This window comes from Moschus berezovskii, chromosome 9 (assembly GCF_049115385.1).
Source record: "Moschus berezovskii isolate FMDL1 chromosome 9, NW_MosBer_1.0, whole genome shotgun sequence".
Lineage (NCBI taxonomy): Eukaryota > Metazoa > Chordata > Mammalia > Artiodactyla > Moschidae > Moschus > Moschus berezovskii.
The window spans coordinates 105,551,707-105,673,946 of NC_142468.1; the positions used below are offsets into that span (position 1 = coordinate 105,551,707).

Genomic DNA, 122,240 nt, shown 5'->3' on the forward strand with positions numbered 1-122,240 from the left:
TGGACTGATTGGATCTCCTTGCAGTTTAAGGGGCTCTCAAGAGTCTTCTCCAACACTACAGTTCAAAAGCTTAAAGACCTGCTAAAATAGTAAATACTTTGGCCACTTCATGCGACGAGTTGACTCACTGGAAAAGACTCTGATGATGGGAGGGGTTGGGGGCAGGAGGAGACGGGGACAACAGAGAATGAGATGGCTGGATGGCATCACCAACTCGATGGACATGAGTTTGAGAGAACTCCAGAGTTGGTGATGGACAGGGAGGCCTGGCGTGCTGTGATTCATGGGGTCGCAAAGAGTTGGACACACCTGAGCGACTGAACTGAACTAACTGAACTGAAAATAGTAAAAGAAACATTCGAGGAAGTTTTTCTAGATAAAGAAACTAAGCTGCAGAGAATTTATTCATTTTGTTCAAATTTGCATGAGAGAAAGTGGTGAAGGTGGGATTTCAACGCACACCTGCCAGACTGTAGATATTATGCATTTAAACATTAAGGGTGACAATAGGGAGGCTTCCTTTTTAACAATCACACATACTGTTTTACAGAACTTGAAATGCATTTAAAGTGCATTCCTAAATAATGTCCAAACAACTCTTCAGCGGTGTCATCTACAAAGCGTGCTTTGAATTTGTATGTCGAGTCTTTATCTTCCAAATGGCTGCTTTTACCTCTTGATTCCTTAATGTATAAATAATAGGATTTAAGAGAGGTGTGAAAATCGTATAAAACACAGAAAGAATTTTGTCTATGGAATATCTGCTGAAGGGCCATACATAAATAAAGACACAAGGGGCAAAGAACAGAGTCACTACTGTGATGTGTGCTGAGAGAGTGGAGAAAGCCTTAGAGGAAGCACTGCCAGTGTGGTGCCTGACAGAGTAAATAATTACCGTGTAGGAGACAAGCAGGAGGAGGAAGCAGACCAGGGACAGGAGGCCGCTGTCAGCAATGACCAGGAGTTGGAGCACATAGGTGTCCTCGCAGGCGAGTTTGAGCACAAGGGGTAGGTCACAGAAAAAGCTGTCCACAACATTGGGACCACAGAAGGGCAAATTCAACATGAAAGCCATTTGACTAGACGAGTGCACAAATCCAACTGCGTAAGAGGATAGCAGTAGCCCAGTGAGCACTCGTGGGCTCATGATGGTCATGTAATGGAGGGGTTAGCAAATGGCAACAAATCTGTCTATTGCCATGGCTACAAGCAACATCATCTCACTCCCACCTAGGAGGTGCATGAAGAACATCTGAGAATAACATCCCCACCAGGAGATGGTCTTCCGGTCTCGGAGGAAATCTACAATCATCTTAGGGGTAGCAAAAGAAGCCAGGATCATATCAATACAGGAGAGATTGATAAGCAGAAAATACATTGGTGTGTGAAGGCATGAGTCAAAGATCACAGTGACTAAGATGAGGAGGTTTCCCAACACAATCCCTCCATAGACCACAGAGAATCCCAGAAAGAATAAAATCTGAAGATTCTGAGATTTGGAAAGTCCCAGCAAAATGAACTCAGATACCACTGAATGGTTTGTCTTTTCCATGTCATCCACTTGTCTGGTTGTCTACTTAATCCTGTAATAATCAAAATGAGTAAGAATAAAGAGCAGGAAAATTATGCTTACATAAGGGTGGTTCATACTGATGACCAACTTCGCTATTTAGATAGGGTATTTGAATTTATAAGCACCTTCTACTTTTGGGAATTTTTGTTGGTCAGTGATTTACTAAAAGGTCCAGAGAAGTATCCAAATAAGGGTAGAATTCAGAATATACATTTCTGAAAAACAAAAATAAAAATAGTTATGAAACCACAAAATTATGAAACCTCAATTTTATAAGGCTGTGAACTTGGAATTAGAAGGTTTCAATACAACACCTAGCAGAGCCATTCATTGAGCAACATAGAATAAGCCATTTTCCTTTTGGTGGTCAAGTTTCCGTCTCTATAAAATAAAAAAATTAGACTACAAGGCACTAAACGCCTCTTCGTGCTATAAAGATAACCATGCATTAGATAATTATGGTGGGTTTTATATCAACAGAGTAATATTGAAATTTTTAATCTGGAAATTAGAAATGTAGACAATATACCCATGATTCACAAGAACTATATTTTGGAATATATTCTGGTAAAGAACTATGAATTAAAACATAAATTAAGGTTTAAACATATGCTTTTAGTTCCTGAGAAATCTACCTTTATTTTTCCATGCTCCATTCCATGCTCCAGTGCAACAATGTCTCACAGCTTAACTAGTGGTGGTCATTACACATTTTTAAAAAATATATAAATATACAACTTATTCACTCAAAATTTAACTGTATTCACATCAGATGCCTACTTTAGAATTCTGGGCAAAAAGTACAAAAGGTGAAAAAAATCCACAGCCAAATGTAGCTGATTTTATTTCATTTCTGGTTTGTATTCATTTATTTGTATTTTGTTTGCTTATTGCTGTATAGAGGACCACTGGTTGTTTCTCGCAAGTATATCTGTAACAGGCTTCAAAATAACTGAGAAAGTTTGAGGCAACTAGCTTATACAAATTTTGCAGTAAAATCACCTAATTAAGCCCATGCTTATTGCAAAACTGATTTGACTAGCTTTGCTTTTTAAAAATTGCTTTCCAGTTCAGTCGCTCAGTCATGTCCAACTCTTTGCGAATATCATGGACTGCTGCACACCAGGTTCCATGTCCATCACCAATTCTGAGTTTACGCAAACTCATGTCAATTGAGTCAGTGATGACATCCAACCATCTCATCCTCTGTTGTCCCCTTCTACTCCCACCTTCAATCTACCCCCGCATCAGGGTCTTTTCCAGTGAGTCAGTTCTTCGCATCAAGTGACCAGCTTCAGTATCAGTCCTTCCAATGAATATTCAGGACTGATTTCCTTTAGGATGGACTGGTTGGATCTCCTTGAAGTCCAAAGGACTCTCAAGAGTCTTCAACACCACACAGTTCAAAAGCATCAATTCTTCAGTGCTCAGCCTTCTTTATGGTCCAACTGTCATATCCATACATGACCACTGGAAAAACCATAGCCTTGACTAGACGGACCTTGATTGGCAAAGTAATGTCTCTGCTTTTTTGGAGAATCTCAGGGATGGGGGAGCCTGGTGGGCTGCCGTCTGTGGGGTCGCACAGAGTCGGACATGACGGAAGCGACTTAGCAGCAGCAGGTAGGCCATAGCTTTTCTTCCAAGGAGCAAGCATCTTTTATGGCTGCAATCACCATCTGCAGTGATTTTGGAGCCCCCCAAAATAAAGTCTCTCACCGTTTCCATTGTTTCCCTATCTATTTGCCATGAAGTGATAGGACCGGATGCCATGACCTTAGGTTTTTGAGTGTTGAGTTTTAAGCCAGCTTTTTCACCCTCCTCTTTCATCCTCATAAAGAAGCTCTTTAGTTCCTCTTCACTTTCTGCCTTAAGGGTGATGTTATCTGCATATCTGAGGTTATTGATATTCTCCCAGAAATCTTGATTTCAGCTTGTTCTTCATCCAGCCCAGCGTTTCTCATGATGTACTCTATATATAAGGTACTCCTTTCCCAATTTGGAACCAGTCCATTGTTCCATGTCCAGTTCTAACTGTTGCTTCTTGATCTGCAAGCGGATTTCTCAGAAGGCAGGTAAGATGGCCTGGTATTCTCATCTCCTTAAGGATTTTCAAGTTTGTTGTGATCCACATAGTCAAACACTTTAGCATAGTCATAAACGATTTCTAAATTACCTGTTTTTATAAATCTCCTTCAGTAAATAAAATATAGTCTTTCTTTTTGCCCCATTGATACCCAGCAGACAGGGAGAAATATTTTCATGTGAAGGTGCCTTCTGTGAATGGGGATATCCATGCATCTCCAAGCCTCTATCCCATCAATTTCCTACAATTTACTCTCCCAATCATCAAAAACAGAAAGAAAAAGCATCATAATGGTGTATATTCAGTTTCTTCAAAACAACTTCATAGTATTAATACATTTTCCAAATGAGGCTGCATTTTTCACTATATGAACATATCTTTTGGCCAGTTTCCTACTCTGAGAAATATGAATTGACATAAAGTACTAAATCACATCAAGTTTGTAAAGGTATTCATTTCCATGTCTAGAAAGTTTATAGCTCCTTTCGGCTACAGTCTAGTATTTTAAGGATCCCTTACAGTGATCCTTTTTAAAATCTAATTTTTGAAACTTCATTTAAAGAGAACAGGACAGTTCTCTCAAGAAACACATAAAGTAATTTATACACATTTTAGCATCTGTGCATGACACTTAAATATCTGTTGAAAGAATGGTTGAATAAGTGAATTATGCATTATATATTCAGGATCTAGATTAAAATTAGTTATAGAGCAAAGTCAATAGAAATTGGAAATTTTAATCATATGTCAAATTGAATGTTGAATCTTTTAAAACAGAAACAATCACCATTTTAAAATATTTGTTAAAAATATAGTTTTCCTTTAGATTACTTTTTAAAAAGTAGCTTATACTAATGGGGAAAAAATACCATGTCACACATAACAGGATCACTAACTGTAAGCCATTTGTATCCTAGATAGCATTCAAAAAAAATAATAACATACTAATATAGTGTTTGTGTGTGTGTTATGTATATTAGTGTATATATTTATAAGACAACAAGTGTTCATGCTACACGCATAGTTATTTCCCTTGGGTTTTTCACTTAAAAATTAAAGATATGTTCATATGAGTGCACAAAAATTATAAACTTTTTGCAGCTATACAGAATTTGATTTTACATCAATAGATGATGCATATATAATCACCCCACAAATGCAGTTGATTTTAGGATTTTAACATTTCCCATAAAAATTCTGTTTTCATCATATCATTGTTTTCTTAAAAACTTATATAAATTTCTAACTATATTATGAGTCCCCAAATGTACTTAGGTCTTCATAGTCAGCCCTTCACCAACCAATCCAATACTATTTTCTAGTATTGAAAAAATTCAACATCTCTTTCAGCAGAAACTTCATGGCATTCTACATTCTTCACGCATTTTTTTTCCCCCATCCTTGCTTGTTTTCTCCTTCTTAGCTACACAAATTCCTTTGTCGTATAACCAAACCCTTCAGAGCGCATTAAGGCCTCTCTTATACACAATAAAAACCCTCCATAAATTTGAAACTCATGATAATTTCCACTGCATTTATTATCCATTTCATGCATCCTATAACTTAACTATTTCCCATATACATCACATATGTTACATGTATTAAATCTCAGTCTTCTAAAGGAGCACTAGAACAAGAGTTGTTTAAGTTGCTAAGTCATGTCCGACTCCTTAGTTACCTTATGGACTAGAGCCCACCAGTCTCCTCTGTCCATGGGATTTCTGAGGCAAAAACACTGTAGTGGGCTGCCATTTACTTCTCCAGGGGATCTTGCAGACACAGGGGTTCAACCTGCATTGCCCACATTGGCAGGCAAATTCTTCACCACTGAGCCACCAGGGAAGCCCAGAATAAGAATTCAGTTCAGTTCAGTTGCTCAGTCATGTCCCACTCTTTGTGACCCCATGAACTGCAGCACGCCAGGCCTCCCTGTCCATCACCAACTCCCGGAGTTTACCCAAACTCATATCCATTGAGTTGGTGATGCCATCCAACCATCTCATCCTCTGTCATCCCCTTCTCCTCCTGCCCTCAGTCTTTCCCAGCATCAGGGTCTTTTCAAATGAGTCAGTTCTTTGCATCAGGTGGCCAAAGTGTTGGAGTTTCAGCTTCAACATCAGTCCTTCCAATGAGCATCCAGGACTGATCTCCTTCAGGATGGACTGGTTGGATCTCCCTGCAGTCCAAGGACTCTCAAGAGTCTTCTCCAACACCACAGTTCAAAAGCATCAATTCTTTGGCGATCAGCTTTCTTTATAGTCCAACTCTCACATCCATACATGACTACTGGAAAAACCACAGCCTTGACTAGGCGGAACTTTGTTGGCAAAGCATTACTTTGCTTTTTAATATGCTATGTAGGTTGGTCATAACTTTCCTTCCAAGGAGTAAGCATCTTTTAATTTCATGGCTGCAATAGCCATCTGCAGTGATTTTGGAGCCCCCCAAAATAAAGTCAGCCACTGTTTGTACTGTTTCCCCATCTATTTGCCATGAAATGATGGGACCAGATGCCTTGATCTTAGTTTTCTGAATGTTGAGTTTTAAGCCAACTTTTTCACTCTCCTCTTTCACTTTCATCAAGGGGCTCTTTCGTTCTTCTTTAATTCTTCTAATAAGAATTAGGCACAATTTATTTCAACACTAGGTATCTCTGACTTCTAGGGTTAAATTGCTAGTGTGTTTTCCTTCCCAAATAAGGAATTTTTAAGGTACTTGAAAATATACAAATTATTTCTCATAATACTAATACAGCTTATGAAAGCCATCAATAAAGCTGTTGAATGAGTGAAAGCATATAGATATTTAAAAAGAAAAAATTCTAAAAATTTTTTGATATTTTTAGGGTAATATTTCTAAAAATACATAACTAATAATTTTTACAACCAAAGGATTTTTCTACTTTTATTTCTTTCTGTTTTTGTAGTGTTACACTAATCTATGATTTTCCTTTAAAGAACATTTTTATATATAGGTTTTTAATCCAAAACCTTACACATATACATACAGAAAGCACACATACACACATACACACACACTCATACACTCACCCACACATACTCCTAAGGGTATGGAGAAGGCAGAAGACAGAGAAAAGAATCTCTTTTGTTTTCAAAAGGATCATTTTGATTGTCTGCCTGTCATCTTCCCTTTCTGCAAAAGCAAAGTCCTTAACTTCCCTTTGTTAGATGAAAAACTTTCAGATTATTCTAAAATGGTTGAGGATAAAGATGGATATATGAAATCCTGAAATTAACATTTTAATTCTAATGCTCAAACAGTAAAAAATCTTCCTGTAATGCGAGAGAGTTGGGTTCATTCCCTGGGTTGGGAAGATCCCCAGGAGGAGAGCATGGCAACCCACTCTAGTGTTCTTGCCTGGAAAACCCCTGTGGACAGAGGAGCCTAGCAGGCTACAGTTCACGGGGTCACAAAGAGTCGGACGTGACTGAGTGACTAAGTACAGCACATAGACTCATGTGCAGGAAGTACGACTGAACTAAGTTTTAGAATTTGAAATTTACTCATAGAAGATTATAGTCATTAAAATCCGATAAGAAAAGGACAAACTGTGGTTGATTACCTAGTGCTTTAGGGTTTCCCAGGTGATGCTAGTGGTAAAGAATCCGCTTGCCAATGCAGAAAACATAAGGTCCCAGTTTCGATCCCTGAGTCAGGAAGATCCCCTAGTGAAGGCAATGGCTACCCACTCCAGTATTTTTGCCTGGAGAATCCCAAGGACAGAGCAACCTGGAAGGCTACAGTCCATGGAGTCACAAAGAATTGGACATGACTGAAGCAACTTAGCATGCACCTAGTGCTTTATCTAGAAAGAATAAAATGTTCAAGTATTAGAGAACAGATAAAAGATTTATTCTATTTAAAGTTTATATTTTTAATATTTGTAATCTTAATAAAAATGTTAAGTAAAAGTGAATATTCTTAGGTCAGATTTGCCAATTTAGCTGACTTATTTTTCTTTAAAAACAGAATAGGATAAACTGATGTGTTAGATGTGGTAGGTGGATAAGCACAAGAGAATAACACATTTCTTGGAAAACAAGAGGGAAGTTTCCATTCACCCAGTTACTGTTTTCAATAAACACTGTTTGGCATAGTTCGCCATAAAATTTTTGTTGGTAATAACATTGACATGATAAAGTTTGACATGGACGCTGTTTAGCAGATTGAAAATAAAATCACTTGAGTTGTATCAAAGTATACTCAATCATATAATGTTCTTCATGTTGTCACACACATATGAGACTATGCTATATTTGTATGACAACTAGAGTAATAATGCCTCCTAGAATTCAATAATTGTATCACATTGTTCAGCTTCTAAATGACTTTTCACATCTGATTCTACCTATGGACAATGTGATTATAAGCCAGTATCCAGGAATGTTTCTGTATTGTCTTAATCTACATTAAAACTGACTCCATGACTTACCAACTGTACAGAGTGCTTCAGAACATCGCTTGACTCCGGGCACACTGAAACCTGAACAGTGTCTCATTTCAAAATAATTGCATTATTCCTAAAATAGTGACACATGTGAATATTCATTTTCCTAGGGAAAAAGGGATCATAAATATTGAGAGGGTGATAATAAAAAAAGGATATATTTTGAGACCTAACAATACCCAACTCATGATCAAATACCAATGGGAATTATTAAAGATGCTATACTGTTTTCCCTTAATTACAATAGTAGTAAACATTCTTTTCTAGTATCACATAATTATAGAAATTGATATGCTTTACTTATGGACAACAGATAAGAGGGCAATATAAAACCACTTTCAAGTCTGGTGTATTCAAATTATGAAAATTTACTTGAAGAGTACTAAAAGGCATCAAATGCAAAATATATCTAAAGTTTACTGTAAACTAACTTTAGTTTTTTTTTTAATGTATAATGTATTTTAAATAGAACTGGGCCTATTAAAATACAAGACTTGAAAAGATAATGTTAGGTAATTATATTTCCCTCTATTTCCTCATTTCCACCCCCCAGTTTTAAGAAAATTTTCCTGTGGACTATTTCCTTTTACTCTCATATTCAACTGAAAAGTACATTTTCCCATTAATATTAGCAGACTTCTGTGTCTGTATCCACTCCTATTCAAAGTAAGATATGCTTTGAATTGCCTGTTTCAGTTTTCAGTAAGACCAATACTCTAAGAATGATGAGAACTGTGAATACCACGTAATTCAATGTTTCTTGGATAATTTTTGTATATTAATAAAAAAATGCCTTTCTTGACCAGAGGAATTGCATTCATATGAAGTACCCTGATAGACTCTGCAATGTTATAAATCTTTACTTGTATTCATGGTGGTTGCTTTTATAAGAGGCTAAGCAGATTTAAGAGCTGAATAGGTGTCAATTCTATTGAATATCTGTTTTTATACCACTGGGGTTTCAGGAGTGAATCCAATACAATCCATTTTCTGATTTTGTGCAGGTTTGCCATCAGAGAAATTTGCCTAAACTCATCTTCAGATTATTTTCCCCATGGGCACCGAGTTCAGTTCAGAGAAGTGGCTTCAGCAGCTGTGTATGAGAGAAATATGCACATCTATTTTTTGTTTGATGTTCCCATGTCAATGTATTTCATGACTCCAAGTAGCTGTTTCTAAGAATTCTAAGTCATCTGAAAGAACTTGCAGATGCATTCCAGTTTCCTGGATCTAGGTTTTGTTTTGTTTTTTTTCTCAAGAGATTTCTACATGACCTTTTAAATCTTCCTCAAAGTTCCCATGAAAGTATCCATGACCAAGTTCTCAAAATAAGAGTGGTTTTATTTTCCAATTATCTGAAGCCCATGTACTTGACCACATAGGAAGAACACTGGTTTAAGAGACTATCAATGTCTGAAGATATCACTGTGACTATGAACAGAATTCCTATTGCAATACTAACATGGGATACTTGGCACATTTGTCATACAGATTTCCCTTTTTCAACATTTTTATTGCTTATTGGGACTGATTCTGGCTGATTAATAATGCAAAGAGCAACATGGCCTTCATTCTGGAAAGCCCATCGCTAAAAACGAGCCCCAAACGCCTGTTTGGTTTGACCAGGAAAGAATCAAATGGCTTAGACTGGGTTTTCCAAGTTAGTAACTACTAGACAGACACGATTATTTTAGATAACCTCTGTTTCATTTTTCTTTTCTTCTTTTTTCCTTTCTTCCTTCTTTCTTTCCTTCCTCTTTCTGTCATACTCTCTTCCTCTGTTTCATTTCTGTGGTTTCTTTAGAGTATGTAATATGTAACTTTAAATTACATAACTTTTCCAGTCCTGGCCACAGGACTGGAAAACGTCAGTTTTCATTCCAACCCCAAAGAAAAGCAATGCCAAAGAATGTTCAAACTACCACACAGTTGCACTCATCTCACATGCTAGCAAAGTAATGATCAAAATTCTCCAAGTCAGGCTTCAACAGTACATGGACCGAGAACTTTCAGACGTTCAAGTTGGATTTAGAAAAGGCAGAGGAACCAGAGATCAAATTGCCAACATCCGTTGGATCATTAAAAAAGCAAGAGAGTTCCAGAAAAACATTTATTTCTGCTTTATTGAACCGTGTCGATCACAAGAAACTGTGGAAAATTCTTCAAGAGATGGAAACACTAGATGACCTCACCTGCCTCCTGAGAAATCAGTATGTCATTCAAGAAGCAACAGTTAGAACCAAACATGGAACAACAGACTGGTTCCAAATTGGAAAAAGCCTTAGTCTTTCAGCTGTGTCTGACTCTTTGTGATCGCATGGACTATAGCCTGCCAAGCTCCTCTGTCCATGGGGTTTTCCAGGCAAGAATACTGGAGTGGGTTGCCATTTCCTTTTCTAGGGAATCTTCCCAACCCAGGAAACTAATTTGGGCCTCTTGCATTGCAGGCAGAGTCTTTAATGTCTGAGCGACCAAGGAAGCCCTCCAAATTTGTAAAGGAGTACATCAAAGCTGTATATTTAACTTTATATGCAGAGTACATCACATGAAATGCCAGGCTGGGTGAAGCACAAGCTGGAATCAAGATTGCTGAGAGAAATATCAATAACCTCTGATACACAGATGACACCACCCTTATGGCAGAAATTAACTAAAGAGCCTCTTTATGAGGGTGAAAGAGGAGAGTGAAAAAGCTGGCTTAAAACTCAACATTCAAAAAACTAAGATCGTGGCATCCAGTCCCATCATTTCAGGGCAAATAGGGAAACAATGGAAACAGTGAGAGACTTTATTTTCGTGGGCTCCAAAAATCACTGCAGATGGTGACTGCAGCCTTGAAATTGAAAAACATTTGCTCCTTGGAAGAAGACCTACCTAGACCACATATTAAAAAGCAGAGACATTACTTGGCCAACCAAAGTCTGTCTAGTCAAAGCTATAGTTTTTCCAGTAGTCATGTATGGATGTGACAGTTGACCATAGAGAAGGCTGAGTGCTGAAAATTGGATGCTTTTGAACTGTGGTGTTGGAGAAGACTCTTGAGAGTCCCTTGCACTTCCAGGAGATCAAGCCAGTGAATCCTAAAGGAAATCTGTCCTGAATATTCATTGGAAAGACTGATGCTGAAGCTAAAATTTCAATACTTTGGCCACCGGATGTGAAGAACTGACTCATTGGAAAAGACCCTGACTGGGAAAGACTGAAGGCAGGAGGAGAAGGGGACGACAGAGGGTGAGATGGTTGGATGTTGGTTGGATGTCATCACCAACTCAATGGACAAGAGTTTGAGCAAGCTCTGGGAGTTGGTGATGAACAGGGAAGCCTGGTGTGCTTCAGTCCATGGGGTTGTAAAGAGTCAGGCATGACTGAGTGACTGAACTGAACTGAACTTTAAATTGTCACTTTCTGATTTCTGTCAACTTAAATACTCACAACCTAAAAGGTGAGAGCTTTTTTTTTTTTCCAGTGAGGATTTTTAGAACTTCAAACCTAGAAGACAGCATCTAAAATGACCCTGAGAGAACTGCTCCAAGGAGTTGAAGGGAAGAACCAGGTTATATAAAATTTTTTCAACAAAAGGCACATAGTCTGAACAACAAAATATTGTTGTTACTTAAAGAAAACTGGATAACTCAAGTTAAGGAATTTAGTTCTTTTCCATGTATGGGAAGATGCAAGAGTTTGGGCTCACTGAAATCATCCCATTTATTTGCACCTGAGCTGTGTAGGACCAGTATCTTGTGTCGGTCACATCCTGAGTTTCCTTGTGGCTCAATGTAGGGAGTGGCTATAATCTGATGGCTTCAATATGGCAGGTATTCTTCTCCTTCCGAGTTCCCTCAGAGCTTACCAGCTCACCATGGTGGTGGCTGCAATTGCTAATGTCTGTAACATCTTTGTTTACTGATATGGCAAGAAAAGTTCTATTTCTCATACCTCCAGATAATTATAACATTTCATTAAATAAATGTAAGAAACTTCTTTATGCACTTTCTCTTCTATGAACTATTGTCATATTCAAATTTTATTTGTACATAAATAAATGTAAAAATTTTCATTACAACTTCATTTAACATATTTATATAAGCATCAGGTTGCTAAGAATTCTTTAATCTTTTGTATGCTTTAAAAAGTCTTGATTTCAACTTTAAGTTTTAAAGGTAGCTTTATTGTAGGTTCAAAGGTCTTCTTGATCATTTTAAGATATTTAGCAGCATTCCTTCTTCTATCCATTAAATTCCAGTAGCAGCCCCCACATGTGACATCCAACCAGGTCCCCAGATAATGCCAAATGTCCCTTCATGGAGATTCCCACTGATATGTGACATCCAATCATTAGCTAATAAAAATTCAAAGAAGTAAGATATGATCTATATGATCAAGAGATACATATTCAGAAATGATTTAGATGAATAAGCTTTTAAAATTAAAAATTTTGAAATAGACATTATATAAATAAATCAAGAATTTAAAGGAAAATATGAACATGAGAGAAAAAAATGAAGATATGAAATAAATAACCAAATGGAATTGGGGGGTGGTATCACCTTACTTATTTAACTTCTATGCAGAGTACATCATGAGGAACGCTGGGCTGGAAGAAGCACAAGCTGGAATCAAGATTGCTGGGAGAAATATCAATAACCTCAGATATGCAGATGACACTACCCTTATGGCAGAAAGTGAAGAGGAACTCAAAAGCCTCTTGATGAAAGTGAAAGAGGAGAGTGAAAAGGTTGGCTTGAAGCTCAACCTTCAGAAAACAAAGATCATGGCATCTGGTCCCATCACTTCATGGGAAATAGATGGAAAAACAGTGGAAACAGTGTCAGACTTTATTTTTTGGGCTCCAAAATCACTGCAGATGCTGATTCCAGCCATGAAATTAAAAGACGCTTACTCCTTGGAAGGAAAGTTATGACCAACCTAAATAGTATATTAAAAAGCAGAGACATTACTTTGCCAACCAAGGTCTGTCTAGTCAAGGCAATGGTTTTTCCCGTGGTCATGTATGGATGTGAGAGTTGGACTGTGAAGAAAGCTGATCGCCGAAAAATCGATGCTTTTGAACTGTGGTGTTGGAGAAGACTCTTGAGAGTCCCTTATACTGCAAGGAGATCCAACCAGTCCATTCTAAAGGAGATCAATCCTGGGTGTTCATTGGAGGGACTGATGCTAAAGCTGAAACTGCAATACTTTGGCCACTTCATGCAACGAGTTGACTCACTGGAAAAGACTCTGATGCTGGGAAAGGTTGGGGCGGGAGGAGAAGGGGACGACAGAGAATGAGATGGCTGGATGGCATCACCAACTCTGTGGACATAAGTTTGAGTGAACTCCGGGAGTTGGTGATGGACAGGGAGGCCTGGCGTGCTGTGATTCATGGGGTCGCGGAGAGTCGGACACGACTGAGCGACTGAACTGAACTGAACTGAACTGAAAACAAAGGTCCGTCTAGTCAAGTCTATGGTTTTTCCCGTGGTCATGTATGGATGCGAGAGTTGGACTGTGAAGAAAGCTGATCACCGAAGAATTGACGCTTTTGAACTGTGATGTTGGAGAAGACTCTTGAGAGTCCCTTGGACTGCAAGGAGATCCAACCAGTCCATTCTAAAAGAGATCAATCCTGGGTGTTCATTGGAAGGACTGATGCTAAAGATGAAACTGCAATACTTTGGCCACCTCATGCGACGAGTTGACTCACTGGAAAAGACTCTGATGCTGGGAAAGGTTGGGGGCGGGAGGAGAAGGGAACGACAAAGAATGAGATGGCTGGATGGCATCACCGATTCTGTGGACATGAGTTTGAGTGAACTCCGGGAGTTGGTGATGGACAGGGAGGCCTGGCGTGCTGTGATTCATGGGGTCACAGAAAGTCGGACACGACTGAGCCACTGAACTGAACTGAACTGAAAATATAATACAGAAACTGAAAAATTCCATTTGGGAAACAAAGGAAAAATAAAACACTTGGATAGAAAATAGAAATCATCTAAGCTAAACCAGAAACAGAACAAAATTGGAGAAAAACTTACAAGAGCCTCTATAACCTATGAAAAATATCACATAATATACCACATGTAGTACCGGAGTCAGGGATGGAAGAAAGAAATATCTAAAGACATAATGTTTAAAAAAATCTAAATTTAATGAAAAGTATGCTGGGCTGGATGTGTTAAAAGATGGAAACAAGACTGCCAGGAGAAATATCAACAACATCAGATAGGTGGATGATACCACTCTAATGGCAGAAAGTGAAGAGGAGCTAAAGAGATTCTTGATGTGAGTGAAGGAGGAGTGTGAAAAATCCAGCTTAAAACTCAATATTAAAAATCTAAGATCATGGCATCCAGTCTCATCACTTCATGGCAAAGAGAAGGGGAAAAAGCAGTGACAGATTTCCTCTTTTTGGGCTCTGAGATCACTGTGGTTGGTGGCCACAGCCATGATATTAGAAGACGATTGCTTCTTGGCAGGAAAGCTATGACAAAACTAGACAGTGTGTTACAAAACAAAGACATCACTTTGCTGACAAAGGTCCATATAGTCAAGGCTATGGTCTTTCCAGTAGTCATGTCCAGATGTGAGAGTTGGACCATAAAGAAGGCAGAGTGCCAAAGAATTGATGCTTTCAAACTGTGGTGCTGGAGAAGACTCTTTAGAGGCCCTTGGAAAGCAAGGAGATCAAACCAGTTGATCTTTAAGGAAATCAACACTGAATACACTTTGGAAGGTTTGATGCTGAAGAAGAAGAAACTTTGGCCACCTGATGCGAACAGTTGACTCATTGGAAAAGACCCTTATGCTGGGAAAGACTGAAGGCAGAAGGAGAATAGGGTGACAGAGGATGAGATGGTTGGATGGCACCACTGATTCGGTGGACATGGTGAGGGATAGGGAAGCCTGGTGCGCTGCAGTCTATGGGGTTGCGAAGAATCAGACGTGATTTGATGACTGAATAACAACAATGAACCCACAGATCAAAGAACAAAATGAGGTTGATGAACTCTTTCAATTTTTGTCTGTCTCTCCTTCAATTCTCAGTGATAATCCTGCTGGGTAGAGTATTCTAGGTTTATTTTTTTCTCCTTCAGCAATTTATATCATGTCATTCCCTTCCAGACTGCAAAGTTTCTGCAGAAAATTCAGCCGATAGTCTGATAGGGATTCTTTGGTATATGACTCTTTGGTTTTTCTCTTGCCCCCTTTAGAATTCTCTATCTTTAATTTTTGTCATTTTAGTTATGATATGACTTGGTGTGGGTCTCTTCAGGTTCTTCTTGATTAGGATTCTCTGTGATGAATATCTGAATATTTATCTTCTGCCTGAATATCTGTCTCCTTTTTTAGTCTCAGGAATTTTTTAGGCATAAATTCATCAACACTGAACACTCTGCTTGACAAAAGCAGTGTTCACTCTACTGGGGGGTTGTGCTGGAGGTAGAGGGGCCAGACTGGGTGACTGGCATGGGCAAAGGTACATGTTGGGGTACTTTCTGGAAACCAGCCAGAGCCCAAGGCAGTTTCAACCTGCTTCCTCTTCCTTGTTCCTGGGAATAAGAAAGATGTACATGCCCTTCACCAGTGGGTCTGGGTTTCTCACAGTCCTCTATAAGTTCCACTGGTTTTCAAATCAGCTAATGGGACTCATCTTCCTAGTGTTACACTCCAGGGCTGGGGTGTCAAATATGTGATTTGAACTGCTCACTCCCCAGGGAGGATCTCCAAACCCCTTTTCTTCTATGTGCCCTCTGATGGGTTGTGAGTCCTGAACTGATCTCAGTTCTTCCCTTCCTACCCAATTCTGTGTGTATCTTTCTTACAAACAAGAGTCTTTCTGCCAGTTTCAAAGTTGTTTTCAGTGAGAATTGCTCCACATGTAGATGTTTTTGATGTGTTTCTGGGGAGAGGTGCAATAAGCATCCTCCTGTTCTACCATCATCTCTGTCTACTCCAAGTTATTTCACTTAAAACATTTGGAAATTTTTTCATTAGTGAAACAAATGTTCCTTGTGTTTCTTTTTTAAAGGGATTATTTTAAATTATGGTTTTAATCTCTTTGATACACAGCATGTACATTTTCTTTCTTCTCTTGCCAGTAGTATAATTTGTGGTTTCAAGATTTGCTTGTTTCATTTAAGTTGTCCATTCACAAGATTTGGGCAAAAAGAGTTAAATAGGTATTTCACAAAAGGGAATATTCAAATAGATAATAATCATATGAAAAGGTATTCCTTATTACTAGTAATCAGGGAAATGTACATATAACCACAATTAGTATTGCTATGTACATAAGAACATAGCTTTAAATTAAAAAAGGTTGAGAATATCAAAGTCTGTGAAGGATATGGAACCTCTAGAATTCTTGTACACTTCTGGTGGGAGGATAAATTGGTGAAACAACATCGGAAACTGGCAGTTTCTAAAAGACATGCCTACCTAGGAGCCAGTAATTTCACTGCAAGGTATACACCTAAAGAGAAAGAAATGATCATGTCCAAAAGAAATGTACAAGAATGCTTATAGCAGATTTGGGAATAACACATTAACCCTTTAACAGGTATGTTATTTTCTTAAGAGTATCTAAACTATGAATACGTGAAGTAATCAATATGTGAAACTGTCAATATAGAGGCAGAAAAGAAGTACTTTTGGATATTATTAACCAGGTTTTTCACTGAAATCACAATATAATTCAACAAAATAATTGGTTGCATAGGCCATTTATTGACATAAACATTGGCAGTCAAATGTGAGAAATAAATTAGCTGCTGTTTGACATGGAAGAAATAAAAAAACAGTAAATCTCTTTAATTTTAACCAAATTTTAACCAGTTTGAACTCTTCTGGAACAATGCAGTTATGGGGGAGCTTGCAAATCCAAGAGGAACTAATTACAGAGGAAAATAGAAAGGTATCAGAGGAATGTGACTCTTAGGAATAAGTTATTTCCAATATTTCCAATTAAATTTGTTCTCTTGACTTTTATTCAGATAATAGGATTAAAGAAAGAGATGTTTATGGCTAGGAAAGTATTTTTTTTTGAAGAAATTTTCTATAATAAAGTAAATTATAATTAATCTTGTTTCTTATATTTATAAATCCTTCTTACTTTGTATTTTTGAAAATTCAATTTTATCTACACTTTATATAGACACAGTTTTTATATCCATGTCTGCTTTTTGAAATGTGGATGTATTGTTTTGTTGGCAAAGCCTTATTTTTGTCCCTTGTTATTGGGAAAAACTACACACTAATGAGAGAATTTGAATACTCTAGCTTGCCAAATACATGTCCTTTAAATTGCTGAGGGAATTCAGTTATAAGATGCCAGATTTTCCCAAGGTCAATAATTGACACATTTTTCATGCTGTCTTGTACATTTTCAAGTAAAATTCTCCTTTATTAGAATTTGCACATACAGAAAGAAGATTAAAGAAAGTGGGAGCAAGTGAAAAAAAAATTCTAGAAGAATCTCAGTGATTTTCAGCCACAACTCTCAAAGCAGGTACAAGGTATGGAGAAAAAAACTAAAGACATTTTTATGTTTGAATACATTAAATAAAATATTTATTCAAACATCTTTAATTTTAAAAATTAAATATCTTTATTACAAAATATTTGTGATGTATCAAGATATATGGGAAAATATAACCAGAAATCTAATTCTACCATCCAACTAAATCACCAAAACTTTGCTGTGTATGATCTCAAGCTATATTTTTATGGAAATTAATTTCTTTTTTCCACAGGTTCAAACATCACATATATTTTCCTAAACATTTTATACTTCACTTTGTCCTAATTTTTTTACATGGCTCTTGATATTGTCCTGTTGACTCATAAAAAATTGATATTAAGGGCATGTAAATTGACTGTTTCTCTCCAGTTTAGTTCTTGCCTCTTACAATCTTTTTTATGTTTTTGATATAATAGAGAGTTTACTCATCCTCACTGAATAAAATCTATTCACCTTTATTTTTGCCTTTTACATGATCCTAACTCAATATTATAAAATAACAAAAGAATATATTTACTTATAGGTTTATCTTGATCTTACCCAATATTAATACAAAAGAGTATATATATTCACATATATTTATGTCAGTATTTTATTTTTGAAATTATTGTCGAAATATTTTAAATATTTGAATTTATTTTTCTTTAAGATATGTAGCTAACCAGCCATATTTATTCTCAAATAACTGTAAATTTATCCTTAAGAACATATTCTTAATCTACGACTATTTTTAAATTCTCAGGTTTCTTACAGTCACTTCATTACTCCATCTAATGTTATGAAACTAAAATATCATTGTATTACTCTGCTCTGTAATACATTTTAATATCAGATTTCATTGTCCTTCACTTCAAAAATTTTTCTCATTATTCACAGAGGAAATTTTGGAAAGGCTGAAGGGTAAGGGGACAGAGATATCGTCCTGACTTGAAGTTTCCTTGTCAAAGTTGATATACAACTTAGAATATGTTTCCAATTCTGGCTAGGTATGATTGATTGCCAAATCCATAATTACCAACTTAGAGTTGCCACTGCAACTCTAAATGCTTTAGGCAGTAGATGATAAACTGGCACAGCAAGTTAATATCACAAGTTTCAGGTTACTTATGGATAATTTTAAATATTCCATTATGCTGCTGCTGCTGCTAAGTCGCTTCAGTCGTGTCCGACTATAGCTGTGTGTAAAATAAATGACTCTCTGATTCAAAGCTTTTGGTAGACAAATGCCAACTACATTTTTGAGAGCACTTATCCAGGACTAGACTCTAATTCAATTTTATTAAATTGTACAGAATTTGAACTTATAAAATTTAGAATCTTTATTAAACTTTATATGTTAATATGCCAGAGGTAGGCAGTCTTGGCAGTTTAGTGAACTGATAGTTCTCTGAAATTTGTTTGAAATATTTCATTAAAATATTGCAGCAATTTAAAATATAACATTTACAAATTTAATATGTCATATGTTTTTCCAGATCAGCACACATACATTTCCATTTTAAAATAATCCCACAAATAGTGGAATTTTGAGGAGCTTCTTGATTTTTGGTTATTAAAGACAAAAAGCATGCAATTATGTTTCTTTGAACACTTAGCCTATAAATCCCACAAGTGGAGGTTCTCCATTAAACTGTCGTAAAACCTTTAAATCTAAGATATAGTGCCAACTCCCCCTCCCAAAAAATATATAGGGCCAAAATAAAAAAGAGAATTATTAAACTCTATCTCACATTCTGTCAAAATTAAATTTATTTTTAAATGTGATAAGTAAAATTACATATTTTGCTATAAATTGCATTTCCTTAATTATCAATAAAGTTCAGAAGGGTTTTTTAAAGATATTTGAAGTTCTACTTCTGTGAATTGCTAATCCATATGGTTTTTCCACTTTTCCACTGTTTCTTTAACCTTTTCTTACTAATCAAAGTTCTTAGTTTGAAACAGTTCTTAGTTTCATTTGTTGAAAGTATATTCTCATCTCTTTATGATCACTTTTTTATTTTTTACATTTAGTAAAGTCAAATATACTAGTCCATATCTTCCTAGAATTTAGTTTTTGCATCATATTTTTAATGAGCTATTTTGAATGGGTTAAAACATGCACCTATGTTTGCTTTTACTGTTTTCATAGCTGTATTTTTCTAATCTAAATCTTTTACATTTCTGAGATTTATTTTCAAAAGAGAAGTGAAATTAGAGGTTTAATCTTGCCATTCCTGATTGCTAAGTAGTTGCCCCATTATCATTTACTATTTCCCTTACTGATCCCAAAATCTATCTCTATTATATATCTCATTTACCTATGTGTTTGTGTCTAGGTGTGGACAATACAATTGACTCTGAACACATCCTGGAGAAGGAAATGGCAACCCACTCCAGTACTCTTGCCTGGAGAATTCCATGGACAGAGGAGCCTGGTGAGCTATTTATGGTCCATGGGATCACAGTCAGACATGACTGAGCTACTAACTTGAACACATGGGGAGATTAGGGGCACCAACCTTCCAATACAGTGGAACTAAACAATTATATAATACTGTAGTATTTATTATTGGAAAAAAATCTGCATATGCACAGTTCAAACCCTTGTTATTCAACGGTCAACTGTAGTTTTGTTTCATTTTTCTGTCTCATTCTTTCCGCTCTGGGTCCTTACTCTCTGAAATCTGTAATTTGTGGAATAAACAGTGTATGAAGACAAACACCGCTATGTCACATGGCAGAGTCATATGTGAAAAGTATGATTTAGTGGAAAAACTTATAAGTAAAAATTTAGCAAAATTCCTTCTTTTCTCATCATTTCTTGGGAAGCTGGGTTATTGCTGCATGTAGACTTAGAATGCGTCCTAGGAAAGTTATCTCATCCACTGCCTGGTCTACTTTATAATCAGGCAAACCTGAGAACAAACTGGAAGAAAAGATTAAAATATCAAATCTTTAAAGTTAAGCAATATTAATTTTGAAGCCAAATTTTTAGGAGAATATGACTAAGCCAACTAATGGTATTTATTGATACTGTGGAATTCTGACATTAGAAATGTCCTCTTTCCCAAAACAGAGCCACCAGCATCAGCTACTTATTACATACTGGCTCATCAGTAAACAGTTATATTTGTTTCTCCACAAATGTGCTTTACTATGTCATCTGTTGTTGTCATTTCTGATATTTCACTTGTTTCTTTGGTTTATTTTTACATCCTTGAACCAAAATCAAACTGTCTTATATGGCTTTATAAGTAGGTTTTGGCAGTATAAATTTAGCTTTGTTCTTCAAAACAGCCTTGGCTCATCTTGACCTTTTGTAATTCAATATACATTTTAGAATTAACATGTCAATTTTCCAAAAACTCCTACTTGAATTCAGATTGGGAGTATATGAATATATATATGAACTTAAAGATAATTGGCATATTTTACAATTTATGAATCCAATATTTATTAGATGCTTATTTTGTTGTCACTTGTAAATTATGTTACTTGCCTAACTCTTTAATTTTGTTAATTATATAAAGTGAGTTTCTAGTATTGAACCATTTTTGCATTCCTACAATAAAATCAGGTGGTGAGAATGAGAGCTAAAAAAATACCAATATTTGTGCAAAGTAGTATTTATATAAATCTTTATTGAGAAATTTGCATTATTTGATTAGTTGAAAATGACTAGTAATTGTGCTTCTGGTAATGTAATCTTGAAAAAATTTTTTACATGTAAATGGATATGTACGAGTATATTGTACAATTTTAGAATATCAGTTTGTCAGTAAAAATAAAATCATTTGCAAAATGTTGTTATGACAGGATATCACGTAATCATTTTCATGTCATACATAAACTAGATGATAAGTGAACTTTACCTCTGCCAGTATTTTTTATTTTCTTTAAAAATTTGATGCAAAATGATAAAAATGCACATACTTGTTAATTCTTAAAACAGGATGATCTTTATTATAGTATTTTTTACTTTTCCGAATTCTTAAAATATTTAAAAATATTTTCCTTTGCCCAGCTAGAAACTCTTCCGTTTTTTGTTTTTTTTTAGATCTCTTAACAATGTGTTGTGTTACTATCTCTTCTTAGATACCTGGTATATATTCCTTGTTATTTTGTTTCAAAAATTCTGGCTAGCATTATACATGGTATAAGTGGATGTCATTCTACAAAGGTCTGCTTTACACATCCAGAGCAATATGGATGTGTTCCCTGATAAACAGATTTCCTTTTGTTTATCAGGGATCTACAAGCCAGCAGCAAGCATCCATTTAGGCTATCACTGCACTGTACTTCACAATCTGCTAAATTCATAGGCCCAAAGGAAATCAGGGCCTGTGGGAGAAGACTCAAATATTTGGACACTTCTTCCGTCTCAGAAAAAAATAAGACGAGAAGCTATCTCAGTTTGCCAGCATAGATTCATTTGTCTCAAAGACTCATCATGTTTATTATCTCTGTTCATCTAACTTTCAGCCGCAAATACAGAATGACTTCTAGATTGTTGATGCTCTATATTCCAGTTACTCAGTTTCATTTCTCTTGGTCCTGTTTATAATTAGAAAACCACTTGGCCTTTCTTTCACTTACATGACCCTTACTATTATTAGAGTTCAAGATGGTAGACCTTATTTTTTGTCTATGGAGGATGAATAAACCTATTTCTCAAAATCTAAAAACGTGGCAAGGAGCTTGAATATTCTCTCACCAGCTGAGATAATCACTTTTCTTATAATTAGCCCAAATATGAGTTACATATTGATAGTTTCAATTTTCTTCAAACATCTTGGTTTATGGTAGATATTCCTCATAATTTTTATTAATAAATTGTGTCTATCTCTTTCAAAAAGCTGGATTTAGTGTTGATTCTTTTTTATCCTTTTTAAGCATTTCAGTGAATTTTAGGGAAAAAAAGTTAAGTGACTATGCACTTATCTTTCAAGTTTAACTAACAGACTTTCTATTTTGATTTTGTTTTAGGTAACATATGCCAACAGCCAAACAAATGGAAAAACAAAATCACTCTGTAGTGGCTGAATTTATTTTGCTGGGACTCACAGAGTTTCATGAGTTACAGATTTTCTTTTTTTTCTTTTTTACCATTATTTACATAGCCATTTTATTATGTAACCTCATTATTATCTTGGTAGTGAAACTGGACCCTCCATTACAGTCTCCAATGTACTTCCTACTGGTCAACCTGTCCTTTATTGATATGTCTCTGGCTTCCTTTGCTACTCCTAAAATGATTGGTGACTTAATTAGTAAAAATAAGGCCATTTCTTATGAAGGATGCATGGCCCAGATTTTTTTCCTTCACCTTTTAGGTGGAAGTGAGATGATGTTGCTTGTAGCCATGGCAATTGATAGATTAATTGCCATATGCAAAAATTACAAAAATATTATGAGCCACCATATTTGCATCAGACTTGCACTTTTCTCCTGGATTACTGGGTTTGTGCACTCTGTTAGCCAAATGGTTTTTATAGTGACTTTACTATTCTGTGGCCCCAATGTTGTAGATAGTTTTTTTTGTGACCTGCCTCAGGTGATCAAGCTTGCCTGCACTGACACCTATGTCTTAGACTTATTAGTCATCGCATTTAGTGGACTACTTTCTTTGTTCTGTTTCACATTTCTGTTCATTTCCTATAGCATCATCCTGATAACTGTCCATCATCACTCCTCCAGTGGATATTCCAAGGCCATGTCCACTCTTTCAACCCACATCACCGTGGTGGTACTATTCTTTGGACCTTGCCTCTTTATCTATATATGGCCATTCAGCCATGTTTTCATAGATAAGATCTTCTCTGTGTTTTATACAATTTTTACTCCCCTTTTAAATCCAATCATTTACTCATTTAGGAATAAAGACATGAAGAAAGCAATAATAAAAATAAAGTCCAAGAATGTGAGTTCCAGATCAGCCTTTTAACTTAAATATTACAATCATCAAAGGCATCATCGTTGTTGTTATTGTAATCATCATCCAGAGATACAGGTATAAGATTTTACACTGAACATAAGTCATATTTTGGGAAATTATTACTTTTCCTTACACAAGCATATATGCAACAAAGCATTATGAATTGTACATCTAAGTGCAAATCATTCCAATATATTATCATTCATTTATGTTGCAATTTTAAATTTTTCTATAAATTCTTAGATTTTAAAATACTGTTTGTTGAGTTCTAACCATGTCTAAGGCATTTTGCATGCATTTTCTCTTAACCTCACACAATGAAAATAGAGAATATTATTTATATTTATCACCAGAAACTGCACATTAAAAATTTAACAAACTTGTCACAAAAATTGTTAAGTACTAGACCTAGAATCAGATCCTACATGTAACTACAAAATCTATGCTGTTATAAGTAAAATATTTTTATCTAAACTTTAATTAGTATTCATACATGTTTGCTTCCTGTCCTCTCCCTTACATGTCATAGTCCCAATAATTAAATCTTCCCAACAAAAGGTTAAAATGATTTTCCCTTGATCTGAAAGTGAAAAGAAGCCAACAATTTCTGTTTCCTTATGCCTCTGATTCAATAAAAAGAGTTTATTAAAATAGCCTTGCCTGGAGAATCCCAGGGATGGGGCAGCCTGGTGGGCTTCTGTCTATGGGGTCACACAGAGTCGGACACGACTGAAGTGACTTAGCAGCAGCAGCAGCAAGAAGGTTGACCCATTGAGCAAGGTGTACTAGTACTACTGATAGACAGCAGGGTAGGAAAAATCATGTTTGAAACCCATGTGATTCTCTATGGTGCCTCACAGTATGTGCATATCAAGCAGATTCATGTCAATGTATGGCAAAACCAATACAATGCTGCCGACTCTGTGTGACCCCATAGACGGAAGCCCACCAGGCTCCCCCGTCCCTGGGATTCTCCAGGCAAGAACACTGGAGTGGGTTGCCATTTCCTTCTCCAATGTGTGAAAGTGAAAAGTGAAAGTGAAGTCGCTCAGTCGTGTCTGACCCATAGTGACCCCAAGGACTGCAGCTTACCAGGCTCCTCCATCCATGGGATTTTCCAGGCAAGAGTACTTGAGTGGCTTGCCATTGCCTTCTCCAACCAATACAATAATGTAAAGTAATTAGCCTCCAATTAAAATAAATAAATTTTAAAAAATAATAAAATTTCTTTTTTCTTAAAAAAAAAAGAAAATCACACAACCTAGTACAAATTAGAATTTGATTCACTCCACCAAGTAAAGAATCACCATCATTGGAGATCTTGGATGAAGACAAAAGAAGAATGCAATTGGTAGTAAAAGAAGATAGACATAAATAAATACTACAATAGTTTAGTAGAATGATGATTATAGAAACTAAGACTGTTTCTTCCTAAAATATTTATGGTCATTGTGTATGTATAGTATTTGCTGACAAATTTCAATTTTTTTTGGTTGTTCATTATCAAGTAGTTGTTGGAGGTTAACTTTAGAATTTTGTCTCTAGGATATGGGATATTCATGTGGGATTATGACTAAATTAGAGGAAATAATAATACCACACTGAGATGTACATAGTAACCTATAGAATTTCGTCTTTCCATTTGGAGAAAAGAGGGTGACTGTCTTAATTTGTATACATCTTTAGGCTAAGACAACTGTTGTTCCTTGGCAGTTTAAATAAAGATAGAATGAGAGTATTAAACATTTGAGAAGAGAGAAGGCATGTATTGAGAATCACAGAATTTTACCCTGACCAGTAACTTAGGGTGCATATTTAATCAAGAATAAAGGATATTATATAAATAAATTGAGTTAGAATTCATAGTTGAAACAAAAGAGAAGCCTGAATTAAGCAGTTATTTTAAAATGTCATTCAAACCCATGGTTTTAAGGAGGGTGCATGCATTTTAAACTAACTGTAATCATCTAATTAGGTACAAAAAGATGAGAACATCTATTTATGTCTTTTAATATTAAATGATAAATTTTGTTATTATTTACTACACAGATTATTTTAGGTACTCAATTAATCTGTGTGTTGCCTGGTCATGCTATATGGCATTTAAAGTTTCTGGAGAAAATGTGAGTTAATCAAAGACAGAGGGGGATCAAAAGCAGTTCTCTTCAAGGTCATTTACTTTGAACAAATTGTTATTCAATAAACAACTATCTCTCCATATAATAGCTTAGTTGTGCTAAAAGTAAAGGGGAGGGAATACTTAAAGATTATATTATCTTATTTTAGCTCAATTTATCCTCCACAGCTTCATTAGGGCTTTAAAAATGTTTCTGTGAATAAACCTTGGATTGAAGATCATTCTTGTTTTTAAAATTCATGTAAACGATTATAAAATGACAGAATTCATAATTATATCCACAATATGAACTTTTTCTTAGCTAAATCACAAAGTATTAATAAAAGAACATTGAGATACAGAACTGACGGTAAACTGGCAAAATATTTTAAGTTAAGAAAAATTATTTCACAATATGGATTTACTTCCATCTTTATTAACAATGAATGTGACAATATATATCGTACCTTGATAAATTAGCTAGTCATCAAAATTAGTAAAACACTAAAAACTAAATATATAAAACATAAAATAAACCTCTATAATTTTATTTGAAATATTAATAGTCAATGATAACCAATGGAAGGCTTTAAATTTTAACTAAATGTAGTAACAAGTGTTTCCGTTTCTTACTTGTACCAAAAGAACAAAAGCCACATTCCACAGAGAAATTACTTGTATTTTCTGCCATTCTTATAAAAATGACTAAGATAAGCAGTACAACAATAAATAAAATACATTCCTTATCAGCAAATGCTATTGAAAAGCACACAGAAACTATTTCTAACTATCTCACAATTAAGTGATAGAATAAATTATGTCTTGGGAGGAGTTTTGCCTTATACAAGAGTTGAAAGATTTTAACACTTGTACATAAAAATTGTCATCAATAATACTAACTCATAATGAAAGCTAGTCTATGACAAAAATCTACATTAAGCCCTTGGTTGAATAGTGAATTTGACTGGAATTAAATAAGAACTTGCAGATAAGATACAGATATGTCGACCAATTTGAAAGTTACTCATGACATTGCTGGCAAGTTATTGAAACAGACTTTGAAGCCTGCTATGCTAAGTATATTAGGATGATCAATATGATGAACTGTGTAAAAGCAAACTCTTATAAAGAAAGAATTTACTGTAAGATTTTATAGTAAAAAGGGCAATGACAATGAAAACATATTTTGCTATATAAATATTCTCTGAAACTCTCATAGCAAGGTAAATAAATTTTAAAAAATATTAGTATTTTAATAACCATAAAACAGTTAGTTGTAACATTAATGTATAATATGAAGTTTGAAGTAATTTAATGTGAATTATTCTCAGTATATCTTTACAATTTTCTATTTCCTAAATATATTAATGTGCATATAATATGCACTTTTAGGAGTAAGCCTGTAACATGTATAGATCAAATTTCTATTAAAGATGTAATGGTCAGAAAAATTTAGAGATTATTCATCTGAAATAATACCACAAAATTGTTAGAAGGAAGGTAAAAATGTAGCTTGGGAATAATGTGAGGAAGAGGAAGTGTCCATTAAATCAAAGCTGTCTGAACTTATTATATCACAAAAAGCCAATACTCTCATGACTATTTTAATCATTCCAAGGCTCAAGGACCAGAAATGAAGAGTAAACATCTCTCCTGGTCATGCTATCACAGCAGTCCCAAAGTTTTAACTACTCCCACTGAAATTTGGATTCCGAGGGCTCCAAAAAAAATCTGCCTCCAAAGTGGTTCACGTCTTTATAAAAGATGCAGAAAACAATATCCAGAACCACATGAAGGGCATCACAGAGAGTGAAAATTAGATTTCTAATTTCAAATAACATCTTGAACACATTGTTTCTCATAATGCACCTTTACAGCAAGTAAGTGAAAACATTATAGAGGATTAATTCATTACAAATTTAGTATACCGAAGATGGTATTTTAATTAATTCTGTGTTGACTAGAAGGAAAATACTATGGTTTTCAAGACATGGGATTACATATTTATTTTACAATGGACTATAATCAACAATTTCCATGAAAATTTAAAGGTATATGCTCTCAAACTGATATTGCAAATGAATTTGGTGGTATATGGTAAGTGATTAAGGATGATGGATAAAATTAAGAAACATAAATTCCTGAGCATCCAGATAATTCATACTATCACTGAAAATAGTGGAAAAGCTAGAAACTCATATTATTTTTTGCAGAATAGGGATCAGCTCAGTTCAGTTCAGTCACTCAGTCGTGTCCGACTCTTTGCGACCCCATGAATCACAGCACGCCAGGCCTCACTGTCCATCACCATCTCCCGGAGTTCACTCAAACTCATGTCCATCGAGTCGGTGATGCCATCCAGCCATCTCATCTTCTGTCGTCCCCTTCTCCTCCCACCCCCAATCCCTCCCAGCATCAGAGTTTTTTTTTCCAATGAGTCAACTCTTCACATAAGGTGGCCAAAGTATTGGAGTTTCAGCTTTAGCATCAGTCCTTCCCATGAACACCCAGGATTGATCTCCTTTAGGATGGATTGGTTGGATCTCCTTGCAGTCTAAGGGACTCTCAAGAGTCTTCTCCAATACCACAGTTCAAAAGCATCAATTTTTCGGCTCTCATACGATTTCTTTTAATCAATTTCAGGTAACCATTTAATACACATTTGAATGATTATTATTCTATTCACATAGCTGTGCAAGGATCACCACAATCTTGTTTTAAATAATTTTCACCACTGCAAAAAGAAAACTCACCCCCATCTCCAATCAATCCCCAGCTGAAGGGCTACTAATATGCATTCTTTTTTCATAGGTTAGCTGTTTCTAGACATTTAATGTAAGTGAACTTACAAAGCATATAGTCTATTGTGCCCAGTTTCTTTTATTAATCATATTTTTCAGTTTCATCTGTATTTTAAGATAAATATGTACAGTTTTCGAAAAAGGTGAAATTAGTCGATAGAAATTATGCTTAATTTATTTAAATGTCTATAATGAAAATGGGAGAAAATATTTATTTGAGTTAGTTATGCTTATACTGTTCATTGTTCAGCTGTTAAGTTGGGTCTGACTCTTTGTGACCCTATGGACTTCAGCACACAGGGTTCACCTGTCCTTCACTATTTCCTGAAGTTTGCTCAGATTCATGTCCATTGATTTGGTGATGCTATCTAACCATCTCATCCTCTGCTACCTGCTTCTTCTTTTGTTATATTAAGTAATTTATGTCTTATATACACATGAGCAAGAGTAGAAATATTTATTTTCAACAATTTACTAAAACAAGTCTTGACTCCTTCCTTCCCTAATACAGATTTATATGGAAAAGTCTCAGGATTATATAAGATTATATGAGAGACTCAGATTCAACACATGCCCTCTCTGTGCCCATTCTGTGTCCATCCATGAGCTTATACATACACCATCTCACCTAATAATCACTACATTTCCTCGGGGTGGTCCTACCTCTAAGACTTGGGAAAATATAATTAATTATGGGGGTCTTGATTTTTCATTTACTAAAGAGAACGAATGATTACAAAGTTCCATCCTAACTCTAATATACTGTGATTTTGTCTTCAAATTCTTGCAAAGAGAATCATAAATTGAGTAAAGTTAACTAAAATAAAATGTGCAATTATTTAAGAGGAAGACAATTTTCTTCATTGATAGGATTTTTGTCTAAACTATATGATAACTTATTTAATTTGTATAGTCTTTTTACCTTCATAATATAGAAGCAGGTATACTAAGTGCAGAACCAAATAAATATTTTGAGATGTCAATGTATGGCAAAACCAATACAATAATGTAAAGTAATTAGCCTCCAATTAAAATAAATAAATTTAAAACATAAATAGATAAAAAATGAAAGAGAGGAATAAGAGACAGAAATGCCGGGAAAGTCATCAACACAGTAAATTCCAGCTTTCCCTCTGAAATAAAAGGCCAAAATAAATCTTTAATAATCAATTATATTTAACTAAATTAATTCCATTTGCAAGTTTTTCTGTTTTTACTTTATTGTGGGAAATAAAATTCAAGGATATTGGTTTCCAAATTATAACTGGCATATTCATTCTTTCTAACAGTTATCAAGTCATGTCACTTCCCCAAAATGCATGCAGTTATTGAAATTTCTGTCACAAAAGTCTCAACAGCAATATTTCTGGTCACTCTCATGATAGTCATGTAACACAATCGTTATAGAAGGCATGGTGTGGAGACTGTCCTCTGCATGCCCCTCCAGGTCCACAGTACACCACTTAGCATCCACTCTGTACACTTCTGGAGGTTGACCTACAGGAACTACATCATTTTTCACTATTATTTCCCCTAGTTTGTAGACACTGACTATTTCTTAAAAATATCGGAGGTAAGATAACAAGATAATTAAGATAATTAAGGTTGGATAACGGTGATAAGATATTTTGACAAGAGACCGAGCAGAGCTGAAAACAAGGAGAGATTTACAGGTCACTGGAGAAAAGAAAACAAACATTTCCTAAGCATCTTTAAAACTTAATTCAGTCACTTTTCCAAATACACCACTCTTTCTACTCACTGCTATCAATTCTTTTCTTCTTATAAATCTTCAGTCTTTAAGCCTTGTCCTTTTTATTTACTGACCATGAGTAAGTTTTTTTTTTTTTTTACTTTTTAAAATGGTTTGAAGATAAAAACAAGCAAGCTTGAAGCTGTGTCTTAAACGTGACACTTGGAACTGGTTGCCAATTTAAAAAAACTTACATTTTTCACAAATCATGTGCTAAATTAAATATTTTCTTCCATGTCTCATTGCTAATTTTTGATTGATAATTAATCTCTAGATGGTTAACTCCTGAGATACCAGATTCTGATTCCTTTTGTATAAGAAAAAAAGTGCAGTTAATTACATAGAGGGATTCCAAATACTTGTTGAATCATGTCTGTTATGCTCATATAAATGGAACATATTAATTCAATCAATATTTAATAACTTGACCATAAATATACATTCCTTTATGTTTGGCTGGAATATGGTGTTTTGCTACATGCCCAGATGCTGGTGTAAGTCATTTAAAACATCTGTGCCAAGTTTCCTTTAATACAAAATTAGGATAATTATAATAACGACATTGCTATGCTCATAACACTAAAGCTTGTTAACATATGTGAAATACAACACAGCTTATGACATAGTGATCACATAATTATAATTAATTTTGATCACTCTACCTCCTAAGAATGACATTTAAAAGCTCAGCAAATAAAATTTAGTATGATATATTACAACCAAAGCAATATCTATACATTAGGATTGAATAATTTCACTATTTACTTCTAAACCACGACATACCATTTGCACACAACACACAAACTCTTCACTGTGAACAATGATAATAAAAGGATTTGAGAAAACAGCTCCAAAAGATCTGAGATTTAAGACTATCTTTACTCATCAAATAGAAATCAAAAAATGTTGGTGTTTTTGTTGAAGTTCATTTGATAAGTCGTGTTTGACTCTTTGCGATCCCATGTCAGTCAGTGCTAACTGTGGCTTTTTAAAAAAATTCTCTTTGTATATGAAGAACATCTGGAATCTTTCTGAGTTGAGTAAATGGATCTGAAAAATGGATCTGTAGTGACTGAGTTTATTTTGCAAGGATTTTCTGCAGGATGGGAACTTCAGGTTGTCTTCTTCGTGACATTCTCCTTGATCTATGGGGCTACTGTGCTGGGAAACGCTCTCACTGTGGTCACAGTGACATGCAGTTCCACCCTTCGTTCTCCCATGTACTTCCTCCTCGGAAACCTCTCCTTTTTGGACATGTGTCTCTCCACGGTCACCACACCCAAGATGATCAGAGACTTGCTCACTGAACACAAGACCATCTCTATATGGGGATGCATGGCTCAGATGTCCTTTATGCACTTGTTTGGAGGTGCTGAGGCAACTCTTCTGGTAGCCATGGCTTTTGACAGATATGTGGCCATATGTAAACCCCTGCACTACAGGAAAATCATGAACCACAGGTTGCTGAACGGGTTTGTTATACTCTCATGGACAATTGGTTTTATACACACCATGAGTCAGATGGTATTAACGGTAAACCTGCCTTTCTGTGGCCCCCGCATTGTAGACAACATATTCTGTGACCTTCCCCTTGTGATTTAGCTTGCGTGTGTGGAAACATACACCCTGGAATTATTTGTCATTGCTGACAGTGGACTCTTGTCACTTATCTGTTTCCTCCTCCTGCTTGTCTCCTACACTGTCCTCCCGGCCACTGTGCAACGAAGATCATCGGGAGGCCTCTCCAAAGCTCTGTCCACACTGTCTGCCCACATCACTGTGGTCAGTCTGTTCTTTGGGCCGTGTATCTTCATCTATGCCTAGCCATTCAAGAGTTTTGCCAGCAATAAAGTCCTTGCTGTATTTTACACTGTATTCACACCCTTATTGAATCCTATTATTTACACCCTGAGAAATCAGAAAATGCAAGAGGCCATGTAAAAATTAAGGTTCCAAAATGTTAGCTCCACATAGAACTTTTAGATTTTAGAACTGTATAGGTAACCCAGCTTTCAAATATATTGCAAATATAATTTGAATACATATGCAATACATAGTTTTACTTTCTTATTTTAGAATCATAACTGATGCATACAAAATTAATGATAATATATTTTAAATTTATTAAATGCTGTTATAATGATAATTAGTGATCTCAGCAAATAGCCATATAAAAATCATTAAATACTTTATGATACAGGCAATATATATTTGTTAGTGAAGAAATAAATACAAAAACATGGTGATTACTGTTAGAGATTACTTTAATTGAAATGGGTTGTTAATGACAGTCATAATACTATCATTTATACTCATAGTCATTTATAAATGACTGTCATTTACAGTATCATTAAATGAGACTGAACAAACAATGATTGAAAGAATTCGAACAAATGAAAGAAAATGTAAGAATAAAAAGTCATATTTGACAGCATCATAAATATAGAATGCTAGATTGAACATAAGATACCAAAGGGAAAAAACAATAGAAGGGCAATTTTAATAGAACTTCATAGAGCAGCCTTGAAATCAAACACTCTTAAGAAATTCCATTTGTATTCACAACTGACTTTCAAACCTAAGGAAACAAAAGTAGAAGCACTTTTTTTTAAATTTTATGTAATATACCATGTAACTTGTCTTTTCCAAGTGCTTAAACTATGGTTCAATTGTCTTTGGTAAGCTTGAAATTTTTCTTGCAATTATAAGCAAATTAACATTTGCTTGTTAGTGTTAAGGGCAAGGGGGCATTTCTTGCTGAATTCAGAATCCCAAACTTATTGATGGCTAAACTTAAATATTCTTCCCCAATTCAAGAGACTAAACATTTCTTCTTGTTCCAGGCAATAGTTTTCAAATTAATCCTAAAGAAGATATAGATTTTTTTCTCCATTCAATGCATCTTCAAGTTCATCCAAAGTGATGCTGTTAAAACACAGTGCTCGGATTCTTTACAGCATGTTGGTAGCCTGTTTCTTTAAACTGTATGGCAAGCTAAATTCATGCTTGCTGCTGCTGCTAAGTCGCTTCAGTCGTGTCCGACTCTGTGTGACCCCATAGACGGCAGCCCACCAGGCTCCCCCGTGTCCCTGGGATTCTCCAGGCAAGAACACAGGAGTAGATTGCATTTCCTTCTCAAACGCATGAAAATGAAAAGTGAAAGTGAAGTCGCTCAGTCGTGTCCGACTCTTAGCGACCCCATGGACTGCAGCCTACCAGGCTCCTCCTGGATTTTCCAGGCAAGAGGGCTGGAGTGGCTTGCCATTGCCTTCTCCAAATTCATGCTTCAGTTCAGTTCATTTCAGTTCAGTCGCTCAGTCGTGTCCGACTCTCCGCGACCCCATGAATCACAGGACGTCAGGCCTCCCTGTCCATCACCAACTCCTGGAGTTCACTCAAACTCATGTCCACAGAGTCGGTGATGCCATCCAGCCATCTCATTCTCCATCGTCCCCTTCTCCTCCCGCCCCTAACCTTTCCCAGCATCAGAGTCTTTTCCAGTGAGTCAACTCGTCGCATGAGGAGGCCAAAGTATTGCAGTTTCAGCTTTAGCATCAGTCCTTCCAATGAACACCCAGGATTGATCTCCTTTAGAATTGACTGGTTGGATCTCCTTGCAGTAGTTCACAAATGTCAAAATAACCTATAACATATTATTGACCAGAATGTTCATAAAAAATTACCAGTGAAACAGTTTTATGCTATACCTAAAATTGTCCCATAAAATTATGATTATTTCTCTAAGATGGATATAATCAAAAAGGTGACAAATAACAAGGGTTGACAAGGATGTAGAATAATTGGAACCCTCATATACTGCTGATGGAATACAGAATGGTGTAACCATTTTGGAGAGAATTTTGGCAGTTCCTCAAAAATGTTAAATATAGAATTACCATGTGCCCAGGTTACTTCATTCCAAATTCATCTTCAAAAGAAATTAAGGCACATGTACACCCCAAAAATTATACTAAAATGATTGTAGCAGCTTTCATCATACTAGTAAAAATGTTAAAACGACCCAAATGTTCATCAACTAATGAATGGATAAATAAAACATGCTGCTGCTACTGCTGCTAAGTCACTTCAGTCGTGTCCGACTCTGTGTGACCCCATAGACGGAAGCCCACCAGGCTCCCCCGTCCCTGGGATTCTCCAGGCAAGAACACTGGAGTGGGTTGCCATTTCCTTCTCCAATGTGTGAAAGTGAAAAGTGAAAGTGAAGTCGCCCAGTCGTGTCCGACCCTTAGCGACCCCACGGACTGCAGCCTACCAGGCTCCTCCATCCATGGGATTTTCCAGGCAAGAGTACTGGAGTGGCTTGCCATTGCCTTCTCCGTAAAACATGCTATATACATATAATGGAATATTATTTGGAAATAAAAATGAATCAGGTACTGGCATATGCTACACTATGTATGAATCTTGAAAACATTTGGCTAAGTTAAAGAAATGAGTCACTAAAAACTACACGTTACTTTAGTCCATTCGTATGAAATATCCTTTATAGGCAAACCCTTAGAAGTAGAAAGTAGACTAATGGTTGCCTAGAGCCGGGAGTGTGAGGGAAGCAAGGATGTGGTCTTTTTAGACTGGCTTCTCTTCAATGTTTTCAAGACTCATTCACGTCACAGCTTACCTCACTACTTGATGCTAAGAGTGACATGAGCAACATGAGAGGAGGAATCCCTGGTCCATTGCTCTCCAATAAACACACCAATTTAACAGCAAAGAGGAACTCAAAAGCCTCTTGATGAAAGTGAAAGAGGAGAGTGAAAAGTTTGGCTTGAAGCTCAACATTCAGAAAACGAAGATCATGGCATCTGGTCCCATCACTTCATGGGAAATAGATGGAGAAACAGTGGAGACAGTGTCAGACTTTATTTTTTTGGGCTCCAAAATCACTGCAGATGCTGATTGCAGCCATGAAATTAAAAGACGCTTACTCCTTGGAAGAAAAGTTATGACCAACCTAGATAGCATATTAAAAAGCAGAAACATTACTTTGCCAACCAAGGTCTGTCTAGTCAAGGCTATGGTTTTTCCCATGGTCATGTATGGATGTGAGAGTTGGACTGTGAAGAAAGCTGAGCGCCGAAGAATTGATGCTTTTGAACTGTGGTGCTGGAGAAGACTCTTGAGAGTCCCTTGGACTTCAAGGAGATCCAACCAGTCCATTCTAAAGGAGATCAATCCTGGGTGTTCATTGGAAGGACTGATGCTAAAGCTGAAACTCCAATACTTTGGCCACCTCATGCGACGAGTTGACTCACTGGAGAAGAGTCTGATGCTAGGAAGGATTGAGGGTGGGAGGAGAAGGGGACGACAGAGAATGAGATGGCTGGATGGCATCACTGACTCGATGGACATGAGTTTGAGTGAACTCCGGGAGTTGGTGATGGACAGGGAGGCCTGATGTCCTGTGATTCATGGGGTCGCGGAGAGTCGGACACGACTGAGCCACTGAACGGAACTGAACTGAACTGAACTGAACTGAGTGAACAGATTTTCTTTGTGGGAACCCTGAAACCAATTGAAAATCTCTTTTACCCCTGGAGAATGAAAAATCAGACTCACCAAATCAGGCAAGGAGATTCAGGTCTTGCTAGTATTGGAGCTCTTACAGGTCTGTCACAGTCTGGCTGTCTGGGGGAAGACAGAGGCAGTTAGCTGGACCAGTTATATAATTGATTCTCCATAACTCAGCACAGAATGAGTGGATAAAATATTCCAGCTCTCAGCTTCCACCTGTAAAGGAAAGAGTTAATTTACGGATCTAGCATCCCAACTTCACAGAGGATTCCCAAAGAACTAGTACTTATCTCACCAGGCTTGGAGCTGTGATGGTTCTGATAGAGTCCAGGTGCTGGGGGAGAATGGGGATAGCAGGTTGGGCTTCTAGACGCCAAAGCTTCACCACATACCCCACCACGATCTGTCCACAGAGTGAGAAAACAAAAATCACTACCAAGAGGCATGCTTCCTCCTGAGGAGGGAAACCATTGGCAGAGGTCTCCAGAACCTCTGTTCAGGTTTATTGGTGAGGACCTCCTCCTGTACAAGGCCAATCTGTGAAGACTGGAGAGGTGCCTGCACGGTCTAATGTTTAGAGACCAATGCAGAGAATCAACAGAGAACCAGGCAAAGATGTTCTAAAGAAAGAAGCAAGGTAAATCTCCAGAAACTGACACTAATGAAACAGTTCATGATTTGCCTGACTGAGAATTGAAAGTAACTGTCATAAAGATTCCCTTTGGAATGAAGAGAGCGTAGCATGAATACTCCTTTCAGTAACAGTCTCATGACTCCCTTCAATAATAGTCTCACGGCTCCTGCCAGAACATGACAGTAAAATCTCACAATTACTTTAGTATATAGTCTCTTTCATTTTTATCAGGCCCAGTGTATCCCAGGGATTATGCTGGGCTTCTACTTCAGTTATTAAGCAGAAGAGGAAGTTAGTCCAGGCCTAAAAGATGACCTATCTCCTTGCAGAAGTGACGCCTCTGAAGCTTCTTGAGCAGCAGAAAGTTCTAGCTCTTACTGATGTTGAGGAATCTGTAGAACCAGTCTATCAGGGCATTTATCCAGATGTACTCATTCCATACTTCAGGGTTTTAAACTTTTCCCAACCAGTGCTCTGACCTTATCATGATACACATGCCTGGAGTGTTTGTACTCTTTTGGATCCGTGTAACTGTGGAAGATCCCCTAGAGAAGGGAATGGCAACACACTTCAGTATTCTTGCCTAGAGAATTCCATGGGCAGAGGAGCCTGGCGGGCTGCAGTCCATGGGGTTGCAGAGTCAGACACTCCTGAGTAACTAACAGTTTCAAAGGTGAAGGATATTCTATAGGTATACTTGTGTAACTCTGTTAGATCTTCAGTATCTTGCTTGTCTGTGTCTACTTACTCAGGAGACAAGGAACTCTTTGTAAACTACCAAAGAGTTTTTAAATCCTTACACCTAACCTTTAATGTTTGTTAGTTAACGACTTTCAGTTTCTTTTTATTTCAAGGCATCAATACAACTTACAGTAACCAAACAACTGCTCTCTTTATAGGAATTTCTCTTCTCTTTCTTCCAAATAAAAGAATCATTCACCTGCAATAGCATTCCTTTCCAACAGGTTGAATTCCCAGATCACCACCCATGAAATATTTAGCCATCAGCCAACTGCACTAAGCAAGGGCCTGTGTCCCATCTACCACCTGAGTGAATGTGTGCTCACTCAGTCAGTCAGAGCCAATTCTTTATGACCCCATGGTCTGCAGCCTGCCAGGCTCTTCTGTCCATGGAAATTTCCAGGCAAGAATACCGGAGTGGGTTGCCATTTCCTCCTCCAGGGGATCATCCTGAGCCAGGAATTGAACCTGCATCTCCTGCACTGGCAGCTGGATTCTTTATCACTGAGCCACTGGGAACCCTGCCATTTGCAGTGGAATCTTATTGGCCACCAGGTGATGAGCCAGCTACAAATCCCCATTTTCATCTGTTTCTCAGACCACTCCCAGTACCAACTATGTTAATTTAGGTCTTCTGAGAAATGGATACCAAGATGAGGTTACATTCATAGTACATTCACACAGTGGAATAAAACTCGGTAATACATTTAAAAAAATTAAACTTGTACATTAAACAGTCTGGATACATCTCTAAAAGACTGTTATTTTAGGGAGAAGATACTCAAAAGCATACACATTGTAAGATTTTATTTAAAAGAAATTCAACAATAGACAAAACTGATATTACGTGAGGGAAATGAGAATAGTCCTTATCTCTGCTGGTGAATGTTTATTGCAAAGCAGTAGAAGGGAAATTTTGGGTGTGAAAAAAATTTATTTAGAAATTTGACAAGTGTGGTAGTTTCATAGATGCCTGCACAAGAAAACAAAATTTTCAAACTATACATTTAAGATTGGTTCATCTTAACATCTATAAATTATTTATCATGTAGATAACAGAATTTAAAGACTGGCTTTAAAAATGGCAAAAATATCAAATAAAGTTATTTGGGATGGTATCCTTTCAATAGTTAATAAAAGAAATTCTGAGGATGCTTTATGGAAATAATATTAATTATAATAGAGCAATATCTTGATTTGCTTTCTTACCAAAAACCTTTTTCTCCTTCTCCTGGGATGCAGCTATAAGCTCTTAAAGCCAATGTCTAATTCATTTTCCATGGTAAAAGCAGGTGTGACAGAGAGGAGTTCTAGTTTTACTGGTCCTAATAGAAATTTTATTTTTATTTTTTTAATATACTCTACTTTGGGACATTTTTGTGTGCTATATTTGTCTCTAATTTTGCCTTATATGTTAAAATTAAACTAGCAGTGCACTAAAATTAATACCTCTTCAAGTTTTCTATTTTTTTTTTCAGAAAAAATAGATGCAATTCACTAGTAAATTACTTATTGCCTTATTCTTTCCTTTTCCCAAGCACTAAGACTACCATAAATGACCATCTTATATAAATTAAAACATAGTTTAGAACATTATATGAACTTCTCAGTTCAAACTGAAGAAAACTAATCATTAAAGACATGGGTTATTTTATATGATGAGAGAGAGCTTCAGTTGTTTTCTTTGACAAGATAATTTGTCAAGTTTTTTGGGAAAATCAAATCCTGGGTCACAATTTTATTATAAATAAATATAAGTATTTAATAAGACGTATCCCAGGGGTTCTATTTATTTTAAAATGTTCAGATTATTAATTGAGAACTTAGTTGGCAATCAAGATCCAATGATGAATGGTGGTATATCGGGTTCTTTTTTTATACTAAATTATCTCCTTTGATGATCTGCTTATTTCAATACAAGCCTTTGACTATGTGGATCACAACAAAACTGTGGAAATTTTTTTAAAAATTTTTTTTCAGTTTATTATTCAGTAGAGGATCATGTCATCTGCAAACAGTGAGAGTTTTACTTCTTTTCCAATTTGGATTCCTTTTATGTCTTTTTCTGCTCTGATTGATGTGGCCAAAACTTCCAAAACTATGTTGAATAGTAGTGGTGAGAGTGGGTACTCTTGTCTTATTCCTGACTTTAGGGGACATGAAAGAGATGAGAATACTAGATCATCTTACCTGTCTCCTGAGAAACTTGTACGCAGGACAAGAAGCAGTATTTCTAACGTTACATGGGACAACTGATTGATTCAAAACTGGGAACAGAATATGTGAAGGCTGTATACAGTCGTCCTGCTTATTTAACTTCTATGCAGAATACATCATGTGAAATGCCAGGCTGGATGACTCACAGGCTGGAATCAAGATTGCTGGTAGAAATATCAACAACCTCAGATATGCAGGTAATAGTCACTCTAATATTAGGAAGAAAAGAGGAACTAAACAGCCTCTTGATGAGGGTGAAAAAGACAGTGAAAAAGCTGGCCTAAAACCCAACATTCAAAAAACTAAGATCATGGCATCCAGTCCTGTCACTTCATGGCAAATAGACGGGGAAACCATGGAAACAGTGATGAACTTTATTTTATTGGGCTCCAATATCACTGTGGATGGGGACTGCAGCCACAAAATAAAAGGAGCTTGCTCCTTGAATGAAAAGCTATGACAAACCTAGACAGTGTATTATAAAGCAGAGACATCACTGCCAACAAAGGTCCTTGTAGTCAAAGCTGTGGTTTTTCCAGTAGTCATGTACAGATGTGAGAGGTGTACCATAAAAAAGGTTGAGTGCCAAAGAATTGATACTTTTGAACTGTGATGTTGGAGAAAACTCTTGAGAGTCTTTTGGACAGCAAGGAGATCCAGCCAGTCAATCCTAAAGGAAATCAGTCTTGAATATTTACTGGAAGGACTGATGTTGAAGCTGAAACTCCAATACTTTGGCCACCTGATTCAAAGGAAAATGCATTGGAAAAGACCCTGATGCTGGGAAAGATGGAAGGCAGGAGGAGAAGGGGATGACAGAGGTTGAGATGATTGGATGACATGACCGACTTGATGGACATGAGTTTGATGGACATGAACTGGCTTCAGGAGTTGGTGATGGACAGAGAAGCCTGGCGTGCTGCAGTCCATGGGGTTGCAAAGAGTCAGACATGACTGAGCAATGGAACTGAATTGAACCAGTGTAATGCTACTACAGAGGAATATTTTCTTCAAAATTTTCAGCTAGAAATAAACAAGAACAAGCGAATAATTGCAGAGTAATGAAATATTTCTAAGTTTAAGATAACATAAATTTAGGAACTAAAATAGAAGAAAGAGAAATAAATTTCTGGAATGCTAGGAAACAACGAGCAAGTCTGAATCATGGAAGACACGGCTGGAGCAGAAGCTTTGAAAAGGCAGGGTAGTGCAGGAGAAACAGGTATCAGAGAACAACCTCAGGGCTGCTTTTTTTTTTTTTTTTTGTATTTCTGTCTTCAAGTCATCCAGTAAACATGCCACTGAGACACCACACTTCCCAAGTAGCTCTCCTATGTCCCCTGTCTCTCTTTAAAAATTTATTTTTTGTTTCTTCTCTGTTGTTTTCTAAGCTGCTGATTATCTTCTGCTTTTAAAATCAGAAATTTATGATTAAATGAAATACAATTTTAAATTACAGGTTGTGTTACACGATCAAGTGCTCTGTTAATTTACTAAAATATTAAAAATCTCTTTGCAGCTATTCATACCTTATTTGCTAACCTGAATATAAACAAGATTGACTGGTATTACATCTTGTAAAAATGAAAATCATTTATTTTCAAAATAGAAATAGCACTTGTAAGTATTTATGCACTCAGCATAGGAACTCCTAAATACATAAAGCAAATATTAACAGACATAAAAGCACAGTACAATAATGGTAGGGGACCTTTAACACACTTCTTATATCAACAGATATTCTTCCAGATAGAAAATCGTAAAGAAATATTGGTCTTTAATGACAGATTAGAACAGAAAAACTTAACAGATATTTATCGAACATTACATCATTTTTTCAATTGCACATATTTTTTCAATTGCACATAGAACACTCTCTATGGTTGATATCAAGTTAGGAGATAAAATAAGCCTCAATAAACATAAGATTGAAAATATATCAAACACCTTTTCCAATAATGTCATAATGAAACTAGTGATAATTTTCTTTGAAATATTAATAGTCATATAATAATCAATGGAAGGCTTTAAAATTTTCACTTAATGTAATAGAAAGTGTTTTAGAATGTTTCTTATTAATAGCAAATGAACAAAGCCACATTCCACTGAGAAAATACTTGTTTTTCTGCTATTCTGTAAAAATGGTAAGATGAGCAATATGACAATAAATAAAATGCATTCCTTATCAGCAAACACCATGGAAAGGTACACACAAACCATTTCTAAGGTTTGCAAATATAGTGATAGAATAAATTAAATCTTGTGGAAAGGAATTTCGCTTATTGTAAGACTATGGGAGATTTTAACATTTGTATATGAGAAATTCCCATCAACTACAATGACTCTTGCAAAAAAGCAATATCTATGCAAAAACTCTGTATGAAACCATGGGTTAAATGATGAATTTGACTAGAATTAAATAAAGATTTGGAGATTAGGAACAGAGATGTCAACCAATTCAAAAGTTATTCAGGGCAGCCCTTGTTGTCAAGTTATTGAAACAGACTCTGAAGCCTGTGTTGCAGAGTATACCAGAAATATCAATATGATTATTTCAGTAAAAGCAACACCTTACAAAATAAGAATTTATTATATTTTATTTTAAGAAAGATAATGATTATGAAAGGGCTTCCTGGGCGGCACAGTGGTAAGAATCCCCCTGCCAGTGCAGGAGATGCAAGAGACGCAGGTTTGGTCCCTGGGTCGGGGAGATCCCTGGAGGAGGAGACGGCAATCCACTCCAGTGTTCTTGCCTGGAAGATTCCACGGACAGAGAAGTCTGGCAGGGTACAGTCCATGGGGTCACAGTCAGACACAACTGAGCACACAGCACAACAGCACACAGCAATGATTATGAAACTATTTTGTGCCGAGTATAAACATTCTCTCAAAATTTCATAGAAAGATACCTGAATAATGAAAATAGCTATACTTTAGTTAGCTTAATGATTAATCATTAATGAATATCAATTTTAAATAATTTAGCATAATTTATTTCAATTTTATCTTTAAAAATTTCTACTGTAACATGTAAACATATACATAAGATGTGCTTTTATACAATATGTGTAGATCAATTTTTATATTAATATTTTGATGGACAGAATGATTTTTCGATTATTCATCTCAAAAATTACTGCAGAGTTGTTAGAAGGAATGTAAGAAAATTTCTTGGGAGTGAAGTGAGGAAAATAAAGTGTGTGTTAAATCAAAGCTGTCTACACTTACTATATCACAATCAACCAACACTCTCATGCCTATTTTAATCATTCCAACTTCCCACTAGGGAAGCCCCTCATATTCAAGAGAATAAAGGAAAATTTGAATACTCCAGGAAATGACAGGAGAGTGACAGTATATTCCAGGATCAGAAATTAAGTGTGAACATCTTGCCTCAGTGATTTAACTACTCCCACTGAAATTTGGATTCCCAGAGATCCAACAAGTCTGCCTCCAAGGTGGTTCACATTTTTATAAAACAGGCCTAAAATAGTACCCAGAACCATATGAAGGGAATCACAGAGAGTGAAAAGTAGATTTGTCATTTTGAATAAACCCTTGAACATGCTGCTCCTAATACTGTGCCTTTAGAACAAGTAAGTGAAAATATTACAGAGAGCTAATTCATTAGAAGGTTCATACTCTGAAAAAGGTATTTTAATTACTCCTGTATTGGCTGAAAGGAAAAGGCTATGGATTTTAAGATATGAAATCACATCCTTATTTCACAATGAGCTATAATCAACAATTTCCATGAAAATTTAAAAGATAAATATTCTCAAAATGATATTGCAAAGTAAAATATGACAATAGATGATGTGATTAGGAATCATGACTAAAATTAAGAAAAGTAAACCCTGAGTATCCAGATAATTCATACTATCATTGAAAATAATGGAAAACCTAGAAACTCATGATATTTTCTGCAGAATAGGGATCAAGCTTCAAGTGTTGGCAGAACAAGTAAATATGCATATATAATGACAGTTGAAGCAGGATTTGGCAAGGTAGAATTAGGTAGACACAAACTAGATATTTAGAAAATCTCTGTATAAAACGTACCATTAATACAATGAGATTTTAAATAAATCTGAAAGAGCGAGAAGTCCCTACAGGATATTCGTATTAAAGTGCGAAGTCGCTTCAGTAGTGTCCAGCTTTCTGCAACCCTATGCACTGCAGCCGGCCAGGCTCCTCTGTCCTTGGGATTCTCCAGGTAAGAATACTGGAGCGGGTTGTCATTTCCTTCTCCAGGGGCTCATCTTGACTGAGGGATCGAACTAGGGTCTCCTGCATTGCAGGAAGATTTTTTAATTGTTGAGGCACCTGGAAATCCTTCATATTCAAGAGAGCAGTTCAGTTCAGTTCAGTCACTCAGTCGGGTCCGACTCTTTGTGACCCCATGAACCTCAGCACGCCAGGCCTCCCTGTCCATCACCAACTCCCGGAGTCCACCCAAACCCACGTCCATTGAGTCGGTGATGCATTCCAACCATCTCATCCTTTGTCGTCCCCTTCTCCTCCTGCCTTCAATCTTTCCCAGCATCAGGGTCTTTTCAAATGAGTCAGCTCTTCTCATCAGGTGGCCAAAGTATTGGAGTTTCAGCTTCAACATCAGTCCTTCCAATGAACACCCAGGACTGATCTCCTTTAGGATAGACTGTTTGGATCTCCTTGTAGTCCAAGGGACTCTCAAGAGTCTTCTCCAACACCACAGTTCAAAAGCATCAATTCTGTGCTCAGGAGTCTTTATAGTCCAACTCTCACATCCATACATGACCACTGGAAAAACCATAGCCTTGACTAGATGGACCTTTGTTGGCAAAGTAATGTCTCCGCTTTTTAATATACTATCAAGGTTGGTCATAACTCTCCTTCCAAGGAGTAAGCGTTTTTTAATTTCATGGCTGGAATCAGCATCTGCAGTGATTTTTGAGCCCCCAAAAATAAAGTCTGACACTGTTTCCACTGTTCCCCAATCTATTTCCCATGCAGTGATGGGACCAGATGCCACGATCTTTGTTTTCTGAATGTTGAGCTTCAAGCCAACCTTTTCACTCTCCTCTTTCACTTTCATCAAGAGGCTTTTGAGTTCCTCTTCACTTTCTGCCATAAGGGTAGTGTCATCTGCATATCTGAGGTTATTGATATTTCTCCCAGCAATCTTGATTCCAGCTTGTGCTTCTTCCAGCCCAGCGTTCCTCATGATGTACTCTGCATATAAGTTAAATAAGCAAGGTGACAATACACAGCCTTGACAAGTACTTGACAAGTACTTGACGTACTTGTACAGTACTAGAAAACTATAATTTTTTTTAAATTTATTTATTTATTTATTTTTTATTTCTAAAAAAGAATTTTATTAAAAAAGCACAAATGCAAAGAAATGAACAGAGGAAAATTTATGTGTTGAACCTGGACTGGTCACATGATAACATACATGCTACAATTCCATTCTATAATTTACAAACACAAAATTTTGACAAGAATAAAAGTTAAAAATGTATAATGGTTTACATTTTATTGAATATAATTCACATAGTATACATTTACCCTTTTTAAGTACACATTTCAATGATTATTTTTATACTCATATATTTGTGTATCTATCACCACAATCTGATGTTAAGTCATTATCATCAGCAGTGCCCATTGGCACTCACATCCCAACTCACGGGGACTACTGACATAATTTCTGTCTTTACGGATTTTTGTTTTTAAATATTTCATATAAAGCAAGCTATATAACATGTGGTCTTTTCTGTTAGGTCTCTTTTATTTAGTTTTTGAGATTTGTCTAGGATAAGTGTGCATAGGTTTTAAAAAATATAAAATGCATCTATATTGAAATTATGTGTGTTTTCTTAAAATGTCTATAACAAAACGGAAAGAGAATATTTAATTGTTACATTAAGTAATGTGTATTGTTCATATCTGATAATAAAATAAGCCTTGGTTTATTACTTTTCTAATAGGGATTTATATAAATTATTCTCAGGCTTTAATCTTGGATTTTCATGAATAGCTGACTCAATATACGCCTTCTCGGTGCTCATTCTGTGCCAAGCCAGGAGCTTATATATACACTATCTCATCTAATACTCACTACACATTCTTGGGAGTGGTCTTGCCTTTAGGACTCGGGGAGATTTACTTACTTACCTAGACCTTGATTTTTCATTTACTAAATAAGGTGTGGAGAAAAGTGATTAGAAAGTTCTTTCCTAGTGCTAATGTATTATTTTTCTACCTTCAATTTTATCCAAAGTAGATCATAAATTTAGTGAAAGTAATAAAATCTAATTGGCAATTAATTATTCAAGAGGAATAAAAGTTTCTTTACCAATACATGTTGTTGTCTAAGCTATATAATAATTTCTTTCCTTTCATTTATGTTACCTTTGTATTCATAATAGAAGTGCAGAAATAAATATTTTGAGAAGACTTGCTCAGGAAGAAGAATGAGAGACACAAGCACTGGGAAAGTCATCAACTTAAATTCATGCCATCTTTCCCTCTGAAATAAAGTAAAAGGCCAGTATAAGTCTTTTTAATCAATTTCTGCTTAATTGAATTAATTTCATATTCAGGTTTTTCTTTTGTTAGTTGTATCAGGGGTTGTAAAATTCTATGTAACATAGGAACTATGTGAAAAATATAGTCTGTTTTTCATTAAGAGGAGCATTTACAATAGAAACCTTTATGTTTAGTTTTAAAAAATAACAAAATATAATTCTGGAAGCAAAAAAGATAAATCCATGTGACAAAGGCAATGGTTTCCAAATTATAGCTGGTTTTCATTTTAATAGTTATCGAGCCTTGTCATTTCTCCATAGTGCATGTAATTATTGCATTTACTGCCACAAAAGTGTCAATAGTAATATTTATGCTCATTTACATTTTATTCATGTAGCACAACTCTTCATAGAAGGCTTAGTGTGCTTCTGTCCTCTGTGTACTCCCCAGGTAAACAGTCAACATTTCAGGATCCACTCTGTATACTTCTGTAGACTAACCTACAGTAACAACATTATTTTCACTTTATTTTCTCTAATTTGCAGGCACTAATCATTTCTTGAAAATATCTGAGATAAGAAAAAACTTCTGGAACTTTTTTTGAGTTGAGTAAATGGATCTGAAAAATGGATCTGTAGTGACTGAGTTTATTTTGCAAGGATTTTCTGCAGGATGGGATCTTCAGGTTGTCTTCTTCGTGACATTCTCCTTGATCTATGGGGCTACTGTGCTGGGAAACGCTCTCACTGTGGTCACAGTGACACGCAGTTCCACCCTTCGTTCTCCCATGTACTTCCTCCTCGGAAACCTCTCCTTTTTGGACATGTGTCTCTCCACGGTCACCACACCCAAGATGATCAGAGACTTGCTCACTGAACACAAGACCATCTCTATATGGGGATGCATGGCTCAGATGTCCTTTATGCACTTGTTTGGAGGTGCTGAGGCAACTCTTCTGGTAGCCATGGCTTTTGACAGATATGTGGCCATATGTAAACCCCTGCACTACAGGAAAATCATGAACCACAGGTTGCTGAACGGGTTTGTTATACTCTCATGGACAATTGGTTTTATACACACCATGAGTCAGATGGTATTAACGGTAAACCTGCCTTTCTGTGGCCCCCGCATTGTAGACAACATATTCTGTGACCTTCCCCTTGTGATTTAGCTTGCGTGTGTGGAAACATACACCCTGGAATTATTTGTCATTGCTGACAGTGGACTCTTGTCACTTATCTGTTTCCTCCTCCTGCTTGTCTCCTACACTGTCCTCCCGGCCACTGTGCAACGAAGATCATCGGGAGGCCTCTCCAAAGCTCTGTCCACACTGTCTGCCCACATCACTGTGGTCAGTCTGTTCTTTGGGCCGTGTATCTTCATCTATGCCTGGCCATTCAAGAGTTTTGCCAGCACTAAAGTCCTTGCTGTATTTTACACTGTATTCACACCCTTATTGAATCCTATTATTTACACCCTGAGAAATCAGAAAATGCGAGAGGCCATGTAAAAATTAAGGATCCAAAATGTTAGCTCCACATAGAATTTTTAGATTTTAGAATTGTATAAATAATCCAGCTTTCAAATATAAGGCTAACAAAATTTGAATATATTATATGTAATACATGGCTTTACTCTTTTATTTTAAATCATAACTGGTGCAGAAAAAATTAATGATAAAATGCTTTAAATTCACAGTTAATGCTGGTATAGCACATAATGATAATTAGTTATCTGCAGCAAAATAGACATATAATGTCATTAAATACTTTATGATATATTCAATATTTATTTATTAGTGAAGAGATAAATATAAAAATATGTAGTGGTACTATTAGAGATTATTTTAATATAGATTGCTAATGATTATCACTAACTACTACTACCATAAATGCGGTACCCTGAATAAATCATGATTAAAAGAATGATAACAGCAAAGGCAAAAATTTAATTTCAACCTCTTGAACCAATGAGATAAAGAACAAAAATAAATAAATTTGATAGTATAGTTACTATAAGATGACAGAGTGAATATAAATACCAGAAAGGAAAAAGAAATAATGGAAGGACAATTTCAATAGAACTACAAAGAGCAGCCTTGAAACCACATGCTCACAAGTGTGATTTGACTTTCAAATGTCAATTAAAAAAAAGAAGTACATTGCTTGATTTTATGTTATATATCATAATTTAAGAATATTTGCCATAAGAATTATATTCAACTCTATTTCTACATAGTAAACAAAAATATCTCAGTCCTACAATATAGCACACCTGATATTAAAGGAATCCTAACTAATTGCAAGGTAAAGTATACAATCAGTGGTAGATGGAATTATATGTCATTTCATAAATTATTATGTAAGATTTTTGGGTCTATCAGTATAAATCGCTCGAGCTCTTCAGTCACTTGGTTGACAAAACATATAGAATTGTCAAAAATCATTTAAAATATTTTTTAAATTAATGATTTTTAAAATAAATTAAAAAAAATTCACACTTGAACTCTAGTTTGAACTTTGAATGGCATTCCAGGAAAATACACCAACATGGAACCATTGCCTACTTTGAGAACATCTATAGAATACACTGCCCAGAGCCTGCTAGTAACACTGAATTTGGGAGAGCACTGTGGACTAGACTTTGAGCCTGAACAGGGATGGCTCAGACTTCGCTTGAACGAGAGCTCAGAGTCTGGGGGAAAAAAAAGAGAAAATCAGTAGAAAGCTTGCCCAGCAGAAGCAGACAGCAAGAAAAAAAAAAAAAAAGTCTCTCAAACTTGATTTTTAGTGGAGTTGAAAATAAGTGCTTCCCTAACAAGGGTTTGTCTTGTCATCAAATTATTTGTATGTCCTGAAACATCAAGGTGAGAATTTTCTTTTAACATGCAACTTCAAAGTGATAGGCTTGGGTATTTGGTAGAAGAAAACACAAGAGTTCACTGAAAAAACTGTGGTTTGAAACACTGGTTAAAATACAAAATTCAGCTGAGTAAATTTGCAGATCTAATTGGCTTATTAAACAATTCATGTCAGGTAGAAAGGCTCATCTGCCAGAAAGATACTATGAGATACACATGGAAACTTTGATAGTGAGGAGAGTAGATAAGCAAAGGAAGTCATGTAAGTAAAAAGAAGAAAGTTCATTGAAAGAAAGTAAAAGTTCAGATGAAGTCTGAGCTTAGGCATTTTCCTTTGGCTTGAACTTGTTGCTGGACAAGAAGAAAGTATTCTTTACTCCTGCTGGGAAAGTAGAATGATTGTCCTTCCTTTTTGGGAGTTGGTGATGGACAGGGAGGCCTGGCGTGCTGATTCATGGGGTCGCGGAGAGTCGGACACGACTGAGCGACTGAAGTGAACTGAACTGAACTGATATACATCTATCCCCATTGAGGTTAGTGCCTGATTACTTCCTGTTTGGGGTAACTGAGGATAAATGGTGGGGCATGAGAGCTCCCTTTACAGGCCTTCCCAAATCCAATTTTAGTTAAGGTTTCCTCTTAATTTTCAGACAGGCTATACTTACTCTCATAGAAATATTTTAAAAGAGAACTCACAATAAAAGATGTTTCCATGGTGGCTCAGACAATAAAGAATCTGCCTGCAATGCAGGAGACCCAGGTTCAATCCTAAGGTTGGGAAGATCCCCTGGAGAAAGGAATGGCTACCAGTTCCAGTATTCTTGCCTGGACAGAGGAGCATGCCCGGCTACAGTATTCTTGCCTGAAGAAAACCATGGACAGAAGAGCATGACCGGATGACAGTCCATGGGATCACAAAAGAGCTGGACATGACTGAGAAACTTTCACACTTTCACAATAAAAAAACCCAAGACAAGCAAAGAAAAAGTTCAGCATAACTGAGAATTGGGAGAAAGGGAAAAGAAAATACACAGAATGGTATAAATCAATTATAAATCATATATCTGATTAGGGACTTGTATCCAGAATACAAGAATTTAGAAAATTCTAGAATCAAAAGACAACTCAATTAAAAATGGGCAAATAATCTAAATAAATGTTTCCATAAAAGATATACAAATGGCCAATAAGTATTTAAAAAGATGCTGAACATCATTGGTATCAGGAGGAAACCCAAATAAAATTCACAATAAGAAATCACATCACACCCACTGGGATGGCTATAATCCAATAGATAGACAATTTCAAGGGTCAACAAGGATGTAGAACAATTGGAACCCTAATACATAGCTGGTGAAACATAAAATGGTGCAACACTTTTAAAGAAAATTCTGGCAGTTTTTCAAAATGTTAAGCATAGAATTAACATATGACCTAGCAAGTTTATTTCAAATATCAATGCAACATAAATGAAAACACATATGCACACAACAAACTGTAGACAAATGATTGCAACAGCCTTAATCATAATAATAAAAAAGCTAAAACATCCTCAAGTGTTCATCAGCTGATGAATGGATAGAACAAAATGTGCTGTATCCACAGTATAGAATATTACTTGGTGATTGAAAACCTCAGCTCTCAATTTCTCCCTGGGGAGGGAAAGAATCGAGCCATGCACCTAACACCTCAACTTCTCAGAGGCTTCTCAAAGAACTGGAATCTTTCTTATCAATCAATACTGAAAACTGAGATCCCTGAGAAATCTGTAATTATATAAAAAAGCAATAAAAACCAAAACCAAAAACCACAACAAAGGACACTGCATTTCCAGAGATATTTCATCTCTCTCTGACACTCTCCTCTCTCTTGGTCCCCTCTCTCCTTCTTTTGTGTCTGCATACATGCCTTTGTGGCACAGGCATCTCTGTGGGCATGGTTTCTTTGTCTCTACATCTTTTCTCCTATTTTTTCAATTATGTCTTTCCATCCTCCCCTCTTTTCTCCTGTCTTTTCCAATTACATTTCAGTCTGTCTTTCTGGGAATTTATATTATTATATTCATTTTACCCAAGCAAAATGACATATATTCAAAGTTATTTATGTGCAGCACATATGGCTGAATTGGATATAAATTTGAATGAAAGTACACTTGATCATATATTTTATTCCTTTTGTAAAAGACGTTTGTTATTTTAATTTTAATGTAATAGGTTTATTTCACTTCTTAAACAAAAAGTTAAATTAAGTTTTTACAATTAAGTATTTTTTCTTCCATATATCATTAATTTAGAAACTAAAAATTCTTTATTTTGTTACAGCTGAACACACATTAAAAAAGTGAATACCTATAAATACAAAAATAACAGTAGAATAATTCTTTTATTTGAGACAGCATATCCTTAGAGAGACTATTCTACAAGACATCATGAAGTTCTCTTATTTAAGGAGAATTATTCCTGAAAAACATTTTGAGCATAATATATTCTCTGTCTAACTCTTCTATACAAAGAAATGCAGGTAGTAACATATTTATCATTGATTTATTTTCACTATTTAATTTCTGATTAAAAAACCCAGCATTTTCATCACTTGTATGAATTGTATAATAAGATCTAAAATAATCTCCCTAGACTTTCTGCTTTCATTATGCTTAATAAACATATGTGCCATTCCATGATCACTGTCACTGATAAATTGTCAAATTCTAAATCCTAACAAGACCTGTGTGGCTCTAGCTGGTACATTTTTTAACAGTTTATCCTTAAAATATTCTCATCTTTCCCTCTTTCTAATTCTAGATGATATTCTAATATTCCCACTGGAAGTACTCTGCAGGCTTAAAGTAGCTATAATACCCCAAGCACTCCTTGTTGCATTATAAGTAGTAGAACAGATTTAGAATTCATCATGTTTCACCATGAGAATATATATTTAAGGAAAAATTCTGGAATGATCAGTTAATCTCCTTTTCATCAGGAGGAAGATAACAGCCATTTGTTTGAGAGTAACAATAAACACCTGGTGAGGTGAAATTTTTGCTCAGTCTTCCTATTTGAAAGACATTGAAAGGAAGAAGATAATAGAAAACAATTCACATTGTAACTGTCCGGGACGTTTGCTGCCTGAAAATGCATGATAATAGGATACTGTTGCAGGAACAGAGAAAAGGTGAGATCTACATTCCAACAGCACTTCTACCCTGTGCCTCAAATACACCTCCTGCCACATCCTCCTGGTGCTTAGTGTTACTTTAAAGAAATTAAATTTTTTATTTCCACTATTATAAAAAAGTGTAAATGCCAGTAGCTTTAGGAGATTAATCATCTGAATTTAAATTGGGATATCATACGAATGATTTTTCCTCAAGCTAAATCAGATATAAAGGGAGGAAGAATCAGAGTCCTAAGAGTCCCAGAAACAAACTACACTGACCTCACAAGTTTGCAGATTTCTTGGATCACGCACTCAATGGGCATGAGTATTTTTGCTTGCATCTGGTCCTTTCCTAACATACAAAAACGTAAGGCTCCAAGTTAAGGATCTTAAAATAAGAAAGACTTGATTCACAAACCCTAGCTGAAATATTTAAGAAAACTTTACATGGGCACTTTCTTGAACATCCACAATCTTCTACCCTGAAATGATTCAGATTGAAGCTGTCATCATCTTTGATGGAATTAACTCCAGGGTAATGACCAAAGATCTACTGACAAGTGTCCACTTTATCATTTTTTACCAGAATTTGTCTAATTACTGGATGTTTTAGTTCAGTCTAAGTAGATGTGATTTGGCTACTGATCGTCTCATTTGACCCCGTAGAACAGAAAGACGGGATATATTATTTCTCCTTTTAAGATTAAAAGAAGATTTTAAAACACTAAGTGACTTGCCCAAGGTTATACAGTTACCAAACTACAGAAATAGTCACTTATGTTAAATAGAACATCTTCAAATAATATTCATGATATTATATAAAATCTTGGAGTATTAAAGGAAAATAAAAATTTCTATAATCTAATTTAACTATTCCATTTAATTTATAAGATACTGTAGGGGTGAAGATTTGTGCAATTGAATACAATTTTACATAATCCTCAACTCTACTATCAATTAAATATTTCTTATTCTTCTGCCTGATCCACATTTTTTAAAACTCGTAGTAATGGTAACAATATATTGTATTAAAATATAGAAAACAATACATTATCAGAAACCACATTGTCATATTTGAACTTTCATCTTGGCAAGGGTGGTATTAAGGAGATTAATTTTAGAGCACAAAGTCATTCCATATCTATCAGAATGAGTTAAAAACAGACAAAACATGTGAGAGAATGTGTGATTGAGTGACTAATGTGTGATGGAGACTGAGTAAATTTCAGAGGATAGTATTCAGGAGAAAAGGCCTAGCACTGAAGACCAAGTGAAGAATTTTCAGTCTGTAGAAAATCCACTCTAAGTGAATATTTAGGAAGCACCTACCATACTCCCTCTACCATGGAATGAGAAAAACAATCTCTTATCTCAGAACTAATGGAAAGACAGGCATGGAACACGATGAAATAGAATACATATAGAGAAGAAAGTGAAAAGGATTTAACACTGAAAGAATTTGGGCAAAAAGAGGGAAAAGAAAGAGAATGACAAGAAAGGAAGCAAGGAGGACGGGGAAGCAAGAGCTCTAACAAGGAAGAGAAACTGCAAGAAAAAATAAAAGAATAAAATTGAAACTAAAAGAAGCTAAAGAGAATATAAATATAAAAAGAATAATTGAGAAAATGAATGTATTAAGGTAGAATTAACAGGAAGAGAATGGGAAATTATAGAAAAACAAGAACAGGAAATAAATGGGGAAAGATTAAAGAGCGAGATGCCAGGGTGGTAATCAGGTCCCCAGAGGAGAGCTGATCTGACAGCAGCTGGAGGCTAGGCATGCTCAGCATTGCTTGTGGATGGAAGCTGCGGGTCCGCACTCTGAGAAAGAGGGAAAAGAGATAGACATTCCCCGTGCATCTTCAGTGCCACATGTGTTTTTGTACCAGTTGAAATAACAAGGACTATTAGAGATGATGAGAGCATTCAGATCTCTATCTTAGCCTACGCTGACAGTACTTTTATGCTTTATAGGATTAGGACAAAAGCTTGTCCCTCTAAGATCCACTGTTTGGGGCTTTTTTTTTTCCAGAATGCTTTTTTTTTTTAAATTTAATTTCCTGTTTCAACTGTTAGAAAATTATCCAAAGAAATACAGTAGCAATTTATTATATATATATATGTTTATAGCATATTAAAGAATAAGAAAACAAGAGCATAAAGCATGGAGGGAGAAATTACAAATGTGATACTTGAAGCCATTACTTTCTATGTACAGTATGATGGTATTATTTGAATTTGAACCATGGTACCTCAAAGATGTATATTTTTAAATTTTATTTGCCTATTTGTTTTTAATTGAAACATATATGTACAATATTATGTTCGTTTCAGGTATTCTACATAGTGATTTGACATTTGCATTCATTATGAAATGATCACCACAGTAAGTCTAGCAGAATGCTTTTTTTTCAGTCATCCAAGGCACACCTGTCCTTTATCTCTGTGATGAGCACAACTTGAGAATCACTGGAATAGAAGGTATGTACGTGAGAATGGGAGAAGAGTAGTGAATTTAAAATATTAAGTGGTATAGAGTTTCATTTGTTAATAACAAATAGGAAGTAGAGGTGGATGATGGAAAATAAAAGGTGGAGTGGAAGAGCTTGTAACTCATAGTGATCCCTCTGTCCTGGAACTATTAACCCAAAGAAATAACCTTGAGCACCTGAAATGCACAAAACTTAAGAGCAGATAGAGGGAGCTGCAGACTTACTTTCCTAAGAACAGGTTTCTACAGGCAGAATGAAGAATGAATGTGGAGACAAATCAGTGTTTAAGTGGATAAAAGAAAGAAAGACGCTCCTAAACTAATTTGAAGGTCACCAAAGATACTTTTTTCCTATTTAAATTTTCTTAGACTCACAATGTGTGAATATGTATTTTTATGCACAAATATGTGCCCATGAGTTATGGTTTGGTTGGTTTAGTCCCTAAGTCGTGTCCAACTCTTGCGACCCCACAGACTGTAGCCTGCCAGGCTCCTCTGTCCATAGGATTCTCCAGGCAAGAATATGGGAGTGGGCTGCCATTTCCTTCCCCAGGGGATCTTCCCGACCCAGGAATCGAACTCAGGTCTGCATTGCAGGCAGATTCTTTACTGCTTAAGCTATGAGGGAAGCCCACCCCTGAGTTATAAACACCTTTTTTGTCACACTTGGCTGCTCCTTACAAATGTTACTAATCACACAGAACACATGTTCTGATGTTTCCTAATAAGTGTGCCTAAAATACTGGTGGATTGTCTGAATTTCCCATGAGTTCCCTATACAGACTTGTTAAAGCTGATCTTCCTTTACTCTTTCCTTTTCTTTTTTCCTCTTTCTAGGGATGCTAGTAATAATTATGTCAAATTTCAATTAGAAATTTTTTCCTCTCTGCTCTTCTCTGCCACATTAAATAGTAGTTAAAGAAATCTGGAGAAGGAAATGACAACCCACTCCAGTATTCTTGCTGGGAAAATCCCATGGACAGAGGAGCCTGGCAGGCTACAGTCCACGGTGTCACAAAGAGTCAGACACAACTAGAGCGATTGAGCACAGTACAAATAATACTTATTGAGATACAAAAAGCATATCATAAATTTACCATTTAGACCGTAATATTCAGTGCTAAGTGTATTTAATGAGCTATGCAAGCATCAACATGATATAATTTTAGAACATTCTGTCACTCCCCATGAAATCTCATACTCATTAACAGTCACTCTAATCCCATTCCTATTCCTTGGCAAACTCTCTTCTACTTTCTATATCTACAGATTTGCCTTGTCTGGACATTTTTCATAAATTGAATTAAACAATATGTGGTCCTTTGTGACTGGCTCCTCTTATATAGCATAATGGTTTTGAGTTATATGCATGTTGTAACATACATCAGTACTCCATTCCTTTTCATTGCTAAATTGCATTCCACTGTATGCATAGCATTTTTGAAAATCAACATTGTGTGCAATTAAAAATCAAGAGAAATATTGCTATATGTCACATTATAATATTTTGTTATAGTCAACAACCTTTCTTCTTTTACATCATTCTTCTCAACAAATATGCACAAATATCACATCTGTGAATATTTACTTACAGAATGTTTCTACAACTATAGCAATGTAAAACTTAGAAATCAATCACAAATACTTTTAAAAATTCAAAGCATGATTTATAATAATATATGGAGAAGTTCCACTGTTTTTATGCACCCTAATGGATTATCTTGTTTATCCACTGAGATGAGCATATTCCACTTTGGAGACCACTATATAGACTAAATCTTCATTCTGGATGTCATGAACAGAATTCTTTAGATTAGATTATAGCCCACAAGGACGAAGCATTTACATAAGCAAATAGCAATTATTTAAGCACCTAAATAAAATCATACAAGTTGATAGTAGTAACTTTATTGCCTGGAAAGTCCCATGGACAGAGGAGCCTGGTGGGCTGCAGTCCATGGGGATGCAAAGAATCAGACACAACTGAGCACATACACACAATCTGTTTAAACTGAGGAACACATACCTTTTCTCCCCTATGACTTACTAATTAGAATAAAAAAGAAAAGTCATTGTAAATTTAAGAATCTTAACTGAAATTGCTCTATTTTTCTCATCTGTTAAATGATATATTAGACTACATGTTCTATATGGTCATTTCCAGATCTAGCTTTGATTTTATTAGTTGAGATAGTCAAGATATTTTATATATTCTAATAAGGTTTACAAGAAAATATTTGTGGGAATAGCATTTGGCTATCATCCTGAGATCTGAGGGAAAAGTAGACTGTGGCTATATATGGTGAGCAAGTAAGACCAGACTAGTATTCATTAGAATTTGAGAACAGGGTGTGGAACACATGCAGGATTGGGGACCAGTCAGAGGTGTAAGTCGGGGAATGTGTGCTTAGTTGCTCAGTCATGTCTGACTCTTTGTGACCCCATGGGTTGAAGCTCCTCTGTTCATGGAATTATCCAGGCAAGAATGCTGGAGTGGGTTGCCATTACCTCCTCCAGGGGATCTTTCTGATCCAGGGATCAAACTTGCATCTCCTGTATTTCCTGCATTGGCAGGTGAATTCTTTAGCACTCAGTCACCTGGGATGCCCCAACTAGGGGAATACCTCTGAGTTAGGTGTAACTTAGTGGACTTGCTGAGATCCAGGTGACTAAATGGAGTAAGGTTGCACAAGGGCACCAAAGCAAAACACTGTGATGGAACTAATAAGGCACAAATTCTGAAAATAAGGTACACAGCTGCAAATCAGGAACTGGGGATTCTGCAGGAACTGGAGGAAAGAAGCATCTGCAAAATATCTTTGCTCTGTGGAGATGAAGAAGGGGACCAAAACTCAGCAACTAACCTAAGCATTAGAGCCAGTGCACCACTGACAGCAACAAGAGCAACAGCAGCCTGACAACCTTAATAGTGACCAGTGTCGCTTTGATCAGGAGTTTTCTAGCATGCTTCAAGCAAAATAGCTTAGGAACACAATTATACAGAAACACACACTTAAATAGGAATGCAAGTGTGGCCATAAGATCAGTGTCTCGGAGAATCAGGAAAATGAAAGGTAGAAAATTTAACTGAAAACACAGGAGATCTATGATGCAAAAACTGCATTCAGCTGGCAAGGTGCTGGATGTGGAAAATATCATTTTTATTTGGAGCAGAGCTAGGGGATAGATGGAAAGGTGGGTATAACAGATGGCATTCTGCTCTTGGTTATTCCGCAGACTGAGCACTGATGGAGGGGGAGAACAGCACTGCAGTGACAGCGTTCATCCTACCTGGTCTGACCCAGTCTCAAGATGTTCAACTCCTGGTTTTCACACTAGTCTTAATTTTCTACCTCATCATCCTCCCTGGAAATTTCCTCATCATCCTCACCATCAGGTCAGACCCCGGCCTCACGGCCCCCCTCTACTTCTTCCTGGGAACCTGGCCTTCCTGGATGCATCCTACTCCTTCACTGTGGCTCCCAGGATGCTGGTGGACTTCCTCTCTGAGAAGAAGGTGATCTCCTATAGAGGCTGCATCACTCAGCTCTTCTTCTTGCACTTTCTTGGGGCAGGGGAGATGTTCCTTCTTGTTGTGATGGCTTTTGACCGCTACATTGCCATCTGTCGTCCTTTACACTATTCAACTGTCATGAACCCTAGAGCCTGCAATGCCTTGCTGTTGGCTCTGTGGCTTGGGGGATTTACTCATTCCATTGTTCAAGTGGCTCTTATTATCCACTTGCCCTTCTGTGGTCCAAACCGACTGGACAACTTCTTCTGTGACGTGCCACAGGTCATCAAGCTGGCCTGCACTGACACCTTTGTGGTGGAGCTCCTGATGGTCTCCAACAGTGGCCTGCTCACCCTGCTGTGCTTTCTGGGGCTTCTGGCCTCCTATGCAGTCATCCTCTGCCATGTAAAGGGGCACTCCTCTGAAGGGAAGAGCAAGGCTCTTTCCATGTGCACCGCACACATTATCATCGTGTTTCTCATGTTTGGACCTGCCATCTTCATCTACACCCGCCCCTTCAGAGCCTTCCCAGCTGACAAAGTGGTTTCTCTCTTTCACACTGTAATCTTTCCTTTGATGAACCCTGTGATTTATACCCTTCGCAATCAGGAAGTAAAAGCTTCCATGAAGAAGTTGTTGAGTCATTACATGGTTTGCTGAATGCAATGGAAAGACTGGAAAACCAAGGAAGGGAGTAAGTTCATTTGGAATTAAATAAGTTATTTATTCATTAACGCACCGAATCAATCATTTAGCAAATAATGTATTTATTAAACACTTTCCGGTTTCAGGCATTATTCTAAGTATATGAATGGGACAGATAAGATTCCAGATCTGCTGTATTTGAGTGGATAAAGACAGGTTATACTATTAAACTGAAAAAAAGACACAATGTCTGGAAGAGATAGTGCTCTGAAGTTAATTAAAAATAATGGCATGTTAGAGTTTGACTGAGAGATGGTAGTTACTTTATTTTTGGTTGTTAAGCAAGATATTGAGTGGTATTTAGCTGATATCCAGATGATTTGAAAGAAACAACCATGCAATAACCATGGGAACTGAATATTCTAGGCAGAGAGGATGACTAATACATGGACACAAAGATCTTATAAGCGTGATACATTTGAAAATCATAAAGAAAAATGGCTGTAGCACAGTTAGTGTGAAAGTGGCAGGAATTGAAGCTAGAGAGATTGGTACAAGAAAATCATATATTTTAGGCGATAAAAAGATGTTCAATATATTCAAATTTCAAAGAGAGGCCAAAAAAGGTATTAAGTAAAAGAGTGACTAATGTTTCATATTTGATTTAAAGCAGGATTCTCGAGATTCTAAATAAAGGGTTTTGCATAGTAAAATATCATTAAGTACAAAGTATCATGCTGCAACATAATTTTAATGGACACTTAAAGATGTAGTTGTTTGTTCCTAATTTGGTGGAGTGAGGTAAAGAAAGCTGTTATATCCTATGGAAAATGGTTATGAAAGAGTTTAACTTCACATTTCAAAGTTTTGGAGAGTTTTGTGGTTATTCATAATGGTAATTTTTAAAATCTTATAAAGGAATTTGAGTTCACTCAAAAATCTTTTCACTTAATACAATAATGATAGGTATTTTGTATACAGTATATTTGGTATATTATTATTTGGTTACAGATAACTAAACTTTTCTGGTTATTTTTTAAATAAGGTAATATAAGGCATTAAGTGCTTACAAAATCATGGAAAGTGCTGTAAAGGTATATTTGGTATGGTACTCAGTGATAATCCAAAAACACTGCCAACAAATTGGTATATAAAACAAGTTACTGTCCTCATAGTAATTATAAAGCCGGGGGATATAGAAGCAGATTGTCAATTATGTTGATACCTGTAAAAAATTACATACTGAAAATTGACTGTACAAAAAATAGTAGATGTCTCATGAGACTTATATATATGACATATGTATATACATGTATAAATTCATGACAATAGTGCAAAATGAAAGATCACTTATATTTAGTGATATTATTGATATGACTACAATAAAATTTGTTTTCTTGCCAGATGTTTTGTATTACTCTATTTTTTCTGCTTTCTTTTGGTTTAATTGAAAAAGGAGAAGAAATGAGGGCTTCCCTGGCAGCTCAGATGGTAAAGAATCTGCCTGCAATGTGGGAGAATGCGTTTGATCCCTGGGTGGGGAAGATCCTCTACAGAAAGGAATGGTAATCCACTCCAGTATTCTTGCCTGGAGAATGCCATGGACCGAGAAGGCTGGGGCCTAGAAGGCTACTGTCCATGGAGTTGCAAAGAGTCAGACTGAGTGACTAACACACACACACACACACACACACACAAGGAAATGAATTCTCTCCTATAGCTTACAGAAAGAAATGTAACTCTGCCAACACTATGAATTTAACACAATGAGAGTGCATCAGACTTCTGACCTAAAAATTCTAAGATAAGAAATTATGGCATTTTAAGTCACTAAGTTTGTGGTAATTTTTTATAGCAGCAGAGGTAAACCAGCACATCACAATTTAATTAAACAATAACATATTAGCATACTTTTCTTTTTCTGTGCTTTTACTTTTATTCTAAGTATTTTATTTTAACGATGGCTTTAACGATGGCTTCTTGTCTGCAACATATATTTTACCAATATGACAATCTCTGTGTTTAATTGGGTTATTAAGCCATTTATATATATCATGATTAGAAGTACAGTTTGGTTAAAACTGACAAAACTCTCTATTTTATATTTGTTTCACCCATTTTTTCTGATTTTGTCCTTTTTCTTTTGGGAGATATATTTAAGTATTTTCCATTATTAATTTATATATATTCATATTAATAATATTTTTCCTGTGGTTTTTAGTGGTTATTTAGGGTTATAAATATATACTGTACATCTTCAATTCAGTTCAGTCCAGTTAATTTACTCAGTCACGTCTGACTCTTTGCAACCCAATGAACCTCAGCACGCCAGTCATATCTGTCCATCACCAACTCCCGGAGTCACAGAAACCCATGTCCATTGAGTCAGTGATGCCATCCAACCATCTCATCCTCTGTCGCCCCCCTTCTCCACTTGCCCTCAATCTTTCCCAGCATCAGGGTCTTTTCAAATGAGTCAGCTCTTCAAATCAGGTGGCCAAAGAATTGGAGTTTCAGCTTCAAAATTAGTCCTAGCAATAAACACCCGGGACTAATCTCCTTTAGAATGGACTGGTTGGATCTCCTTGCAGTCCAAGGGACTCTCAAGAGTCTTCTCCAACACCACAGTTCAAAAGCATCAATTCTTCGGTGCTCAACTTTCTTTATAGTCCAACTGTCACATCCATACATGACCACTGGAAAAACCATAGCCTTGTTTAGATGGACCTTTGTTGGCAATGTCTCTGCTTTTTAATATGCTTTCTAGGTTGGTTATAACTTTCCTTCCAAGGAGTAAGCATCTTTTAATTTCATGGCTGCAATCACCATCTACAGTGATTTTGGAGCCCAGAAAAATAAAGTAAGCCATTGTTTCCACTGTTTCCACTGTTTCCCCATATATTTGCCATGAAGTGATTGGACTGGATGCCATGATCTTAGTTTTCTGAATGTTGAGCTTTAAGGCAGCTGTTTCACTCTCTTCTTTCACTTCATCAAGAGACTCTTTAGTTCCTCTTCCGTTTCAGACATAAGGGTGGTGTCATCTGTGTATCTGAGGATATTGATATTTCTCCCAGCAATCTTGATTCTAGCTTGTGCTTCCTCCAGCCCAGCATTCCTCATGATGTACTCTGCATATAATTTAAATAAGCAAGGTGACAATATACAGCCTTAATATATTCCTTTTCCTATTTGGAACCAGTCTTGTCTTCCATGTCCAGTTCTAACTGTTGCTTCCTGACCTGCATACAGGTTTCTCAAGAGGCAGGTCAGGTGGTCTGGTATTCCCATCTCTTTCAGAATTTTCCACAGTTTATTGTGATCCACACAGTCAAAGGCTTTGGCATAGTCAATAAAGCAGAAATAAATGTTTTTCTGGAACTCTCTTGCTTTTTTGATTATCTAGAGGATGTTGGCAATTTGATCTCTTGTTCTTCTGCCTTTTCTAAAACCAGCTTGAACATCTGGAAGTTCATGGTTCACATATTGCTGAAGCCTGGCATGGAGAATTTTTAGCGTTACCTTACTAGCATGTGAGATGATGGCAATTATTTGGTAGTAGAGAGCATTCTTTAGCATTGCCTTTCTTTGGGATTGGAATGAAAACTGACCTTTCCCAGTCCTGTGGCCACTGCTGAGTTTTCCAAATTTGCTGGCATAATGAGTGCAGCACTTTCACAGCATCATCTTCCAGGATTTGAAATAGCTCAACTGGAATTCCATCACCTCCACTAGCTTTGTTCATAGTGATGCTTCCTAAGGCCCACTTGACTTCACATTCCAGGATGTCTGGCTCTAGGTGAGTGATCACACCATCGTGATTATCTTGGCCATGAAGATCTTTTTGTACAGTTATTCTGTTTATTCTTGCCACCTCTTCTTAACATCTGATTCTGTTAGGTCCATACCATTTCTGTCCTTTATCGAGCCCATCTTTGCATGAAATGTTCCCTTGGTATCTCTAATGTTCTTGAAGAGATCTCTAGTCTTTCCCATTCTATTGTTTTCCTCTATTTCTTTGCATTGATCCCTGAGGAAGGCTTTCTTATCTCTCCTTGCTAGTCTTAGGAACTCTGCATTCACATGCTAATATCTTTCCTTTTCTCCTTTGGTTTTCACTTCCCTTCTTTTCAGAGCTATTTGTAATGCCTCCTCAGACAGGCATTTTGCTTTTTTGCATTTCTTTTCCATGGGGATGGTCTTGATTCCTGTCTCCTGTACAATGTCCTGAAACTCCGTCCATAGTTCATGAGGCACTCTGTCAGATCTAGTCCCTTAAATCTATTTCTCACTTCCACTGTATAATCCTAAGGGATTTGACTAGGTCATACCTGAATGGTCTAGTGGTTTTCCCCACTTTCTTCAATTTCAGTCTGAATTTGGCAATAAGGAGTTCATGATCTGAGCAACAGTCAGCTCCTGGTCTTGTTTTTGCTGACTTTATAGAGCTTCTCCATCTTTGGCTGCAAAGAATATAATCAATCTGATTTTGGTTTTGGCCATCTGGTGATGTCCATGTGTAGAGTCTTTTCTTGTGTTGTTGGAAGAGGGTGTTTGCTATGACCAGTGAATTCTCTTGGCAAAAATTTATTAGCCTTTGACCTGCTTCATTCTGTACTCCAAGGCCAAATTTGTCTGTTACTCCAGGTGTTTCTTGACTTCCTACTTTTGCATTCCAGTCCCCTATAATGAACGGACATCTTTTTTGAGTTAATTCTAGAAGGTTCTGTAGGTCTTCATAGAACAGTTGAACTTCAGCTTCTTCAGCATTACTGGTCAGGGCACAGACTTGGATTATATAGGGTTAGCAAGAGGCAATGGAGAAGGCAATGGCACCCCACTCCAGTACTCTTGCCTGGAAAATCCCATGGATGGAGGAGCCTGGTAGGCTGCAGTCCATGAGATCGCGAAGAGTCGGATACGACTGAGCAACTTCACTTTCCCTTTTCACTTTCCTGCATTGGAGAAGGAAATGGTGACCCACTCCAGTGTTCTTGCCTGGAGAATCCCAGGGACGGCGGAGGCTGGTGGGCTGCCAACTATGGGGTCGCACAGATTTGGACACGACTGAAGTCACTTAGCAGCAGCAGCAGCAAGAGGCAAAGAGCATGACTTGTTGGTGAGTCAGCCCTTATAGGGAATTTCCACCAAGTAGCCACATGATAATATTGTTTTGTTTTATGCTATTTGCCAGTTCTAATTACAAGGGAGGCTGTACAATGTCTCTAAATGAATTCAGGTATCCATTACAACTGACGAACAGGAGAAGGCCACACAGCAGATAATAGCAGTCTCTGCTACCTGGTCTACAATCATGGCTAAACTAGATACTGGTGAGGAAAATAGTGGAGTTGGGATTGACCTTGGTTAGTGAGATGCAGATTTTTATAAAGAGTTTGAGGCTTCGAGGAAGTATATAGGCAACTAATCCCAAGAAAATGAGGTGGCATTATCAAGAAAAAAGAAAGTCATGGTTGGGAAGCTAACAGGTTTTGCCCATAGCAGTTATTGTCACTGTTACTCAGTATTGCTAGAAAATTTTAGTTAACAAGATAAATAATATAAAAAATATTGTTTGGAGATCATTTTATCATTAACCTAATACAAAGAAGAGAAAGTAGTAGAAAAACTATCAGAAATGAGATGTCAGCAATGATACCATTTACCACCTATATGTGTAAAACAAAAACAGTAACAGTAAGATCAATCATGTCAGGGAAAGCATAATTTAAGTGTAGCACCCAAGTACAAAGTGTGCAAGATTAGATTTAACAAAAATGTGTTACCAAAAATGTGTTGAAATAACAAACATGACAAAATTTTGCTGTCATGATAGTAAATATTTAAAGGGATGTAAGAATTTCCTATTATACTCAATTTTGTAAAAATCAACTTAATTTGGAATAAAAAGATATAAAAACATACAAGAACCCTTTGAATGAATACAGCAATGAGATAGGACATGCTCTTTCTAACACTAAGATTTACCATCAAACATAAAGAGTAAAAATAAAGTGCATAGGACCTCCTCAAAAGTTAACAGCCAAGACAAGGAATAAAATGAGCAGACCCGAAAAAGAACCTGATGCATCTACAAATTTGCTAGGTTTTATATATATATACAAAAAAAAATTGTAAGTGGAGTAACTATTTCATTGGAATGATGGAAAATTTTCTTATATCATTTCTCAATAAATTTCAACAGATTTGAGTTTAAATGTGACATTTTCAACCTTAATAAAATTTATAGTTAAATTCACCTGGAATATATATTTGCCTAAATATAACATTTCTTAATGCTTATTTTAGAAATTAAACTACAACAACAAAACAAAAGAAACTATACAAAGTCCCACAATTCACAACTAGTGACAGCTTCCAAAACCCCCTTGATTATCTATTGTACCCTTTAAAGAATTATCAATTTGAGAATTGAAAAATGGTATCTCAATTTCCATAATGGCAAAGGTCTCTTTTAACAACAGTTAACAACAGTTACTTTTTACTGCCAGTCTCTGAGGACTCTGAAACAAGCCAGTAAGTTTTCTCCTTTATACCTCCTATTAAGGGATACGTTTATATATTGAGCAGTTTGAAGTCCAGAGCAGAAAATAAAATCACTGGATAATAACTGAGCATTCAGGATTTCATAGTGATGTTACTTCTAAAGTAAAAGTGCAACTGGTAGGTTACATCATCCTGATGTGTTACTCTACCTATATATCACATCTGTCACGCTAGTTCATTTATGATATAAATGGGTCTGTAAGTGATAAAATTCAAATGCCAAAATAATAACTGAGGTGAGGGTTGAAGAGTGAAATTGCACTGGAAAAAAACATTATTTTTATATAAGTGGAAAAAATATAAAAATCACTGTAATCATGTTTGCTGGGAATTAAGGCAGCAATCCAGGCCGAAGAAATTATTCTTAGAGAATAATATTCTTAGAAATATTCTTAGATAATTATTCTTAGAGAATAATTATTCTTTTTTATGTTTTCAAGATATTTTAATTGTTTGGAGACCCTGATCAGATTAAATGACTTTATTCTTTGAGCTACTACATAATATAGAGGAATTTGAATATTTGTTTCTAGGGATGCAGTTACTATAAAGGGAGATAGATAACAAAACTGCAAGGATAAAATGCCTGATTCATGGCTTGGACAATAATAGAGTTTCAACACATACAAAATATTGATGCTTTCATTACACTTGTTCAGAATTATGGAGAGGAATATATGACAAACTATCCAGTGACAGCAGTCTGAAAATGGCCATGTATTTAAGCAAACATTAGTTTTCCTAGTAGTCATGTATGGAAGTGAGAGTTCCGAAGAATTGATGCTTTTGAACTGTGATGTTGGAGAAGACTCTTGAGAGTCCCTTGAACTGCAAAGAGATCCAACCAGTCCATTCTAAAGGAGATAAGGCCTGGGTGTTCACTGGTAGAACTGATGTTGAAGCTGAAACTCCAATACTTTTGGCCACCTGATTTGAAGAGCTGACTCATTTGAAAAGACCCTGATGCTGGGAAAGATTGAGGGCAGGTGGAGAAGGGGACAACAGAGGATGAGATGGTTGGATGGCATCACCGACTCAATGGACATGGGTTTCTGTGACTCCGGGAGTTGGTGATGGACAGATATGCCTGACGTGCTGAGGTTCATGGGATCGCAAAGAGTCGGACACAACTGAATGACTGAACTGAACTGAGTTTGTAAAAATAAAAAAAAGAAGAATCACCCTGTCTAGGATGTGATGTTTGCCAGGTCAATGAGCACCTTCAAATCTACTTATGTGCATACTTCAGAAAAACACAGAAGATCCAGTGGCTGTAGCTTAGATAAAATCATTGTCTTGCATTAAGAGTGCGAAGCACAAAGAAGGAATGATGATTCACATATCAATTTTCATATCCATATGAAATTTTCATATCAATTTTCATATCCATATCAATTTTCATATCCATATCCTATCCAATTTTCACATATCCATTTTTTATCTGACTACCATGTGAAAGAACGAAGTTTCTATGCAACTCTGATAATGGTGTCAAACATAATGGTTAGAGTACGGCCACTTATCAAATGTGTGTCTTACTGATATTAATCTTACATACCTAAGTGCATAAAACGTTCGTTATGATCAACCGGATATACTGTGTCTCTAAAAACTATACTGTGTGATTAACAGGTTAAAGGTACACAAATAATCAAATATGTCCTATTTTATTCTCTCATTTTGGCATTAGGTCTGCCTCTAGGCTCTGAAAAAGGCAATAAAAGCACTAGGGATGATCATTGAGCCTGTAATTAAACTTGAACAATAGAGCTAAAGTCAGATCTACAGGGGAGGCGATGAAATAACTGAATTTATGTAGATGAAATATTGACTTTTCCTTTTATTCATATTAAAAAAAAATAATTTCGCTTAACAGAGTCCACCTCAATCAGCACCACAATATCTATGACTTCTATCTATCCTTGACAAAGTTAAAGTTTAAAGGAAACTTAAGGAAAATCAATGAGAGGAAATAGGTCCAAAGGTGAGAAGTAACTATCCAAAGATGCTACTCTGTTCGAACAGTTCATCATACTTTTAGTTTGTTTGTTTAGATGCACAATGGTAAACAGTTCAGTCACCCTGCTTCTTACATCTCTTTGAGTGAAAAGTTGAACAGGACTACCTTGGTTACATCACTAGCTCATGGTCTTAGTAACACTATTTTTGGTATTTCTACATACTCATTGTATTTATGAAAATATGTGAGTTAAAAGCAAATATCAGATAAAATCGGTCACGGATTTTGTAACACTCGCCTGCCAATGCAGGAGATGCAACTGATATCCCTGGGTCAGAAAGATCCTCTGGAGGAAGGCAAAGCAACCCACAGTATTCTTGCCTGGCAGGCTACCGTCCACAGGGTCGCACAGAGTTGAACACAACTGAAGTGACAGTATGCAGCATGCAGGGCAAGAATGCACAGATGGAATAAACTTATTTACACAGACACATAAAGGGAAGATTTAGGAAAATAGGTGAAATGAGTATCTGCACTTTTGAGAGTTAATCTGGTGTTTCAGGTGTAAATGAATAAGGTTTGATCTCAGTAAACCATGGAGCTGTCTCAATACTTAACTTTCTATCAACAATACATGTCTTTAATCAATCCACTTCAGGAAGCATAAGGCACATAATGTGATTTTGGCAATAATTTTTTATTTATTTTATAGAGTTATTTACTATCCTCATAATGTTTATGGGATGAGTAGACCAGTAGTGACGAATTCTCCTTCATTTCTGATTTTTCTAAATTGCGTCTTCTCTTTCCTTCTTAGCCTATTTAGAGGATCATTGCTTTAATTCATTTGTTTAACAACCAGGTCTTGGTTTCACTGGTTTCTTTTGTTATCTTTCTCTGAATTCTACATTTAATTTTTGCTATAATTTTTGTTATTTATTTTCTTCATGCTGCTTTAGGCTTGAATTGGTCTTCATAATATCTTTTTTAGTAAAGTAAACTTATTACTGCATACTGAGGATATCATGATGTACTTCTTGAGATTCACAAAAGATAAAAATCTACCTCCAGGAGATTTTGAAAACTCTCCTTTGTCACTCTAATACACAGTGTGATCTGGAGTTGAACATGAAAGGAGACAAGTTTTCTGTGTCTAACTGAACTTGCTTTGCACTAACCATCAGAAAATTTGATTTAACTTGGTCCATAATCATCAACTTTTTACGGTCTCATGGTCCTGTGAAATATCTCCAACTGCTAAATACCTAAAAAGCAGTCCTACTGCCAAACTGTCATTACTCTGAATAAAAGGTAAAATGCTTAAGTAAATATTAAGTTCCCTGATCTGTTACTTCCTATACACCCTCTTTGTTTTCCCTTTTCAGACAGCTTCTGCAGAAGGATGAATGGATCTCCTGAATAACAGATCAAGTGTTTCTGAGTTCATTTTGGTGGGACTTTCTACTTCTCAAGAAACTCAAATATTCTTTTTTGCAATCTTCTTGCTGGTCTATGTCGCCGTCCTAGTATGAAACCTCCTCATTGTCATCTCTGTGATAGCTGATAACCATCTTCACTCCCCCGTGTATTTCTTCCTGGCAAATTTATCATTTTTTGATGTATGTCTTTCTTCTGCTGCAATTCCCAAAGTGACTTCAGACTTCCTCAGAAAACACAAGACCATCTCCTGGTGGGGCTGCCTGATCCAGACGTTTTCTATGCACTTCTTTGGGGGTGGAGAGATGTCTCTTCTGATAGCTCTGGCCATTTACAGGTATGTTGTCACATGCAAACCCTTGCACTGCAAGACCATCGTGAGTCACAGGGTGCTCATTGGGCTTCTACTGCTCTCATGGGTGATTGGGCTTATCCATACTACAAGCCAGATGGTTTCTACGGTGGGTTTGCCTTTCTGCGGTCCCAATGTATTGGACAGCTTTTTTTGCGACCTCCCCCTGGTCATCAAGCTTGCCTGCACTGATCCTTACATCCTGGAGCTCTTGGTGATCGTGAACAGCGGGCTCTTGCCCCTGATCTGCTTCATTCTCTTGCTCATATCTTACGTGGCCATGCTGCTCACCATCTGGCAGCACTCCTCCAGTGCACCCTCTGAGGCTCTGTCCACACTGTCTGCTCACATCACTGTCGTCACTCTCTTCTTTGGCCTTGCCATCTTCATCTATGCTGTCCCATTTAATAGTTACTCTGTAGATAAATTTCTTTCTATGTTTTACTCTGTCATCACTCCTCTCCTTAATCCAATTATTTATACTCTGAGGAATCAGGAAATGAAGGCAGCCATTAAGAGACTGAGCAACCAGCATATTGGTTCCTGGTTCACCCCCTAAATATTGTCTGCTGTATACGATCATTTTTTGTTCCCTGCAATTTGGGGGCTGTTATTGTTATTGTTTAGCTGCTCAGTGTTGTCTGACTCTTTGCAACCCCATGAATGGTAGCCCAAGAGGCTCCACTGCCATGGAATGGATTACTATTTCCTCCTCCAGGAGATCTTCTTTATCCAGGGATTTAGCCCATATTTCCTACACTGGCAAGTGGATTCTTTACGGCTTAGCCACCAGGGAAGATCATTTAAATATTTCTTCAAATAATTGAAATCAAATGTTAAATAATATTAAATTTCTACCTTACTAAATGTGAAGAAAATAAGGTATCTTTTTATTTTATTGGAAAATATTCTTAGCACAAATGTAATACATCAATAAGCTTGCATTCATTGCCTCCTTTAACTCCTTGTTTTAGAATTCAAGGGAACTCTTATGAATGTTTAAAATAAATAATACACACACGTGGTTATCACACAACACTGCTCTCTGCCTTGCATAGAGTAATGAGGAGGCATCCATATTAGGCGTGGTGATGTTAGAAGATCATGTTAAGAAGTCTTCACAGAAAAGCATTAAAAAAGCTAAAGAACAGACATGTGAGTGGGAAAAAGAGCATTCCAGGCAGAAGGAAAAGTTTATATGGATATTGTAAAGTGAGAAAGTCATATTAGGTACCAAAGACAGACGTTTATGAGGGAGGCTGATGACTAAAAGGAAGAAAGACACGTGCAGAGATTACATAGAAAGGTAGAGACCAGAGTATTTAGGCCTCCTGAATCCTAGTTTTTAGCAACATAAAGCAATTAAAGAGTTTTGAGAATGGGAGGTTTGAGAATAGATTCAACATACTTCTAAAGTGTCATGAAGGTTTGTCTTCTTAAGTGGAGAATAAATTGTAATAGAAATGAACACAGAGAAAATAGTGGGCTATATGAGGTTACAAATCTGAATTTATTAATGATTCAGTGAGTTTATGGAAACATTGCAAAGAGTCCTTCTAAAGATGTATTGAAAACCTAAATTACGCAAACATCTTCAGGATCACCTCTTTTGATGTATTTTATTAACATATTGCAAAACAAGGAACCTGGAATAAGGCATATTTTCTCTCATTTTCACCTTGTTTTTTCCCTTGTGTTCGATTGTATCTGGCTGCAGGGAAAAAGCAAATTAGCCAGGATGGCATGGTCAGGCTCTCTCACCCTACAGCCTCACGCTCTTGCCCCACATCTTGCAAATAATGATTATGTAACAGCTCTGATCACTTGGAGCGCTGTGCATTCACATCACCAGGTGCTGCTGGCCTGTGGGCTACTTTGTGTGATACAGATATGTGAACTCCACCTAGAGAGCAGTGGCATTACTGCTGCATCACGGCTGCGTCCGTTGGGTAAGCCATAAGAGGAGAGAAGACAGCGTGACTGCTGCTACCACTGCCGCATCAGCCAGGAGAGAACACAGTTATGACCGCTGTGCCAGCCTAGAGAGAGGTTGTGCTGTGGTTTTCTTCCAGCTTCCCCACTTGCACCTTATCTCCCATGGGTTCAAGGAACAGAGAACATAGTATGAATTGGCATCACAAACAGGATGAGAAGCAATACACCGCCCTGTTTTAGTTTGACCTTAGACATTGTGCACCAAATATTTAAGTTTATTCTGAAAAATTAAATGTGTACAATCCTTAACAACTGGTATGGGTAATCTCATCTGGATATCAATATTGTGCTCATATTATCCTTCTAATTTCTATTTTTAAGAATGCTCGGCTCTCTTGCAAACATCTCCTCAAAGGTCATGCTATGTTGAGGTGTATATCTCCTTAGCTGAAATACTTTTCTAATAGCATTCTAATTGCTGGCAGTTGCCTGGAGAACTACATTGAAAAAAATTCTGAGGTTCAGTTAGAAAGAATAAAAAATTTATTAGCAATATTTACTATGGGCTTTGGAAATGAATCATATTTATCATATATTTACAACCCTCATTTTCTTGTAACCTTTTCAAGAGGATTTTAATTGAGGAGACATGGCAGAGTTCAGTTCAGTTCAGTCGCTCAGTCGTGTCCGACTCTTTGCAACCCCAAGAGTCACAGCACGTCAGGTCTCCCTGTCCATCACCAACTCCTGGAGTTCACTCAAACTCATGTCCATCGAGTCGGTGATGCCATCCAGCCATCTCATTCTCTGTCGTCCCAGTCTCCTCCCACCCCCAATCCCTCCCAGCATCAGAGTCTTTTCCAGTGAGTCAACTCGTTGCATGAGGTGGCCAAAGTATTGCAGTTTCAGCTTTAGCATCAGTCCTTCCAATGGACACCCAGGATTGATCTCCTTTAGAATGGACTGGTTGGATCTCCTTGCAGTGCAAGGGACTCTCAAGAGTCTTCTCCAGCACCACAGTTCAAAAGCATCAATTCTTCGGCGATCAGCTTTCTTCACAGTCCAACTCTCACATCCATACATGACCACGGGAAAAACCATAGCCTTGACTAGACGGACCTTGGTTAGCAAAGTAATGTCTCTGCTTTTTAATATGCTATCTACGTTCATCATAACTTTCCTTCCAAGGAGTAAGCGTCTTTTAATTTCATGGCTGCAATCAGCATCTGCAGTGATTTTGGAGCCCAAAAAATTAAAGTCTGACACTGTTTCCACTGTTTCCCCATCTATTTCCCATGAAGTGATGGGACCAGATGCCATGATCTTCATTTTCTGAATGTTGAGCTTCAAGCCAACCTTTTCACTCTCCTCTTTCACTTTCATCAAGAGGCCTTTGAGTCCCTCTTCACTTTCTGCCATAAGGGTGGTGTCATTTGCATATCTGAGGTTATTGATATTTCTCCCGGCAATCTTGATTCCAGCTTGTGCTTCTTCCAGCCCAGTGTTCCTCATGATGTACTCTGCATATAAGTTAAATAAGCAGGGTGACAATATACAACTTTGACGTACTCCTTTTCCTGTTTGGAACCAGTCTGTTCCATGTCCAGTTCTAACTGTTGCTTCCTGACCTGCATACAGGTTTCTCAAGAGACAGGTCAGGTGGTCTGGTATTCCCATCTCTTTCAGAATGTTCCACAGTTTATTGTAACCTCCATAATATTCTTTTAATATTGTTGAGCCATCATGAAGTTAAACATAATTGTAAGACTACATGAAATTCCAAATCTGCTAAACTCCACTAACTAATCACTTATTGAGTACCACAAATCATTTTGATCACCCTGGTGAAGGCCAGGGGTTTCCCTGGTGGCTCAGACAGTAAAGTGTCTGCCTTTAATGTGGGAGACCTGGGTTCGGTCCATGGGTCGGGAAGATCCTCTGGAGAAGGAAATGGCAACCCACTCCAGTACTCTTGCCTGGAAAATCCCATAGATGGAGGAGCCTAGTAAGGTACAGCCCATGGGATCGCAATGAGTCAAACATGACTGAACGTCTTCACTTCACTTCACTGGTGAAGGCCTCCTCTGCTTGTTCTAGCTCCTGAGTGTGTGTGCTTCTTTCTCTTTCTCTCTCTCTTATTCCCTTACAGAGTAAAAGGAAAGTTTTCTCTGTGTTAAGAACTAGTCTATAGTCTATGAATTTTCTTACATGCCTTGCTCTGTGTGTATCTATTTATTTTAATTCTAATTGAATAAATGCATTCAATTATCAAATTATAAATATTCAGATTGTAAAGCCAAATGAATAGAATTATAGTTTTCTGAAGTCCATCATCTATGGTAGATCCATTTTCATAAATTTGCTTACCCTCTACCAACCAAAGCACTTAAGTTAATGCTTTTTTTCTGGAAAGCACTTATTAGGGAGACTCCACACAACTCATACACTTGATGAATTCATAATCAACTTAAATAATGAGAGACTAAGTCCTTACTCTGAACTCTAGAGACAACTAACTAGCACCTTTACTCTAATAATTCCCTCTGGGTGTTAATCACTAATCTACACCTTATGTATGTGTTTTGTGTCCTTTTTCTTTCTGACTGCAAATGATTGTCGTGTATATCCACAGAGGCATAAAAGATAAATATATATTCAGAATCTTACTGTGTCTACGTATCTTTGAAGAGGCCATTCCTCAGCTAGAACTGGTAGGTTTAAATAGCAGTGCTAATAACGTTGAGAAACTGTATACTTTAATAAAGGAGGAAACTTTGTATACGAAACCTAGAAATTAATGAAAACCAGATTATTCTGATCATGAAGGCAATGGTAAAATACAATTTGGGTCAGATAGCATCTGGACAAATTTACCCAGTTTTAATAAGAAGAAAGCCAGTCTGTGATGGAAAAATACCACTGACATCCTGATCTAAAGGGTCAGATTTATAATTTGAGTTTGTATTTTGAGAACATAAATTTGAGTTTGTTTATTGTTTAACCACTATTTTATAAAAAGACAAAATAATTTAGAATGTGGAAAAATAACAAAAAATTAGTTTCATCCTTGGCTACATTTAACATCTTTAGCCAGTCCAAAATATAGTCTAATAAAAATTGCATATCAAGAAAATGTAAAACATTGACTTATTTTATTTTATGTTCATTTAATTCTTCATATTTTTACTTTCCTACATTGGATATTTACTTCAACTGAGAAAACACTTATGGAATTCTAAATTAAATGTGATTAATTTAAATGAATATCTAAAAGAGTTCCCCTCAAGTCTATATTTATTTTCCTGAAGTAACAAACCTTCTATTCAATATGATTGTCTAATTATACTGCTAATATATTTGTTTTGGTGATTTTGTAACCTAAGGACTATTTCCAATTTTTCTAAACTTACCACCTTTTTCTACCTACATTTATAACAAATACATACTTTAATATTTTAAACTTGATATGGGAAAAGAGTTCTTTGGGCACATATAATGTTGGAACTTTTCTACCAACTGTGCAAGCTTATTTTTTAATTAGGAAAATATTTATAATGGTTATTTTGGCAGAAAATCTGACTGTTCACATGTCAAACATTTTTTGTGATAAGTGAATATTACTCATGGGTTATCTAATCCATACACAGCTTAACACTATGAGGATAAATAATCATTAAAAAAATTCAAGATCAATACAAACTTCACAGTCTTTATTACTTAACAAAAGAGCTTCCAGTTACATATCTCCACATACATTAAGTGCTTTTATGAAAATGTGTAGAAAGGCTTTATTTCTGAATATAGACACAGAATATTAAACATAGTTTTCTTTCTTCAAGTTTGCACCATAGATGAACTAATAATTCTTACTCATTTAGTCACATAAACAGCACAGAAAGAGCTAGGCTCCCCAGTCACAGGTAACCATCCCATTCTCAGAAATTTCTGCTAGAGAAAAACCAAACCTTGCCTGATTGAGCGTTATTCAATTATTTTTTCATTCCTTTTCAGTTCAATATTATTTGTATAAATACATACCACTCAAAAATTTAAACTTTTTACGTGAGTTTTAAACTGTGCCTCAAGTTAGCAATAACTGTATTATTTTTCTGATTCCAACTTATTTTTACCTGTGTCTGAGTAGAAGAGTGAGTATTTCAAAAATATTTCACATTTGATCATATGTAAAAATTGTAACGGAGAAGGCAATGGCAAGCCACTCCAGTACTATTGCCTAGAAAATCCCATGGATGGAGGAGCCTGGTAGGCTGCAGTCCGTGGGGTCGCTAAGGGTCGGACACGACTGAGCGACTTCACTTTCACTTTTCACTTTCACACACTGGAGTTAAGGAAATGGCAACCCACTCCAGTGTTCTTGCCTGGAGAATCCCAGGGACGGGGGAGCCTGGTGGGCTTCCGTCTATGGGGTCACACAGAGTCGGACACGACTTAAAGTGACTTAGGAGCAGCAGCAGCAGCAGCAAAAATTGTAAAAATGAATTATTTTGTATCATAACATATTTGAATCATGTTTATGTGCATTTAGATGGATATATTTTACAAATATGCTTGCAATTTTTTTAAAAGCATAAATTAATAAATATAATATTTGCTTTTAATTTTCCAATTTTACATAATAAACTATAAAAATTACTTTTAGGATTCTCCTCAAGGTTTTCTTCTATTAGTATTTTGAGATCGAAGAGTGCATAATTTTGATAATTTCATAACTATATGTAGACTTTTTTATTGCATTAAATATAATACCAATGATGATGACAACAACTCTTTTAAAATTATCACTTATATTTAATAAGGAGAAACATTTTCATTAACACTAAGTGTACTTTACCAATTCTTGCAGAGTAAAAATCCTCCTGTGGTCCTTATTGGTTTGAGTATCCTCACAATCACCAGGAAACAAGATAAAGTTAATGATAGAATTTGGGGAATGCACATAGGTATTTAGCACCTATGTGTAGAATAAAATAACACAAAAATAGATCAAAATCCTTCAAGCTAGTCTTTAACAGTATGTGAACCAAGAACCTCTAGATGTATAACCTGGATTTAGGAAAGGCAGATAAACCAGAGATCAAATTGCCAACATCCATTCAATCACAGAAAAAGAAAGGGAATTCCAGAAAAACATCTACTTCTTCTTCATTGACTATGCTAAAGCCTTTGCCTGTGGAAAATTCTTAAAGAGATGGGAATACCAGACCATCTTAACTGTCTCCTGTGAAATCTGTATGCAGATCAAGAAACAACAATTAAAACTGGACAGGGAACAATGGACTGGCTCAATATTGGAAAAGGAGTACGTCAAGGCTGCATATTGTCATCTGGCTTATTTAACTTACATGTAGAGTGATAGTGATAGTGAAGTCACTCAGTCTTGTCCGACTCTTTGTGACCCCATGGACTGTAGCCTACCAGTTTGTAGCCTACCAGGCTCCTCCCTCCATGGGATTCTCCAGGCAAGAATACTGGAGTGTGTTGCATTTCCTTCTCATGTAGAGTACATCATGCAATATGCCAGGCTGGATGAAACACATGCTGGAATCAAGATAGCTGGGAGAATTATTAATAACCTCAGATATGCCAATGACACCATCCTAGTGGCAGAAAGTGCAGAGGAAATAAAGAACCACTTGATGAAGGTGAAAGAGAAGAGTGAGAAGGCTGAATTAAAACTAAACATTCAAAAAACGAAGATTATGGCATCTGGTCCCATCACCTCGTGGCCAATACTTGGGAAAAAAGTGGAAACATTGACAGACTTTATTTTCTTGGGCTCCAAAATCAACGCAAGTGGTGACTGGAGCCATGAAATTAAAAAATGCTTATTCCTTGGAAGAAAAGCTATGACAAACCTAGACAGCATATTACAAAGCAGAGACATCACTTTGCCAACAAGGTCTGTATAGCCAAAGCTATGGCTTTTCCAGTAGTCATGTATGGATGTTAGAGTTGGACCATAAAGAAGGCTAAGCACCAAAGAATTGCTGCTTTCAAACTGTGGTGCTAGAGAATCTGTTGCAAGTCCCTTGGATAGCAAGGAGATCCAACCAGTCCATTCTAAAGGAGATCAGTCCTGGGTGTTCTTTGGAAGGACTGATGCTAAAGCTGAAACTCCAATACTTTGGCCACCTCATGTGAAGAGCTGACTCACTGGAAAAGACTCTGATGCTGGGAGGGATTGGGGGCAGGAGGAGAAGGGGACGACAGAGAATGAGATGGCTGGATGGCATCACCAACTCGACAGACGTGAGTTTGCGTGAACTCCGGGAGTTGGTGGTGGACAGGGAGGCCTGGCGTGCTGTGATTCATGGGGTCGCAAAAAGTTGGACACAACTGAGCAACTGAACAACAAAAACAAGAGGTTGAAGAGTAGATATTATTTTATTTTTATAGAAAATTGTATCAATGTTGAAAAGAATTAAAGAGTATGTTTCCCTGGTACATATTAGGGCAGGACTAAAATTTGGTTCTTGACCCTTGGTTCAGTGTTTTGTTTTGTTTTTCCAAGTTTTGATAACTGGACTAAGCAATAACTTCTGAATATTTCGTGAACTATAAAGAAAAAAAAGGGAAATTCAGAGTAAATTCTCCACATTCTGTCCTTGTACTCTAGAAATAGAACTTGGTATAAGCATATGTGTGTATATCTGATTCTGTCTCTGTGTCTGTGCAGCTGGTATGTGCCATTAATAGTTTTTTAAAGGAAAAAAAAAGAAACAGGAAGATGGGGCCAAAAAATCTAAATCAAAGAGAAAATTAGACAAAAGTAAGCCACCAGTGCCCACTCATTGTGGAAAAACAGTACAAGTATCAAGGATATTTGAACCAGGAATTATCAAGAGTCAGTCTGGACACAAGTTTGAAAAGTCAGAGGAAAGCAATCATCACCAAAAAGTAAGCATTTAGGAGCCAAGGGGAAAAAAAAGCACTACTTGTGAAAGACTTGATTGTTTAGAGATCATTTACACAGAGAACGTAAAGAGACAAGAAAGAAAACTCCAGCCAGGAATCCAGCAACAAGAGAGTCAGGGAAATAGACAAAAGGCAGAGGCTAAGAGTTTTATTCATGAACCAAAGTATGAGATACAGAACACAACTGAAAAAAAAAAAAGGAAAGAAAGAAAATAGAAGGAAGGAAAGGAGAAAGGGAAGGAGGGAGGGACAGAGGGAGAAGGAAAGAACAAAGGAAGAGAGAAACATTAACACAGAAATATTTATGTTCTTGTGCAGAAACTTCCTGGGAAGCTTATTTTATTATTATCTGGGGGAGGTAGGGACACATGATAGACTGTAGCCAGCTTAAACCTTCAGGAATAAGTTAAAGCATTTGGTATATATATTTGAGATGAAAGGGAAGGGTGAGAATGTAGTATAGGTGAGAGAAGAAAGTACCGTAGCAATTTGCTATGAACATATCTGAATATTTCAAACTAGGAAGGTGAAAAGGGTAAAAGATTGAATACTAGTTGCCAAAAAGTTACATGACTATATTCTAATCCACTTGAATTAATTTATGACCAAAGACCATTTGATTATTACATGATCCATTAAACTCAGGGGTCACAAATTCATAAACTCATGGTAAAAACAACAAATACATGTGAAGAGAAAAGCTATACCCACAAACTATATTTACAAAATTTTACAATAAATTTCCCTTTTGTGCCTTTCTGTTTGATAATAAATGCAGTAATGTGAAAGTGTATATGAGTAATATGCTTGCATTAGTCAATTAAACTGTATTTTTCAGAAATATCTACCTTTTCTTTTCCTGTAGGAATCAAATACTACTTTCTATATGCCCATACCTTGAAAACTGTCACAGATTAAATCATCACTTTTTCTGGATTACCTTCATTTTTAAGACTTTCTGAAAACACGTACACAAACTTGATGAAAACGATGAATAGCTCAATGATATCTGAGTTTGTTTTGTTAGGACTCACCAACACTTGGGAACTTGATCTTTTCTTTTTTTTCATATTTGTATTGGCCTATGCAGCAATTATGGCAGGAAACCTTCTCATTGTGGTCACCATAACCTTGGACTCTCATCTCCTCTCCACACCAATGTACTTCCTCCTTGGAAACCTCTCCTTTCTTGATATGTCTCTTTCTACAATCACAACCCCCAAGATGGTTGCAGATTTTGTCAGGGAGAATAAAACTATTTCTCTATGGGGCTGTATGGCTCAGATGTTCTTCCTTCACTTTTTAGGGGGTACTGAGATGACACTTCTCATAGTTATGGCAGTTGATCGGTACTTTGCAATATGTACACCTCTTCACTACACAGCCATCGTGAACCACCGGGTACTCAGAGGCTCTGTGCTGCTGTCATGGGCTGTTGGCTTTGTGCATACAATGAGCCAGATGGTTTTTACCATCACCTTGCCCTTCTGTGGTCCCAATATAGTAGACAATATTTTCTGTGACCTCCCGCTGGTTATAAAGCTCGCCTGCACCGAGACCTATGTTCTGGAGTTGCTAGTAATTGCTGACAGTGGACTGTTGTCTTTCATCTCCTTCGTACTCTTGCTCATTTCCTACACTGTCATTCTGGTAACCGTTCCACATCGACCCTCTGGTGGTCTCTCCAAAGCTCTGTCCACACTATCTGCTCACATTACAGTGGTCACTCTGTTCTTTGGGCCGTGTATCTTCATTTATGCTTGGCCATTTAGTAGTTTTTCAGTGGATAAATTTCTTTCTGTGTTTTATTCAGTTATCACACCTTTACTGAACCCCATTATTTACACTCTGAGAAATCAGGAGATGAAAGCAGCCATGAATAGTCTGAGGACCCAACATATGAGCTCCAGAAAGACCTTCTAGGCAACAACCATGATGACAAAGATTTATGGACCATAATCCATATATAGTACCTCTTGGAATAAGTTGGTATTAATTTGTCTTTTGTGGTTTTTTTCAATATTCATAATGTATTTTAAACCTACCAAATGCTCCATCATCATATCTCTATAATTTGTTTTATTGAAAGAATAATTTTTAATTGAATTCAATTCAGCTGGGATTAAATTTCTTAAATAAAGAAATAAGGAGGAAAAAAACAACTGACTCACTAACTATAGTGGGAAACCCAGAAATGTTCAAGACTGAACTTCATTAAATAAAGAGAAATCGAATATGAACTGGTCCACTTTTAAATTCAAAATGAGGGATCTTTCAGCTAAATTCTCCAGTTGCCCAAATGTGCATACAAAAGTATTAACTCAACTCACAAGCATATACACACATAAACTTACAATTTTGCGTATAATACCTATAAGAATTATTGCTTTTTGACAAGGAAAATTTTCTATAAGTTGATAGATCAAAATAATAGCTGTCATCTGCTGGCAAGAAGCACATATTTAATTCTTAAGGAAAATAGAAATTCTACCCTAACATAAAAGTTACATACAGTTCATTTTACCTTATTCCATCATTCATGTTTGTATTCACAGGTGTTCTCATGTATCTATCAAGAGTCAAGTGAGAGCATTAGTACTATTTCAATCCACATGGAAAAGGAAAAAATAAAGAAACTCTCTATATTCAGTTATTTACTTCACATCAGGATTGATTTCTTTTAGGACTGATTGGTTTGATCTCCTTTCAGTCCAAACTAATTATAGGCTAAAGTGTGCTTTTAAAATGCTTCTCTACCCATATGTGCTTGATATATTTCACACTAAATTTTTATTTTAAAAAATGCTTTGAGGAGGGTTGGAAAGGTCCTTGGAGATCACTGGACATATTTGTATCTTTCCTATAATCTATTTCAATTGTAGAGTTTAATCTAGACACTGATATGGCATGTGGTTTTGTCAAATTTTTAACATTTTACCTTATTTATTTCAGATTCCTATTTAGTATAAAAGTGGATTATTAGAAATAATAAAAACCTCCAAGCAATCCTCTATATTCAATTATTTTATCATAGCAAAAAAATAACTATCATCAACTCCATGAGTATCACTCCCCTGTATATTTTTTAAAAATATTTTCCTCATTTTTGATACATTGTGAAAAAGTACATTTTTCACAGTTTTAACTTGATACAGATGGTACCTATATATTATTGCTGTTATTCTGAAATTTATTTTTTCACTCACTGTTTTGTTGTAGAGATTCATCTACTTAAATATATCCTGCTCTAGTTCATTCTTTTTAAAAATGTGGTTAAAATATAACATCTTAATTTTCAATTGTACAACAATGTTAAACATATGCACCTTGTGAAATAGATCTCTAGAAATTTTTCATCTTTCAAAACTGAAACTCCATAGCCATTATGTGTGCTCTTATCACCTCACCTCACCCTGGCAACCACCAGTCTCCATTCTATTTCTAAGGATCTGAGTACTTGAGTCAATCAAGAAGTATTTTTATCTTCTTGAGATGGACTTATTTCACTTAGCATACTGTTCTCAAAGTTCACCCATGCTGTAGCATATGATAGGATTTCCTTCTTTTTTAATGCTAAATACCATTCCACTGTATGTACATGCCACATTTTCTTTATCCAATCATTCATCACTGGACATTTAGTTTGCTTCCACCCCTTGCCTATTGTAAATATTGCAGCAATGAACACAGGTGTGCAAATATCTCTTCAAGATACTGCTTTCAATTCTTTATAAATATATATATATATACACTTAGATTTCAAATGTGTGTTTTGAGTGGTAACTCTATTTTTATTCTCTGTTTTTAATTTTTGAAGAAACTCCATAATTTTTTCCTGAATGGTTGTCAGATTTTATATTCCCACTAACAATGTATGGATGTGAGAGTTGGACTTGAAGAAAGCTGATCGCTGAAGTATTGATACTTTTGAACTGTGGTGTTGGAGAAGACTTTTGAGAGCCCCTTGGACTGCAAGGAAATACAACCAGTCCATTCTAAAGGAGATCAGACCTGGGTGTTCATTGGAAGGACTGATGCTAAAGCTGAAACTCCAGTACTTTGGCCACCTCATGCGAAGAGTTGACTCATTGGAAAAGATTCTGATGCTGGGAGGGATTGGGGGCAGGAGAAGGGGACACAGAGGATGAGATGGCTGGATGGCATCACTGACTTGATGGATATGAGGTTGAGTGAACTCCAGGAGTTGGTGATGGACAGGGAGGCCTGGCGTGCTGCAATTCATGGGGTCAGAAACAGTTGGACACAACTGAGCGACTGAACTGAACTGAACTGAACAATGCAAAGGCTTTCCATTTCTCTGAATGTCCACATCCTCATCAGCACTTGTTATTTATTGGTTTTTGTCTTGATAGAAGCCATCCTAACAGTTGTGAGGTAATATCTCAGTGTGGTTTTGATTTACATTTTCCTGATGATTAATGATGAACATCTTTTTCACATGTTTACTGACTATTGTATATTTTCTTTGAATAAATGTCTATTCAAGTCCTTTGGCTATTTTTCAATGGGTTATTTGGTTTCAAATTGTTAAGTTGTACAAGATCACTTCATGGGAAATATATGGAAAAACAGTGGAAACAGTGTCAGACTTTATTTTTTGGGGCTGCAAAATCACTGCAAATGCTGATTGCAGCCATGAAATTAAAAGACACTTACTCCTTGGAAGGAAAGTTATGACCAACCTTGATAGTATATTAAAAAGCAGAGACATCACTTTGCCAACCAAGGTCCGTCTAGTCAAGGCTATGGTTTTTCCCGTGGTCATGTATGGATGTGAGAGTTGGACTGTGAAGAAAGCTGATCGCCAAAGAATTGATGCTTTTTTAAAAAAAATTTTATTTAATAAATGGTACAAAGCACTGTGCCAAAAATATTAAGTTAAAATTTCACCAAATGAAAAAATACTATAGAATACACAGTTGTAAAAAGCTACATTAAGTTATTTTACAACTGCCTAAGGCTGCAAAAAGAAAAAAAAAACCCAATGCCATACCAAAAGAATTGATGCTTTAGAACTGTGGTGCTGGAGAAGACTCTTGAGAGTCCCTTGGACTGCAAGGAGATCCAACCAGTCCATTCTAAAGGAGATCAATCCTGGGTGTTCATTGGAAGGACTGATGCTAAAGCTGAAACTGCAATACTTTGGCCACCTCATGCGACGAGTTGACTCACTGGAAGATTCTGATGCTAGGAAAGGTTGGGGGCGGGAGAAGAAGGGGACGACCGAGAATGAGATGGCTGGATGGCATCACCGACTCGATGGACATGAGTTTGAGTGAACTCCGGGAGTTGGTGTTGGACAGGGAGGCCTGCCGTGCTGTGATTCATGGGGTCACGGAGAGTCAGACACGACTTAGCAACTGAACTGAACTGAACTGACAAGGTCTTTATATATTCTATATAATAACTCTTTATATATATTATTTGCAAATATTTTCTTCCATTTTGTAGTTTGCCTTTTCACTGTCTTGTTTGGAGAAGTTTTTAACTTTGATATAACTTTGTGTGATTTTTGCTTTTGCTATGTTTTGCTGTCCTATCCAACAAAATTCAAAATTTAATGCCGAATTCAACATCTTTAAAATCTCCTATATTTTCTTCTTCAAGTTCAGTAGTTTCAGGTATTACATTTAGGTATTTAATTCATTTGGATTTAATTTTGGTATATGGTGAAAGGTTAAAAATCCAACATCATTTTTACATTTGTATATCTAGCTTTCTCACCGCACTTGTTGAATTTAGTTTATTCATATTAATGGCTATAGTCTTCTTCTTGTGGGTATTCTAAAATGTATTTCCCTTTCCCTTTGAAAAAAGTTTAGAATTATCTAATTATTTACTATTATAGTGTCTCAACTGAATATATATATACAGGTATGCTGCTGCTGCTGCTGCTGCTAGGTCACTTCAGTCGTGTCCGACTCTGTGTGACCCCATAGACGGAAGCCCACCAGGCTCCCCCGTCCCTGGGATTCTCCAAGCAAGAACACTGGAGTGGGTTGCCGTTTCCTTCTCCAATGTGTGAAAGTGAAAAGTGAAAGTGAAGTTGCTCAGTCGCGTCCGACCCATAGCAACCCCACGGACTGCAGCCTACCAGGCTCCTCCATCCATGGGATTTTCCAGGCAAGAGTACTGGAGTGGCTTGCCATTGCCTTCTCCGATATACAGGTATACATGCTCATATATATATGTTCATTGTGCACATGTGGTAATTTTTGTAGGATATTTACCTAGAACTGGAAGTATTGAATTGTAAGATATAAACCTTCTAGCTTTACTAGAAATTACAGAATTTCTTCCTAAGTTGTAGATGTTTATACTCTACCAATGGTCCTAATTTCTCCATGACTTATCAATATCAAATTTTGCAAATTGCTGTGTTTTCTTTCCATTTAGGTGGATAAAAAAAATTATAAAATAAAATGTTAAATTTTAATTTTAAAACTCTTATTGCATTTTCTTGGCTAATAGTGAATTTGGGCAACAATTTGAGAATTTACTGGACATGCTCTTTCATCTTTTTAATTCATACTTCACCTAAATCTTTGGAGATGCTATCATTTTTATACAAAAAAAATATATAAACTGAAAATGCCTTCACTCCTATAGATGATATGAAAAGTTTGTGATGTTTATACATACACAAAATTTAATTGTTACCTTTATCAATTTATTTTCTTTATTTAAAGCTTTTGTCTCCTCTATAGTACATGTTTCATAATTAATCTCCAAAAATATTTTATTGTCTTTACACTTTTTTATAATTTTAAACATTTATTTTTCACAGTTATTTAATCCAACAAGAAATTAAATTTTGTATTGCTATATTAAAGGAATATAATTTATTTTAAATGGATATAAGTGATCATCTAAATATGATTTATTGAATAGATTTTCCTTACTGATTTTAATGTCATCTTCGCTATATATCAAACATTCATCTATGCTTGGCTCTGTTCCTGGACTCTATCATTCTGTCCATTAGTCATTTTATTTCTCAGATACAACAAAACAAATTCTTAAATATGGTTGGTACTTAGCACAATTAATCTATACTCTCCAGGTATGCTACTTTAAGAATATCTAAGTTCTTCTTGTCACTTAACTCTTACAGACGATTTTAGGATAAGTTGTCATATTAGACAGTAACAATCTTAGGATATCAATTGAAACTGGATAGAATTTATAGATTAATTTGGAAAGAATAGATAATTTTATGATTTTGATTATTTTAATCCATACACTTAGTATATCGCTTTACCTAGTTACATTTTATTCTTTTCTTTTTAGTGATTTTGATTTGTTTGATTTGTTATCAGGTATTATATTTTCAAGCTATTAAATAGAAATATCTTTTGCTCTATATTTTAGTAGGTCATTACTCATTTAGAAAAACAGCAAATTTTCATATATTCATTGTACATTCATTAAATTTGTTGAAATTTTCTACCATTCATTTGTATTTTGTGTATAGGTTCCTCTTAAAGTCCCAAGCCTCTAGTGGACCCCATTTTGTCAGAGCTCTTCACTGTGACCATCATCTTGAGTGGTCCTGCACAGCATGGCTCATTGCTTCACTAAGTTATGCAAGTCCCTTTGCCATGACAAGGCTATGATCCATGAAGTGGTACATAGAAAACAAATAGCAAGCTTTTCCTGATCTTTTCCAGACCAAGTTATTGTTTTCTGGATTCTTTCATATTGAATGGGTTGGAACCACCAGTATAGTGTTGAAGAGAAGCATTTTTTCCTCCTAAATACATAATGCTTCTTTCTAAAATACCATCATGGATGATACTTTTTTGAAATTAAGATATATCTCTTATATTAATAGATTTGTAATATTTTAATAATAAATGAATATTTAATTCATAAAACTTCTCTGCACAGTTTGAGATAATTATCCTCACTCATTTAATCTGTTATAATAATGGACTTAATTAACATTTTCAATGCTTTTTTTATTTTTCTCTTTTTCTAAGTGAAGTATAGTTGATATAGAATATTATGTTAATTTAAGGTGTACAAAATAGTGATTTTTTACATTTATGCAGGTTAAATATTGACCACCACAATAAGTCTAGCAAACATGTCAGCATACAAAGTTGTTACAATATTTTTGGATATATTTGGATATATTTCCCAAGTTTTAATCAAATCCTCCTGCCTGTGGACCTAAACCTAATCTCTTATGTATGTTTTCCACTTGAAAATAAAATGCTCTTTTGCATCTCAATTTAAAGACTTGAATAGTAAGATAGCATCCACTTCATGATGGTGTTGAGGAAGATCATCACAATGAGGTAATCACCATTTGGACTGACAAGCTGGACCCAGTCAATTGGAGGCTTTTTATCCCCTCCTCTGTCCTTCCAATATATGTATTTCACTTGTTTGGCTCAGACGGTAAAGTATCTGCCTGCAATGCAGGACAACTTGTTTCAATCCGTGGATCGGGAAAATCACTGGAGAAGGGAATGGCTTCCCACTCTAGTATTCTTGATTGGAGAATTTCATGGACAGAGGAGCCTGGTAGGCTATAGTCCATATGATCACAAAGAGTCAGGAACAACTGAGCAACTAACACTTCAAGTTCCTAGGGAAATATAGTCCAGACCCAAAAGGTTCCCTGTAAATCAAGAAACAATCAAGGTATATGAAGCAATTCAAGCAACTTGGAATGAAATACTAACTTCCCTTTGGAAAGGCTGGCACCTGTAGCGGTTCAGCAAATGCTTGCTGAATTGAAAACAGAAATGAAGAGTCAGAGGAAAGAGGGAGTAGGAGATTTGTTGTAACGTCGCAGAGGTGCTCTGCCTTACCCATATAAGAAAAACAGCTGATAATTTTAGCAGGCTAGTCACTTATATTATACTGGCCCATATAATCTGACCTCTCAAAAAAAGGAGCTCAGAAAACAATATTTTCTCTATAATTGAACCTTTTAAGAAATGTTTCCTCTTCGATCTCTGTGGTTAGTGCTCCTTAGAACCGCTCCAGGACTAGCAACAATTTTTTGGTGACCCCTTGTAACTGGAAAAGGTTAATTTTGAATTTATGCTGTATCTGCTTCTGTAACTTTAATCCTCATCTTTCCACTTTTGTAAGCGTGAATAATGGACTGCCTTGAGGAGATAACCTGAGCTGCTTGCCTGTGAAGGACCACAAGGAAGTGAAACCAACACATTCCCCTGCCTGAGGCCTGGCATTCTGGGGGACGTTTGCAAGGATTGAAGAGTATTACTTTGTCTCCTCATCTCCCCACCCCATCTCTGATCCATAAAAGAACCAGGCAACCAGGCCCTGACAAGATGATTATTTTGAGGCTCTAGCACCATCTTCTCAGCCAGCCAGCTAGCTCCTGATAAAGTCTCTTGCTGATCCCACACCTCGTCTCTCAGTCATTGATTTACACTGTGAAGAGCAGAGCAAGCTTGGACCCTTGATGATTCAATGAACTGAGTCCCCCGGCCATTTATTATGAGCTCTCTACTTTGAATTCTCATGACATTAAGAGAAGAGAAAATTATTAGAACTTTGGCTTAAAAAGTATATGGAAAACAAAGGAATCTATGTCTAATAAAATATGACAGCAAAGTATCTTCAAGGAAAACCAGTATCTCCTAACATTTTAATGCCTATTGATAAATATCATTTAGACCAATACCAGTGAAAAAGGAATACCTATTAACAAACACATTAGTAAAAATTATTTAGAATTCCGTTGGAAGCATATCCATGTAGTATCCTTAAAAACACTAAACCTGCTTTTTACCTCATAAATACAATTACCATGCCCATTTTAGAGATACTAATATTAAATGATATGGAAATTTAACATGCTGGCAAAAGTTAATATGCTGAAGTCAGATCCAATATCCAAACACAATAATTTTCTGATTTCAACGTCCATGGATTTAATTCCTATGCTATATGTTCTCTCTTTTAGATCACTGCAGAACATATAAATAAGAGTTCACAAGTCTACTTAGTTTTATGCTTAGCTGAGTATTTTTGCCTATATTATCTCATTTATTATTTCTAATAAAATGGTGAGATGGAAACCCAATATTCTTCCATATCAGATGAAGAAATAAGATTGTGACAGATCAGTTAATAGAAGAAAAGGTAATAGAATTTGTGTGCTTTGGTATTCAGCCCTGTGATTTTTTTTCTATACATTAACTAAATTCAGACATACTGAATATCTCTAACTCTCTAATGCTATTCAGAAAATCCATGTGCACATACAGAAGACCAAACGTCACCATTCTTATCTTATTTAACACCATTATTTTGCTGTTTAGTTGCAAAATCATGCTTGACTCTTTGCAGCCCCATGGACTAGTAGCCCCTCAGGCTCCTCTGTCCGTGGGATTTCTCAGGCGAGAATTCCCGAGTGGGCTGCCGTTTCCTTCTCCAGGTCTTCCTGACGCAGGGACTGAACCCTGGTCTCCTGCACTGGCGGCAGTTTCTTCACCTCTGAGCCACCAGGGAGCTCCACTTTAATACATTGTCCCCAGTTTTTGATTTCTGTTAGTTAAACTGCTATGCTCTCATTTTATAAAAATTTAGACTAATTTCTACATAACATCTAGCCTGGAGAGAAATGAGCAAAAACCTAGTGTGTGAACTGCAGCATTCTCTTTTACATAAGAATTATACATTTACCTTAAAAAGGGAAAGGTACACATAAGCCAAGTATGATTTTGAAAAAAATAAGATAAAACAAAGTCGATAACCAAAGTCTTTATTCATAATGGAAAATTATATTTTCTCATTTATCTTTTTAGTATTAAATTTTATGCTATTTTATCATAGAGGTAAAATTCACATCACGTAATGTAAATCATTTGAAGAGTACAATCCAACGGCATTTAGTACATTCACAGTACTGTTCAATCATCATTTCTTCCCAATCACTGTCCACTAATGAGCCCCTGGCATTTATTAGTCTGCTTCCTGTCTCAATGAATTAACCTATTCTCCATATCGTATACAAAAAGAATTAAAACAATTATGTTACCTTTAGTGTCTGGCTTCTTTCATTTAGCATAATGTTTTCAAGTTTAACCATATTGAAATGTGTATTAGTGACTCGTTCCTTTTTGTGGCTGAATGGTATTCCTTTGTATGGATTACCACATTTGTTTATCCATTCATCAGCTGATGAACATTTGGATTGTTTCCAAGCTTGGTCACGGTGAATAGTTCTACTCTAAACATTTGTGTACAGTTGTTATTTCAATACCTGTTTTTATTTCTTTGGGATTAAATACTAGGAGCAAAATTGATGGGTTGTTGCCTGGATGGCATCACCGACTCGATGGACATGAGTTTGAGTGAACTCCGGGAGTTGGTGATGGACAGGGAGGCCTGGCATGCTGTGATTCATGGGGTCGCAAAGAGTCGGACATGACTGAGTGACTGAACTGAACTAAACTGAGGATAATTGTATGTTTAATATTTTAAGGAACTGCAACGTAAGAAGGATACCATTGTATTGACATTTACTTGGCATTTTTCCCATGGTTACACCAGAATCATGGGCTCAATGGAGGTACATCACAGGTAAAGTCCTGTTTTCATCACCTCCTATCAAGGGTCTATATCATCAACATGATTTATACTGCTAACGTTGCCCTTAATCATCTCACTGAAATGTTTGTCAGTTGCTTCATTGTGATGTTTCTTTCCCTACTATCCACAATGCACTTTTTGGAAAAAAAAAGTCTTTATACTTGGCCAATACTTAAGAAATAGGGAGCTAAGTTCCCCTTGGATAGGACAGCATAATTTTTCTGTTATTCTTCTACATGGGTGATTTCTCCTCTACCTCATGTACTAATTTATTCAATCATTTATATCTGTATGAAATCATGCATTTTATTTTATACTTTGGATTATAATATAATACTGCTAATTATAATATATATATATTCTATATTTATATATATAATTATTATTATAATCTAATACTGGGAGATTTTTATTTGCCTCCTAAGTCCCTTTGATATATATCCACATCAAAGTTTGTGATTTTATGTATGTTTGAGCACTTCCTTATATTCTAAGATTAAAGGATGCTCCAAGATTATTTTTCACCATTCTTCCCTATTCCTACAATAGCCATTTTTCCAAAGATCCTTGGCTCCTTTTACTGGATAGTGGCTTTAGAAGCAAATTTGCATTCATTGTTACTACAGTGTCATTCCTTTTAGGGCCTCACAAAAGATGCAGCAAATGTCTAAGTCCATATATCCCAAACTACAGCATCATAAAAAGGAATTTCACCATACTAAAATCTCCTATGCTTCAGCTATTCATCATCCCCCTGAATCCCTGAGAATCACCCATACTTTCACTGTCTCCATAGTTTTGCATTTTCTAGCATGTCATATATGGGGAATCATATAGTATGTAGACTTTTCAGATTGGCCTATTTCATGTAGCAAGATATTAAGGATTTTCTATATCTATTCATGACCTGATAGATTACATCCATTTATTGTTGTATAGTATTCCATTATAAGGATGTATCACAGTTTGTCCACTCACATATTTAAGGAAGTATTGGTTATCTCTAGTTTTTTATAATTAGGAATAAGCTGCCATAAACATTCAAATTCAGGTTTTGTATGGACAGAATTTTTAACTCAATTTTGTAAATACCTAGGAGTACTAGTACTTTATCATATGGCAATAGGATCTTTAGCTTTTTAAGGCACTACAAAGCTGTCTTCCAAATGTATGTCCTTATTTAGAATTATATTAATCAGGCTAGAGATTTCAATATATTATTATTTGGTTGGCTGCCCCATTTAACTTCTTTGCTTAAAAGCTTCATTTCCTAGAAGCTGTCGGAGTATAAAAATAATAGTCTTGTTACCTTGATTTATAGATACTGAATAGAATCTTGTCACCATCCTCCTCTACTGTTGTGTCACCTAAAAACTTGGTGAAGCTGAAACATGGGGTTCATTTCTTCCCTAGAATACATAGATGGATTTACCAGGTAGATAAGACAGTGACTATGAAGTTTGTATAAATGCTTGGAATCTGTCCAGAGTCCCCATCACTTGGGAAGAGTGAAATGTTTCTTTATCAAAAGTTCTCTAACAATGAGAAGGAAAGGAAATGAACAAAAGTCATCCTGCAGATATGCTGCATTATTGCCACCCTTTCTTTATGAGTTTATGTGGATCTGAGATGAAGTATTTTGACTCTGCCTCCTCCATATTCAAGGATATTTTAGTATAGTTGTCATATTTATGTGTTTGTGCTACCCTATGTTCAAGAATACTGGACTTGAAGTAGTTTCCTGATTTACCTTGGGTTTCCATTCTTTAAGTATAGTCAACTGTACTTTAATGCACAGATGTTCTAGGCTATATGTCAAGACAGAGGATCTTCCTATGCCTGATCATCCATCAAGTTGACCAGTGGTGGGTTGACATCACTGACACTATCCACATAGTTAATGTCAAGCCCAATAATCCCATCTTTGTACCTTATTGTCTTTTCACATCTGCTTTCCAAACCACAAGAATCTATTCCTAAAGTGTGAAGAAAACACTAAAAATGTGTTGCTACATAAATTTCTCTCTTAATTTCTCTAAGAGCAAAAGTTTACATTGACTGACAGATATTTAAGCATAAATTGATTTTAAATAAATTGGAATTTAAAGCACCGTTACCTGTACTATATATTCCACAAAACAAATAAGACTCCTCCATAACATATATGCTAACATATGCATATGTAATTGCATGGAATAACCACCAAACATGGATAACTTTTTTTCTGGTGAAAAAAGTAACAGAGGTGGGTGGAGACAGACTATCACATTTCCTTCTCAAGCTTCTAAAATGTTGGAATCTTGTCAATAATACTGAATTTATATAATAGTCCCTAAAGGAAAAATAAATGTAGGCTTCCTTTATTGCCTTTTATCTTGTAGAATATTGATAATATTTCCCTTTACTCAATGTTAGCATCTCCCCAGATGGCGCCGTGGAAGAATCTGCTTGCCAATGCAGGAAATACAGAAAAGACATTGTTCGATTCCTGGGTCAGGATGATGCTCTGGAGTAGGAAATGGCAACCCCCTCCAGTATTTTGCCTGGAAAACTTCAAGGACAGAGGAACCTGGTGGGCTACAGGCCATGAGGCCATAAAGAGTCAGACATGCCTGAACAACTGCACATACACACTGCTCAATGCTAAACCAAGATCATTGCTCAAATAATCAGAAATTTTTGATACTTTATAATGTTTCTAATCTTCACTGAAACCCAACAAAACCAGCAGTTAAGGCTGTTTCACCATGGACATAGGTGGTGAACAGCAGTGACTAGGTCATCTCCCTCTGCGGTTATCCCCTGTCCACCCACCCAAGTCATCTGGAACTAGACATGACAACTTCGTTTTGGAATAATGTTTTTCTTTTTTAAAACAGTAAGCAAAGAGATGTTTTAAAACTGTGCTTAACTTCCACCATCAGAACTTTTATCATTGTCCCCACAGGTCTCTTTCTGACCTGCACAAAAGGAACACTTTCCAGGTGAACTCTCAATTCAGAGAGACTCAGAATAAAGTGGTCCCGAAGGAACAGAGCTTGAGAGTCTCCTATCCCAGAGGCCAGTTTCTACACTAAATATATGTCTCACAGTCTCCCATGAATGCTGATCACAACAGAAAGCAGATTCTGTTTTGACAAAGTAATGATTTTATTTCAGATTCTAGTCAAGAATATAAACAATGCTTTATTCTTGGGAGAAAAAGTGATCAAATATGGTGTCTCTCTGGTAAGAATATAGTCTATATGCTCTGTAAATATCTTAATTTCTCCCTTAGTTCCCTTCCTCTATCACATTTAAGAGAATGCTTCAGTATCATATTTCCATACGTACTAATTAGGATGGTTTGGAATTGCTGCATACCTTCCAATCATAGCATGGATTTCTTCTCCTAGTTACATGCTGGGACTTCTGGACTCCCTTCAGCATCAAAAGGAGTACAGCCTTCAGTTCAGTTCAATTCAGTTCAGTTGCCTTGCTGCTGCTGCTAAGTTGCTTCCGTGGGGACCTACTCTGTGCAACCCCATAGACGGCAGCCCACCAGGCTCCCCCATCCCTGGGATTCTCCAGGCAAGAACAGTGGAGTGGGTTGCCATTTCCTTCTCCAATGCATGAAAGTGAAAAGTGAAAGTGAGGTCGCCCAGTCGTGTCCGACTCTTAGCGACCCTATGGACTGCAGCTCACCAGGCTCCTCCATCCATGGGATTTTCCAGGCAAGAGTACTGGAGTGGGGTGCCATTGCCTTCTCCGTTGCCTTTCAGCTCCCTAAATGTCCTTTTTGAGGATGTATTCAAGTCCTCACAGAGCCACAATCATTGGTGTCTACAGTTTCCCTGAATTAAGGGAAACTGTGTTCTAGACACAGATATGTAACTGTAATTAACTGAAAGTTCTGAATATTGAGAAATGTGATTGCTATTAATTTAGTTCAGGAAGGAAAATGACCAACAAAGAGAAATCTCTTAAAGCTTGTAACAGTCAATCGTTACCATGTAAACAGAATTCTGCTCTTGAAACTGAACAGAAAGATACACAGAATGACAGCACAAATGAAGGACTGCATCAGAGAGCACTGGGATTGACTCCAGTCACGCCGTTTCTCAGCTCTGAGACCCTCACAGGCTACACTGATGGTCACACTCAGAATAAGATGTCTTTCATGGGCTTATTGTGAAGATAACTTTAAATAATGTGGGTGAAAATTTCTAGCACGGGGAGCTAGTCAGAGAGAGAGACAGGGAGATACAAAGAAACAGAGAGACGTAATTTCTGTGTGACCCTAAAAATAGCAGCTTAAAAAAAATGAGAATTGTCTCCTTTTCTATTTTTAATTATCTTAACTTTTTATTCTTTTTTGTGAGTCCTGCTTTAACTCATTTGATTTTACAACTGTACTCTTAAAATCTTTAGATTTACTTCTCCATGTAGTATTTACTTGAAAATTAAATACAGTAGCTCAGCTTGTAAAGAATCCACCTGCAATGTGGGAGACCTGGGTTCAATCCCTGGGTTGGGAAGATCCCCTGGTGAAGGGAAAGGCTACCCACTCTGGTATTCTGGCCTGGAGAATTCCATGGACTGGAATGGCCCATGGGGTCACAAAGAGTCATACATGACTGAGAAACTTTCACTTTCATTTTTCATAATCAATTTAGCAGTGATATTTTATCTTTTGTAATTCAACTAAAATAATATTAACAACATTTACGGCAATTAGGTGAGAAAGTAGGCATAACCTTTTACTTCTTTTTCTTCTAATGACTGCAATCCACTTTTCTTTCACTGAAGTGCTCAAAAGTTATTGCAGTTCACAGTAAGAAAGTATTCAACAAATTCCTGTTTACCCTATCATAAAAAATTAAAAATCCCTTCTACATATAGTGTTTTCTAATTCTGTTCTTATTTTCATCCCTAGAATGTGATAACTGTGTGGATTTAAACAACAAAAATATAATCAATAACAACTTCAATTACAGAAAACAGGGAGAGTAAACCAAGACTAAAGGAAAGCAAACCCAGAAGCAATGAGTGCCAAGAGCAGTAATGCAACTTCATACAGTTTGGGAAACACGCATCTTCTTATCTCAATTACAGGCTATATGGCTTTGAATTTCATGAACAGAATACATTTGTTCCAGATGCTTGTGATTTACTCCTTATGCCTGTAACATGTATTCTTCCACACTATCCTTGATTAGCTTATCTGCTCTTACACATAGTTAACTATGTTTCTTGGTAAAAATATTTTGTCATTTTATCAAAACTAGTATTAATATCTCTTTTTTACTGGATCCATTCATTTAAATTACTATTAATCTTCAATAATGTGTTAAATATTGTTTGAGTTTTTCAAATTTACGTATAATAAATATCTTTTATCAGACAGCTTCAAAGATATTAATAAAATGTCACTTTTTGTATTATTTTTTAGAGTCCACATGAGTGATGTCCAACAGTACTGGTCTTTCTCTGGCATTTCACTTACTTTATAAGTCCATCCATGTTGCTGTAGATGGCAGAATTTAAGTCATTTAATGTAAGTCAACTATACTTCAATTAACAAATACAAATGCCATTTTTCTGAAACCACTATTTAACTCAGGTCTGCTGTATTGAATAGATCATAATTCTTGATTCAGAGTATATTCTCCTAATTTTTCCATGTCCATTTTGAGTTTGTTTGCTTGTTTACATAATAGTAAAACTATACTTATAAGACACTGCCCAGTCCAAGATCTAAACAGATGATAATAATGGACAACTGCTTATGTGTTCATCCTCACGCAGAATCTTGGCTTCCCACAATTGAGGTTACATTTTGGGACATAGTTTTATTACTTATACAAGTTCCTGAAAAATATACTATTATTTTTGTAGTGCTCTTCATCTTATAAAATTTATGCCGAGAGGATCTATTTGAGGCTTTTTATTTCTTTATTACTATATTTTACTAACACACATTCATGTCATTTTATATAGTTGTACTTTGTTAAGATTCTATCACTATGTTTATAGGCATTGCGTACATTTTCCTTGTATACAGATACAAGAGTTTACATTGAGCATACAAATGGGAGTGAAATTGCTGCACCATAGAATATATGTATATTGATCATTAAAAGAGAAAGCCAATTGCTTTTTACAGTGATTATGTACGTACACGCTTCCATTAGTAGCGCATAAAAAACACACTTGATGCACAGACTGTTTATTTATAAAATCTATTTTTACATTTTTTCTTCAGATAAATTTAGAAGACACTGAATTGAATGGAAGAAGTAAACCAGTCTGTGGTGTCTGAATTTATTTTTCTTGGGCTGTGTGACTCATGGGACCTCCAGGCCTTCCTCCTAGTGGTATTTTCTTCACTTTACTTGATCACCATTTTAGGCAGTGTCTTCACTGTGCTCCTAGTTATTGCTGACCTTCACTTCCACTGCCCTATGTACTTCCTGTTAGCAAATCTGTCATTCTCTGACTTATGCTTTTCCTCAGTAGCCACCCCTAAACTGATCACAGACTTTCTGAAGGAAAATAAGACCATCTCCTTCAGAGGTTGCATGTGTCAGATGTTTTTCGGACATTTTTTGGGAGGGGGTGAGATGATGCTCGTAGTGATGATGGCCTATGACCGCTATGTGGCCATCTGCAAGCCACTCCGTTACTCCAGCATCATGAATACAAAAATGTGCATTCGACGAGTGATGACATCATGGATCATTGGCTTTGTGCATTCAATAAGCCAACTAGCTATAATTACACAACTGCCCTTCTGTGGACCCAGAAAATTGGATAGCTTTTTCTGTGATATTCCATTGGTGATCAAGTTAGTCTGCATGGACACTTATATTCTAGAAGTGCTGACAGATGCTAACAGTGGGGTACTTGCAACCGTTTGCTTCATTCTGTTGCTCATCTCTTACTCTTATATTCTCCTTACTGTCTGCCACCAATCAAAGGGTGGGGCCTCCAAGGCGCTCTCCACCTGCACTGCCCACATCACAGTGGTCGTGTTATTCTTTGGGCCTTGCATCTTCATCTACCTATGTCCACTCAGCATCACTTGGGTGGACAAGTTCCTTGCTGTATTTTATGCGATCATCAAACCACTACTAAATCCAGTCATTTATACTTTAAGAAACAAAGAGATTAGAAATGCCATTAAGCGGCTATGATGACTTAGATTTCTTTTGGTATTTCATCATTTCCAATTATCAGAATGTCGACTGTGAGTGCACTAAATTGGCCACACCTACCCTGTTACTTAAGCCTGGGAAGAGTTCCCCGATTCACATATTGAAATCATGTGTATCTCTTGATGAAAACTGTGTGTCAATTCTTTAGGATTCTAGAATTGCTAAAATGAGTTCCTGTTTGGGAAATTTGGCCAGTCTTTTGAAGTATGATTTTGATTGTTCTCAAGAATGACTTGAAATTAGTAAGAATGTTAATACTTTATATCACTACTGTTACTATTATTTCAACACTGACCACCATATCAGGGAATTTTCTATTATCCTATGCATTTCTTTTAGCAGAACATTTCACATAGACCTTCTCTAAAGTTTTCTTTAATAAGCTACTGCATCATATTGCTCTCTTTTACAAAACAATAGTCACCAATTAGTTAACATTCTAATTACCTTCCATAGACATATCTACAAAAGTAATCATTAAGCATTCCTAATCATATTCAAAAAGTTGAATCATAATCATAATCTGTATAGAGCTTTGTTTCTTCAACATCATGTTTTATTTGTGAAACACTGTAATTGTCTTTAAATGATGTATATGAGATACAAAGATGGCTATATTAACAACCTTTAGAGATTTTGCTTTTTTCCTTCCAATTCATAAATAGATTAGGCAGTTCATCATATAGGTAGGTAAAAAAATTTAGTTTTGTAATAAACTATCCATTTAATTCATTTCAGTGTTCAAATAGTCTGTAAAAACAGGATTATATACAAAGTTTGCAAGTTACTCATTACTACATATAACAAAACAAAACTTTTCTTCAGAAATCTTCCTCAAAAAATCATACAAGTTTGCATCCATTTATCTGAACCCATGGATCTAGTTATATCTCAAATTTATATCTCAAATTAGTGACATGTATGCTAGTCACTCAGTCGTGTCCAACTCTGTGACTCCAGCCTGCCAGGCTCCTCTCTCCATGGAATTCTCCAGGAAAGAATACTGGAGTGGGTTGCCATTCCTTTCTTCAGGGCATCTTCCTGACCCAGGGATTAAATCCAGGTTTCTCACATTCCAGACAGATTCTTTATCATCTGAGGCTCCAGGGAAGCAAAAGATGACATGGTTCTGTGTATTTTGTAACATTCCCAATAGAAAATCTCAGGAATAAACCCTTATATAAAAGAATTGCTATTTTCATATGCGTATGTATTTTGACTTTTTGTTCTTTTAATCTCTCTTTACTCAGTTTGGATAGTATCTATTGACTTGTCTTTGAAGCCACCTAGCCTTTCTTCTGCTGTGTCCAGTCTGTTTTTAAATCAAGCCCCCTTAAATTCATAATTGCACATATTTAATTTTATTTCAAAACATCCCTTGGTTCTTTCTTAGATTGTTTCTCTGCGAAAATGTTTTTAGGTTTTCAACTTCTTAATGTCGCTTTAGATTGTATGAGTTATACTCTTTGCTAATGTCAACAATTGAGCCATCCATAGTCTACTTCTATTATTTTCCTCTTAATTATCAGTTGCATATCCCTGCTACTTATATATCATATTTTTTTCTATTTTGAATACTGTGTATAAAAGAATATTTAGCTCTGGCATGATATGTGTGTGTGTTAGTCACCCAATCATGTCTGACCCTTTGCGATCCCATGGACTGAAGCCCACCAGGTTCCTCTGTCCACAAAATTCTCCACAAAAGGATACTGGAGTGGGTTGCCATTTCCTTCTTCACAGGATCTTCTTGATCCAGGGATCGAACCCAGGCGGAATCTTTTCCATCTGAGTCCCTATTCCTCCACAAATTATCTACTCTCTCTTCTGTGAGGCATAAAAGAATAAGGTGTGATCACTTCAGTCCAATCAAGGACTAAAGCCTTTTTGAATCTGGATTGTAAATTTTATAAGACTTAGTACACCTCAGGTTTGTTCCTGTTCCTTGGATAGATCCCTTCCAAGTTTGAATGATGATTCTACTAGATCTTTTTCTCCTCAGTCTGAAAGAATTCAGGTGATTCAGTTTTGCCCTTCAGAACTTTTATGCTTAGAACTTTAGTCTTCTTCCTTCTCTTGCTATTTTCAAAAAGTATGGAAAATTACCCAAAGAGAAATCTGGCTTTACTTAAGGTACCTGACAAGAATCCATTCAAAACACAAATAAAAGCAATGAAATAATTGTGAACAGGAAAAATATAAAATGTAGAACTGATTGATAATCTTAAATGAATCTTGGATCACAGTACTCAAACATAGGGTCCTTTCATAGGTTTGCAGGAAATTTGGTTCAGTCTTCTAGTTATCAAACTATAAATTAAATTAGTTTTGTTATTTATACAGGTTATACACAATAGCATATAACTGAGACCCATGTTTTGACACAAAAGAGTTATATAAGATGAGTTATTAGAGAAAAATAGTCAGCAAATGATTTGGACAGAATGGCTGTTAGCTAACGATAATACCAGCCAGGCTATGGTCAGACCAACATGTTCCAATGTTGGAGGAATATTCATTGATGGATTAAGTCATAATTTCAGAAAATTGTAAAATAACAACATATTCATAAATTTCCCTGTCCAAATCCAACTGTAGATGACTTGAGTCCGAAATTGAGACAAGCTAGGGTGAGATTAGTAGCCAGAGGCCAAGCTCATGAAATATATTATGAGACTCTCCCAAATGCTTTTCTTCTGCCATCTGTCAATCTCTCTTTATTATGCTACCTTATCCATCTCCTGTCCACTCCACTGCTATTACCCTGTTTTGTTTCTGCAGGTTGTAAATCCTCCCTCACACATTGTTTTGTCTTTCAGAAAAAATATGATTTTTTCACATCCTAGCTTTAAATCAAAGGAGAGTTAGATATTTCACAACTCCCTCAAACTTTTGACAATATTAGTTATAAGTTAATTCAATTAATTGAAATAAATTGATTAATTGAATCCAAGAAATGTGATGTATAAGGCCATACACTCGGGAGATTCGAAGTGTATAACTGACACTTTTTCAAAAATTTCTACCAAGCAATTCCTGGGATTAATCTGGCTATCAAACAACTTGCTACCTAAAGAGTTCAATGTAACCTCATAATAAATAGTCTAGGCTGAATACTATAAAATGGTGACTTTAGAAAAAAAATCTCCAAATTTTATATATTTATTTAAGCATTTTTATTACATGAAGTTGTTTGAGGAAATTGGGCTTCCATGAGTTACTTAGGAGATCTTCCTCCAAATCAGAAGCTGACTACACAGTCACCTCATAGCCATCTTCATGTCCTTGTTTCTCAGTGTATAAATGGCAGGATTCAGGATGGGTGTAACCAAGAAGTCTAAAATGGCAAGAAACTTATCCACTGGGACCGTGGGAAATGGCCACATGTAAACAAAGATGCATGGTCCAAAGAACAAAACCACCACAGTGATGTGTGCTGACAGAGTAGAGAGGGCCTTGCGCAAACCACCTGAAGAGCGTTTCCATACAGTGACCAGAATGAAAACATAGGAGATGATCAACAAGAAGAAATTACCCATGGATATGAACCCACTGTTGGCAGTGACCATGAATTCCATTTTGTAGGAATCTATGCAAGCAAGCTTGATAAACCAAGGAAGGTCACAGTAAAAGCTGTCGATTTCACTAGGACCACAGAAAGGCAAATGGATCACAAAGCTAACTGGACCACTGAGTGAATGAGGCCAATAGCCCAAGCACCGCACGGAAGCAAAAGACACACCCGTGGGCTCATGATGGTCAGGTAGTGCAGGGGCTTACATATGGCCACATATCGGTCTAAGGCCGTGGCAGTGAGCAGCACCATCTCAGATCCACCCAGGGTGTGAAGAACAAATATCTGGGTGACACACCCCTGGAAGGATATGGTTTTGTGCCCAAAGTTCAGGTCAGAAATCATCTTAGGAACTGTTATGGCAGAAAAACACAAATCAATAAATGAGAGGTTGGCTAAAAGGAAGTACATGGGGGAATGTAGATGAGGGTCAAAGGTCACTGTTAGCACAACAAGAAAGTTCCCTAGAACAATTATTACATAAAACACTGTAGAGAAGGCAAGGAGGAAATGCTGCACTGGTCTAGAGGTAGAAAGTCCCAGGAAAACAAATTCAGACACAGAAGTGTCATTTGCTTTACACATTGGCTTGGTCTGGCGATACCTAAAGACTAGAAACAAAACATAACCAAAACATTTAAGAAACATTTTTATTTAAAGAAACAGATTTAAACTTTTATCAAATATGGTTTTAAATCAGAAATCTTCACTAACAGCCATTAATATATTCTGAAAATATAATGCATTAATTTATTTCTTCAACTAACTCAGCTAATGAGTGTAACTGATATTCCTAATGAGTATCCACTATATTCCAAGTTCAATGTCAGGTTCTGAGGTGAAACAGTAATTCTGACTTTGAGAGTAAATGGACTAGATCTAGATGGGTAGCTACAGGTAGATACATAGATTTAATGAATTTAAATACAGATACATCTCTGACAACTGATTTCTGGGAAAAGAACAGAGGGCTGTGAGAACAATATGACACATCACCATCATACTTACTCAGGCTCTGCTAAATATGAGTTATTTTCGAAGAGCAAATACAGTAGTGCAGACTTTGGAATGCCATGTGTAAAGACCCTGAGACACGAAGGCCAGTGAGGAAGGAAGGTGAATGATTGAGCTCAGGAGGAGAGACAGGCCAGACAGGATGGAATCTTGTATCCATGATATGAACTTTGTTTTTTATCCTAAGAGTAGTAGAAAATCTGGGGGATATTCAGTTGCAGCTGATAATTTTTTGCTTTCAAACAGTTACAAAAGCTTCAATGTAAAGAATGGAAGGAGAAGGTAAACTTAGAGTGACTTCAAGAGACTATTGAATAATCATTTTCATCCGTAGACAAGTTGAATTATTCAACCAATAGTGTTGGCACAACAGATAAAGCTTGGAAACATGTAGATTATTGCCTCATCATAAACTCAAAAAGTTTCAAAAGGATATTTAAACATCAAAAAAGGGTAACAAACCAAGAGAAATAAAAATAATATTTAAGCAAACATTTAAGGTGGAAAATTCATCTAAGAATATCTCTTATTAAGAAATGAGGGAGGAAAAATAGTTGGCACTATCCAAAATATTCAGTCTTGTTATACTTAGGTATAGGTGGATATACAAAATTTTGTATAAATATCTACATATAGATATCTTATATGGATATATAAACACTATAAAATAAAAAACACACTCTGAAAAATAAGTTATAAAATATCAGACAGATGACTAACATTTCTATTATGGAATCAGTTCCTCCAGAAAGATAAAGAAAGGAAATGTGATATACAAATTTTAAAATGAGAAAAACATATAAGACAACGAACTCACAATAAGTCCCAATAGTTGATTGTCATATGAAAGTAAATTCTCACTAGTAATCAAAGAAATGTAGAGAAGATTGCTCTGGGTGCTATTCTGTACTAACAAATTTCAGAGGTTCAAAAAATTGATGACATCATGGAGGAAGCTGTGAGGAGAAAGTCATACTCATACACTGATAAAAAGAATGAAAACTGATGCAGTTTCTTTAGAAGGCACATTAGAAATAGATACCTAAACTTCAAAATTTTCCTTATATATGACTAAGAATCTCAATCAAGAAAAAATAACACATACACATTACTATATATAAAATAGATAAACAGCAAGGAACTATTCTATAGCAAAGGCAACTATGTTTAATATCTTGTAACTGCTTATTTAACTTATATGCAGAGTACATCATGAGGAATGCTGGGTTGGAAGAAGCACAAGCTGGAATCAAGATTGCCGGGAGAAATATCAATAACCTCAGATATGCAGATGACACCACCCTTATGGCAGAAAGTGAAGAGGAACTAAAAAGCCTCTTGATGAAAGGGAAAGAGGAGAGTGAAAAAGTTGGCTTAGAGCTCAACATTCAGAAAAGTAAAATCATGGCATCTGGTCCCATCACTTCATGGCAAATACATGGGGAGACAGTGGAAACAGTGTCAGATTTTATTTTTGGGGGCTCCAAAATCACTGCAGATGCTGACTGCAGCCATGAAATTAAAAGACGCTTACTCCTTGGAAGGAAAGTTATGACCAATCTAGATAGCATATTAAAAAGCAGAGATATTACTTTGCCAACCAAGGTCCGTCTAGTCAAGGCTATGGTTTTTCCCGTGGTCATGTATGGATGTGAGAGTTGGACTGTGAAGAAAGCTGAACGCTGAAAAATTGATGCTTTTGAGTTGTGGTGTTAGAGAAGACTCTTGAGAGTCCCTTGGACTGCAAGGAATCCAACCAGTCCATTCTAAAGGAGATCAATCCTGGGTTTTCATTGGAAGGACTGATGCTAAAGCTGAAACTCCAATACTCTGGCCATCTCATGTGAAGAGTTGACTTACTAGAAAAGACTCTGATGCTGGGAGGGATTGGGGGCAGGAAGACAAGGGGACAACAGAGAATGAGATGGCTGGATGTCATCACCGACTCGATGGACATGAGTTTGAGTGAACTCTGGGAGTTGGTGATGGACAGGGAGGCCTGGCCTGCTGTGATTCATGAGGTTGCAAAGAGTCAGACACAACTGAGCAACTGAACTGAACTGAATAATTTTTAAAGCAAAAAAATCTGGAAAAGAGAATATATAAATATATATATAGATATGTGCTTCCCTTGTGGCTCAACTGGTAAAGAATCTTCCTGCAACGCAGGAGACCCTGGTTTGATCACTGGGTTGGGAGGATCCCCTGGAGAAGGGAAAGGCTACCCACTCCAGTATTCTGTCCTGGAGAATTCCATGGACTATATAGTCCATGGGATCGCGAAGAGTCGGACACGACGGAGTGACTTTCACTTACTTACTTATATATAGATATATACAAACATATATGAATGAATCACGTTGCTGTATACCTAAAACTAACACAACATTGTAAATTAACTATACCTCAATAAAACAAGAAAATTTGCCTAGTGTATTGAAACTAGATAAGCTAAAACAAACTACAAGGGGCACTGATGAGAAAAAAAATTACAGAAAGAAAAATAATGTAATTAGCAGCAGAGAATATTCATAGTTAAATGAATATGAATTAAATATTCATAGTTCTTCCATCTGAAGAAAAGCATTATTACTCATATACAGAACAAAGTTCAATCAATGAACATATGAATAACAGACATTTTAATAAATGAGATATTTACAAGAAGGATATATAGGAAACCCACTTTCCTACAAAGTCTAGGGAAAAATAGAAAAATGTTTATCTTTAGTTCTTATCAGTAAGTTGTTCATCTCCAGGCTTATATGCATTTATTAGTTTGAGTCATAAGAAACTGTTCCATCAGTTAGTTCATATTTGGTCAAATATCAATTTTATAGAATTCAATCTAATATATAAGCTATTTATTCATACATGATCTTCTAAACAACTTTAAGCAAACCAAATCACTGATGCTTGTTCCACATCTGAATTGAATACCAGGAGTCCCCCACTTGCACTGCTAAACTTTCCTCCAGGCCCCACACCACTAACAACCATGCTGTCTCTTGTCACTCCTCCCTGGCACTCCACACCACGCCTGGGCTCTCCCGTGGGCATAATCCTCACGGCCTCAGAGAGAAAGTAGCATAAGCCGGTTGGAGCCCCTTGAAACTATTATAGCCGAGAATAGACATGCAGGCAGCCGGGCCAGTCGGGAAGGACACTGTGAGGGTAATGGATGTGAAGCGGGTCTTGTAGCCAGAAGAGAACACTGCAGGGGTGGTGCCAGAAGGCCCTGATACAGGGGCAGTGAGTGGAGGATTTTATAGCCAGTAACAGAAAAAGAATTGGCCAGAACAAGAGAGAACGAATGGAACAGTCAGCAGAGTTAACTGCGACGGGTGTGGCGTTTCAAAGGAGCTGTCATCAGGCTTCTGTCTAAGGCTTTGATCATGAAACGTGTAGATTTTAAAACATACATTGTCTGGTATACAAAGCAATGCACATTTACCTTGTTTCCAAATGTAAAAAATAAATTGTTTCAAAGACCAAAAGAAAGTTCAGTTTAAAAAAATACTGATAAATATTTGTATTAGTATTAGAAAAACTAGGTGATTATTTTTTTCCTGTTTTTCTCTTTTCTAAACATTAAAAATCCATTAATAATACACTCTTCATCTGTTATAGTTCAGTAAGAAAGGCAAAATATTGGCATTAGTCAAACAAAAGATTATATTTGATGCAGAGGTCAATATAGTAACTGGGCAAGGAGAGTAAGCTTGAAAAAGTGGCGATGTGCACAGGCACTGCAGCAGGAACAATGACAGCACGTACAAGTGACCCAGGAACATACTGACAGACGCCTAGCCTCAGTAGCAGAGTGATTAGGAGGCTCACAGTCATCTGTTCACCAACTGACAGGGAACAAAGAAAGAGAAAAAGAGACAGATGAAAATGAATTTCCAATATTATGAAGCTATAAAAATTAAATGAATAGTTCTATATATTTACAGATCTGGAAAGATTTTCAATTTAGGGGACACAAGAAAGTACATGAAAATAACACTATGCCTTCCATTTTGGAAAAAGTATTGAGGTTCTCAAAGCATTAAAATTACATCTTTTCATGTAACAATTTCACTTCTTATATATGCAAAGGAAATGGAATCAGTATCTTGAAGAGATATTGACACTCCCATGTTCATTGCAGCATTACTCACATTAACCAAATTATGGAAACAGACAAAATTTCTGGTGATGAATGAACAGTTAAAGCAAATGTGATATACACACACAACACAACACACACACACACATACCAAAATATAATTCATTCTAAAAAAAAAAAAATCCGGCCATTTGCAACAAGGTGATTAAAAGCAGAGAAAAGTGTAATAAGCCAGTCATAGAAAGCAAGACACTGCATTGTATCACATATGAGACATCTAAAAGAGTCCAATTCATGGAAGCAAAGAGTAAAATTGTGGTTTTCGGGGCCTAAGGGGAGGGTGAAATGGGGAGATGTTGGTCAAAAGAGGCAAAATTTCACATATCAAGGTGAATAAGTGCTGGAGACCTAATGCACAAGCAAGTTGTGTTTATACTTGAAATTTGCTGAAAGGTAAATCTGAAGTGTCTTCACACACAAAACAGTGGGAACTGTGCCAAGCTGTGGATACATTCATTAGCTTGATTGTGGTAGTTATTTGACAATTACTGGTAATCATTTGTCATATATAATATAGACATATAACAAAAATTATTTGATATACACAATGTATAATAGACCTATATCAAAACATCAAGTTGTACACCTTAAATACACAAAATATTTGTGACAATTATACCTCAATTTTTCTGAAAAAATAAAAATCTGTTATAGCCACTTGCATGAAAGTTTTTTGTTACTGCATAATAACATTGTAACCTATCTGAAAAAGCCTATGTTAATCATCATTTGTTGGGGCTTGTGCAGTCCTAGAAAAAGAGCTTTGCAACCTTGGCAATTCAGGAACTAATCTAGTTAAATTTGATGTTACATGAAAATTGAGGTCCTGTTCTTATGAGTAATAATATTATCATCACCTATGTGCAAAGTCTAAAGTATTAAAGATATCTGTGTATGTATATTCATAGCTGGCATTGATTCCTGCAAAAATTGTTACATGATGACCAGTACTATGTCTTAAATTGGTATAATGTTGATGTCAGTTTATTATATTTATTCAAGTACCTAGAAACCATCCAAATACTAAACTAAAGTGAGAACCTCTAACAGCAAAAAATTCTTTTTATGAAAATACATTTGTGCTTGGAAAAAAGTTCTAAGACTGCATATTAAATATTACCAATAGTGAATCCTAAAAAATAGGACTACATATGGCTTTTATTTCCTCTGGCCTATATTTCTGTATTATTTAAATGGTCTAAAACAACCTGATATTGGCTTTTGACTTAAAAATGAAATGTATTGATAAAACACAGAGTAAGAGGCTCAGATGAACATGCAACCCTTCAAATTCAGACTGTAGTGAAGGCAGTACCATTTTGTCAAATATTTAAAAATTAGTTTTACAAGTGAGTAAACAACTGCTTACTCATAAAAAAAATCACAATAGCTCCTTAACAAAAAATGTTCTCTATAAGAAATCAAAGACCAAGTTAAAACCTTCTATTTGTGACAGTCTACTGCTAGTTTCTTTTTTTCTTTTTAAACATGTTTCAGTGCTATTTTCTCAAATCATCCCACCCTCGCCTTCTCCCACAGAGTCCAACAGTCTGTTCTTCACATCTGTGTCTCTTTTACTGTCTCGCATATAGGGTCATCGTTACCATCTTTCTAAATATATGCGTCAATATACTGTATTGCTATTTTTCTGACTTACTTCGCTCTGTATTAATAGGCTCCAGTTTCATCCACCTCATTAGAACTGTTTCAAATGCATTCTTTTTAATAGCTGAGTCAGAAACTGCTAGTTTCTTTAAAGCATATCTATCGTTTAGCTGACTGGTGCTAATCAGGAAGAAGATGAAAGGAAAAGGAAAGAAAAGAGAGGAGACAGAAAAGACGAGGACAAGCAGAGGAGAGAGACAGGAGAGAACAGAAGCAAGCAGGATACCGTGACAGCTGAGAGGGGAGCAGGAGTTGGAACAGCGTTCTAGGGAAGGTTCCTGAGTCTTGTTTTGCCTGCTCACGGCTACAAACCCTCAGTAACGTCTGTCTTCACAACGTCTCAACAAGGCACATAAAGGGACTGTCGACAGTTCATTGTCCCAGCCCCTTATCTCACCTCTCTGCCTCACAAACCTGAACGACAAGGACACGTGTTCTTTCATTAATATCAAGGTTACCCGTATTTTTGTTCTGTACTATAGCTTTCCTTTTTCACGCAGCTGATTACTTTTTGTTCTAGAAATTCTGTCAATTGTTACTCAACAATGTCCCCCTCTCTCCTCCAGTCTTCCTGAGATATTCCTCCATTTTGCTATCACATCTTACTACTGAGAGTCTCATATTCTTTTTTATGTTATAATTTACAATTGGCTAGTCGCTCTGTGGGTTTCCCGGGTAGCTCAGCTGGTAAAGAATCTGCCTGCAAGGCAGGGGACCTCTGCTCGATTCCTGGGCTGGGAAGTTCCCCTGGAGAAGGTATAGGCTACTCCCTCCAGTGTTCTTGCCTGGAGAATCCCCACGAACAGAGGAGCCTGGTGGGCTTCAGTCCATGGGGTCGCAAAGAGTCAGGAACAACTGAGTGACTAACCACAGTTGCTCTGTCTCCACTGCTAGGAGTATGAGCTTCTTAAGAGCAGGAACTATGTCTTAAACAGAAATCCTGACCAGATGAAGTTTTGTGGATTTAGGAGAGAAGGCAAGGGTTTGGATGGCTGTGGGTGTGCACATACATATGCCTCGAAAATTGACAATAATAGTTTCTCATTAAACACAATGATTTTTTTATATCATTCCCAAAGAAAACTCATGCTAGTAGAATTTTTTAAAAAGCAATTGTCATTCTAGAAATTTCCATGAGCAACATGTCAAAGATGATTCACATCAAAATCAATTCCCAAGGTCCTTTCTAGTACTTAGTGAAATATAATCCATGTCCAAAAATTTCCCTGTAAATTAAAATACAATTTAGGTGTATGAAGAGCTGCACACAACCTGAAATGACAACTTGAATTTACCTTTGGAAAGATTGGCACTTGTGTATTCAACAAGGTTCAGCAAATGCGTATTGAATTGAAAAACAGATAAGAAAGAGCTGGAGGCCAGGTACATGGGGAGAAGTTTTGTAATGTTGTAGTAGAGTTGCTGTATTCTGCTCATATAGGGGAAAGAGCTGGTGATTTTAACAGGTTATTCACTTAAATTATACTCTCTCCACTTACCTGACCTCCCCAAAAAACAAATCCCAAGAAACAATATTTTCACTATAATAGAATCTCTTAAAAACTGGTTCCCTCTTTGATCTCTGTGGTTAGTTCTCCTTACAGTTACTCCAGCTTTAACAACAGCATTGGATGACCCTTTGATGACTCAGTGACCTGAATTCCCAGGCTGTTAATTATGAGATCTCTACCTTGAATTCCCATAGCATTAAGAGAAGAAAAAATATTAGAAGTCTGATTGAAAAAGTAAATGGGAAACAAAGGAAGCTATGGTTAATAAATGATGACAACAGCATCTTCAAGGAAACTCAGCATCTCCTAATATTTGAATATCTATTAATAAATTAAATATCACTTAGACCAATACCAGTGAAAAAGGAATGCCTATTAAGACACTCCTGGACTATTCCTAGAAACCCTATACCTGCTTTTACCTCATTTATATAATTACCAAACACATTTTAGCACTTCCCTAGTGGCTCAGAGAGTAAAGCGTCTGCCTGCAATGCAGGAAACCCGGGTTCGATTCCTGGGTCGCGAGATCCCCTGGAGAAGGAAATATTAACCCACTCCAGTCCCCTTGCCTGGAAAACCCCATGCACGGAGAAGCCTGGTAGGCTACAGTCCATGGGGTTGCAAAGAGTCGGACACGACTGAGCAACTTCACTTCACTTCCACTTCACTTCCAAACACATTTTAGCCATAATAATATCTAGGAAAATAGAAATTAAATATGTTGGCAAAGGTCAATATGCTAAAGTCAAAACTAACATTCAAATGAAATAATATTCTGAATCAGGAATTTAATCCCTATACCGATGCTGCCTCTTCTTTGGATCAATGCTATAACATATTAAAAAAAATGAGCTCATATGTCTATTAAGCTTTTTGTTTTTCTGAATATTATACCTATACTATCTCATTTATTATTTAAATGGTGAGATGGAAATACAATATTCTTCCCCATCAGATGAAGAAATAAAGTTGTAATTTACCAGTTAATAGTAGAAAAGGGACAGACTGTGTGTCTTAGCATTCAGCCCTGTGTATTCTTTATTCATGAACTAAATCTAGACATACTGAATGTATCTAACTCTATAACGCTGCTCAGAAAAGTAATGTGTACACACAGAAGACCAAATATCACAATTCTTATATCATTTAACATTATTATAAGAGCTCCATTTCAACAGATTGTTTCAAAAAATTGATTTTTGTTAAACTGCTATTATTCTCATTTTACAAAAAATTAGACTAATTTCTACATAACATCTAGCCTAGAGAGAAATAAGCAAAAACTTTATGTTGGAACAATAGCATTCTCTTTTATATAAGTACATATTTCCCTATCATGATTTTTTAAAAATGAGCTTAAAAAAATGTGGAAACTAAAATCCTAATTCATAATGGAAAATAATATTTACTCATTTATCTCTTTAGCGTTGCATTTTATATATGGAGAAGAAAATGGCAACCCACTCCAGTATTCTTGCCTGGAAAATCTCATGGACAGAGGAGCCTGACAGGCTATAGTTCTGGGGTCGCAAAGAGTCGGACATGACTGAGCAATTTCACTTCACTTCACTTTTATCTTATCAAGGTAAAATTAACATAAGGTAAAATCAATCATTTGAAAGCTACAAACTGATGGCATTTAGGCTTTCATTATATTGTGGAATCATCACTTCTACCTAGTAATGTTCACATACAAGATTTTGTTTTAATACTTGTTTTTAATTCTTTGGGATTATAAAATAGGAGCATAATTGATGAGTTTTATGGTAATTCTGTTTAACTTTGTGAGGAGCTGCAAAGTAGGAAGGGTATCACCCCACTGAAATGTATTTGGCATTTTCTCATGATTACACCAGAGTTATGGGTTCAGTGCAAGCATACCACAGGTGATCTGCCATTTTGACACCTCCCATCAAGTGTCTATATCATCACCATGATTTATATCTGTTGATGTTGACCTTGGTCACCTGACTGAAATGTTTCTCAGGTTGCCTCATTGTAGATTTACTTTCCTTACTCTCCACACTGCATTTTGAGGAAAGTCACTACACTCAGCCCATACTTAAGGAATGAGTAGCTATGTTCCCCTCGATTAGGGTAGTGTGCTTCATAATTTATCTCTAATTCTCCTGCATGGGTGGTTACTCTTCTACCCCATGTACTAATTTATTCAATTATTTACATCAGTATGAAATCATGGGTATTTATAATTTGGATTATAATCTGAAACTGCTCTTGGGAGTTTTATTTTCATTAGGCTCTTAAGCTTCTCTGATGTATACCTGCATCAAGTATTGTGAGTTTATTTATGTATGTTTCCATTCCCTTCCGTTCAGTCGCTCAGTCGTGTCCGACTCTTTGCAGCCCCGTGGACTGTAGCCTACCAGGCTTCTCCTTCCATGGGATTCTCCAGGCAAGAATACTGGAGTGGGTTACCATTTCCTTCTCCAGGGGATCTTCCCGACCCAGGGATCGAACCCGGGTCTCCCGCATTGGAGGCAGACGCTTTAACCTCTGAGCCACCAGGGAAGCCCTTATGTATGTTTGATCATCCCCTTATTTTCTGGGACCAAAAGATGCTCCTGGCTTATCTGGCATCTTTATTTCCTATTCCTACAATAGCCATTTCTCTGAAGATCCCTGGTTCCTTTAACTGGATAACAGTATTAGAAACAAACACGAGCTCGTTGTTGTTAGGCTGTCATTCCATTCAGGCACCCACAGAAGACACAGAAAATGTCTTAGAAAATATATTCAAAGTTACAGTATCATAAAAAATAATTTCACTGTACTAAAATCTTCTGGGTGTAACTTATTCATTCATTTCCCTTAAGCCATGAACCCCTGACAACCACCTAACCACCACCTAACCACCTAACACTGTATCCATAGTTTTGCATTTCATACAGGTGGAATCACACAGCACATAGACTTTTCAGATTGGCTCCCTTTATGTAGCAATAGACACTTAAGGATCCTGTATATCTTTTCATGACATAATAGATTATTTCTGTTTATTACCAAATAATATTCCATTGTACAAGTGTACCACACTTTACTTAACCACTAACAGATTGAAGGATGTCTTGGATGGCTCTAGTTTTTGGTAATTATGGATAAAGCTGCAACAATTGTTCAAATGCAGATTTTGTATAAACAGAATTTTTAACTCAGTTTGGTAAATGCCCAGCGGTACTATTACTTTATCATATGGCAATACTATCATTAGCTTTGTAAAGCTCTACCAAACTGTCTTCCAAATGTTTGTCTTTATTTAAAGTTGTTTTAATCAGGCTAGAGGTTTCTTTAGATTACTCTTTCATTGGTTGCCCCATTTGGTTTCTTTAAAAGCCCCATGTCCTAGAAGTCACAGGAGTATAAGAATAACAATATTAACACCTTGATTAATTGAACAGAATGTCCACCGCCTCCACTTGTTGTGTCTCCTAACTCGGTGGAGCTGAAACACAAGATTCATTTACTCCCTAAAACATATAAATAGATACACTAGATAGAGAGGAAGTAACCGTGAAGTTTAGATAAACCCTGGGAACCTGTCCAGAGTCCCCAATCACTGAGAAATAGTGAAATGTCTGTTTAGCAAAAAAAATCTCTAACAATGAGAAGGGAAGAAAATGAATAGAAAGTCATCCTGTAGATATGCTGCATTTTAGCCACCCATTCTTGGGAGCTGATGTGGAGCTGAGATGAAGGTATTTGACTCTGAGCTCTCCCAACTCCATGCTGCTGCTGCTAAGTAGCTTCAATCGTGTCAGACTCTGTGCGACCCCATAGGTGGCAGGCCACCAGGCTCCCCTGTCCCTGGGATTCTCCAGGCAAGAATACTGGAATGGGCTGCCATTTCCTTCTCCACCCAACCCCATATTCAAGGTTATTTTAATGTAGTTATCATAATTAAATGTTTGTATTCCCCTATGTTAAAGATATTCATACAACAGAACCTAAATAAATGGCTTGAAGGGTTATCATCTCTGGTTTCCATTCCTAAACATAGTCAGCTAAAGTTTAATGTACAGATGTTTCGAAACTGTGTCAAGACAGAGGACCCTCCTTTGCCTGATCATCAACCAAGTTGACCAGTGGTGGATTGACATCACTGACACTATGTACATGGTTAATGTCAAATGTAATAATCTCACTCGTCTACGTCATTGTTTTCATGTCTGCTTTCCAAACCCTAACCATTCATTCTCAAAGTGTGAAAAGAACACTAAAAAGGTGTAGTTACATAAATTTTCTCTTAATTTCTCTAAAAACAACCATATACATTGAACGAAATATATTTAAGCATATTATTTTAGAGTAACTGGAATTTAAAATATCCGTCAATACTGTATATCTTTCAAAGAAAAAGATTCCTCCATATTATATATTTAAAAGTGCCCATGTTGGTATGTAACTGCATAGAAAACAAACTGAAACCATAACCACCAATATGTGAACAAGTTTATTCTTCTGACAAAAAGTGACAGCAATGGGCAGATAGAGACACACTATCATGTTTCCTTCTCAGACTACTAAAGTGTTGGATTCTTGTCCATAAGACTGAATCATATAATATTTTATAAATGAAAATAAGAGGTAAGCTTCCCTTATTGTTTTGTTATTTTGAATAATACTGTTAATATTGCCCTTTTGTTATGAGAGCGCTTGGTTGTGTCGAACTCTTTGCGACCCCATGGACCATAGCTTGCCAGGTTCCTCTGTCCAAAAGATTATGCCTGCAAGAATACTAGAGTTAGTTGTCATTTCCTATACTAGGGATCTTCCCCATCCACTATCATACCCATCTCTCTTGTATCTCCTGCATTGGCAGGAGATTCTTTGGGAGCCACTTGGGAAGCCCCAATATTGCCTTGTGCCCGTTTTTCAATCATGATCATTGCTCACATAATCAGAGAAACTTTTAACACTTTAAAATTTCTCTCTATTCTTCCTTAAAACCCCAGTTCACGACTGACTGCTCTACAGTGGGCATGCTTGGTGTTCAGCACTGAGGGAGCCACTGAGCACGCACTACCAATTCCCTCTCCCTCTGCTCATCAGCCCATATCCACTCACCCAAGTCATCTGGGACTAGGGACGGCAACTTAGTTCTGGGATAATGCTTTTCTTTGTTAAAAAGTTAATCAAAGAGATGTTTTAAAACTGTGCTTAACTCCACCATTAGAACTTTTATTGTTGTCGTCACCAGTTCTCACCCTAACCTTGACAAAAGGCACACTTTCCAGATGATGTTCTTAATTCAGAGAGACCAGAATCAAGTGGTCTCAAAGGAACATAGCATGAGTAGCTTGAAAAATTTCCTACTCCAGAGGCCTCTCTCTGTACTAAATATATGCCTCACACTCCCCCATGAATGCTGGTCACAGCAGAAAGTAGATTCTTTGTTTTGATGCAATATGATTCTGTTTCAGATTCTATTTAGAATATGGACAATGTTTTATTCTTGGGAAGAAATGTGGTCAAATATGGTGTCTCTCTGGTAAGGAGATACACTCTGCACCTTAAATTGCTTAACTTCACCCTTAGTTCCCTTCCTTATAATATTGAAGACAATGTTTTAATGCCATATTTCCATGCACACTAGTTAGAAAGGTTAGCAATTGTTGCATAACTTTCAAAAACATCAAAGATTTCTTCCAAGGTATTGGTGAACCTTCTGGACTCTCTACATAATCAAAATGAGTACACAATCTCACAGCTATGTAGATGCCCTCTTTGAGGTAGTATTTAGGTCCTCACAGATCCACAGTCATCAGGTCCTGCAGTTTTCTTGACTTCAGGAAAACTATGTTCTAGGCACAGATCTGTAACTGTAATTAACAGAAATTTCCAAATATTGAGAAAAGTGATAGTTACTAATTTAACTCAGGAACGAACCTGATAGAGATTATGGAGAGAAATCTTTCAAAGCCTATAATAGTCAATAGTCACCCTGGAAATGGAATTATGCTCTTGGAACTGAACAGGAGACACAGAATGACCGCACAGATGAAGGACTGGCATCAGAGAGAATCAGGATTGCGCTCCAGTCAAGCTATGTCCCAGCTCTGAGACTCTAACAGGTTACACTGGGAGCCAAACTCAGAATAGTAACAAATATTTCACTTATTTTATTTTATTTGGTTATTGTGAAGATTACTTTAGACAATAGGGGTGAAAATTCTAGCATATGGGAAGTATTCAGAGAGAGAGTGACAAAGAAAGAGAAAGGTTTAGCTTTCCCATGACGTGAAATTAGCGACTCAAAGAAGAAAATAAATTGTCCCATTTATTTTTATTTTTAATTGTCCTAACATTTGATTTTTTGTGTGTGAGTTCTGCTCTAACTCATTTGATTTTCAACTATGCTCTTAGAATCTTTAGACTTACTTTTCCTACTTAGGGTAGAGTTGAAAATTACATACCTATTTCATATAATTATTTTAACAGTATTATTAATACAGTTTTTATATAATTATGTTAGCAGTAATACTTTGCCCTTTGTAATTTAACTAAAATAATATTTACAACTTATTACGTTACGACTAGGTGAAAAAGTAGGCATAAGCTTTTATTCTTTGATAAATCATACACCACCTACAATCTATTCCTTTTTCACTGAAGTGCTCAAAAGTGATCACAGATCATAGTAAGAAAATATTCAATAAATTCCTGTTTACCACACTGGAAAAAATTAAAAGCCCCTCCTACATCTATTATTTTCTAATTTTCTTTTTATTTTCATCCTTGGTACCTGATAAATCAATGGATTTAAGCCAAACTTGAATAATCAATAGCTTCAGTTACAGACAACAGGAAGATTATATTCAGGTAAAACCTCAGGGCCACAGCATTGAATTAATCATAATTCTTTATTCATAGTATATTCACAAATTCCTCAATGTCTATTTTGAATTTGTTTGCTTCTTTATTTACAAACAAAACTATAGCTATAAAAACATGACTAATATAAGACCTAAATAGCTCATAATATCATACAGCTGATAATGTGTGCATACTCATCCTGATCCTTACTTCCCCACAGCTGGAGTTACTTACATCATTTATAATACTTACTTTATACATAGAAGTCCCTACAAAATACACCATTTTTTATTGCTGTTCACTTTATAAAAATTACGATAACCTCTTTTTTCTTCATTACTATGTCTCAAAAAGCTACATTTCTGTCATTTAATATAGTTGTATATTATATGTTGTTTCTGAATAATATTCCACTGTCCTATTTATAATTATAAATATCTCCATATATACAGTTGTAAGAATTTATCTCAAGCATGCAAATGAGACTGAAATTGCTGGACCACAGGATGTTTGAATGTTGAGCTTTACAAGAAAAGGACATTTTCCAAATTGACAATGTAAGTAAATGCTTCCATCAGCAATAAATAAGAAAACTGCTTGATTCAGAAAATATATTTTTATGTTTTTTCTTCAGATAAAATTAGAATAAACTGAACTAAATGGAAGAAGCAACAGCCTGTGGTTCATGGGGTCACAAAGAGTCAGACACGACTGAGCGACTGAACTGAACTGAACTGAACCAGTCCATAGTGTCCAGATTTATTTTTCTTGGGCTGTGTGATTTATGGGACCTTCAGGCCTTCCTCCTAGTGATATTTTACTCACTTTACTTAATCACCATATTAGGCAATATCTTCAATGTGCTGCTAATTATTGCTGACCTTCGTCTCTACTCCCCTGTGTACTTAATATTAGTCAATCTTTCATTCACTGACTTATGCCTTTCATCAGTAACCGCTCCTAAACTGACCTCAGACTTTCTCAAAGCAAACAAGACCATCTCCCTTAGAGCATGCATGGGTCAGATTTTTTGGGGGGGACATTTTTTTTGAGGGGGTGAAATGGTGCTGCTTGTGTCCAAGGCCTATGACCTTTATGTGGCCATCTGCAAGCCACTCCATTACTCTAGCATCCTGAACACACAAATGTGCATTCAGCTAGTGATGACATCATGGATCACTGGCTTTGTGCATTCAATAAGCCAACTAACTATAATTATATAACTGCCTTTCGGTGGATCCAGAGAATTGGATAGTATTTTCTGTGATATTCCATTGGTGATCAAGCCAGCTTTCTCGGACACTTATGTTTTAGAAACGTTGATTCATGCTTACAGTGGGGTACTGGCCACCATCTGCTTCATTCTACTGCTGATCTCTTACTTTTATATTCTGCTCACTGTCTGCCATCAATCCAGGGGCAGGGCATCCAAGGCTCTCTCCACTTGCACTGCCCATGTCACGATGGTCATGTTATTCTTTGGCCTTGTATCTTCATCTCTCTTTTTCCACTTAGCAACACTTGAGTGGGCAAGTTCCTTGCTGTATTTTATGCTATCATCACACCACTACTAAATCCAGTCATTTATACTTTAAGAAACAAAGAGATTAGAAATGTCATTAAGTGGCTATGATGACAGACTGTGGATTTCTGTTGGTATTTCATCATCTCAAATTATCAGAATGTCTTCTGTGAGCACCCTAAATTAGCCACACCTATCCTGTTACTGAAGACTGTGAAGAGTTCCCTAATTCACATATAGAAATCATGTATATCTCCTGAAGAAAGTTTTGTATCAGTTCTTTAGTGTTCTAGAATTGCAAAAATGAGTTCCTATTTGAGAAATGTGGCCAGTCTTTATAAACATGATTTTGATTGTTCTCAAGAATGACTTGAAATTAGTAAGAATTTTAATGTTAATTATTTTGATTCTTACTATTACTTCAACACTGACCACACTATCAGGAAATTTTCTATTATTCAATGAATTTCTTAACAGAGCATTTTACATAGGCCTTCTCTAAAGTTTTCTTTAATAAGTTAGTGCATTATATTGCTATATTTATCTTTATAAAATGATAAATTAGTCTATCAATTAGATAACATTCTATTATCTTCTATAAACATATATATATATAAGTAATTATTAAATATTTCAAATCATATTCAGAAAGGAAATTGAATCATAATCCTAATCTGGAGAGTTTTTTCTCTTTCATCATGTTTTAGACGTTTGTGAAACAGTGTAATATCTTTAAAAGATATGGAATTTAGAAAGATGGTAACAATAACCCTGTATGAGAGACAGAAAAAGAGACACAGATGTATACAACAGTCTTTTGGACTCTGGGAGACAGCGAGGGTGGGATGATATGGGACAATGGCATTGAAACATGTAAATTATCATATGTGAAACAAATCGCCAGTCCAGGTCCGATGCATGATACAGGATGCTTAGGGCTGGTGCACTGGGATGACCCAGAGGGATGGGATGGGGAGGGAGGTGGGAGGGGGATTCAAGATGGGGAACGCATGTACACCCGGGGCAGATTCATGTCAATGTATGGCAAAACCAATACAATATGTAAAGTAATTAGCCTCCAATTAAAATTAATAAAAAAATAAATAATAAATAAATAAAATCAGATTTAAACCTGAAAAAAATACAAGTGAAGTGAAATTCACTTAGTTGTGTCCAACTCTTTATAACCCAATGGACTATACAGTCCGTGGAATTCTCCAGGTCAGAATACTGGAGTGGGTTAGCCTTTCCCTTCTCCAGGGAATCTTCCCAAACCAGGGATTGATCCCAGGTCTTCCACATTGCAGGTGGATTCTTTGCCAGCTGAGCTATCAGGGAAGCCCAGTAAATACAAAGATGTCGGTATCAACAACCTTCGGAGATTTTGCTTTTTTCCTTCCTAGTCATAAATGGGTTAGGCAGTTCATCATTCAGTTCAGTTCAGTTCAGTGGCTCAGTCCTGTCCGACTCTTTGCGACCCCATGAATCACAGCATGCCAGGCCTCCCTGTCCATCACCAACTCCTGGAGTTCACCCAAACTCATGTCCATCGAGTCAGTGATTAGGTAGGTGAAAAAATGTAGCTTTGGAATAAACTATCCACTTAATTCAGTGAAGTGTTCAAATAGCCTGTAAGAACTAGATTATGTTCAGAACTTATAAATAATTTATTACTACATTAAGGAAAACTTTTCTTCAGAAATCTTCGTTAAAATCTTATACAAGTTTACATCCATTTATATGAAATCGATGGATCTAGAAATACTACCAATTTCCTATTCCTTTCTAAAGATGACATGATCCTTTGTATTTTGCAAATTTTAATAAAGAATCTCTCTTAAATTCATAATATTGCACATTTCCTTTTCATTTCTAAAATCACTTGGTTCTTTCTGAGATATTCTGTTCCTCTGTGTAATTTTTTTCAGTTTTTCACATTCTTAATGTCTTTTAACTATATCTTTTAACTTATTTTATGCTCTCTTCTAATTTCAGAAATTGTGTCTTATGTGGTCTGCTTCTCTTAACTCATTACCCACTAATTATCAATCACATATCCCTGCTTCTTGCATATTCCACAATTAATTTTTTCTATGTTACATATTGTATATAAAAGATCATGTAGCGTTGATATAATAAATCCTTCAGAAATGATCTACTCCTTCCTCTCTGAGGCATAAAATGTTAAGGTGTGATCACTTCAGTCCGATCAAGTACTACCCTATTGATTCTGCAGTGTAATTTTTATAAGACTTGGTACATTTAAGGTTTGCTCCTGTTCCTTGGATATATCCCTTCCACATTTGGATTATGATTCTAATAGATCTTTTGCTCCTCAATCTGATAGAGTTCAGGTGGTTCAGTATTGCCTTTCAGAACTTTTGAGCTTAGAACTTTAGTCTTCTCCATTCTCCTGCTACTTTCAAAAGTAAGACAAATTCCTCAATCAGAGTTCTGGCTTTATATTGTACTTTCTAATTGAATGTACCTAAAAAGAATCCACTAAAAATATAAATCAAAACAACAAAATAATGTGAACAGGAAAAATATGAAATACAAACTGATTGCATAACCCTGAAAGAATTGTGGATCGCAAATACTCAGGACACAGGGTCCTTTCATAGCTTCACAGTGAACCTGGCTCAGTCTTCTAGCTGTCAAAGCAAGCCAAAAATTAAATAGGCTTTGTAATTTACACAGATCATACACACTAACACATATTTAAGACCCAAGTATTGAGACACGGTAGAGTTATATGAGTTACTAGAGAAAACAGTCAGCAAAAAATTTGCATAGAATAGTTGTTGGATAATAATAATACCATCCAGGCTATAGTCAGATCAACACATTTTGATATTTGAGGAATATTCATTGATGGATTAAGTCACAGTTTCAAAAATTGTGAAATACCAACATATACATAAATTTCCCTGTCCTAAGTCAACTGCAGATGACTTGAGTCCATTTGAAATGAAACAAGCAAGGGAAGCATATTTTCAAACTCATAAAACATACTGTTTATGAGGTTCTCCTTCTTGTTTTCCTTCCCAGTATCTGTCACAGCATCTGATCCATTTTCTCTTTACTCCACTTCTCACTTGCTGTTTTTTACCCAGGTCATAAATACTCAAAGACACATATTTTTGTCTTTCAGAAAGAAAAATAAATTTAATTTATGATAAATAATTATGAATTTAATTATTTAATTATTCATATCCAGCATTTAAATTGGAGAGTTAGATATTTCACAACTTTCTGAAAATTTGCATAAGTAAGTTCTACATTACTTAATTGAATTAATAAAATTCAGTTGATTAATTGAATATAGGCAGTCTGATGCATAAGGCCATACTTTCAGTAGACACTAGTCTCTAATCATTGTTTTTTCAAAAATATCCAAATACTTATTGAGGCTTTATTTTGGCTGACAAAGAAATCTTTATCTAGAGAGTTAACATGATAATTCAATGTAACAACATAATCAATGGTCTAGTCTAAATTATAAAATGGTAACTTCAGAAAAAACAGCCCCAAATTTGTATATAACCACTTGTATTTCATGAAGTTGTTTGAAATAACCTGTGCTCCCATGAGTTACTTAAGAGATCTTCCAACTCAAGAACTGACTGCACAGTCTCCTCATCGCTATCTTCATGTCCTTGTTCCTCAATGTGTAAATGGCAGGATTCAGGACGGGTGTAACCGAGAAGTCTAAAACGGCAAGAAACTTATCCACTGTCACTGTGGGAAATGGCCACATGTAAACAAAGATGCATGGTCCAAAGAACAAAACCACCACAGTGATGTGTGCTGACAGAGTAGAGAAGGCCTTGTACAAGCCACCTGAAGAGCGTTTCCATACAGTGACCAGAATGAAAACGTAGGACATAATCAGTAAGAAGAAAGTGCCCATGGATATGAACCCACTGTTGGCAGTGACCATGAATTCCATTCTGTAGGAATCGATGCAGGCAAGTCTGATAAACCAAGGAAGGTCACAGTAAAAGCTGTCGATCTCACTAGGACCACAGAAAGGCAAATGGATCACAAAAGCTAACTGGACCACTGAGTGAATGAGGCCAATAGCCCAAGCACCACACACAAGCAAAAGGCACACCCGTGGGCTCATGATGGTCAGGTAGTGCAGGGGCTGACATATGGCCACATATCGGTCTAAGGCCGTGGCAGTGAGCAGCACCATCTCAGATCCACCCAGGGTGTGAAGAACAAATATCTGGGTGACAAACCCCTGGAAGGATATGGTTTTGTGCCCAGAGTACAGGTCAGAGATCCTCTTAGGCACTGTTAAGGTAGAAAGACACAAATCAATAGATGAGAGGTTGGCTAAAAGGAAGTACATGGGGGAATGTAGGTGAGGATCAAAGGTCACTGCAAACACAACAAGGAGATTCCCTAGAACAACTGTTACATACAACACTGTAGAGAAGGCGAGGAGGAAATGCTGCACTGGTCTAGAGGTAGAAAGTCCCAGGAACACAAACTCAGACACAGAAGTGTCATTTCTTTCATACATTGGCTTTTTCTGATGGTATCTAAAATCGAGAAACAAAATAACCAAAGAATTTATCAAATGTTACTATTTAAAGGAACAGATTTAAGCGTTTATCAAATTCGGTTTTATGAAGAAAAAAATTTTCACTAACAGCCATTAATATGTTATGAAAATATCATGCATTAATTTATTTCTTCAAGTAACACAACTAATGAGTGTAATTCATATCCTATGAGTATCAACTATATTCTAAGTCCAAAGTCAAGGTCTGAGGTGAAACAGAAATTCTGACTTTTGAAGTTTTACAGGTTTGATCTAGAGTAGATATAGGTAGATCAACATTAAATAACTTTAAATACAGTTACGTCTCTGACAACTAATTTGAAGGAAATATCAGACGGCTATGATAATGTGACACATCACCATCATGATTATTTAGGCTCTGCAAAATATGAGTTATCATTGAAATTAAGTAGAGTAGGACAGACTTTGGAAATGCCGTGTGCAAAGGCCCTGAGACACAAGGCCCGGGGGACAAGAATATGCATGACTAAGGTCAGGCTGGAGAAATAGGCCAAACAGGATGAAATCTTCAATCCACAATAAGAATTCTACTTCTTACCCTAAGAGCAGTAGAAAATCTGGGGGAATATTCAGTTCTAGCTGATCATATTTCTGTTTTCAGAGAGTTAAAAAAACCTCTATGTAAAGAATGGAAGGAAGGGGCCAGAATAAATGGGTAACCTCAATAGACTATTGAAGAATCATAATCATATCACACCAGTTTGGACAGTGTGAATTATTCAGTCAATGGTGTTGGCACAACAGATAAACTTGTAAATACATAGATTATGGCCTCTCATCATAAACTCAAGAAAGTTTCAAAATGATATTTAAACATCAAAAAGGGTA

General features: G+C 36.3%; 4 protein-coding genes and 6 pseudogenes across 4 annotated transcripts; 7 read left to right on the forward strand and 3 right to left on the reverse strand.

Moving 5' to 3' along the window:
* Window positions 1–613: 613 nt before the first annotated feature.
* Window positions 614–1,552, reverse strand: LOC148776939 (olfactory receptor 4K13-like; annotated as a pseudogene).
* A 21,088-nt stretch (window positions 1,553–22,640) lies between these two features.
* Window positions 22,641–23,615, forward strand: LOC148776940 (olfactory receptor 4K13-like). The gene has a single exon (XM_088840429.1). It carries the CDS (start codon window positions 22,641–22,643, stop codon window positions 23,571–23,573), a length of 933 nt encoding a protein of 310 aa, XP_088696555.1. The 3' UTR covers window positions 23,574–23,615.
* Window positions 23,616–31,278: 7,663 nt separating this feature from the next.
* On the forward strand, window positions 31,279–32,208 carry LOC148776941 (olfactory receptor 4L1-like; annotated as a pseudogene).
* Window positions 32,209–46,487: 14,279 nt separating this feature from the next.
* Window positions 46,488–47,417, forward strand: LOC148776942 (olfactory receptor 4L1-like; annotated as a pseudogene).
* A 10,028-nt stretch (window positions 47,418–57,445) lies between these two features.
* On the forward strand, window positions 57,446–58,555 carry LOC148776943 (olfactory receptor 4N5-like; annotated as a pseudogene).
* Window positions 58,556–68,473: 9,918 nt separating this feature from the next.
* Window positions 68,474–69,415, forward strand: LOC148776944 (olfactory receptor 4K13-like; annotated as a pseudogene).
* A 9,293-nt stretch (window positions 69,416–78,708) lies between these two features.
* LOC148776945 (olfactory receptor 4L1-like) lies at window positions 78,709–79,650 on the forward strand. Its single transcript, XM_088840430.1, has one exon. It carries the CDS (start codon window positions 78,709–78,711, stop codon window positions 79,648–79,650), a length of 942 nt encoding a protein of 313 aa, XP_088696556.1.
* Window positions 79,651–95,597: 15,947 nt separating this feature from the next.
* LOC148776946 (olfactory receptor 4K3-like) lies at window positions 95,598–96,503 on the forward strand. The gene has a single exon (XM_088840431.1). The coding sequence runs from the start codon at window positions 95,598–95,600 to the stop codon at window positions 96,501–96,503; it is 906 nt and encodes a 301-aa protein (XP_088696557.1).
* Window positions 96,504–99,745: 3,242 nt separating this feature from the next.
* Window positions 99,746–100,683, reverse strand: LOC148776947 (olfactory receptor 4F6-like; annotated as a pseudogene).
* Window positions 100,684–120,413: 19,730 nt separating this feature from the next.
* On the reverse strand, window positions 120,414–121,349 carry LOC129563119 (olfactory receptor 4F6-like). Its single transcript, XM_088840432.1, has one exon. The coding sequence runs from the start codon at window positions 121,347–121,349 to the stop codon at window positions 120,414–120,416; it is 936 nt and encodes a 311-aa protein (XP_088696558.1).
* Window positions 121,350–122,240: the final 891 nt, after the last annotated feature.

What these genes read in the sequence shown, in the direction of transcription:
- LOC148776940 (XM_088840429.1), top strand. Translation starts at nt 22,641, where the DNA reads ATGGAAAAACAAAATCACTCTGTAGTGGCTGAATTTATTTTGCTGGGA.
- LOC148776945 (XM_088840430.1), top strand. Translation starts at nt 78,709, where the DNA reads ATGAAAACGATGAATAGCTCAATGATATCTGAGTTTGTTTTGTTAGGA.
- LOC148776946 (XM_088840431.1), top strand. Translation starts at nt 95,598, where the DNA reads ATGGAAGAAGTAAACCAGTCTGTGGTGTCTGAATTTATTTTTCTTGGG.
- LOC129563119 (XM_088840432.1), bottom strand. Translation starts at nt 121,349, where the DNA reads ATGTATGAAAGAAATGACACTTCTGTGTCTGAGTTTGTGTTCCTGGGA.